The sequence below is a fragment of the Odocoileus virginianus genome, chromosome 31 (assembly GCF_023699985.2).
Source record: "Odocoileus virginianus isolate 20LAN1187 ecotype Illinois chromosome 31, Ovbor_1.2, whole genome shotgun sequence".
NCBI lineage: Eukaryota > Metazoa > Chordata > Mammalia > Artiodactyla > Cervidae > Odocoileus > Odocoileus virginianus.
The window spans coordinates 39,772,695-39,894,590 of NC_069704.1; the positions used below are offsets into that span (position 1 = coordinate 39,772,695).

The 121,896-nt window shown below is 45.9% G+C and overlaps 2 protein-coding genes across 6 annotated transcripts; one reads left to right on the top strand and one right to left on the bottom strand.

Moving 5' to 3' along the window:
• Positions 1 to 20,235: 20,235 nt before the first annotated feature.
• SLC25A37 (solute carrier family 25 member 37) lies at positions 20,236 to 65,773 on the bottom strand. 5 transcript variants are annotated; one of them, XM_020888166.2, is made up of 4 exons: positions 65,414 to 65,773; positions 27,174 to 27,402; positions 24,959 to 25,015; positions 20,236 to 23,094 (listed from the first exon to the last, which is right to left on the bottom strand). In XM_020888166.2, exons 1-4 carry the CDS (start codon positions 65,624 to 65,626, stop codon positions 22,574 to 22,576), a joined length of 1,020 nt encoding a protein of 339 aa, XP_020743825.2. In that variant the 5' UTR covers positions 65,627 to 65,773; the 3' UTR covers positions 20,236 to 22,573. The 5 variants fall into 5 exon arrangements, with proteins under 5 accessions (XP_020743825.2, XP_070315751.1, XP_020743826.1 ...); XM_070459650.1 differs by lacking the exon at positions 65,414 to 65,773 and adding an exon at positions 55,525 to 55,595; XM_020888167.2 differs by lacking the exon at positions 65,414 to 65,773 and adding an exon at positions 48,513 to 48,641.
• LOC110133925 (prolyl-tRNA synthetase associated domain-containing protein 1-like) lies at positions 64,714 to 121,381 on the top strand. Its single transcript, XM_070459651.1, has 2 exons — positions 64,714 to 64,998; positions 120,277 to 121,381. The coding sequence occupies exons 1-2, from the start codon at positions 64,996 to 64,998 to the stop codon at positions 120,766 to 120,768; spliced, it is 495 nt and encodes a 164-aa protein (XP_070315752.1). The 5' UTR covers positions 64,714 to 64,995; the 3' UTR covers positions 120,769 to 121,381.
• Positions 121,382 to 121,896: the final 515 nt, after the last annotated feature.

A 121,896-nucleotide genomic window follows, 5' to 3' on the forward strand; every position in this document is an offset into this window, starting at 1 on the left:
AAGTCACCGCATATGTCCCTGCAGGGTTCTCTCTCCCAAGAGGGCTCCATCTGACAACCATGAGCATATTTATTTAAGTTCCACTGCAGGAACTTCCCTTGTGGTCCAGTGGTTAAGACTCAAGGCTCTCAGTGCAGGAGGCCCAGGTGTGACCCCTGGTCAGGGAAGTAGATCCCACATGCCACAACTAAGACCCAGTGCAGTCAAATAAATAAATATTTTAAAAATAAATTTCATTTCAAAAGTTGCATTCTCTAGTTAGCCTTCCTACCATCGTCTCAATCTGAGTTTGTACTCTGTTTTTCAGGTTCTTGTGACATTTTATTAGCTAATAGGATGATCCTATATTCCAGTTTGCTTGAGGTGGTACTGATTTATTTATTCATGGCTGTACCCTTCAGTATGTGGGATCTTAGTTCCCCGAGCAAGGACCAAACCCAAGCCCCCTGTATTGGGAGCAGGCAGTCCTAGCCTCCTGACTGCCAGGGAAGTCCCACAGTCCCAGTTTATACCTGAAGTTCCTGCTTATATATTAATTGATCCCTCCTTTTGCTCTCAAAGATGTCCAGACTGGGACTTCCCTGGTGGTCCAGAAGTTAAGACTTAGCACTTTCCTGCAGGAGGCACAAGCTTGATCCCTGGTGGAGGAGCTAAGATCCCTATGCCCTGCGGTGCAGCCAGAAAAAAAAAAAAATATCCAGACTAGGTCACCCTGTGTATATAATTCTTATATTCTAAAACCTTGAATTCTAATTACTTATGTACTCATTTATGGCCTTCCCTCCCTGTCTCTATGTCTGAGGTCAGGGATGGCAGCTCTCGCAAAGCTACCTTTCCCCAGGGTCCAGCCAGTAATTAACACATAGCAGATGCTCGATATATTTATTTAAAGTGGGTTCTAGTTGTGGCTCAAAGGATAAGTATGATTTGAAAAGGCAGAGAGTAGAGACATTTACAAGATGATTATAGTGATGTTACAGATAATGCCAGGAGATTCCACTGCAGAAAGTATTAGTTAATTCCAAGTCCATCCCATTGTGACAGGTAGATTTCCTGAGCTACTGAACACAGAGCACATGGCTGGTTTTTCAAATGTGAACACAGGGCTGGGGCTGCAGCTGCTCCTCCAAAGCTGAGCACCCCAGGGAGGAAGCCACGTGGCTTGCACGCAATTTTCCAAGGGTGCTCCTGTAAAACTGAGTGGACTCAGGGTCAGCCTGAGGCTACTTTTGTCCGCGTGCACGCTAAGTCACTCAGTCCTGTCCAGCTCTTTGCGGCCTCGTGGACTGTAGCCAGCCAGGGTCCTCTGTCCAAGGGATTCTCCAGGCAAGAATACTGGAGTGGGTTGCCATGCCCTCCTGCAGGCCATCTTCCCCACCCAGGGGTGGAACCAGCGTCTCTTACATCTCTCGAATTGGCAAGTGTGTTCTTACCACTTGAGCCTCCTGGAAAGCCCCCAGACAGCAAGACATAGCCACGTAAATTCCTCCTAAGAAGGCAGGGCCAGATGAGCTTAGGTTTTTGAGGAGAGCAGAATTGTTGTCATTAAAGATGTTAAAGATGTTAAAAGAAGCTGAGGCACCTCTGGCATTTCTCTCCTCTGATCTCATAGGCAGCCATCAGCCTCTCCATAAATGTAAATGTTAAAGAAACATTTAAAGAACAATAGTGTAACAGGATATCAATTAACAGGCCTGCTCTGGGCAGCCCCACGTCTGGGTTCAGCCCTGAATCTAGAGATAAGCAATAAGGAGGAAAAAACAAGAAAAACATTCCAAGCATCGGTGATGGCACCCATTAACGTGTCTAAATGCTGTTAGAAGCTATTTGCATTTTCGCAAGTTCTGTAAGTGCACAACTGCTGCAGATGTGAGTGTTGTGTGTGTTATGGAGACACAGAGGGAAGGTTTTCACCGCAAATCCGGTGATGTTGAGATACCCATGGAAAGCAGGTCAATGACCCCTGAGCCTGGCTCCCAGCCCTCAGGAGCAAGATTCTTAAAGCTTCTAGAGGGATGGATAAAGAAGATGTGCTACCTATATACAATGGAATATTACTCAGCCATAAAGATAACAAAATAATGCCATTTGCAACAATATGGGTGGAGCTAGAGATTGTCATGCTGAGTGAAGTAAGTCAGAGAGAAAGACAAATATTATTCAATATTTCTTGTATGTGGAATCTTAAACAAATGAACGTATCTACAAAACAGAAATAGAGTCACAGATGTGGAAAACAAACTTGTGGTTACCGGGGGTAAGGGAGGGGAGGGATAAACTAGGAGGTTGGGGCAGACGTATGCACACTTCTATGCGTCATCACTTCTGGGTGACTAATAAGGACCTAGCGTAGAGCACAGGGGACTCTACCCAATACTCTGTAATGGCCTACGTGGAAAAGACTCTAAAAAAGAGTGGAGACATGTGTATGTATACCTGATTCACTTTGCTATACACCTGCCACTAACACAGCACTGTCAATCAACTAGCCTCCAGTAAAAATGAAAAAACAAAAAACAAAGGCTTCCCTTTGACTCACCTGGCAGGCAGATGGATAAAAATGAAAATCATCAGGGTGGGGTGTGTTGAGACGAGGACCCTAGCACTGTCTGGGAGAAATGGCTAATAATGGGGGATGGCTAGTTTTTTAATTAATTCATTCATTGACTGTGTTGGGTCTTAGTTGTGGCATGAGGCTCTTCATTGCAGTGTGTGAACTTCTCTGTAGTTGTGGCAGGTGGGCTTACTTGCCCCACAACATGTAGGATCATAGGTCCCTAACCAGGGATCGAACCCACATTCCCTGCATTGGAAGGTCAACTCCTAACCGCTGGACTACCAGGGAAGTCTTGGGGTGGGCAGTTTTAAATAGAGCAAGGTATGCATTGAAGCCTGGGGTTCCTCAGAGTCCCAGTTGTTCACACAGATCACAGAGCTTTGCGGTGCCCGCAGTTCAAGGTTGTAAAGGTAGAAGGCAGAGTCCACACTTTGCCTTCTCCTGTTGGAGCACAGAATGAAAGGGTAACAAAGTCACAGGAACCCAAAGCCACTGCTAGGTCCTTGTGATCCAGAGACCCAGCGGCACCACAGGATTCTGGGGACAGAATTCTCAGAGACAATAAAAATGAGGACAAGATGGGCAAATCCAGATAGACATTCCTGAGCCCGTATGCAACCCAGAAACTCCAAAGGAGCCAAGAAGGATATGAGAGGTTGGATTATCCAGTTTTGAGGAGAAGATTCCGTCAAAGAAATACTGCTTTGTTGCAAATATGATAACTCTACCGTACACATGCAACCTAGAAGGTGTTGTAGGTCTTCATGGTGGCTCATTGGTAAAGAATCCACCTGCCCGTGCAGGAGACGTGGGTTCAATCCCGGAGTCAGGAAAATACCCTCGAGAAGGAAATGGTAACCCACTCCAGTATTCTCGCCTGGAGAACTCCATGGACAGAGGAGACTGGAGGGCTATAGCCCTCAGGGTCGCAAAGAGTTAGACGTGACTTAGCGGCTGAACAACAACAACACACACACTCAACACCAGACAGTGTTTCTTGGGATGCACGGGTGTGTGTATGTGACTGGATACTGAGTTTACAAGGACCGCAATTCACATCTGGACCGCTGGGAACCCCACATGACTGCTCACGTCTTAAGTGGTTTCTTAGGAGAAATAGATGGCTGGCTCGTGGTGGGACTGCTCATCAGCAAGCCTTGGAGAATTCCACCACTTCTGGAGTTTCTGCTTCTGATGGCATCTGAAATAACTAGATGCAGAAGTGAAAGTAGAACCTTCAGGAAGGTGCAGCAAATGGGTGTTGATGTGATCAGAGATTCTGTGGACTAAGGGAAAGTCCCAGGACTTAAAAATAACATTTCTTCCACATGTTCCCATGCCAGAAGTTTGAGAATCTGACATTAGAGCCGTTGCTTTTTACTTCAGTTGTTTCCATAAAATGTCACCTTCCCACTCCTGTCCTTCATCGTCCAATTGATGTCAATATCCTAGTACCATCATGTTATTAGTGTTCACACTGAAAAGTTATGTCTTTAATGTCTGTACCATGTAGATGCAATATCCATTTTAACTAATTAAATTGAAATATAAGCTCCAGTGCATCTAGAAGCAGCTCTCTACCCAGAAAAATACTCCAAAACAACACCCAGCATTAAAGATAGACAGAGCATGGCTCTAATAGTAGGTTCTCCTTCTAGAGTTTCTTTTTGAACAGATAAGCAATATCAATAGATTTTCTCACCTTGTCTTCCACACCCCAAGTAACATAAAACTTTGCCTTGCTTGAGGGTTTTCCTTCACTGTTTTTTTTTTTTTATTTCTGTGTGTTTTTTAACTTAAAAATTGGTTTTATTTGACACTCTTCCATGTCAGAAGTTTTCTTATTATTTAAATAGATGGATGGCATTTCATTGCATCATTTTTAAAGTAGTTCCTTACAATTCCTTTCTTTTTGACTGTGATACATGGCATGTAGGATCTTAGTTCCCCAGCCAGGGGTCAAATCCAAGCCTATTGCATCAGAGCTCAGAGTATTAACCACTAGACACCAGGGAAATCCCATTCCTTGTAATCGCTGTGTAGGTTGTATACAATATTTTGCTATTGCAAATAACTTGACAAGAACTGAACCAGGGGTTTGTCACAATGGTTACACTGTACATGTGGAAGTATATTTGGAAAATAAATTCCCCAAAGTGGAAAAGGATATATAGATTCATAATTATGATAGATATTGTGTGTCTGAGTATGTGTATATGTGTGACATTTTTTGTGACTTATTTAGGCTTACATAAAAGTTGCAAAGGTAACAGTTCCCATTTACCCCTAACAATCTTGCATGTTTTTAATGCATATATTAAAATTTTTCATGTAGTCAACTCTATTCATCTTTTGCTTTATATTTTCAACTTTTGCAGAAAATAATCCTTGATTTTAAAGGTTATTTTTCACTTTCGTCTTTTACATTGAATTATTTAATCATTTGAATATTTTTGGCATACCTTGCAGAGTGTGAGGTAGGGATATAATTTAATTTTTTCCTTTATAAATGAAAATTTTCAAGTAGCCTGGCACTTTTAACTGACTGATTCTTCCTTTATCTCCTGGTATGTGATTTTTGCCTTTATTTTCATACTTGGGTTTATTTGTGGGCTCTCTATACCGTTACATTGATCTGGCTTTTAAGTCTTGGTGCTTTGGGGACAACTTCATATTTTAATTCATTCATTCTTTATTCTGTTGGCTTGTTAGCTGCTTTTCTTGAATTAATAGCTAAACCATTATGTTTACATGATGTTTTTTAATAGTGATAGTTTTGTCTCCTTTAGAAAGAATCTTGGGCACTTTCCCAATGGTCCAATCGCTAAGAATTCACCTGCCAGTGCAGGGGTAATGGGTTTGATCCCTAGTTGGGACAGATTCTACATGCCAAGGGAAAAGCTAAGCCCAGGCCCCACAGCCACTGAGCGCCTATGCTGTAACTACTGAAACTTGTGTGCCCAGAGCCTGCGCTCTGCAACAAGAGAAGCCATCCCAAGGAGAAGCTCATGCACTGCAACCAGAGAGAGCCCAAGCCCAGCAACAGAGACCCAGTGCATTCTAAATAAATAATTTTTAAAAAGAATATTGGGACTTCCCTGGTGATCCTGTTGTTTAAGACTTTGTCTTCTAATGCAGAGGGTGTGGGCTCAATTCCTGGTTGGGGAGCTAAAATCCCACACGCCTTGGGGCCAAAACCCAGAACTTAAGAGCAGAAGCAATATTATAACAAATTCAATAAAGACTTTAAAAATGGTCCACATCAAAAAATCTTAAAAAAACAAAAGAATAAAAAGAATAAACATTCTCCAAAGGATTTTCATAGGACTTGGATTTTCACTACATAATATTCAATGTGTTCAGGGTACAATCTAAAATTACTTAGCATGCCAGCAACCAGGAAAAGGTGGTCACTTCTCAAGAAGAGGCAATTATCAGATAACAACCCTGGCAATACCTAGATGTTGGAATGATCAGACAAAGACTCTAAGGAAGTATTATAAACACACTCCATGAGATACAGGTATATACTTTTGACAATATAAAGATAGACATTCTCATCAAAGAAAAGAAAACTTAAAAAGCAAAGCTTGAATATGTAGAACTAAAATCTATATCTGAAATAAAGAATTCAGTGCCTGAGTTCAGTAGTAGAGTGAAGATGAAAAATGAAAAAGTGAATGTGGGGGTAGATCAATAGTGGCTTTTCCAATCTGAAGAAGAGAGGAAAAACAAATTTTAAAACAAACAAATAAATTGAGCTTTAGGGGCTTGTGATATGATGCTAGATGTTTAATGTTGATGTCTTTAAGTCCCAAAATGAGAAGAGAACTATTGGTACAGAAATGATATTTGATGAAATAAGAGTAAAAACTCCAAATTTTGTGAAAGATAGATTTACATAGTCAGAAATATCAGTGAATCCCAAGCAAGACAAACTCAGTGAAAACCAAACATCATAACTAAATTGATGGAAAACATATAGGAATAAAAAAGTCTTGAACACAGTCAGACAAAAATGATACATTACGTACATGAGACATTAGTCAAATGACTGAAGATTTCTCATCAAGATCCATATAGGCTAGAAGACAAGGGAACAGCCACCTGTAACATGCTGAAAGAGTTGTCAACTCAGACTTTAAACCCACTGAATATGCTCCTCAAGGCAAAGTAGACATTTTCAGGTTAAGAAAAAGTAGGAATTCATTGCCAGCAAATCTGTTCTAAAAGAAATGCTAAAGGAAGGTCTTGAGGCTGAAAGGAAATGATACCAAAGGAAAACCTAGAACTCCAGGAATGAGGAAAGATGAAGAACAACAGAAATTCTAAAGCTTGGAATAAAAATCTATTTTTCTTGTCTTCAGTTCTTGAAAATATGTCTGATCAGTAATAACAAAAATTATTTTATATTGGTTAGTGCCACTGGAATTCTCATACATTGCTGGTAAGAATGCAAATAATATAGCCATTTTAGAAAGCTATTTGGCAGAAAGAAAGCTATTCTTCTTATAAAGATAAACATACACTTACCCATATAACTCAACAATCCCATTCCTAAATATTTACCTTAGAGAAATAAAATTTTATGTTTATACAAAAACTTGTATGCATATGTTTAGAGCAGTTTTATTCACAATCACCAAACTAGAAACAATTCAAATGTCCTTCAATTGGTGAATGGATAAACAAGTTGAGGTGCATCCATACAACAGACAACGTTCTACAGTTTATATGACCTTCTGCAGAACTCAAAAGTATAGTGGTGGAGCAGTTTGTCAAGGTTTAGGGTTGGTGGAAAAAATTGACTATGAAAGGGAAGCACAAGAAGGTTTGTGGGAATGATAGAATTACTCTGTACCTTGATCGTGATGGTGACATGACTCTATGCATTTCTCAAAACTCAAAACTGAACACCAAACAAGTTCATTATTCTCAATGTAAATTTATAAACAATTTTTAAAAATTCATCAGTCTGTTAATTTCTTCACTTTCACATATCCCTTCCGTAAGTCAACATCCATATTTCTAAAAGCTGAGTACAAATGGGACTCTTGCATATTTCAGTACACTTTACCAAAGCAGCTTGCTTTTAAAAAGAATCTTAGTGTACATCTTTTTGTGAAATAAACTTAGTGCATCTGATACTCGATGTTATCTATGTAAACCAGAGTTTTGAACTCCATCATCACCATCACTTACAAAGTGAAGTGACCCTGCAACTCTGATGATCCTCCAGGATATTCTTTTTTTCTCCTGCAGTTCTAACCAAAGGCAGGGTAGGTAAGTTATTCTCACAGCCTTTCCAATCCAACTGGAAGAAAAAGTGAGAACACTCTTAGGCAGTTCAAGTCCCTGGGACCAGCCCCTGGAGACACCCACACCCTCTGACTTAGTATGGAGGAAAGTGGGAGGCAGGGCTCAGGTGCCTGGTTGCACCAGGACTTGCCCTTCCTTAGTCTGTGCCCTTAGCTAAAGCTCACTGGGTCCTGAGGCCTGTTCAGCTGAATTATGGCCATCTGTCTCCTCTCACCCTGCCAGTCCTGATGTCAAGGGCAAACAGCAGCAACACAAGAAGGAGGAAGTTGCTTTGTATCAGCCTGGTGCTTGGTGATGTATGACAGGCATGACGCCCGTTCAACAAAGCCGGTAAGCTCCATGCACCGTATCCTGGCTGCGCCTTGTCCGAGGTTAGCTCAGGTGCCCGGCTCTTCGTTTGCACATCCTGGTCGCAGTTCCTCGGGCCTCACTTTCCTGAGCTGGCTTTCAGGTTCTGTAGTCTTTCAAAAAATCACAGATAGCTGTGCCTTAGCACCTCCTAGGATCATGTTCCTTGCTTTGCTCAATAACTTCCTGGAAAAACAATGGATACAAATCTCACTGTTATTAATCGCAGAGCATAATAGATGTCTAAGTGTATAAACATCTTCTCTCTGTAAAGCAAACCAGTGTGGCTTCTACACACTGGTCTCCTTTTGCAGAGAAGCTAATCCACCCCTCCTGCCACACACACATACACAGACACACACACACATGCCAATTTCTCTGGCAAATAAGTCCTTATTGGCATATAGTGGGATTTTTGTCTGGTGAGCAGCCTAGTAGTCACTCTCTTGGGTTCCTGAAATTGTTGTTGTTCAGTCACTAAGGTGTGTCCAACTTTGCTGTGTTCCCATGGACTGTAGCCTGCAGGCTACAGTACGGCAAGAATACTAGAGTGGGTTGCCATTTGCTTCTCCAGGGGATCTTCCTGATCCAGGGACTGAACCTGCATCACCTGCAGCTTAAATTACCGATGCTTTAATGCAGTGATTCTGGGAGGCATAAGCTTGAACTCAATTGCTGGATATTAAAGCCATTCCTGGGAGCTCCAAGCTCCTGATGAAGCATTTCCTCCTCTTCCTATGGCACACAGATGCTTCTGCTTATCTCTCAGCTCCATCCAGCACTCCTGCCTTTACAGAAGGAGAAAGCAGTGCATAACTCAACCCAAGGGGAAGATATTCCTTTTTTAAACTAATTAATCTATTTCTGGCTGTGCTGGTCTTTTCTGCTTCAAGGCTTTCCTCTGGTTGCAGCAAGCATGGGTTACTCTTCAGTTGCAGTGTGTGGGCTTCTCATTGCCGTGGCTTCTCTTGCTGTGGAGCACGGGCTCTAGAGCATGGACTCAGTAGTTGTGGCGCATGGGCTTAGCTGCCCCATGGCAGGTGGGATCCCCCTGGACCAGGGATCAAACCCATGTCTCCAGCAGGTGACTCCTTACCACTGAGCCACCAGGGAAGCCTGGATATTCTTCAATAAAACATGCATTCAGTAAATAAGAAGAAACAGACTATAGCATGAATGTCCTCTCATATTGCCAATATATACCAAGAGCTTTTATTTTTCCGGGGCTCTCACTGCAAATAGAAAGGATCGATGGATACTGCTAGGTTTTCAAAATAAAGCATAAGTCAAATCTAAATTGTTAATTGCCTTATGACTGAGAAGCCGAGAAGTATCCACTAATGAGAAAGAATCCACCGAACCCTTTTTCCAATCCATTCTTCATCCTCCATCAGGCTCACCCTATGTTATCTGATCTAGACATTGAGGGAGGGTAAGAGGAGGACTGATAAAGGCCCCCAGACCAGCCCTGCCTCGTCTGGCTTGCCAGCCTGGCTCATCCTTGAGGACTCGGTGACTGCGCCAGCCGCAGGGAGTAGAGACTGTTTAGAACTTTTTATGCCTGTGACCCTGAGTCTTCATTCCACAGCAACTCAAAAAAGTTTTAATTTACTCACATCCATGTTAAATATAATTTCTACATGGCAACATACGAGATTGGAGCATTCAAGTTGAGAGAATATTTTATAGATATTTAATTAAATGCCCATTGATGCTGATTCTTTGGTTTCATTTTCGGAAATCAATACATTTCTTTTTGTTTTCCAAACAGTCCCACTGTTCTCTGTAAAGCTGGCACTCCTAAGGTGCTGAATCTACAGTGCTTAACAGATGCAATAGCTTTGCACAAGGAAACATAGGAATGATACCTCTGAGCCAAATCCTTAGTACACACAGTTCACGACGTTTGTATGTGGTTGTATAGAGGAGAAACTCGGGGCCCTAACACCCACCAGCAGTTGGTTTCATTTATATTATTCACTCGATATTTACAACAATCTTTTTAAGCTTTTAATTATCATCCTCACCTAACATAACAGAGAGAAAACAGAGAGCACAATCATAGTGACTAGTGCAAGGGCCCACCAATAGCAAGCTGGCCTTTGAATCTAGGACTCGTGGCCCCAAGGGCTTCCCAGGCGGCGCTAGTGGTAAAGAACACATCTGCCAGTGCAGGAAACATAAGAGACGTGTTCCATCCCTGGGTTGGGAAGATCCCCCGGAGGAGGGCATGGCAACCCATTCCTGTATTCTTGCCTGGAGAATCCCCATGGACAGCGGTGCCCATGGGGTTGCAGAGAGTCAGACACGACTGAGCAACTTAGCACGCAGACACTTGTGGCCCCAGAGTTCACAGCTTTCAACTGAGTCATGACTCCTGCAGGTACTGTGAGCGGTGCAGGTAACACTATGGCAAACCTATCACACTTTATCACTTACCTCACAGATCTAGAGACCTTACTCATCATAATGGTCTTCAACTTAGACAATTTGTCTTGAGAGTTTTTCCTGCAGGGTTGTTTCATGCATGTACCTTGGATAGACCCATATTGCAAGTTACATCTCTGAGTAAAAACTTCTCTGTACTCTCTCACTCCCAAACAAAATAGCATGTGGCATATAATAAGCACGTATCAAAATAATTCATGTCTCCACCATTGGGCGTAAGGTAAAGAAACATGTTGGAAACGTTCCCAGGCTATGAAGTATCTTCAACACAGTGATCAATTTAAAAAATAAAAATTCATAAGCATGCCTTGATTCAGATCTGGCTTACAGATACAAAAGATTTAGTTCAAGACTCCTATAGAAACCCACAGGAATGCAATATCCTTTGTAAATGCTGCCATTTGAAAAAATTCTGGTACCTAGAGTCCAGAAGCTGAGACAAATGTGGCTTTCCAGTTTGAAGGGTGAGAGATGAGATGTGTCTTGTGTATTAATGAAAACCAGATGCCACCTTGTGGTCAGAAATAGAAATTCAGCAGAAAAAAAAAAAAAGATTGTTCTGATAAGGAACTATTAGTACTATAGAATTCCATCCATAAGTAACATGGTCTACCAACGTGGAGACAGTGTGTTCCCACATTAATGCTCAAACACTTTTTTGCTCTAATCTGTGACATCCTTACGTGAATCGTGAACTTCCAGATGTTCAAGCTGGATTTAGAAAAGGCAGAGGAACCAGAGATCAAATTGCCAACATATGCTGGATCATTGAAAAAACAAGAGAGTTCCAGAAAAACATCTACTTCTGCTTTATTGACTATGCCAAAGGCTTTGACTATATGGACCACAATAAACTGTGGAAAATTCTGAAAGAGATGGGAATACCAGATCATCTGACCTGCCTCTTGAGAAATCTGTATGCAGGTCAAGAAGCAACAGTTAGAACTGGACATGGAACAACAGACTGATTCCAAATAGGAAAAGGAGTACATCAAGGTTGTATATTGTCACCCTGATTATTTAATTTATATGCAGAGTACATCATGAGAAACACTGGGCTGGAGGAAACACAAGCTGGAATCAAGATTGCCGGGAGAAATATCAATAACCTCAGATATGCAGATGTCACCACCCTTATGGCAGAAAGTGAAGAAGAACTAAAAAGCCTCTTGATGAAAGTGAAAGAGGAGAGTGAAAAAGTTGGCTTAAAGCTCAATATTCAGAAAACTAAGATCATGGCATCTGGTACCATCACTTCAAGGCAAATAGATGGGGAAACAGTGGAAACAGTGGCTACTTTATTTTGGGGGGGCTCCCAAATCACTGCAGATGGTGATTGCAGCCATGAAATTAAAAGATGCTTGCTCCTTGGAAGAAAAGTTATGGGTAACCTAGATAGCATATTAAAAAGCAGAGACATTAATTTGCCAATAAATGTCCATCTAGTCAAAGCTATGGTTTTTCCAATAATCATGTATGGATGTGAGAGTTGGACTATAAAGAAAGCTGAACACAGAAGAATTGATGCTTTTGAACTGTGGTATTGGGGAAGACTCCCTTGGATTCCAAACAGATCCAACCAGTCTATCCTAAAGGAAATCAGTTCTGAATATTCATTGGAAGGATTGATGTTGAAGCTGAAACTCCACTACTCTGGCCACCTCATGCAAAGAACTGACTCATTTGAAAAGACCCTGATGCTGGGAAAGATTGAAGGTGGGAGGAGAAGGGGACGACAGAGGATAAGATGGTTGGATGGCATCACCAACTCAATGGACATGAGTTTGGGTAAACTCCAGGAGTTGGTGATGGACAGGGAGGCCTGGCATGCTGCAGTCCATGGGGTCACAAAGAGTTGGACATGACTGACAGATTGAACTGATTGATGACATCCTTACAGATATAATCCTTAACACACACATGACATCTACCAACTTCTTGAAGACCCCCTTCCTCCACTCTAACTTACAGGACTGGTTGTCATTTCACCTTGAATCCAGTGTTGGTTACCCCTAAGGCAGTGGTGCTCAACCTTTTTTCAGTTCCAAGGACCAGTTTCATAGAAGACAATTCTTCTGTAGACCGGGGTTGGGGATGGTTTTGAGATGATTCAAGTGCATTATTTTTTATGGCAGAAAGTGAAGAACTAAAGAGCCTCTCAATGAAAGTTAAAGAGGAAAGTGAAAAAGTTGGCTTAAAGCTCAACATTCAGAAAACTAAGATCATGGCATCCGGTCCCATCACTTCATGGCAAATAGATGGGGAAACAGTGGAAAAAATGGCTACTTTATTTTGGGGGGCTCCAAAATCACTGCAGATGGTGATTGCAGCCATGAAATTGAAAGATGCTTACTCCTTGGAAGGAAACTTATGACCAACCTAGAGAGCATATTAAAAAGCAGAGACATTACTTTGCCAACAAAGGTCCGTCTAGTCAAGGTTATGGTTTTTCCAGTGGTCATGTATGGATGTGAGAGTTGGACTATAAAGAAAGCTGAGTGAGGAAGAATTGATGCTTTTGAACTGTGGTGTTGGAAAAGACTCTTGAGAGCCCCTTGGACTGCAAGGAGATCCAGCCAGTCCATCCTAAAGGAAATCAGTCCTGGGTGTTCATTGGAAGGACTGATGCTGAAGCTGAAACTCCAGTACTTTGGCCACCTGATGAGAAGAGCTGACTCATTGGAAAACACCCTGATGCTGGGAAAGATTGAGGGCAGGAGGAGAAGGGGATGACAGAGGATGAGATGGTTAGATGGCATCACCAACTCAACAGACATGGGTTTGGGTGAACTCTGGGAGTTGGTGATGGACAGGGAGGCCTGGCATGCTGTGGTTCATGGGGTCACAAAGAGTCAGACACGACTGAGTGACTGAACTGAAGTGCATTACATTTCTTGTGCACTTTATTTCTATTTTTATTACATCAGTTTCATTCTCAGATCATCAGGCATTAGATTCCAGAGGTTGAGAACCCTTTGCCCTAAGGCATTCCAAACTCAATAGGGTTTTGCAAAACACAATTAATGCTGATTTTTGCATGTGATGGGAATGCAAAATGGTAGCCCCTTTGAAAGACAGCTTGGCAGTTTTTTACAAAACTAAAATAATCTTACCATATAATTTGATAATCACATTTCTTTCAACCCAAAGGAGTTGAAAACTATGTCCTCAAAAATACCAGTCCACAGATGTTTATAAGAGTTTTATTCAACTTCTTTTGTCCTTTGTTTTTTTACAACATCGTGTTGGCTTCTGCCATACAACAATGCGAATCAGCTGCAAGTACACATATATCGCCTCCCTCTTAAGCCTCCCTCCCCTCCCCCCATCCCAGCCTTTGCGGTTATCACAGAGCACCAGACTGGGCTCCCTGCGTTTAACAGCTTTGTTCATAATTGACTAAACTTGGAAGCAACCAAGTTGTCATTCAGCAGGTGAATGGATTAAAAAAAAAAAAAAACTGGAATAGACTTGTGAATACATCAGAGGGAGAAGAATGTGGGCCAAATTGGAGAGTAACACTGAAACATACATATTGCCATACATAGAATAGATAGCTAGTGGGAAGTTGATGTATAATATAGGGAGCTCAACCTGGTGAAAACCTAGAGGAGTGGGACGGGGTGGGGGGGCTTATGGCTGATACTTATGGCTGATTCACGTTGCTATGGGGCAGAAACCAACACAACATTGTAAAGCAATTATCCTCCAATTAAATTTTAAAAAGTTGGTACAATCAGACATGGAATATTATTCCATGCTAAAAATAAAGGAGCTATCAAGCCATGAAAAGACATAGAGGAAAATTAAAATACATTGAAAGAAGCCACTCTGAAAAGATGATATGCTGTATAATTCCAACTACATGGCATTCTGGAGAAGTCATTAACTATGAAGGAGCAAATTGATCAACGGTTGCAGGGGTTAGAGGGAAGCAGGGATGAACAGAAAGAACACACAGAATTTTTAGGGCAGTGAAACTTTAATGGGGGACGCACGTCATTGCACATTTGTTCAAACCCATAAAATGTACACACCACCAGGAAAGAACCCTATTTTTAGTTTTTTTAAGGAACCTCCATACTGTTCTCCATAGTGGCTGTACCGATTCATATCCCCACCAACAGCAAGAGGGCTTCTACAATGGAATATTACTCAATCATAAAAAGGAACAAAATTGGGTCATTGGTAGAGAGGTGGATGGATCTAGAGTCTGTCATACAGAGTGAAGTCAGAAAGAGAACAACAAATATCATATATTAATGCATATATGTGGAATCTAGAATAATGGCACAGGTGAATTTATCTGCAGGGCAGGAATAGAGAGCAGACAGAGAATGGACATGTGGACACAGGGGAAGAAGGGGGGTGAAACAAACTGGGAGAGTGGCATGACATATACAGCCCACCAGGAATAGAACAGACGGCTGGCGGGAGGCTGCTGCATAGCAACGGGAGCTCAGCTAGTGCTCCGAGACCCCTAGGGGGGCGGGGTGGCGGTGGGGAGGGCGGGAGGGGGGAGGGAGGTGATATATGTGTACAAATAGCTGACTCACTCCCTCGTACAGCAGAAAGTAACATAAGGTGGTAAAGCACGTATGCGCCAATAAACAGAGTGAGCCCCGAGTATCAACGTAAGTTCATCAGTTGTAACACATGTTCAACTCCGCTGGGGGTGTTGATTATGGGGGAGACTGTGCCTATGTAGAGGGTCAGAAGGTATGAGAATTCTCTGTACCTTGATTCTACTGTGAGCCAAAAAATTGTTCTAAAAATTAAAGTATGTCATTTTTGAAAGTTAAGACATAATAGACTCTACAATTAAAAAACGCCATAGGAAGACCTCACTGTCTTCTTCTTGCACTGATGTACAACGTGAAAACAAGGGTTTGCTGGTATCATATTCCTGAAGCTGTAGGCTCTCAAGGTGACCTATTTTGTTTTAGGCACCTGACCTGGAGTTCAACACAGACAACAGCCCTCACTCAGAATTTAGAATGACACTGGCAAATCATTCAATTAACCTTGCATAGAGATGCAGCCATTAAAGATACAGTAAAAACACAGGTGTGAAATACATTTATATCCATCATTTTCCTGGACTGAGTTCCCGATTCTTTATATTTAATTTGTAGAGTAGTTTAGGAAGTGAGATGTGAGTCTCAGTAAAGCAAAATAATAATGAATGATTCTTTCTGGCAGGTAGGCTAAAAGGCCTGCGAAGAGTCTCCTTGTTGAATCATATAAAAACCATGTCATCATACTTTAATTACAGACTTAGACACTGAATAGAGCCTGGATTAGAAGAACATAGGCTATCACAGCTGGAGGAATTATTACAGGTCATCTGACCCAACCCTTTCATGTTGCAGGTGAGAAAACTAGACCAGAGAGATTAAATGATTATGTCCAAGGTCACTCAAGATTGCCCAGCTAGTTTGTACCCACCAGGATGGCTCAGACAGCAAAGAAACCACCTGTGATGCAGGAGACCCAGGTTCCATTCCTGGACCGGGAAGATCCCCTGGAGGTGGAAATGGCAACCCACTCCAGTACTCTTGCCTGGAGAATCCCATGGGCAGAGGAGCCTCTTCGGCTACAGTCCATCGGGTCACCAAGAGACGGACACGACTGAGTGACTCACACACACACAGGACAGTGTCCAGGTCTTTGAACTGCACTCATCTACTAAGATTCAATGATCCAAATGAACCAGAGCAAATAAATTACCTCATTATATGAGCAATAAAAAATTATTCTTGTATTAGTATTCAGTATGAGGTAATTACATGCTTTTCAAATTTCGCTTTCAGAAACTTGCTGATCATAAAAACAAAAGAATTACAGAGATCAGGGTGGAACTACAAGATAGCATCAATAAACTAAGATTTTTGGCCTAGGTCAAATCAGCAAAAATAACCTATCCAAAATAGGAAGCTGGATCAAGCAGTGTGAGAGTAAGCATCCAAGAACTCCTGTGAATGAGTGCTTTCGGCAGCCCCCACTCACTGGAGCACCATGAGGCTTAGAATCCCGTGTTCCAAGCTGTGTGAAGGGACATTTTCTGCCACAATGAATAACAGGTTGAGTTTGGCCCGGTATTTCCATCAACAACATTCTTTGTTCCTTCCTGGCTGTTGTTCCCAGTGCGATTGTCATCTCAGGACCATTAATCATGATCCTCTTAATGTGTAATTTACTATCAAATGCTTTCGGGAAAACACGAAGTCACATAATTGGCCCTCAGCCCCTGGCCCCTGCCTAAAGACTGTGTGTGCGCTCAGGTGTGTCTGACTCTTTGTGACCCCACAGACTGTAGCCCGCCAGGCTCCTCTGTCTGAGGGATTTTCCAGGCAAGAATACTGGAGCAGGTTGCCATTTTCTTCTCCAGGGTATCTTCCTAACTCATGGATCAAACCTCCACCTCTTGCGTCTCCTGCATTGGCAGGTGGATTCTTTAGCAGCTAAGCCACCAAACTGACTATATACTTTCCTAATTTTTTGTTGTGTTCAGTCGCTCAGTTGTGTCTGACTCTTTGCAACACTATGGACTGTAGCACACCAGGCTTCCCTGTCCTTCACTATCTCGTAGAGTTTATTCAAACTCATGTCGATGAGTCGGTGGTGCCATCCAACCATCTCTGTTGTCCCCTTCTCGTCCCACCCTCAATCTTTCCCAGCATCAGGGTCTTTTCCAGTGAGTCAGCTCTTAGCATCAGATGGCCAGTTTTTTAGCTTCAGCTTCAGCATCAGTCCTTCCAATAAAGATTCAGGGTTGATTTCCTTTAGCATTGACTGGTTTGATCTCCTTGCAGTTCAAGGGACTCTCAAGAGTCTTCTCTAGCACCACAGTTTGAAAGCATCAAATTCTTCTTTGCTTAGCCTTCTTTACGGCCCATCTCTCACATCCATACATGACTACTGGAAAAACCATAGCTTTAACTAGATGGCCCTTTGACAGCAAAGTGATGTCTCTGGTTTTATTATGCTGTTTAGATTTTTCCTAGCTATCAAATTAAACCATGGATTTAGTCCTAGACCCAAGGCAGTTGAAGTCTGGACATTGCTTTGAGTTCCAGGTAACTTCAGTTGTCATGGACTCTCGTTATTAAAAGTGGTTACTATAAACCAACATCCATTAAAACTTTGTGAAGCCCAGCCCTACAGGAAAAAATGGCATATGGGTATCCATAATTACTTTTATTAAAATGTATACATTATTTTATTCCAAACTTTATACAGATTTAATCAGGCAAAGGGAGAGGATTTGTTGTCCTGTTTCACTCACCTGATTGTATCAAGTTCAAAACTTGAATGTTGAGATATACATCTGTAACCTGTCAACCCATGCCAGAAGCATCCTTCAAGAGAATATTCTCAATATTCAGCAGAAGCCAGAATCTACTTACACACAGAGAGAGACACACACACACACACAAATGACGAGAACAAAGGCTCCCAAAACCTTTTGGCTAAGATCAAGTGTAGTATGAGAGCTTTCCAGGTGACTCTGCGGTAAAGAGTCTGCCTGCAATGCAGGAGACTCAGGTTCAGTCTTTGGGTTAGGAAGACCCCCTGGAGAAGGAAATGGCAACCCACTCCAGTAGTTTTGCCTGGGGAAATCCCATGGACAGAGGAGCCTGGTGGGCTACAGTCCACGGTGTCACAAAGAGTCGGACATGATCGAGTGAGCACTCCTCTTAAAGAGAGCCACCAAGGGTCAGGGTGACAACGACAAAGAACCGAGCGTTCACAATCCATCGCCCTGAGCTTCACGGTTCTGCTTTGTCGTACGAGCTGTCAGCAGTGAGTCCTTGACAACAACAGAAATTTACAAGAACTTTAAGGCGAGGCCCAAGCTTCAACTGCCTTGGGACGGAGACCCCAAAATCTCCACTATGATCTCGAATTTATAATTTTTCTCCTCAGACAGGAGTTTCAGATGACAGCGGACATGGGCTGGACTGTCCTTCCTAAGGCAGCACTTGTGTCCTATATCCTCTAGTAGTCTCCTCGGATGGCCCACGTGCTATGGAAAGTGAAAGATCACGGCTGCCACCAGTAAACAAAACCACGAGTAAAGAGCTTCTTAAAGAAGCCATGTCAACAGATAACCATGGAATTCTAAACCGTGGATGAGTCGTCACATATCCACCCCTTCACAAAAGGGGGCTCACATGTCCCCAAAGTAATGTTATTTTAGGAGGTAAGGCTAGAAAAACAACTGGGCTTCCCTGGTGCCTCAGAGAGTAATGAATCTACCTGCAATGCAGGAGACCCGGGTTTGATCTTTGGATTGGGACGATCCTGGAGAAAGGAATGGCAACTCACTCTGGTATTCTTGCCTGGAGGATTCCATGGACAGAGCCTGGTGGGCTCTAAGATTCATGTGGTCACAAAGGCTTGGATATGACTGAGTGTCTAACACTTTCACTACAGAAATGACTAAGCTTGGAAGTATTCTCAAATTTTATTAATGTATTGGAAAGTCCAAGTTTTTAAACAATGTATCTGATCTGAGATCCCTGGCGAAACTTCCTTCCTTCCCACTAGAATAACCAGGAGCCGCTCAGGTGCTCTATAAATCATTTAACTCCCTTTTTAAAAAGTTTATTGAATTTGTTACAAGATTGCTTCTGCTTTACCTTTTGGTTTTTTGGCCATGAGACATGTGGGATCTTAGCTAACCAACCAGGAATCAAACCTGCACTCCCTACATTGGAGGGCGAAGTCTTAAGCATCAGGGAACCGTCAGGGAAGTCCCCAGTCATTTAACTTCTTGATTGATATCCAGTGTGCTTCCAGATTTGACTTTCATGAGCAAGCCTGGGATGGGCATTTTTGAGTACTTGTCCAATTACTGCCTTACTGGCTATTGGAATATTGTCAGGAACGTTAGGATGGCACTCAGAGGGAAAGCAGCTGATCCTGGTGGAGGTGGGATTTAGAAAAGGAATCAGAAGCCCCAGGGGTGGCACAGTTGGTAAAGAATCTGCCTGCAATGCAGGAGACGAAAGAGACGCAGGTTCAATTCCTGTGTTGGGAGGATCCCCTAGAGAAGGGCATGGCAATCCACTCCAGCATTATTGCCTGGAGAATCCCATGGACAGAGGCTCCTGGTGGGCTACAGTACATAGGGTCGCAAAGAGTCAGACACGACTGAAGCAACTTAGCACATGCCCAAAGGGAAGAAGGAAGAGAGAGAGCCAGAGAAGACAGGCATGAACGTACCAGCCAGGAGGGCTGGGCATCGCAGTTACCACCAGCCTCTCACCCTCATGGTCCCACAAAGAGAGATCTGCCACCCTCCCCAGCAGAGCTGAGCAAAACCCAAGGAGGCTCCCAGCCATGCCCCGGGCCTCTCACGTGACCATCCCTGGGCTGGCCAAGGCGGCCACCTGCTTCAGTTCTGATAAGTGGGCTGAAGGGTACTCTCCATCTAAGCCATAAATCCTGGTCCTTAATGCAGGAGACTGCAGGAGGCACAAGCCCCATGAGTGAGGCTCCTTTTCTCCATCCACTTCCCTCTCATGTCCACATCCCTACCACAGAACCCACGACACTTCAAAGATCAAGGCTTTATTTTCCATAGCTCCAGTGTCTCGACGGTAGCAGCACATCAGAAACATCCCCACACAGAAACACACATTTCTCCCCTTCTTCCAAGAGTTGGCGATGATTTGAGAGGCAGAAACCATGATATTTACAACGGGCAATTTAAGAAATGACACTGGCCTACCACGGTAACATACACCATGCATCTCGCAGGTTAAGCAGCAGCAGTACATTTGTATTCAACAGGCACACTCATCCTTAAGAAATAAGGAATATTCGGCAGCACGGTGGTGTATCTGAAGTGGACAAGGAGGGGAGGCTGGATAATTATTTCAGAATTCGACCTGGTCTTTCTTCCATTTGCCAAACGTTAACAATAACAGAGGGTATGTTTAGGGGTATGTTTAGAGAGACGTAAACACTTCCCCCAGAAGCTTGATCTCCATGGGCATTCTGCATTCCTGAGTGGGACGGAAGCTTGTTGCAACAGACTTCCACTGGGGAGATGGGGGTGGGGGCTACCTCTGAGAGGGGACAGGTCAGCAGCCAAACCTCCCAGCCCAGGAGAAGACCCTGTTCATCGGGCCTGTGTGGGAGCCGTCTGACGTGGGTCTCTGCTGTCCGTAACCTGCACACTATTCTGGGAGGCAGAGTGTGCAAGGTCTCAAGATGCTAATGTCCCGGGACCACCCGCGTTCTTCCTGAGAATGGCAGCACCTCGAGGAGCCCGGGTCTGAGCCCAGTGACAATGCACAATGTGGACCCTGCCTAAGGCGAAGGGCCAAGGTCAAGGTCAGGACCAGGCTGGGTCAGAATGAAAACACGGTTGCTTCCTACGCATTTTAAAAGAAAACTGTGAAGCCGCTGGGTCTCAGAGAGAGGCCTGGGAAGGCGTGGCTGAAGGAAACAGGCTTGTATTTGCTCCAGGGATAACCTGGCTCAGATGTGCCATTGCAGAAAACAAGGCGGCATGTCTCCAGGCAGCATGTAGCACACGAGGTTGAAGATGGTTCAAGAGGCATCCTGACCGTGCACAAGGGCCCAGGTCCTTTCAGCAGCTGCTAGGGGGACCTGGGCGGTGAGAGGCTCTTTAAGGGAGACATTCCTGATGGGCAGGGGAAACAGATAAATGCTGTAGATACACTGCCCGTGTTTCTTAAAATCCCTAAAACTGCACAGGGAAGCAGAGATCAGGACTGAGTCCAACATACACACAGACAAGAATGCCTGAAGTGCCTGGGTTAAAAGGTGGATAGAGAACGAAGTCCAAGGATCAAGGTAGGACTGATCCTATTTGCCTGCCCAACAAGCAGCCAAGCACTGGTATTTCAAGGGCTTCTAAGTGCTCGCCCTGAGAGGCGTACCTCCACCTCACCCACACGGGAAGGGAACGGTTTCAGGAAGACCAGCCACCCGAATTCCACCAGGGGCCACTGTGCTCCAGCCTGAGCCATGCCTGCCGCCCAGTCTGTGTGTGTGTGGCGGGGGGTGAGCTCACAGCGAGATGAAAAGCCCCAGGGTCAGATCTTTGGTCCTGGAATTTCCAGCAAAAGACAAAGGAAAAAGGCACAGGACGGTGACTGATTGAATAAGGATTAAAAAAAAGTAGCTAAAAATATTATTTTTTTTCAACGTACCTTTTTCCCCTATGAAAAGAGAAATTCAAAATATAAACCTTATACTTATTATTTTACATTCAAGTGGAACTTCCATGGGGAGCTCAACACAATTTTAGGCCACAAGGAGCAATGCACTACTTTGGTGCCCTTTGACTTAACCTAATGGAAAAATTCAGCCCTCTTAGTATTTTTTTTTTTAAACAGCTTTATATTCTCAGCTGTAACACTTGCTTGTACACACGCACAGGCACACACTCAAATTCAAAAACTTCTACATAGAAAAATAAAGGATAAACATTATCCATCTATTTTATACTGTGTACTGGAACTTTTATATACAAAACTTTTTTTCTCCTCTTTAATGTTTTCAGTCACTGCACACGTTCTTCCCTCCTGTGTGATCTATGGACGATTCTAGGGAAGGAGGTGCTACACTGCAGGAAAAGCTACATCACTCTGGGGGGAGGACGAGAAACAGTGATTTCTCGCTGCCCCGCTGGCCTTGCCCCCACCTGCTATCACCTGGTATGTCCCGGCGGATGGCCATTGGGTAAACGGCTGTCCTGTCCTCTCCTCCTTCTAAGAAGGGGTCAGGGCGCGCGGAAGGCCCCTCCTGCCAACCCTGTGCCCCCGAAATCTTGGTGTGAGGGCAGGGGAGCGGGCGCAGGCAGGGAGAAAGCCTTTGCACAATCGAAGACGCCGGCGTTGCTTCCCGCAGCCCGCTCCTTTAGTAGGGAGTTCGATTCTCCAGCTTGTGCTTGGTGAGGAAGTACTTGAAGAACTCATAGACGGACCAGGAGATGGCAGTGGACGGCATCTGGTAGATGACGCGGGCCTGCACGCCTTTGAAGTACCCGGGCAGGCCGTTGAGCTGGTACACCGTCCGGAAGGCGTTGGCCATGCCCGACAGCCGGCCGCTGATGTTGGCCAGGTTGAGGGCCATGTTCTCCTGAGTGTTGAGGAGGGTCTTACAGACGTCCAGGGGGGTGGTGGCGGCGGCGGCCAGGGCGCCGGCCAGCCCGCCTGAGATGATGTGTGACTGCGGGTTGTAGCCCCGGTAGGGGTTGATCTGCTCCTGTAGGAACTCGTAGGTGATGAAGTGGATGGACTGGAAGGGAATGTTCATGGTCAGCTGCGTGGTGTAACTCCGGTAGAAGGCCCCCAAGCCCTCCGTCCCCCACACTGTCCGGATGCAGCTGAGGGCCGACCGGTGTGGCGAGTTGTACATCTGCATGCGTTGCTTCACGACTGTGGTCGGGCCGCGGGGGGTTGGGTTTGGCCCCACCCCGGGTCGGAGTGAGATGGGAAGCCAAGCCATAAAGAGAAACAAGCAAGTTTAGACACGGGTAACAGGGCATGGACAGCTAGCACACACACCCAGCCCCAGCCCGAGAAACCGCCAGGGGGCCAGCTCCGGGCCAGCCCGGTTTCAACACATTCCTCCGGGACCCAGTGCCAGGAGCCAGAAGCTGGCTCTTTCTTGACGTTTCTCCTGCCTGACTCTTGGTTCTGGTGGCCCCCACACCAGGCAGCCACATCAGATTCCCCGAGCTGATCCCCCAGGTCCTGGCTGCCTTGGGCATCACACACGCCGGGGATCTCAATCCTGCTTCCTGGCTCCCCTGCCCTCCTCTGCCCGCTGTGTCTACTGGACACCTGGCCCGTCTTTTATCCTCAGCGGTCTCTACCCCGCTGACAGCATCTTTAGCTCCTGGGGCTCAGTGCTCTTGGAAAAGACACTCGAATGATGTCAGCCCAAGTTCGATGACAAACTCCAATGAGAACTCAGGCTTTTAATACAAAAGTAACTGGTGGTTCAAAGGACAAATACTGCGGTCCCTTAGGCTTAAAATTTTAATCGTCTCCAAGCACTGAAAGATAAACACATACAGTGTGCTTTAATTCTAAAGGAATAAAGTCCTTAAATAGATATAATGTCAAGGAGAAAAGGGGAGAGTTGAACTTCATTTTTTTTTTAAAATTTCCTGAAAAACAAAATTAAAATAAAACTCTTGCCCAGTTGGCATGGGCTAACTAACTGCTCAGTGACTCTGAATCACCTTAAACCCACAGAAGCAGCAGCCCGCCTCCCCATCTGACCCCTCACGTCCTGGAAGGTCAGAACATGTTTCCTGTCTGATTGGGCAGGGGACGCAGCTGAGAGCAGATAAACTGTAACCTTAAAAGACAAACCAAACTTATAAGACTTAAGATGTTGCACTTTTTAACCTCTGATTCTCCCTTCTGGCAAGGGACCATTTTCAGATGAGGAAGGAAGCAGGAGAGAGGCCCACATCTTACAGAGAGACTAACCCAGCTGAAACTATGCTCGGCACTAGGTACCGAAACCCCTCCCTACTCAGACCCGAGACGGCTAAGGATGTGAGGCTATAGAAAAAACCAACAGAACTCATCTACACAGCTAAGAATTGTTTTATGATGCTCCCAAAATTCAAAGGGGGGAAAAAAGGTAACATAAGAGGAGACAGCTACAATGAAGTGGCCAAATGTTACTTTATGAAGTAGAATGATGCATACATGGTTGGGGGGAGGGGTTCACCATACTCTTCTCCCTACATCTGCCTGTTGGAAGTTTTCCGTAATAATGTGAAATGTCTTAAAAAAGCAAATTGAACATAACCCCTAATGGATGACCTCTGACAAGTTTCTTCTAAATCTGTCTATGGTTGGTAACAGTGAACAAAGGCCAGCGGGGCTGTGTGTTTGTGTGTGTGTGTGAGCACACACAGGTTTCAGAGTAGTGCAACAGCATACAAAAGAACCGCCAGGAGAACTTGTTAAGCAGCTCTACTGACTTAGTAGGTCTGGAGTGGGATCTGCGAATCAGCATTTTAACACGCTCCCAGGAGGCACAGCTGCTACTGGTCCACGGATCCCACCCTGAGAAGCTCTGTTTAAGCAAACGGGAATCCCAGAGCTTAAACGCTCACCTCCCTTCTCGAGGCGTTTGAGAACATGGTCAAGAATTCTCCTGTGTATTCCGACTAGGGGCCAGGAGTCCCCATGCCCAAGTTTCTGCCCCGCCCCCCACTTCTGCTCCTGCCCTTCTGCACAGGCCCTGCTGCCTCTCCCTGGGACCATGAAACATTACCTTCTGCTGGATTCATGACTGCGTCGTGAAGCAGGGTGGCCATGCTCCCAGCTATCCCTGTAAAACAAACTCCAGAAAATTACCCTCTGGGACCGGGGCTTCTCAGGAAGTTCCTGGAACCTAAAGTCAGACAGAACCCTGGACCTGGCTTTCTAAGAAGCAAAACTCACTACCCGTCCGCCCAGGTGAGCACCGACTCCTGAAACCCTAAAGCCATCATGGAAAATCCTGGATAAACATGGGGAAGGTAACACAGACACCGTTACTCACATTTCAATTCGGCAGAAATTCATTTTCCCTAGGAAAAGGCTAGACCTGCCAACACAGGATGTTACCACACTTTGAAGGCTTTTTCCACTGCTGAAATTTTAATTCTTTCTCATCCCTGGCCTTTGTCTATAGATTAACTCGCTCTGCCCTTAAATTGGGGCAATCGAAGGCGATATCATGTATACAAGCAGAGGGGCTTCCCAGGTGGCTCAGTGGTAAAGAATCCACCTGCAATGCAGGAGATGCCAGTTCAATCCCTGGGTCGGGACTATCCCCTGTAGGAGGAAAGAGCAACCCACTCCAGTATTCTTGCCTGGAGAATCCCATGGAAAGGGGAGACTGGTGAGCTACAGTCCATGGTGTCACAGAGTGGGACATGATTTACCAATTAAACAACAACGACATACACACAGGAAGGGGAGGGGGGCGGAGAGACAGCTTGAAGAAAATTCCTTAATAAAATCCAGGCTTTTTTTTTTTAAAGCAAATGGCCAAGGGGAAAGGGCTCAGAAGACCTGCCGATGGCAGATTACCCGGGTTAGTTTGCAAAGCGATGGCATGTCTCAGGGACGGCCAAGCCCAGGTCTCCTCTGGCCTGGCTTCAAAAACCAGATTCCGGCCTGGAATTTTGCTTTTGACTCTGGGTTTCCTCTCTCTGTAGGTCACACTGCCCAAAAATCAAGACAACCGCTGGAAAGTGGGAGAAATGAAGGACACAGGCTAAAGCTTCAGAAATGCTTATGTAACCCCCTCCCTCCTCCACACACAAGTAGGATCATCTGCAGAAATATCAGGATGCAACCAGAGCACACCACAGTGAAGCGGTAACTGCACTGGGCAGACCTTGACATAAACACAAACTCGCCTCCACGGGGTCCAGTGCCAAGGAGTTAAAGAGGCAGTTTTAGCAAAAGCGAGGCCCTGAGACCATGAACTTGGAGATATCAAAACTGCAGATCTTGGTGACCATTTGGACAAATGGAAGTAGGGGACAATTTTTAAAAAGCAAAATAAATGTCTGCAAACCAGCCAGATGGAGTCATTTTCACCAAGGTTTGCTGATGGAAAGGATGCTTTGGAGAAGGTGCTAAAAAAAGATGCTCTGCCAGTTACATCTACCTCTCCATTGCTGAAAAATAAATTTGTTAAAGACTCCTGGTGCCACCAGCCAGAGTTGTGCTCCAGACCCAAACAGAAACCAACCAGAATCAAACCCACAGGAGCTGAACCCAGTAAGCCAAGCCTACGTTACAGTTGCTTGTGGCCAACTCACTCCCCCTTCCGCCCCACCGCCCGCCTGGCTCCCTCAGAACAAAAGAAAACTATTTCAGCCCTTGCTTGCAGAGAGATGCAACAAACGGAAGAGACTGGGGCGAAATTCCCAGATCCTCCGAAGTTTAGGAGGGAAAGGTCCTTTGCGCAGGAGCAAATCCTTCGTCAGCCATAAAACTTCTTGACCTTGTAAAGCTTAGTTAGATCTTGACGCTGTAGAGACCTGTTGGGTCAGTTTTTAAATAGTCTCAAAGAAGAAGCTGTCCACATAACTTTTTTTTTGGAATCCAGCATTCAAAAGTTTTGTTCCTATTCAGGGTTTTTTTTTCCCCTAGATCTGATCATTAATTGCTTTTGAATGTTAAAAAAAAAAAAAAAAGCAAAAAGGCAAAACCCACTCAACAATGAATGAAACACCTCTGTCACTGATTCTCCCCAGGCTTCAGAAAGCGAAGGAGGGGAAAGAAAAAAAAAAGCGCGCGTGCATGTGTGTGTGTCTGTGTGGGTGTGTGCGCGTGTGTCTGGGTGTGTGTGCACACACATAAGTCCTTGGTTCATAAGCAAGCGTGGCGGAGATGAGGCGTCAGGCAGCTGGGTCACAGGGAGGAGAACCCTGGGGAAGGGTCTGTTGAAGGAGAGACCTTTCTAACTCCAGACAAACGCTTGCAAATACCGTTGGCTAGGTGGCTGTTCCCCTGGTGGTGGAAAACGGCATTTAAAGTCCTTTTCATGTTTTCGTAGCAGGCAAAATACATGGCGTGGGCGGGCCCCGCGCCCATCATCATCACGTTGAGGCCTCGCAAGGGTCTCCAGAAGCCTTCAGTCCGTATGATTTTCTTGAGGGCTCCGTAGACACTTGTGTAATGGGCTTTGGGATCTGGATTCAGACTCTGCATTCGTGTCTGGGGGAGGGCGACAAAAGAAAAGAGAAGGGTTAACGAAGCTGGTCAGCAGGGAAAGGAAGATCTAGGGAGAGAGGGAGAGAAAAACAGGGTTTTTTTTTTAATAGTTTCACAGGATTTTTGAGTGAAGATAACTTTTATTCTTCTCATTCCTGGAGTAATCCTCTACCCCTACACACACATACACATGCACTCACACACACCCACATACACACACTCACATGGATTTCATTATACCCAGCAAAGCGAGTGAAAGATGAGGGGAAGGATTTGGAGTAGAAAGAGGTGCCCAGACACAGGCAAGCTGTGTGAGCGCATGCATGCCAAGTTACTTCAATTGTGTCCAACTCTTAGAGACCCCATGGACTGTAGCCCACCAGGCTCCTCTGTCCACGGGATTCTCCAGGCAAGAATACTGCAGTGGGCTGCCATGCCCTCCTGCGTGCAAGCTGTGTGACTTCTGGTGAATCCCTTAACCTCTCTGGGCCTTGGGAGCCTCAGTGAAAAAAACAAGGTTGCTGCAAGCACCAAATGAAACGATCGGTCTGAAAACTCTTAAGAAACTCAGCACTGTTAGTCGCTTGGCCATGTCCAGCTCTTTGCAACTCCATGGACTGTAGCCCACCAGGCTCCTCTCTCCATGGGATTTCCCAGAGAAGCATACTGGAGTGGGTAGCCATTTCCTTCTCCAGGGGATCTTCCTGATTCAGGGATTGAACCCTGGTCCCCTGCATTGTGGAGAGATGCTTTTCCATCTGAGCCACCAGGGAAAGTGGCAATAAACTCAGAGACCAAGTCAAATAGAAGTGTTATTACCCAAGAGTTCCCACTTGGTTCTTGAGACTCCTGTGTCCTCACTTATCTGAGTTCTCTGTGCTGTTAAAGTTTCTGTTCAGCCTCAACCATAAATCTCCTTGGAATCCTCCATCCCTCGCCCCCTCATCTCCTCTAAATACTTTTTACATTTCATCATTACAAGTTAGCACTGAAATATATGGTCATGTTCTTAACACACTGAAGACTGGAGGATTTTTGCAAAAACTCATGCCTGTGGAGTTAATACATGTTATAACATCAACTCACTCCTGAGTCCCCAGCTGGCCTGTCCCACTGATTTTGTACTTGCCAGTCTCCACAATCATGTGAACCAACTCTCTCTCACATCACACTGATCAATAATGTGTTAATTTTTTCCTAGGTATAGTCTTGCCTCCTGGAGGCTGACACCAGCCTTTCCCATCTCTGTCTTCCCCATCACACCCCCCAGGCACTTGAGTAGGAGTGATGGTTAATCTTATATGTCAACAACCTGACAAGGTCATAGTATGCAGGCTGGCTCCAACTCCAGTCAAACATGCTGCTGTGAAGCAACATTTTATAGATGAGATTAACATCACTTTATAGATGAGATTAACATTTGAAGTCAGCGTAAAGCAGATTACTGCCATCGCATGGGTGGCCCTCACTCAATCAGGTGAAGGCCTGAAGAGGATAAAAAGACCAAACCCTGATGTCCCCCAGGAAGGAAGAATTCTGGTTCTAATCTTTGGTTATAACATCAACACATCCCTGAGTCCCCAGCTGGCCTGTCCCACCGATTTTGTACTTGCCAGTCTCCACAATCATGAGAACCAACTCTCTCTCACACACACATGCACACACACACACACACATATAACCTACTGGCTCTGTTTCTCTGAAGAGCCCTGACCAGTACAACAGGTAAGAAATATTTATGAACAAAGATCACTGGCTCAGTCCTACAAAAGCAGACTTCTCTCCCCAAACACACGAACAGCCCAGACTAAAGCACCTCCAAACTTTGATAGGAATACCCTTCAGCCTCCAGACAAAAATCATACAGAAACTAATATACAAAACAGAAGAGCCTCTCTGATTGTAAATGAGACAAAATGTTCTCACTCCCCAAAGCCGAAATCCCCCCTACCAGGAACCCTGGGGCTCAGAGAAACAATGTGAAAACCAAACTGGTGGTCATTTTCAGACATAGGATTTTGCCAGCTAGTAAAACCACAAAGAAAATGGGCACACCGTAGGCAAATTTTCATTTTGCCAAGAAAGGATATAAACATAATAGCAATATAAGCAACAGGCACCACTGCCCTGCTTTATAATCATTTCCTAAAAGACAGAACTCTTTTTTTCTGGCTGTGCTGCATGGCCTGAGGGATCTTAGTTCCCCGACCAGGGATTGAACCCTTGCCCCCTCCAGTGGAAATGCAAAGTTGTAACCACTGGACTGCTAGGAAAGTCCCAAGACAATTTTAATGCTTCAAAAAAAAAAAAGTCAAGACTACTTCTGATTACCAAATTGGTCTTTAAGTTAAATTTAGCTTTAATAATACTAGTTCCCTCTCCTTTTTTTCTACCACAGACAAGTGAAAATGCCCCTGAACTAATCAGAAGAAGCCACCAGACACTTGGGCCCCACATTCCCAGGGTAAAATGGATGGGGTCAGCGTCCCTGTATCTTTTTACCTGTTTTTACTCCAACTCATTTCAAAAGGCTTCTCAGGTGTGCAGTTGGTAAAGAATCTGCCTGCCAATGCAGGAGACCCAAGTTTGATCCCTGAGTTGGAAAGATCCCCTGAAGAAGGAAATGGCAACCCACTCCAGTATTCTTGCCTGAGAAATCCCATGGACAGAGGAGCCTGATGGGCTACAGTCCACGGGGTCGCAAAGAGTCAGACACGACTGCGCTCACACACGCACATGCAATAATGGAGGAGACACTATGAACAAAGACGACAAAAGAAGAAGTGGGAGAGTGTGCCAACCAGGGCGGTAGCTGACTCAAAACCCAGGCCTTGCTCTAAAGTGCACTGCTGGTGGGAGCCAGTAATGTACACAAAATGCAAAGTGCTGTCCTTGGAGGAGGAAGAAACCGTGTTTCAGGGACAGCAGAGGTTCTCTAGCATTCAATTCTAAAGGATATTCGAAATTTCTCAAATTTTACAGCAAATGAAGCTTTGTACTTCCCATGGCCTTTTCTGATCACTGCTCTGATAAAAACCAGGAGCCTGAGGCAGGAGGTGGTACAACCAGGTGGCCCAGCAGGCAAGCTCTGCTATCAGGCAGAACTGATCTTATCACTTATGGTGTGACCCTGGACAAGACAGTTAACCTCGCTAAGCCTCAGCTTCCTCTTTCTAGAGAATAGCTGAGAAAATTAAATGCCTAATCCTACCCTTCTGGTTAATGACAATAAGGGATTCGTTCTTGTTCATTGACTTCCAGAACGTTCCATGGAGTTCCAGAAAGTTCCATGGAGGTGGGGTTGTGTCTGAGTCACAGCACTCTCTAACGACTATTATAGTGTCTAATCATTGTGTGCGTGAGTGCTAAGTCACTTGAATTTATATATATATATATATATATACATATATATATATATATATATATATGAAAATGAAGTCAGTCATGTCCGACTCTTTGTGACCCCATGAATCACAGCACACCAGGCTTCCCTGTCCATCACCAACTCCCGGAGTTTACTCAAACTCATATCCACCGAGGCGGTGATGCCATCCAGCCATCTCATCCTCTGTCGTCCCCTTCTCCACCTGCCCCCAATCCCTCCCAGCATCAGGGTATTTTCCAATGAGTCAACTCTTCACATGAGGTGGCCAAAGTATTGGAGTTTCAGCTTCAGCATCAGTCCTTCCAGTGAAGACCCAGGACTGATCTCCTTTAGGATGGACTGGTTGGATCTCCTTGCAGTCCAAAGGACTCTCAAGAGTCTTTTCCAACACCACAGTTCAAAAGCATCAATTCTTTGGCACTCAGCTTTCTTCACAGTCCAACTCTCACATCCATACATGACCACTGGAAAAACCACAGCCTTGACTAAACAGACCTTTGTTGGCAAAGTAATGTCTCTGCTTTTTAATATGCTGTCTAGATTGGTCATATCTTTCCTTCCAAGGAGTAAGCGTCTTTTAATATCATGACTGCAATCACAATCTGCAGTGATTTTGGAGCCAAAAAAAAATAAAGTCAGCAACTGTTTCCACTCTTTCCTCATTTATTTCCCATGAAGTGATGGGACCAGATGCCATGATCTTATTTTTCTGAATGTTGAGCTTTAAGCCAACTTTTTCACTCTCCTCTTTCACTTTCATCAAGAGGCTTTTCAGTTCCTCTTCACTTTCTGCCATAAGGGTGGCGTCATCTGCATATCTGAGGTTATTGATATTTCTCCCAGCAATCTTGATTCCAGCTTGTGCTTCTTCCAGCCCAACGTTTCTCATGATGTACTCTGTATATAAGTTAAATAAGCAGGGTGACAATATACAGCTTTGATGTACTCCTTTTCCTATTTGGAACCAGTCTATGTCTCTTACCGCCCCTAAATACAAGCACACTTTCCCAGAATTACCTGTCCCTCCCATGACCCTTTATAGGGTCCTGTCATTGATGAAAAGTCCTCTTTGGCTGCATTTCTCAAGCCCAAAGTGTGAGCCTCTGAAGCAGAAGGGAGCCAAAGCAGCCTGTCCCTGGGGACCCAGCTGGAACCTGTCAATAAGAAGTGGCTCCTGTCATGCCCACTGCCAGAGAAGAGACCCACCTTGGGGAAGGTGTGTAGCAGCGGCCCAAGCCTCCTCCCTCACAATGTCTAGCCTGGGTGGCAAGACCAGCCTACGGAGGATGGCCTTTCTCAGTCCCAGCAGACCCTGGTGAGCAGGGGTGTGGCCGTGTGGGAAAACACACAGCACCGCAGCGAGGAGCCAAGAGAAGGGGTCCTGGTCCTCAAGGGTTCCAACAAGGCCAGTGGCCTTGGCTGAGGCAGCTATCTCTCTGGTCCCCACAGTCTTCAACTGGGAAATGAAGGGGAGGATCAAAACAGTGTCTAATTATCAAAATCACCTGGGAAATGTCTAAAAATATCTGGGCATCATCCCAACATGAATTGATTCAAAATTGCTTTTTTTAATTGAAGTGTAGTTGATTTACAATGTGAGGTTAGTTTCAGGTGTGCACCAAGGCAACTCAGTTTCATAAATATACACACACACATGTGTGTGTGTGTTTGTGTGTCTAGTCACTTGACTAGAGTCCACCAGGCTCCTCTGTCCACGTGATTTCCCAGGCAAGAACACTGGAGTAGATTGCTATTTCCTTCTCCAGGGAATCCTTCTGACCGTAGATGGAAACAGCATCTCCTGCACTGGCAGGTGGGTTCAACCATCCTGTGAAAGGCCAGCTAGGTGTCTGCACACTCATTGGACTTCTCTGTCCTCAGGTGGTGGACTACTCAAGGAGAGGCCACATTCAATAAGCCATGCCCAGGACAGAAGCAAGCGGCCCATGAGCACTGAGGACCCAGGGAAGCCCCCTCTCAGCCCATGTCAACTCCCACTGCCAGGCTTGAGTCCAGTGCCTCCTAAGTCCTGCGGCACCTGCACTTCTCCAATCTGCCTGCAGGGGGCACCCACTCAGTGTCAGGCACCTGGAAACAGCGAGGAAATAAACGGGCAAAGTAGGAGGTAAGGGAAGAATGACAAGGATTGTCAGAAGTTCAGAGGAGAGAGCAGGAGTCACCATCTGCACCAAAGGTCAGGAAAGCCCTCTCAGAAGAGAGACTGAGGGAAGCTCAAGGTGGGCAGGGGAGAGTGAGGCGGCAGGGACTGAAGCCAGAGAGGAGATAATCAATGGAGCCCCCCCACCCTTTTTTTTTCTTTTTCTGTGACTCTGACTATAAAACGTACAAATGAGGGCACGGCATTTTCTATCTACCTGTCGGCCAGAGAAGGAGAAAAAGTTAGGGGTGAGAGGGAACCACCCAAGTGTCCATCAACGGATGGATGGATAAACAGAATGCGACCCACCCACACAGTGGAATTTTATTCACCTTAAAAAAGAAGGAAATTGTGACATGTGCTCAGTCACTCTGTCAGGTCCGACTCTCTGCAGCCCCACAGACTGTAGCCCCCCAGGCTCCTCTGTCCTTGGGATTCTCCAGGCAAGAATACTGGAGTGGGTTGCCATGCCCTCCTCCAGGGGATCTTCCCAATCCAGGGATCAAACCTACGTCTCTAGTGTCTCCTGCATTGGCAGACAGTCTTTACCACTGGCATCACCTGGAAAACCTAATATATGCTACAAAACAGTGAACTCTGAGGACATGATGCTAAGTGAAATAAGCCAGTCACAGAAAGACAAATAGTGTATGATTCCACTTACATGAGGTCCTAGACACCTCTAATTCATAGAGACAGACAGTAGAATGATGATCTGTCAGGAGCTGAGCGGGGAGCAGATGTGGGGAGTTATTGTTCAAAGGGTAGGGTTTGGGGTTTTGCAAGATGTAGAGTTCTGTGGATGAATAGTGGTGATGGGAGCATGGCAATATAAACGTACTTAATGCCACTGTACAGGACACTTACAAATGGGTAAGACGGTACAGTTGATGTTATATGTATTTTACCACAATCTTTTAAAAGATCTCCTGCAGGAGATGCAGGAGACGCAGGTTTGATCCCTGGGTTGGGAAGATCCCCTGGAGGAGGGCATGGCAATCCACTCCAGTATTCTTGCCTGGAGAATCCCAAGGACAGAGGAGCCTGGCAGGCTACAGCCCATAGAGTCCCAAATAGTTGGATGCGACTCAGCATGCACCCAAGATTAGGAGACTGGTTTTGCCACTCACTGCATCTGATCTGAGCAAGTAGCCCTCCCCACCCGGCCCCACCCACCACCCCATCCCCCACAGTCCCAAGGACTAGAACATCAATTCTACAGGAAGGCTCACATCAGCGATATAAACACTGTATTTATTGAACCGGCTCCATCACGGCCAGCAAGATTGCAATGGAGGGGACAAGCCCCTTCCTCAAATTCTCCCCCAAGAAGACAGAACAGGACAAACCCTCCTTGCAGGCCTGTTCGCTTATAGAGAGGGCAGGGAGGGAGTGGAAAATGTGTCTTCTGTCCCAGGTGAGCTCCAGGGATCATATTACATGGACTTCAAGTGCTGGGGGGAGAGCAGAGCCGGCTCAGCACCTGCCTTTCCTGCTGGGAGACTGTGGCCCAGAATGGGAGAGGGACTAGCTCACGAGTCACAGATCGGTGTCCCCCAGAAGAGAACCACATGCTGGGCCCGGGAGGGAGCCCTCGGACCTTCCAGTATATCCCACAAAGGATGGCCCAGCCTGGCCCCAGCTCCCACAGCATCTCTGGGCCACTGTCCTCCACCTGACCTGGACACAGCTGGGGATTCCCAACATTTCTTTCTGAATCCCTCAAAAATAAAAACCAAGTAATAAGAAAACCTCCCCTAACATACGGCACTTCCAGGACCAGAAAAAGATAATGGGAAATCTATCCATCCATCCGTTCAAATGCAGTTGCCATGCTCCTCCCCAGAGGCAGGCATGACAGGGAGGCAGGCAGAGAGGGGCGTGCATAGGGCTCCAAGGTCATGGTGTGAACGAACAAACGATGAGTGGGCACTGCTCCCATTAAGGAACGAGGGCTGCACTCCAGAAGGCCACTCGGGAATCTCTGCTCCAGACCCTTCCCGGAGAAAGGAGAGAAGGTTCAAGCACCCAGGAAGTGCTAGGAAAATGCCAAACAATGTTAGCATCTGTCGCCCAGTGGCTGTTTCTGCATTAGAAATCAAGTTGGTGAGTGTAATTCCCTCCCATCTGCCAAATGTTTCCAAGTAGCACTGACATCATCAACAAACCACAAAGCTGGGCTTTGAGACCCGCCCCCAGCCCTCTCCCTGTTTTCTAAGCCCTTCAGCCACCCACCCATGGGTGCAAGGCCTCCCCCTGCAGCCCATTTCTACCCATGGTCCATCCACGGCCCCGTGTGTGGGATCTATCTGCTGTGGACACCCCAGCCCCCTTGCACAGCTGCCTGGGCCAGAGACTGCAGCCAGGAGCCGGTTCCCACGCAGGCCAGGAGGGAAAGGCTTTTTTGGGGCACTTTCTAAATTTGTTTAGCTTTTGTTTTTTGTGGGGAAAGGATTGTCTTCCGGAGCAAAGCCACAGACCTCATCGAGGGCTTGGAAAGCCCTATCTCGCCTTCCAGAATCCTTAGGAGGCATGTATAGCAGATGAAGAAACCCAAACCACATCAAGGGAACCAACGCACAGTAAAATGTTCAGCACTCGAGTTCAAAACAGCGGCGTCCTGACTCGGACGGAACCTGCGGCCTCATCATATTCATTACAGGGGATGGAGTCCGGGTGGTACTTCCAACAGTCACGCCCTGGCCCTTTGAAAACATGTGTGGAAATCATAAAAACTCAGGCGTGAGGATACCACCAGCATCAATCCCCACACATGAACCAGGATCGGAGCAACACAGAAAATCCTGCAAGACCGGGGTCCCCAATGTCTAGGGCTTAAAGCCTGATGATCTGAGGTGCGTGCCTGAGTGCTAAGTCACTTCAGTCGTGTCCAACTCTTTGCGATCCTATGGACTATATAGCCTGCCAGGCTCCTCTGTCCATGGGATTCTGCAGGCAAGAACACTGGAGAGGGTTGTCATGCCCTCCTCTAGGGAAATCTTCCCAACCCAGGGATTGAACCTGGGTTATATTTCCAAGTTTCAAATTCCAAATGGTGTTTTTTTTTATGTCTCTCAAGTTGGCAAAAGTGGATACATAAGGAGAATATACTTTGTTTTGTTTTTTTTTTAATCAAAAGGATAACTTAGGAACCAGAAAGAATGACTCCTCTAAAGCAGCCCTTCCTGGCTTCCCACACCCTGCAAAGAACAGGGGGCTGCTGGGAGAATGACTGCATATCAGAGCATGTGGGGGTTGGTGTATGGGGGGGTCCAGGCATTTGCATCCTGAAAGCCTCTACTGAGAACCCTTACATGGGAGACATCATTTTGCTGACGAAAGTTCATACAGTCAAAGCTATGGATTTTCTAGTAGTCATGTTCGAATGTGAAAGTTGGACCATAACGAAATCTGAGAAAAGAAGAATTGATGCTTTGAAAATGTGGTGCTGAAGAAGACTCGTGAGAGTCCCTTGGACAGCAAGGAGATTAAACAAGTCAATCCTAAAGGAAATCAACTCTGAATATTCACTATTCAGAGAGGGACTGACACTGACGCTGAAGCTCCAATACTTTGGCCACCTGATGCAAAGAGCCTCATCAGGAAAAGTCCCTGATGCTGGGAATAAAGGAGAAAGGTGCAGCAAAGATGAGATGGTTGGATGGCATCACCGACTCAATGGACATGAGTTTGAGCAAACTCCAGGAGATAGTGAAGGACAGAGGAGCCTGGCAAGTTGCAGTCCATGGGGTCACAAAGAGTCAGACACAACTTAACAACTGAACAACAACAATATGGGAGCAGCAAAAGGGCCAGCTCACTGGGAAACTAGGTAGAAAAGGTGAACAGAAAAAGAGATGAGAGGTGGTGGGAACACATGGGCTAAACCAGGCATCACTGTCCCTGCCTCGCCTACAGGAAGCCCCAGACCTCCTGGGGTTTCAGGGGGAGGGTGGGTTCACACATAGATGAGGAAACCTTCAGCCTCAAGCTGTCTTTTCACTTATTTCCCACGGGGCCCAATGTTCACCAAAGGCACACTTGCTCTTCTCATCAGACCAACCAGCCTCATACGCTTCTGATTATCTGCTGCCTCTACAGCTCAGAGCCTGGACTGCAAAGGATCCTGGTCATCTGTCATTCATACACATTGTCAGAACACAATCCTGCAAGTTTAAGGCCCACTAGAAGTGTACTTAAGAGGTGCTGGTATTTCTAGAGACAAAAGGATTAAGCGATGATACCACTTACATGTGGAACCTAAAAAATAATACGGACGAATTGACTTACAAAATAGAAACAGACTCACAGACATAGAAAACAAACTTATGGTTCCCAAAGGGGAAAGCGGAGGAGAGGGACAAATTAGGAGTTTGGGATTAACAGATATACACTACTGTATATAAACAACAAAGACCTACTGTATAGCACAGGAAATAATATCCTGTAATAACCTATAATGGAAGGAAATCTGAAAAAAATATATATATATATATTGCTATACACCTGGAACTAACACAATATTGTAAATTACATAGTAAACTAACACAATGCTGTAAGTCAATGATACTTCAAATAAAATAAAACAAAACAGGACTAAGTAAAGAGCTTCCCTGACGTATTTGGTAGAAGTACACAAATTCCACCAAGACAACCCAAACCAAGTTCCTCCTCGGCCTCCCAGTGAAGAAGCCACAGCACCGAACACGACTTCTCTTGCTAACAGGCCACAAACCCCAGAGCGCCTTCGACCCAGAAAGGGTGGCAGAAGAAGGCTCAGTTGAGCTGCACCTGGAAAGAAGGATGGGATTCACACTGGCAAGAAATGGAGCTGTCATTGCAGTCTCGGTGCACTATTTGATTCTTTGACTTAGCCATAGGTGTCATTTTGGCTGAAAAAACAAAATGTAAACAGAACAGAGAAAGAGAATATTCTGGCTGAGGGAGCTGCCAACGGGCTAGTGGGTCTGGGAAATGGAGGCGGCCTGGCTACAGGGCATGTGTCAGGGGATGCAGCAGTAAGATGTGGATGGAGAAGGAGCCAGGAACTCAGGAGAGTGGCTGAAACCTAGATGATGGATGAATACACGTTTGCTGGGGCTTCCTTGGTGACTCAGCAGTAAAGAATCCACCTGCCAATGGCAGGAGACTCGGTTTCATCCTTGGTCCAGGAAGATCCCCTGGAGAAGGAAATGGCAACCCACTCCAGTATTCTTGCCTGGAAAGCTCCACGGACAGAGGAACCTGGCGAGCTGCAGTCCATGGGGTCAAAAAAGAGGAAGACAAGAGTTAGCAACTAAACAACAACAACACATTTGCTGGCTGGGAGAAAAGGTAGGTCAGGGTGGGACCAGGGGAGGCCCTGCCTGAAGAGCTTGCTAAGGTGTTTGGAATTTACTTTCCAGTCAAGTGTTTTCCATGGTTATGTCCCTCACTTGACACAAGAGTCGCACAGAAGGCAAGCCAGCTGGGATCTGCCACATCTGGGAGAGGGCACCGGGCAGCAGAAGCCCTCTCCACCAGGCCCCGTGTCCCGCTACAGGCTGCAAGGCCACGATAACAGCACAGCCATGGAGGTCTCCCTCCCCACCCCCAGGCAGCAGCTCACAGCACAACCCCGCCTGTGGCTCCAAGGATGCCCTTCCCACATACCTTTATCTTGGGAGCCAAACCTGCTTCTTCTCTCCTTTCTTGAGAAAATTCTATAGCAGGAGGGAGGGATGGAATAATCTGTACCTAGCTCAGATCCAGCGTACCTAGGACACGCTCGAGGCACCTAGTTGGTCGCCCGCCCAAAGGATTAAATTACCTCTGCTCTAGAGGCAGCCAAATTCCCAAGATTACAGGTAACAGGGTTGGAATTTCCTGGGTGGGATTGGAGATCTCACTGGGAAACAGAGAGGGGGTTGCAGGGAGCTCTGGGTGCAGGGAAGTCTGGACCATTGGTCATCGCGACCCGCCTCCCCTGGCTCTAGTAAGCCAAGCTAGTGCTTGGTCCCTGCGTTCAAGCCCCATATGCGGCAGGAAGGACTGTGCTGTTGCCGTTTAGCTGCTCAGTCATTCCCGACTCTCTGCGACCCCATGGACTGTAGCCCATCAGGCTCCTTTGTTTCTGGGATTTTCCAGGCAAGAATACTATAGTGGGTTGCCGTTTCCTTCTGCAGTGGATCTTCCCGACCCAGGGATCGAACTCATGTCTCCTGCATTGGCAGGTGGATTCTTTACCACTGAGCCACCAGGGAAGCCCTGAAGGGCTGTGTGGCCTTAGGCAAGCTGCCTTACTTCTCTGAGCCACAATGCCTCTACACATAGATTATTATAATAATTAAGCAGTCACATCACCAGCTAACTCTCCCCATTTTACAGACCAAGAAACTGAGGCCCAGTAGGATAAGCAACTGGCCCCAAGGTCACAGAGTACAGAAAGGACTGGAAGTCAGATGGACTGGCTCCAAACCATGCCCTTAACCACCAGGCTACATGACCCCCACTTCCTGGAAACGTGGACCGGGAAGGTCACTTATAACCTCCAGCTTCTCCCTCATTTCTGACGGGCCTGCTTCTGTGCTGTGCTGAGTTGCTCAGCAGTGTCTGACTCTTTGTGACCCCAAGGACCATAGCCCACCAGGCTCCTCTATCCATGGGATTCTCCAGACAAGAATACTGGAGTGGGTTGCTATGCCCTCCTCCAGGCAATCTTCCTAGCCCAGGGATGGAACCCAGGCCTACCACCCAGCATGCAGATTCTTTACCACCTGAGCCAGCAGGGGAGCCACCCCACTTCTACAACTGTGCTAAGTCACATGTACACCAGCTCAAGTACAACCTTGTAAAGATTGAGTAGCCTTGATGCCTCAAAGACACCTAGATCCTGGTGTCTGGATCTGGGGCGGAGGGTTGAGGGGTGGAGGTCTCCATATCCAGGTGGTACACTTACAGGCCGTCAGAACCCAGTCCCCTGGAGGTCACACAGCCTCACTGTTCTCCAACTCTGGCCATCATCAGCCTCACCACTAAGCTCACACAGAACTGGGTACTAGTAGCTAGTTCAATGTGAACGCACCTCTCTCCTGGAAAAGACCCTGAACCACCTGTCCACCCAGGCTGTGGGCTAGAAAGGCACCCTGATCAACAATGAACATCCAGCACTCGGTCAGGATTCAAAAACGCAGAGACGAAATGCTCCAGTGGCCAGGCTGCTTGCAAGGAAGAGTTTCACTCACCTGGCCTCCCAGAGGCCTCCCCGGACTCAGCGGCCTTGTCTGTGTCACTGGCTTAAAAACACCCCACCCACAAGTGAGGACAAGACATCAGAGGCAGAACTGGAAAAACACCTCCTTCTCCCAAGTGTTCTGTCTTCCTGGCATCTGGGCAAATTTGCTAAGCCACCACTGTGTACCGAAGAAGTTTAATACAAGTGTCCCCATGGAAGTGACCTGGGAGCACACGATTACGCCCCTCCCCCACACTCACAGTACCAGCACATTGACTGTGTGTGTAAAAAGCAGAGTCCAGACAGTCCCACTCCCTACTTCAGCCCCCAAAGCTCCGCCATCACCTGTTCTGCATGACAGGGGTGGGGAGGGGATTTCCTCTGGGCTTCTGTCTGATTTCAGAGTTCTCCCATTGCACCCATTCAGCTCACACAACACTGCCTGGCTGATGGGGAAAAAGTTCTGTGACTTGCCTAAGTCACCAGAAGTGGTCACCACTGCGCCAGGACGGGACAGCTCTCCAACTCCCAGATCCTGCCCACCTGACCCTCCTTCAACTGTTATTTTGCTATAAAAATCCCAATCAGGGAATCTCAAAGAAATTTCATTCGATCAGACAGTGCCCAGGGTCCGAAGTCCATCCATTCAGTCACCCATCACATGCTGAGCCCTGACAGCATGCCAGACTCCGTTCTTAGGATCTGGGGACACAGTAATGGCCCCATCCTCAACCACTGCACTATTTTTGAGCTGCACACGTTTGGCAAAGTTACTAAAATTCTTTGCCTTTCAGTGGCCTCATGGGTGAAAATCTCTACTTCATATGCTTCTGGAAATGAATAACAAACATGTGTCTCTTGTGTCTCCTGCATTGGCAGGCAAATTCTTTACCACTAGCACCACCTGGGAAGCCCAAATGAGAAAATATAATAAGAAGTACATTACTTTGTGGACATCACCTTGCTGACAAAGGTCGGTATAGTCAAAGCTATGGTTTTTCCAAGAGTCATGTATGGATATGAGAGTTGAACCATAAAGAAGGCTGAGCACCAAGGAATCGATGCTTTCGAATTGTGATGCAGGAGAAGACTCTTGAGCGTCCCTTAGACAGCAGGAAATCCACCCTGAGTATTCATTGGAAGGACTGATGCTGCAGGTCCAATACTTGGCCACCTGATGTAAAGAGCTGACTCTTTGGAAAAGACCCTGATGCTGGGAGAGATTGAGGGCAGGAGGAGAAGGAAGCGACAGAGGATGAGATGGTTGGATGGCATCATCAACTCAATGGACATAAGTTTAAGGAAACTCCTGGAGATAGTAAAGGACAGGGAAGCCTGGCATGCTGTAATCCTTGGGGTTGTAAAGAGTCGGACACGACTGAGAAACTGAACAACAAGAAAAGCACATTAACCACCGAGCACAGTAGAGGAGGTGCTTGGTAAGTGTGACCATTACTGAAAGTTTTTGTAAAAGGGCTCCAGCAAGTATGGAGTCACCTGTGTTAATACAAATGTCTTTGAAATATCATTAAGAACCACCACCCAAACTAGCTTAATCTTGCCTAGATAGGAGATGTGGGTATTTTTCCCTGCTTGCTCATAAATGGCTGTTTGGCACAAAGAATGTTCATTACAGGCTTGAACTGAATCATTAAGACTACAGAATCAGATAGGCCAGAAATTAAAGAGAGCCCAGGGTCCCAGAAGGAAGCTACCAGCCACAGGGCACCAAGGACCCCAGGCCACAGTGCCTACAACCTCACAACAGAGGGACAGGGCACTTTCCTAGAAGTCCAGTGGTTAGGACTCTGAACGTCCACTGCAGGGGGCACGGGTTTGATCCCTGGCCCATAACTAAGATCCCGCATGCCACACGGTGTGGTAAAATAAATAAAAATAAAGCGCTGGGGACTTTCCTGGTGATCCAGTGGCAAGAAATCTGCCTGCCAACGCAGGGAACACAGGTTGATCCCCCCTCTGGGAAGAATCCACATGCCACGGAATAACTAAGCCTGTGCGACACAACTCCTGAGCTCCAGAGCCCACACTCTGCAACGAGAAGCCTCGCACCCAAACTGGAAAGCAGCCCCCACTCGCTGCAACTAGAGAAAGCCTGCAAGCAGCAATGAAGACCCAGCACAGCCAAAAATAAACAAATAAATACTTTTTAAAAAGAAATAAAGCAATAGCAATGGAATCCCCACTCAAACCCCCTCCGACCAGAAAGAGGCTGGACAAAGGGGAGGTGGCCCTGTGGTTTCCAATGGAGTCAGACCCCCAAAGACCAGCGGAACAGGCTCCAGGGCCCCATGTGACCTACATCCCAGCTCAGCAGCTTCCTCCTCCCATCTTGGCACCTTTGGCAAGTTACTCAATCCCTCCCAGTCTGTTTCCTTCTCTGGAAATGACGCTCATCGCAGCAGCCACCTTCTAGTCTCTGTGAAGATTAAAAAGTACAGTGAATGAAAAGCCCTCTGCCTGGGGTCTGGCATCCAGCTGCTGGGGCTTTTATTTATGTTTTTGGTTCTTTTTGGTGAGGGTATTAGTCACTCAGTCGTGTCTGACTCTTTGTACCATAGACTGTAGCCTGCCAGGCTCCTCTGTCCATGGAATTCTCCAGGCAAGAATATTGGAGGAGGTAGCCATTCCCTTCTCCAGGGGATCTTCCCAACCAGGGACTGAACCCAGGTCTCCTGCATTGCAGGCAGATTCCCTGAGCCACCAGGGAATTCCCAATTTGGTGGGGGGTGGGGGGGAGATAAATAGCAAATTCCTAGGAAGATGTCATTTTTACTTGAATTGCTTCACAAGATGACTACCTCCTAGAGAAGGATGCCCCCAGAATCCACCCTGGTTGGAAGCAACACCCCACAAATCACTATTTGGATGAGATGACCTGAGCCATTGTTGGGAGTGACCGGCAGCCCTTTCATTCTCGCTGCCTCTCTCAACAGAGGAGAATCTGAAGCTCAGGAAAGTGAGGGGATTTGCACATAATAGCCTCTAAGGGTCTCAGTCCCTCCCACCCACTCCGTTTCCACATTTACCTTCCTTTGCTCCCCAATTCTAAATGAAAGGAACCTGCTGCTTACATTAATCCTGATTATGTAAGGAAGGAAACTTGGAGAGTCAGAGAGCAGGGAGGGAAAAGCGAGTGTCAATTTACACCAGTGCAAAGGGCCCAAGAGGAAAGAGCTGCAGAAAGTTCACCAAGAGCCCAGGACAGTTCAGACCTTTACCTGGTGCTGAAGTCCAGGGCCCCGGCCAGGGTAAGGCCCTTAAGTGCCAAGGTCCCCTGGCACTGCTGACTGGCACCCATTCCTGCACGGTCACCGCAGGGTGAAGGCCGGCCCCAGCGCTCAAGCACCCGCCACCCTCTGAACGGCAGAGAAGCAGGCAGCTGGGGCCACACTGAGCTACAAGACTGGGCCCGGGGCGCCCTGTGAGGGCTCTGCTCCCTCCCGTGCTCTGCCCGCAGCGGGGGCAGGCTCTCAGGCCCCTCAGATTCTGGGCATAAGCAAACCCACATGGTACTGCCGGGCACAGATGCTTCCAAAAATGTCTCTTTCCCAAACAAGGGCGACCCCCAAAATGTTCTCACACAGAAAGGAGAGAGTCAGAAACCTCAACTCCCATCCAGCTTTGCCCACAAGTTCCTAAGGAACTCCCAGATGGTATCCACAGGAATTCCCACCAGCAGGTAAGCCTGAGATGTGGGAGATTTCCTCTGTCTAGTCACCCACCCATTACAATTGCAAATACCTGTCCAGTGAATGGGCTTCTCCGGTGGTGCTAGTGGTAAAGAATCCACCTGTCAATGCAGGAGACAGAAGAGACATGAGTTCAATCCCTGGGTCAGCAAGATTCCCTGGAGGAGGGCATGGCAACCCCTGCCAGTATTCTTGCCTGGAAAATCCCATGGGCAGAGAAGCCTGGTGGGCTATAGTTCATAGGGTCGCACAGAGGCAGACATGACTAAAGCTGACTTAGCACGCACACACATCCGGTGAATAGAGTCAACAGATGATCTCTAAGACTAAGTCTTAGTCTCATCTTAGACGATCTCTAAGTCTTAGAGATGTTCAGTCTTACAGTCTCTAAGTCTTAGATGATCTCTAAGTCTCTTTTTGACTTCTAACATTCTAGATCTATAAAACCACTAAAGTCCTTTGGAAAACAAATGCTTGGGAGGGGCAGTGTTTAATCTGATGCGTGCCTGTGTATTCAGTTGATAAGTCATTTCCAATTCTTTGCGACCCCATGGACTGTAGCCCACCAAACTCCTCTGTCCATGGGGTTTTCCAGGCAAGAATACTGGAGTGGGTTACCATTTTCTTCTCCAGGGGATCTTTCTGACCCAGGGACTGAACCCGCATCTTTTGCGTCTCCTTCATTGGCAGGCAGATTCTTTACCACTGAGCCACCAGCAAATGTACGTTATGTTAGATACTATACATCTATACTATAGAACCACGGCTTAAAAACACTTGTATTGGACTTCCCTGGTGACACAGTGGATAAGAATCCACCTGCCAATGGAGGAGACACGGGTTCCATCCTTGGTCCGGGGAGATTCACATGCCTCGAAGCAACTAAGCGCACACACAACTACTGAGCCCAAACACCCGATACGCTGCAGCGAGAGGCCACCGTAATGCGAGGCCTGTGCCCCAAAAGAGGAGCTCCCCTCGCCACCACTAGAGAAAGCTCACACAAAGCACCAAAGACCCAGAACAGCCAAAAGTAAAAAACAGACAAATAAAAATTTAAAACACTGTATTTAAGAAAAAAAAAAAGAATTCCAGCAGAGATTAGAACCCATGTGCATTGCCAGTGGGAGTGTAAAAAAGTACAGCCCCTACGGAAAACAGTATGGAAGTTCCTTAAAGAATTAAAAATAGAACTATCACATGATCCAGCCATCCCACCTCTGGGTATAGATCCAGAAGAATTGAAAGCAGAGTCCCAAAGACATATATATATATACACCCATGTTCACAGCAGTATTCACAATAGCCAAAAAGTGGAAGCAACCCAAGTGCCCATCCATGGATGAATGAATAAACAAAAGGCGATATTATCCAGGCAATGGTATACTATTCAGCCTCAAAAAGGAAAGAACTTCTGACATGTGCTACAGCACAGATGAACCTCAAAGACATGATGCTAAGTGAAATAATCTGGTCACAAAAAGACACTGTATGGTTGCACTTAGAGGCGGTATCTGGAACAGTCAAACGCAAAGGGACAGAAAGTAGAATGGTGGCCAGGGGGCTGGGGACAATGAGGCGATGCTGTTTAATGGGGACAGTTTCAGTTTGCAGAGATGAGAAAAGTTCTGGAGGTGGATGGGGATGATGGTTGTACAATAATGTCGATATACCACAGTAGTGAAATGCACACTAAAAAAAGGCTAAGATGGCAAGTTTTATGTGTATTTTAACCACAACTTTTTAAATTAAAGACATTTTTAAATTTAAAATAATTTTTCTAAGAACCACAATTTTTAAACACTAACAATCTAATCGACAGCTCACTCCACCTGCATTTCTGAAATCAGTCTGAAGTGTGGCCACAGTCCAATAACTTCCTGAGGTTTCCTTGAACACCTGGGAGAGCAGTTTGGGGTTTGTTTATCTGTTCTATGAAGGTTGTCAGGGGTCTCGAATGCACTATGTAACCCCCACGGACACAGTAACATTCCCAGCCTTGGAAGGAAGTACCTAGAAATTCCACCCAAGATGGAACGAAGGAAGAAGCTTTGATGGAAGATAGAAAGGCTTTGGGGCTTCCCGGGTGGCACTGTGGTAAAAAATCTGCCTGCCAATGGAGGAGATGCAAGAGACGTGGGTTCCATCTCTGGGTTGGGAAGATCCCCTGGAGGAGGGCATGGCAATCCACTCTAGTATTCTTGCCTGGAGAATCCCAAGGACAGAGGAGCCTGGCGGGCTCCACTCCACGGGGTCGCAGAGATTCGGACACGACTGAGCAGCTAAACACACACCCAACAAAAAGGCTTAAGATGCAGAGCTGGGATGCTCGCCCTCTTCCCCAGGCCGACCCCCAGCCTGGCTGATGCAGTGCTTCCCTGCCCAGCACACACAGGCCTGTCCCAGCCCAAAGGCCATCATGCCAGGAAGCAGTATCCCGCCTATTCAGATGTGGCGGTAGCTGCCAAAAACTAACCACACATTTGTATCTGAGAGACTGGGTGACCACACAGGTGGTTCATGCCCTCCCTGCCTTCCGGGCCAGGGAGCAGAGGTGGCCCCCTCAGGGCTGTGGGTGACAGCTCTCCCAGATCCACCCTGGACGGACTCAGAGAGCCCGGCACCTCACAAGCCCCAGGCACGGTTCCCCAGTCCAGAGTGGTCCTGCCAGCTTCTTTAAGACCAGCTTCCACACCCTTCCACAAAGACCACAGCTTCTAAAGGAAGCCCCACGATTAGCCTACTATCCACAGGAAAAAAAAGCTTTTCAAAGCTACCCTGTCGCCAGCCTTCTCTTGCTCATTCCTCTACTACTAATTAAATTAGGTGATGCATCTGCATGCCTGCCTCCTATTAAAGTCTGAGAGAAACACGAAGGAAGAGGCAGCCTCATATGCTGTGATCTGTGCCCCAGCACTGTGCTTTAGTGCCACAGACACTCAAGAACTGAGGGGCTTCCCTGGTGGCTCAGTGGTAAAGCATCTGTCTGCCAATGCAGGAGACACGGGTTCAATCCCTGGTCCCGGAGGATCCCACACGCCGCGGAGCAACTAAGCCTGTGGGCCACTATTGAGCCTGTGCTCCGCAACAAGAGAAGCCACTGCAATAAGTGTAGCCCCCGTTCACCGCAACTAGAGAAAAGCCTACACGTCAACAAAGGCCCAGCACAGCCAGAAATAAACAAACAATAATAAAAAATAATCGGTGGAGGAGGGCTCGGAGGTACACTGTATTTCATTCACAAAGCAAGCATTTTAAGGCCCAGATGCACTCTCCTCCCCAAACGGCCATCTCCTTGCTGAGCATCTATGTCCCATGGAGTGAGACACTTCATGTTTTCTGGGGCCTAACATGCAGGATAAGAGCCCAGGATATGAGCCTCGTGAGAGCCAAGCTCCAGAGTTGAGGGGAACACCAGAGGGCGAAGGACGGGCTGCGGGGAAATTTTCCAGACATTACTGAAGCCAGATTTCCCACAAACGCTGCTGTCCAATCAGCTCCGTAAGGCTGAATGATTTACGTGCAGGCAGGGACCAGGTCACAGCTGGAGGGGATGTTCTCCTGTTTCTTCACACACCCTTCCTACCAGACAATAACCGAGAAAGAGGACAAAAGACCAGAACCACCAGGCTTGAAGTGCTAAGGGTCTCAGATAAAAGACACCAAAGGTAACATCCTGAACACTCACCTTTCAGTCTCCAAAATCCACTTGCACATACTACTTTCTGCACAGACAAATTATTTTCTAAGTTCGAGGGGAGCTATTTTTGTCTCCCTGGATGCCAAAGAGAACGGCAAGAACGTCTGATCCTGGATGAGATTTCATATCAATGAGAACCCTCATCCTGGGGACAGAGCTCAGGTGTATGATTTAAACCAAAGTTGAATGACAAGAAGGGTTTCCAGAAGGGAGCAGAGATGAATGGGCACTGGGGATGAAAGTGAGGGGCCAGACCACAGGAGTCTAGTGTTGGTAAAACAGGGTCATTAAAAAAATAATAAAAATAAAAATAAAACAGGGTCATTCTACCAACAGATTCTCCCAACAACAAAGAGTGTGCTGCTAGGGGAGCTGGGGATGCTTGGGGTAGGGAGAGTCCCTGCCTTCAAAGAGGTTACAGTCCAGAGGGGAGGGAAAGAGCACACCAAAAATCATACACATAAAACATTACAAACTAAGGGGGAGAAATGGTTGGATGACATCATCGACTCAATGGACATGAGTCTGAGCAAACTCCAGGAGATAGGGAAGGACAGACAGGGAAGCCTAGAGTGCTACAGTCCATGGGGTTGCAAAGAGTCGGACACAACTGAGCAACTGAAGAACAAACCATCCTGAAGTGAAGGGCAGGGTAAAGATGCTGGGACAAGACAGGCGGGGACCGAGTTTAGAGTCGAGGGTCCTGGAAGCGACTTCGAAGCAGTGACCGGAAGCCTGGGGGGAGCCACGCAGGAGAAGCGCAGGAGAAGAAGGGGGCCAGCTCAGGATGCAGGTAGCGGCAGGTGGGATGTGAACAGAGGCCCCGAGGAAGGCGAAGTCACTGCAGCCAGCTGGGTACCAGGAGCAGAGCGCAGCCTGCGGTGAGCCCTGAAAAGAGGATAATCAGCTGACCCTCTACGCAACGTTTCAGTCCCTTTGGTTCTGACCTGATCACAAGCCACGGGGAGTGATGGTGTTCCCGTCTCCGCAATGGGAGTGGTGCCAGCAAGCCTTCCAAGGTGAGGCGTGGCCCCTTCATCCTGTCATTCCCACCAAAGTTCCCCCAAAATGCCCCAGCTGTCTGGGCTCACCCATCCTTGCTGCTGGCAAAGCTGGATGACCGTAGCCGTGCCGGCTGACCCCTCGTGACTCAGCTTCCTGGTAGTGAGCTCATAAAATGGCCCAGGCAGGAAGGAGTCAGAGAGCTATAAACAGAGCCTTCCAGAAGCATCGGCTACATGGCTCCCCTAGATTCCAGGGTGGGACTGTGGCCATTCAACATTTCTAGAATTGTCTGAATGAATAGTTCGCAGTCTTCTAGTGTTGCAGTTAAAGGTTTCAAGAAAATTAAATAGACTACCATTTCTTGGCAGATACTCTAGGAAACAAGGTCCCCCAAAAGTATCTGGGCATCTAGTTCCTTTCCTGCTAGCTCTCTGGTAGAATTCCAGGGTGTGTGTGTCAGAGGGGGTGGGAGTCGTCTTCCTAGCTTCCTCCTTCAAGCCGAAGTGCTTGTAAGTCTATACTTTACACTCCAAATCAAAGGACAGTGCCCAAAGTTATACAGCCCATGGAAATAAAGAGTAGAACTTTTAGAACTAGAAGCCTCCTAAGAAACCATATAGTTTTAGTTCCATTTTGCCATTTTACAGATGAACAAACTGAGACACAGAAAACTGAAATGCTTTCTAAGAGTCACTCAGCTGGTGGGCTTCTGGTTATCACAAGCTAATTATAACTCACCCTAAAAGGCAAATTAAATGTTCTGTGTGTGTCTCCAGAGAAAGGATCCATTTTGCTGTGTTTTTCCTCCTTTCATTCCCTGCCCTCCATACTCAAGCTCTGGGTTGGCAAAGGTTCTTCCTGCCCCTTCAGCTCTGGCTGCTCAGCCAGGATCAGAAATCTGGTTTCAATTTAAAAGCCACTTCTAGTAAAAGCCCAGCTCTGTAGTTAACTTTCATTTTTTTAGGTTCTGAAAGGGAATTTCAGAAATTTTCTTATGATTAGATTATCAGAAAACTCAAAAGACCCTGGAAGAGACATTCAAGGGAAGGTTAAAGTGAGAATTTTTACCCCAGGTCAGGGGAAGCGTCACCAGCTGGCCCAATCACAGACGCCAGTGGAGGGCACAGACTGACTCCAAGGATAACAGAACCACCTAAAACTGTCCACATGCAGAGCCCACGGTGACAGACTGTGGCGTCCACTCCTTCTCCACCTCCTTCTGAACCTCAGAAGGCTTTCCTGGAGACAAAGAAGGAACTAGGAGTCACTCCAACTTGTCAATGTATTCCTTATTATTATTCTGTTGTTTTTACAAAGAAAAATTGCTGAAGCTGACATTCTTTCTTTTATAATCAATGTATTTTTCATCTTGCTTTAGGTACTTTTTAAAATTGAATTATAGCTGATTTACAATGCTATGTTAATTTCAGGTGTATAGCGAAGTGACTCATATATATATATATAATATTTTTTCAGATTCTTTTCCATTATAGGTTATTATAAGGTATTTGAATATAGTTTCCTGTGCAATGCAGTAGGTCCCTGTTGTTTATCTGTTTTATATATAGTAGTGTGTATCTGTTAATCCCAAACTCCTAATTTATCCCTTCCCCATCCCCTTTCCCCTTCGGTAACTGTAAATTTGCTTTCTTTGTCATTGAGTCTGTTTCTGTTTTGTAAATAAGTTCATCTGTAACATTTTTTTTAGAGTCCACAAGTGACATCATATGATATTTGTCTTGCTCTGTCTGAGTGAAGCTGATATTCTTGCTGCTCTGAGAACTAATTATAAATCTTCAGTCATTTTCAAAATAAATTTATTTAACGCTTCACACTTCCTGGCATAAATACACTCATTAATTCAGTGATTGTCTATGAAGCCAAGATTCAAGGGAAAACAGCTTTTAAATACAAGTACACTAAAAGAGAGTTCTCTAGTCTCTCTTGCTCATTTTAGGTTATTAACCCTTTCTCTGACAACCCCTATTCCAACAGGGCATCTTCTATGCCTTAATGTCCAGCAGATCCAACTTTTGCTTCTACCCCAACTGTTTCTCCTGGGGCACAGCTCGGCATTGTTAAGCGACACTGAAAAAGGACCACGCATGTCCTCCTTCAAAACATCCAGCAGGTTTAGTAAGAAAGACCTCAGATGCCAGGGAAATCCACAGACACAGGAAGAGAAGGCTGGCCGTGGGGTCGGTCAGTTCTTGCCCATGTCACAGGACTGGTCTTGTGGAGAAACAGGTCTCAGTTTTTAGAAGCTGGGAAATCCAGGAGCTTTTCTCTCTTAACCTGGACCGATACGGGCATCACAAGGAAAATCCTCAAGAGCCAGCAGCTTCCAGCCTTTATCAGAATCACTAGAGGTGGATGGACAAGCCCCAGGAACTGAACTCTCTGCATTTAGAGAAGGATTCACCAGAGACAGAAAGACTCAAAGAAAAGAGAGAGCAGGAAAAAAAAAAAAGTCCAACTATTCAGCTTCCTTTAAAAAGTGACAAGAAGGGGGCGACCCTGGTGGATCAGCAGTAGACTCCGCCTGCCAATGCAGGAGACGCAGGTTCGATCCCTGGTCTTAGAGGATTCCACATGCAGTGAAACAATTAAGCCACTGAGCTCTAACTACTGAGCCTGTGCTCTAGAGCCCAGGAGCCACAACTACTGGGGACTGTGAGTTTAAAGCCTGTGCTCCACAAGAGAAGCCCCTGCAATGAGAAGCCCAAATACTGCAATTAGAAAGCAGCCCCCACTTGCCGCGACCAGAGAAAAGCCCATGCAGCAGCGAAGACTCAACAAAGCCAAAAATAAATGAATAAAACGTTTTTAAAAGGCATTAAAAAGAAGTAACAAGGAATGAGACAGGAATCTGAGTATCCATCACAGGTCCCCATGTGCGGCTCGAGACGAACCTCTGTCATCGCCACGCTTCTCTCGTCACCCTCTAAACTGTGATCTGGGTTACTCTGGCAAACCCTAAACTTCACCAAATCATGTGACTGTATTTATTTTTTAGCTACTTGCCTGGCTGCTGCTCCAGCGGGCATTTGCCGCTCATGTCACCCACCAGTTAGGAGCCGATTATGAGCAGAAATGCCTGTGACATGACAGCTTTCCTCCCTTCCTCTGTGTTATCGACTCCTTTGGTCCTCAGCTCTGCAGGAAAAGTTCCTACCAGGGGAGGCTGGGCTTCCCTGGACCCTGCCAAGCAGTCACTTGGTGGTCGAACAGTGAATTAAAATTCAGAATGCAGGGGGAGGGAAAAAGAAGGAATTTCAGAATGGGGGGCAGGCCCTGGTGTAACCCCCACACCAAACACAAAAACTTCCTCGGCTGATTCTGTGGGCAGAAGGCTCAGGGCAGAACTCCAAAATCAGAGGGATGGGAGGGTACAGGTGTCCTGGGGATGGCCAGGCATCTCAGGGACAGGCTGTGACATTCCAGGGGACAGGGAATCATATAGTTCTGTCCTACCATCTACATCTCCTTCAGTCTAGATACAGATGTTGATATATTATTTCTTCCAGGGGCCCTTTTCCTGACCACTCTCGACAAGGTTTGGTTTCTGTGAGAAGAAACTCATCACCCCTTCCAGGGATGATTCAATGATACCCGTCCTCCTGGCAGACAGGGGACTTCTGTGGGGACGGACCTCACAGGCGAGAAGCCTCCAGGCTTCCTGAGCCTGGCACATGTGGTCACACCCACATGCTCCCACTTCTGAATTAATTTCGTCATTAAAATGAAGACTAGGGGATGATGCTGCACTTTTACACATGCCTTTTAACTCTTTCTCGGTAGAGAAATTCCATGAATCAGGCCTATGCAAGCCAACACTTAGCAAACAAGCCGTGGAAACAGTGACTAAGGGAAGAGAGGTGGTTCTACAGCCCATGACACGCCCTGGGCTCGTCCTTAGACGTTCGCACTCATGTACACACACACCAGCATCTCCTCTCCCTTAGAAATGTTTCCTCCTGCTTCTTCAGTGTGGCTTCTGAGATCTGATCATCAGGCAATCACTCACTCCTCTAACTCAGGCTGGAGACAGCCCTGGGACACCCATGGGATACAGCCTCTATTCCAGGGGAGCAGAGCTCCCCACTGCAAGTCAGAGGCAGGGCCCTGCATGTTTCCACTCCTAGCAAGCTAGCTGGCAAGCTTCCTACAGCTGCCAGCACCCACCCTCACATCCACCTTCCACACCATCTGCCAGGCCCAGGGCGAGGCAATGTGCCAGCAAAACCCCATCCCTGTGGGCAGTGTGAGGAAAGGAGGACTAGGGACCCCAGCACAAAGGCATCTGCACCCTGCCTCCTTCCCTTCTTACTTTCAACCATCAGTGGCCGTGACTAAGCACAGCACGCAGAAGGCAGGCGGGCGTCAGCAGACACAGCGTCACGCTTCAGGACGACCCGCCACCTTCTCAGTCCCTAGGCTCACCCACCTGCCACTCAAGGGGACAGACTCACCTGCAAAACGAAATGGAGCCTCTAAGGTGATAACCCCACGGAGATGAACGGGAGGGGCCCCCACTCCCTGGAGGAATCCTTAATCACTGGCCTTAATCACAGTAGTTGTATGCAGGCCTCTCATCGCTGGTCCGACATCATCAATTTTAAATGTATTTCTGAGCATGCCCCAGAGTGTAATTGGCTCTTCCTGATAACCCAGCGAAAGAGGTGGCGGCAGACGGCCACCCTGGTCTTTATTCAACAGATGGGAGACACAGCGAGTAAGGAGAGAGGCTAAGTGCCCACAGCCACGCAGCTGCAGCGAAGCTGCAGGGGCCGGAACCAGAGCCTGGACTTTCCATTCCAACCAGCTAAACATACCCCTTTAACAGGATCCCCGTTTGATAACAAATACCCCAGCCTGGCACCTGCAGAGAGCTTTATACTCTGTAAATGGTATAAAGGTCTGTTGACTGCAAAACAGGCTGTATTTTCTTCCCACACGTATTAAATAGAACTGAAAGGGAGGGGCAGTGGGCATTGTCACTCTCCCCTATGTGAGATGAGAAAACTGCAGCCCTAGCAGACCGAGGAACTATGATGTAGTACTCTTTCCATAGGTCATTTTTAGGCTGTCTTTTGGAAAGGAATCCTTAGGCTAATCCAAAATCAAGTTACTATACTGAGTCCAACTTTCACTCAGCGCTAAAATGAGAATGTGCCATAGCAGCTGCAGCTAGCTCCAGAGAAAGAAGCCAGAGAGAGCCAAAAATATCCCACGGCAATAACTATTTGTGATCATCCCCTTGCCCTACATATTGGAATAGGTGACCAAGGAACTCCTACCTATATGTCAGAGCTCCGAGTTCCATGCCCGACTATGACTTTTTGCCAGAGCTTCCTCAACTCCAGTTTCCCCCTCCCAAAAATGCAGCTGGGACCCCAAAATCTCCTCTCAGAACCCAGCTCCAGGACACTGCCATCATTAACATAAGTCTACATCTCAGCACTTCACATGCTCCCTCCTACCGATTCCTTTCCTCAGCTCGCCTCTAACACGATCCCAGTTTGGTAATAAATACCATGGCCTGGCACCTGCAGAGAGCTTTATACTTTGTCAGTGGTAAAAAGGTCTGTACCAGTACATCCAGTGCTGGTACAGCAGAAAGAGGCGCAAGTTCCAGCCATGTTATTGTTCTGAAGCTTAGTTTTCTCACCTATGAAATGAGAAACTGTGGGTGCCTTTTCCTATCTTCAAAGGGAAGCTACAAGGATCAAGTGACAGAATATAGGTTAAAACAACACGAAAATAATGCAATATACAGTTACAACAGCAATATACAAGCATACCCAAGCATTCAAGCAATAACACTTTCTGGGGTGGTCCAGTGGTTAAGAATTCACCTTGCAATGCAGGGGACGTGGGTATGATCCCTGATCAGGGAATTAGGATTCCAAGTGTGGAGCAACTAAGCCCATGTGCCGCACAACTCCTGAGCCCACCTGCGACAACTACAGAGGCCACAGCTCGGCAACGAAGATCCTGCCTGATGCAGTGGAGATCCCGCGTGCTTCAATTAAGATCCGATGCAATTGAATTAAAAAAATCAGTCTAAAAAAATAACGCTTTCAGAAATGATAACAGGAGCTAATATAAAGTGAGAGCTTACCACTTACCACTGACACTATTCTTAACATTCTAGTTGTAGCAGAATTCATTCTCATAGCAACACACTATGAGGTGTGCAGTGCTTTATTCCCATTTCACAAATGAGAAAAATGAGGCACAGGGAGGTTTCAGCAATTTGCCAGGCGCCAGCCAGGCAGTCTGGACTCAGAGCCTGCACTGTTGACCTGAAAGGCCCTCAATCACTCAGCATATCACCTCTGATATGATCTGTCATTAGTGGGGCCCATCAAGGTTTGGGCTTTCCTGGCGTCTCAGAGGATAAAGAATCTTCCTGCAATGCAGGAGACACAGGTTTGGTCCCTGGGTCAGGAAGATCCCTTAGAGAAGGAAATGGCTATTCACTCCAACATTTTTGCCGGGAGAATTCTATGGACAGAGGAGGCTAGTGGGCTAGAGTCCATGGGGTCGCAAAGAGGTGGACATGACTGAGGCAAGCCACCTGCAAACGTGAGCCCACCCGAGCTATTCAACAGCCCTGTTCAGTAAGTAAACAGATGATGTCAGTCCGGGCGACTAATAATAGTCTATGAAACAAGGAGACACCAAGCCAGAGAAATAACTCATCCAGGTTTCCAAGCTGATGAGTGGCAGGATGGGGACTTAAATTCATGGGGCCTGACCCCTCCACCCCCAGCCTAGGGCCCTTTCCAGGGGTCCCAGCACCAGCATAAGTCTGACACACACGCCCCCCTCCCCAACGCCCGCCCACAGCAGCATCTCCAGGGAACAAAGGCTGAGGCCACACTGAGAGACCCATCAGGGGCCTCTGCCACCAGACCTCAGGGGACAGTGCCTTTCTGAGTCGCTCACAGGATTTTGTGTGTGATGGATCCGGAGGCTGGGGGCCCCGGAGGACGTCCTCTCGGGGACACGAAGTGGCAGGCCCTTCACCTGACCCACGGTGGCCAGACATTTCCTAAACCTGTTATGCAACTCTTGCTTCAAGCAAGCTGCTGCTGGGATTTCGCTCTATTTCAACATGTTTTGTTTTCTCTTCAGAGAGAAAGCACGAATGTGAAACCAAAACACTTCTTAGTGACCAGACAGCGGCCCTTCCCGGCAGGCTGGGATTACTGCGCAGGGGGTGGTGGCTCTCAAAGGTACCTTCTGGGAGCCAATTCCAGCTTCCAGGATGACTAACTGCAGGGGTGAGGAAGAGGATGTGTGTGTGTGGTGGGGGGTGGGGCACAGCACAACTGAAGGCCACTGTTTCCCAGCGGGGAAGGAGCCAGCTCGAGAGTGCCCGGCCGACAGCCCCCGTGACACTGCCCGCCGGCCCCAGGATTTCAAGATGGCAGCCTCAGCCCTTCTGAGCCCACACACCCCGGCCCTGCACCCGCATGAGAGTCAGTATCAACTTGGGCATTCTTCTCCCCAAAGCGAGCCGGTCTCATCACCTAAGGGAAGGGTCTAATTACAGAGAGCAGGCTCTGGAATTAGGAGCCAGGGCTTATTTTGGTTGCCTGGGTGAGGAAGGCCCTCAGTCAGTGCGCAACAAATGAAGTGGTGGCCAGATGAATAAACAGCCTCATCGGGGGCTGTGGGTTCCACCACAAAAACGGACAAAGGGGCTGAGAGACTCTCTGTGTGGCCAAGGACAGTAGGGATCCCAAACAACGCTAAGCAAAACAAAATAAAAACTATTTTGCACTTGTTTAATAGCAGGTTTTAAAGCACTTGCCCCACCCCCACCCCACATCTCTTTAAAACAACTGTTTCATTCAACCAAGAGTCACAGAAAACCTTTACATGTCTCTGGGGCTCAGCATGCCACTCAAGGCAGCCCAGGTTCATTCTGAAGGCCCCGGGGAGGGCCGTGTGGAGTCAGGTGGAGAGACAGACGCTCCGGGAGCGTGAGACGATGGGGCTGCCGCTCGACCCCCTCAGGCCCCTCACAGGCTCCGCTGCACCAGCGAGAACAGGCTGGATTTTCAGTTCCAATCGGCTAACTTCGCCCCTGTAGCATGATCCTCATTCGATAATAAATACCACGGCCTGGTGCCTGCAGAGAGCTTTAAGCTTTATAAACTGTGACCACTGCCAACCTGCTTGCATTTTCTTCCAAGACTCGATTAAAGTAGATCTGAAAGGTAGATAGGATGAGTATTATTACTCTTCCCTTTTTAAGGAGAGAAAACTGGGGATGAGCAGGATCAGCTAAGAAGGATTTGTGGGCACTCATTCAACAAATACTTAACTGAGCACCTACTGTGTGCCCGGAACTGTTTCTGACAAAGGGAACACCCAAGAGAACAAGAGTCCAAAATTCCTGCCCTTTGGGAGCTGACATTCGAATGAGGGACAACAGACTGTGGACAATGGAGATCATATTACAAATGAAAAAAATACTAAACTATGTAATAATACACATAAGTTAATGGTATTGTGGGTTACAGGGTAACACACGCTAGAGAAAAGCAGGGCTGGGCAGTAGGGAAGTGTGAGCAAAAGGAGGGGAGAGAAAGGGCGGGTTTATTCAACTGTGACTCTGTGATCAGGGAAGCCTGCAATGTAGAGACAGCAGCAGGGTCCCCTGAACCGTGGCAGGAGTGGCAGGAGGGAGAAGAAAACAGATTTAAGGAGCATCACAGGGGCAGGAGTGAACAGGTCTTAGAAGCATATGGAGAGAGGGCAAGGAGGGCAGAGATGGGGGAAATGTTGAAGACCATCCTCAGACTTCTGAGGAAGGGGGCCCAGGCCAAAGGGCAGACCAGAGGAGAGAGCAGGATGTCCATGATGGACACTGAGGCAGCCAACTGGACATGTCTCCAAGGCAACAGGATACCCAGATACCCAGCTCCCAGACAGACCCGACCAGAGACACAGATGTGCAACCCATGAGTTATCAGCACCCAGGCAGAAACGGAGATGTGTCCCGAGAGACAAAAAGAGGGTGGAGGACAGAATTCTGAGGAAGACCAGGAGGCTGTCTGTCATCAAGAGGGACCGGGGAAAGGGCAGCTGAACTTATTAGCCAGGAAATCGCTGGCAGCCTAGTGGGGTTTCAGCAGAGCGGTGGGTGCAAAGGAAATCAACCTGAATATTCACCAGAAAGGACTGATGCTGAAGCTGAAGCTCCAATATTTTGGCCACCTTTTCCAGTGAGCCGACTCACTGGAAAAGACCCTGATGTTGAGAAAGACGAAGGCAAAAGGAGAAGGGGGCAGCAGAGGATGAGATGGTTGGAGAGCATCACCAACTCAGTAGACATGAACCTAAACAAACTGCAGGAGACAGGGACTAAACAGATGCAAAATGCCAGAGGTCTGGGGGGGTGGGGGGGAATGACAAGGGGAGGAGGTAGAGACTGAGTGTCAACCATCCTTTCCCAACATTTGTTATTTTAAGGAGAGAAAACTCTCAGGGCACAAGGGGTCAAGGTGAGCTGCCTGGGGTTTGTTTGTTATTTAAGATGAGACAAGTATGGATTCAGAAATGCTCTTAAGAAGGAACCAATGGCTGGAGGTGGGGGTGGGGTAGAGGCCAAGATACTGGAACTGGGTTACTCAAGAGACAGATGACCAAAATAACTATGACCATGACCTTTATTGAGAACTTAGGCACCAGACACTGCAGCAAAAGCTTTACATACATCATGCCCACTTGATTCTTTCAATAAAGAAGAATCTGGGTCTTGGGATTCATATTCCCAATCTGTAGACAAGGAAACTGAGCTTAGAGAGGTCAAGTAAGATGGCCCAGGTGGAGAGCCAGGATTCAAACCCAGGTGTACATCGGTGGTTGCCAAACCCACTGACTCTCCTTAGAAGAAGGAAGGACCCTCTTTACAATAGGAGAAGGGGCAGGGGGTGGCAGGCTAGTAGGAAGGACAGTTAGAGGAAGAAGAATTTGATGGAGTCCTGGTTCCTCTAGGAATAGAGAGCAAGATGCCACACTGAGGCTGAAAAAAGTAGAAGGGTGGGAGTCTGAGAAGCAAGGTGGTCTGAGGCAGCTGCTGAGCAGATGGAAGCCGACTGACCGGAGCACGGGGAAGGCCAGGCTGGGGCCCCAAACGCCTGGCACACAGGGCAGCAGTGGACGCAATGTGAGGTTTCTCCCGAAGGGCTGGGCTTCCCTGTGGGCAGTGGGTTGCTGGGGATCAGAGGTGGGCAGGCAGGCGTTGGAAGATCCAAAGGCAAAGAAACTATGGGCTGGGGAGTGGCTGCAGTGATGGGCTGTGGAGGCCAGGCTGGATGAGGAAGCCAGGGATGCGATGAGATGAGACAGAGAAGAGTGTGACCATGAGACAGCTGTGGCCAGACTCTGAGCCGTCCGAATGTACGATTTCAGGGGTAGGCAGGTTCAGGGCCAGGACAAGGCCCTTAGAAGTAACAGCATGGACCTGAGTGGCATAAAGAATAGAGGAATTTGGGACTTCCCTGGTGGTCTGTGCTTCCGATGTGGGGGGCATGGGTTTGATCCCTGGTTGGGGAAGTTCCACACTCTGTGCGGTGGGCAAAAAAAAAATAGAATGGAGGGATTTGGATGTTAGTCAGGTGGTGACCAAAACGGAACACTCTCAGGATGATAATAGAATTCAGGATGGATGAACAATCTGTGAGCCAGATGTCAACATCCAGAGGATGAGGGAAAGTGGCTGGATCACGGTGTTGTTGATGATGATGGTACTGAAGCTGAAAGGTCCCACCCAGAGGACAGTCCTACACAGGAGGCAATGATAAGCGCTGTAAGGACTTAACCCTCACAGACACCCAGGACATCAGTACCATCTTTTCCTTCTCTTATAAATGGAGAAACCAGGCAGAGAGGTGAAGACATTTGCCCCAGGTCACACCCAAGTGGGAAGCAGGACCACAGTGTGGCTCAAGAGTCACTCCCCCTGCCCACCCCGCCATCCCAGGGGAGTAGAAGGTGAGGGGTAACACAGGGAGAAGAGGGACAGACGCTGGTGGAAGTGGATGGCAGAAGCCTCAAAAGGAAAGGAGAGCTTGATAGGGTGAGCAAGCAACAGTGGGAGGGTAGCAGTCCCAAGGTTCCTGGTTTAAAGTAATGGGAATCATCTCTACCTGAGAGGCACCCGGGAGAGGCCTTAGGAGAAGAGCTGGGTTTCTATCGACTTAGGGAGGAAGGAATGTTCAGTGAAGATGTGAAGGAGTCAGTGACAAGGCACATCCACAGGGTCCAGGGGAAAAGTAAAGAAGGAAGCCAGGGAAAGCTGGTTCAGGAAAGAGAAAGCAGGAAGAAAATTAGCTTCTGCATTTCATAGATAAGGAAGCTACCAGAACTCCGAAAAGCTAAGTGCCCCACCCAACCGGTAAGTCAAAAGCCTAGGATCTGAATTGCCCCAAGCCAGTTCTCTGCCGGTGAGAATTCAGGCTCAGAAGGAGTCTGAGGGCAGGTCTGCAGTTAAAGTGATTGGAGGAAGCTTCCTATGAAAAATGGCAGCAGTGAACATTCCAAGGTGTTGGCTGGGAGAGGAGGGCAGGCTTTGGGAGAAGCAGAACTCACAAGATTTAAAAACAAAAAGAAAACTCTCTGGGCAGGAAAGCTTGGGGACTAAGGGAGATAGGAAAAAAGCCAGAAAGTTCGGGGGTTCAGGACAGACTGCCAAAGGCTTCCTGGAACAAAAGCAAGGGCATCAGGGAATGCCAGAAGAGTCCAGACCCCAGGCCTGTAAACAAAGGAAAGCAGGACTCGAGTCCGGAGACTGGTCACCACCCCAAAGATCGAGGGGACAAAGGCCCTAATCAATGAAAGGGCCACAGGTGGCTAAAACGTGTCCAGAGGCAACCAGGAAACGCACAGGATGCCCACTCCACAGAGCCACGCCCCCTGACTCAGGCGACAAGCCCCTACCTCAAGGGCACGCCCCCTACCCCTTGTGTGCCCTAAGGCGTGATTTGAACAATGTAATTGAACTCCTCCTCCAAGTTAGCCCCAGTGCCTCGCCCTACTGAAGATCTGAGGCCGCCTTGGCTGCCCGCTGTAATCTCAGGGACTCCCCTCCAAGCCCTCTGCCCTGGCCTCGCCCTCCCCCATTTCCAGACAGAGGGGGCCAGCGGCAGGCAGGAAAGTGGCCACGTAGGGGCCAAGCGCTGTCTCTGGGACCAGATCCCTGCCCCTACTCCTCCAGCAGACCCCAGCCCTGGGCACCAGCACGTGGCCTACGCGTTCATGAAACGAACAACAGTACAGAAGTTCAAGAAGAATTCCTCGCTGGAATCCACGCCACTCCCAGATCCACCTTATAGAAAAGTGCTCCTTCCCACTGAAGAAGGATGGAGAAGAAGGGAAGGGTAGGATCAGAAGGAGACTGAAAAATCACAGTACTTTTGTCGCAAGAAACGAGAGCAACTTGGGATTTCACACTCTTTCGAAGCGGAGCGGCATCTCCTGGGTTGTACGTGGTTTTGAAAGCACTGGAGTGAGTGGGAGGGACACTGGCAGCTGCCTTCTTCACCCCGTCCCGTACTGAGGACCCTAGCAGTCTGCTTGGCACTGCGGAGACCAAGATGAGCAAAGTCAGAGGTGGAGGAACGCTGAGCTGCCTGGCACCTGCCCGCCTCGCTGCTGCTGCTCCTCGGAGCTCAGCACTGCCAGCGATGGCAACCCCCGAGGCCAAGCGAGGCTTCCAACTGGCTCGGCACCCACCGGCTCCTAGAGAGAAGGCTTAGACTCAACCCGCTCGGCCGGCTGTCAGCGCCCTGCCATCCGGCTGCACCCTAGCGGGGCAGGAGGGCTTCCCCCAGCAGAGTTTAAAGGGACTGCGTTTCCCTGACAAGCAAAGCCAAGAGAAGGGTCAGCGGAAGTCCTCTCGCTTCAAATCTTTCCTGTTTCCTTCTGCCCCTGCTTTCGCCACCGCGGGACGCGCGGCATAGTCGGAGAGCGGTGTGCCTAATCTGGTTGGAATTTCCTCCTCCACCCACCTGGCATTCTCCCCACAGTCCTGAGAGCTCCAGACCAGGGGTTCTCACGTCCACCCCAAGTGCTGGTCTAGGCGACCACGCCGCTGGCCCCTCTGGAGCACCAGGGAGAGCGAGGGGTGTGGCAGAGGGGCTGCAAAACCCCAGCTGGAATGGAACACGTCGTGGCGACCTCTGGGTGACAGCCCTCCTGGGTCCCCTCGCGCCCTCCCTTGGGACCACTGCGAGGTCCTGGCAGCGGGTCCCTTTACAGATGAGTAAGCAGTCATATGCCACCACGGAGGGGCCAAGGGAAGGAGGGGAAAAGTTGCCAAAAGTCTTCTAAATCCCCACTTAAGAATCACAGGCTGTTGACTGCTGGAACTCGAGAGACGTTAGTGATGATGAGGCTCAGTGTTTTCTCAGACTTTTTGGCCTAGCCAGAGGTACACTTTGCACAGCCACTCAGGGAACACACATACACACAACCCAGACTGTCACAGAGCAACAGTATTTCTTACTGCATGCCACACATGCTTGTATTACTATTTTGTACTCTCACCAACCTGGCTTTTTAAGAATGTTGCTCCCACAAATGGTCACCACCCATTTTGAAAAATGCAAGTCATTAAGGTGACATTGGGTAGAAGGGATTTCACAGAAAAGTATATGCAGTATTACAATGTGAAGCATTAGCCAAACTGAGTTTCCACACAACAGAGCAGCTTGCTGGGCTCAGAACTGAAAGTGACCAGTCCTGAGAACCATGGTCCACGCACCACACAGGAGAGAAAAACTGAAAAACACAGGCCCATCCCACACTCTCACTGAACTTTATAAGATCAAGGTTAAAAATGTGTGCCTTATAGAATAGAACAAAACAAAACAACCTTTTTTTTTCCTTTCAAGATATACTTATTGATTGGGCTTCAAGTGTAATTAATTATTTCAAATTGCAAGTAACATAAAAAGAGGACAATGAGTGTTCTGTGTTCGTAGAAAGGGGGACAGGTGAAAAAATAGGAAATATTGAACATAGCCCCCATTTTACTAGCGACAGAACAGTGCCTAAAGAATGAAGCAAGTTAGGGGCTGGGCTTGAACCCCAACCCAGGGCTCCTGACTCAGTTACTCACAGTCTCCACCATCCCTGTTATTTACGAAGAACATAGTGAAGGGCTCCCCAAGGGGAGCGTTTCCCTGCCTGAAGCATGGATGGTCCCTGACATCTCATGCTGGACACAGACACTTGTGTTGGTCTTAGCACACCTCTATTGCAGCCCTCCTGGGGTCACGCAGCAGGGCTCATGCCACTTAACTCTCTCTGTGCCTTTTAGCTCCACTGCAAAATGAAAAGAGTAATCCAAGGAAACTGTAGCAAAAAAAAAAAAAAAAAACCCAAGAGGTGCTTTAAAGCCAAACCGGGGGGCTCAAAGCCAGAACCCCCAAGGGTCTTTATTCAGAGCCAGGATTATAATCCCAGAATCTAGAAATTGTTCCTGGTTAGCTAACCCAAACCTGTATTTTATTTATTATTTTTAAAATTTTATTATATTTTTTGGCTGCACCACACAGCACATGGGATCTTAGTTCGCCGACCAGGGATCGAACTCATGCCCCCTATGTCGGAAGCGCAGTTAACCACTGGACCACCAGAGAAGGTCCCCAGAGCCTTCATTTTACAGTCAAGTTTCACAGAATGACTTGCCCAGGACAGCTAAACCAGCTCCTTTGACCACACACGACATTAACCTGTCCACAAGTGAAAACTGCTACAGAAATCAATGCTAAGTACATAGTGACAAGTGGATCAAAACATACCAACACCTAGAGGGCAGAAGGAGGGGCAGGGAAGAAACTAAACATAGATCACACAATTCAAACACATGCAATTAACCCCTATTAAGGGGCTTCCCCAGTGGCTCAGCAGTAAAGAATCCACCTGCCATGCAGGAGATGCAAGAGACCTAGATCCCTGGGTCAGGAAGATGCCCTGGAGAAGGGAATAGAAGCCCACTCCAGTACTCTTGCCTGGAGAACCCATAGACAAAGGAGCCTGATGGGTTACAGTCCATAGGGTCGCAAAACAGTCGGACACAACTGAGCAACTTAGCACACACAGGAGAGTGTCACAGGGAGCTCAAAAGGCATAACTAATCCTAAAGACAAGCTCCAATGATGCCTTGAACCAAACTCACAGCGGAGGTCAAGAGCCTCAGAAGTGGTCTGGTTCTTTGATGGCTCTTGCCTGCTCAAATGACATCTCCTGGCTCCTAACCTTCCCACACTCTGTCCAAGGCACTTGAGATGACAACTTCAAATATGGGGACTTTTTATTACATGTGAAGGATTACTTCCTATACAAATGCCACCTGGTGTCCGTCCAGGGTCTTTCTTGGAGGAACTTTGAAAACCTAACAGGAAAGATCTCCCTGTGGCCTCCATAACCCTGGCAGGCAAGCACGGTTCCTTTAATCTCCCTCTGGCATGCCGTAGAGCAGAGGGGTGATGACTCAGACCCAGCAGCACAACATAAGACTTGGGGCTCACCTTAATGTGAATGCCCCTGGCCTTCTCTCTGGACCCGTGTCTGTCCAGCCACTGACCAACCACCAGCTCTAAGAACTGCTCTGAGCAGGGAAGACCCTCTGCATTAGACATTCTGGCCTTACCACCGCTCATGTGGGGCCAGCATCAAAAATAAAATACAGATGCTCTGTTGGGTCTGCCTTCTGAGATAACTGCCACCTCGAGAAGTCCCCAAATCTCCGAAGCGCACCGGGGCTGGAGTCGGGGATACCGGTGGTGCTTGAGCACCAGCAGGCTAATCCTGTTCACCGCTCTGTGCCTCAGTTTCTTCATGTTAATTCCCACGGCTGCTGTAGGAATAAGATGAGTTCTACACAAGTACAAAGTATCAATAATAGTATTACTTCCCCATAGCATTCTATCCCCGGGTCATTCTGTATCCTGAACAAGCTGACTTAGTGCAGCTCAGGCAAAAATCCGCCTGGTTAAAGCTACCTCCTGACAGCAATGCATTTAAAACTACCCGGGAAGCGCGGGGCAAACTGAACGGCTATTACACAACCCCTAAGAAAGACTACACAGCACGCGCTCTCCCTCACTGCCCTGCAACAAAATGAGAAGGCAAATGTCACTGTGAACCTCACTGCCTCTCAGCTGCTCGGCTGCCAAAGGGCGGGCGGCCGGGCCAGCCGGGTCGGGGCCACGTTTATCGGCGCGAGTGTGGTTAGCGCTCCCGGCGGCGAGCCCCTCGGGGACGGCGCACGTGTGTGGGAGCCCCGATCACCCGGCAGCGGCCAGCTGACGCCACTCGCCGCGGCTCGCACACCCAGCGTGCCAGTGGGAGTCGCGACGAGCCGGGACCGCAAACCCTCCGATCGCGTGGCCAGACATGGTAAGACTGCTCAAAGCCACACCGGCCGGCTCCGTCTGGAGCCCCGCCGCCACCGCCGAGGCCAGCGGTGCTCTCCCCTTCTCCTCGCCGGCGGCAGCGCCGCCAGCAGCCAGGGCCTGGAACTCGGCGGGAGCGGCGAAGCGGGGCGCCGACTGGGGCACCCTCGTGGGCGCGGAGGGGGGGTTGCCCCCGGGGGCCCAAGCGCACAGCGGAAGGAGCTGCGCGGCGTACTCCCAGGCGCCCCGGCTGCGCGCGCCAGCTCCCGGTGGGACCCAGGAGACCCGGGGGCGCCGCGGCGCTAAGGAGAGCGCGGTTGCGGAGGGCTGCTTCCAGGCTGCTTCCAGGAGGCTCCCGCGCGGGATGCATAAGCACACGCGTGCGCTCGCTCCGTCTCTAAAGTCTCCTGGCGCCTCACCTTCACTGAGTCTACCGGGTACATGACCGAGTGCTCCAGGATCCCGGCCATCGCTCCGGCTGTCATGTGGGTGGATAAGGAGGCGCTGGTCGGCAGGTTCTCATAGTCCTCCGACCCGGCGTCCTTGCAGCAGCCGCCGCCGCCATCTCGGCTGTCCCCATCCATCCTGCGCGCCCCAGCCTGGCTCCCTACGCCGCCGCGGCGTAGCTCCATTCGCCGGCTCCGCGCGGCGCGGGAGGCTGCAGGAGGCGGGCGGGGCGGGGGAGGGGGCGAAAAACTTCACTTCTTTAAAGTGGGAACCACCTCCCCGGTGCTGCGGGGCCTGACGCCATGGCGGGCTGGGGTGGAGCAGAGGGGCCCGAGACACCAATCACTGAAAAAGAAGGGACTTGCTGCGGCCGCGCCATTGGTGTGCAGGACGGTGGGGACCCGCCTCCCTGTGTGACGTCACTGTCCACTGCACATTTCCAAGCTACCGGACGGGGGCGAGAGGAGGACGTGGGGTGTCCCGGGAAGTCGTCTTACCTCCTGATGGGGTGGTGCTGCCTGGTTTGGGGCAGGCCAGGGGGGCAGCTGCCGGGAAGGGTCACCCGGATCGCAGAAGGGGAAATGCTTGAGGCTGGAGGGGGATCCGGAACAGCGGCCAGTCTACCCACAGAGCCCGGGGTTTTGTTGCGAACACAATTGCTCAGCAAGCTTTGGCATTCCTTGGGCCTGGAGCACTGCGAATGTCATTTATGGAGCAGTTATGGTGCCCGGAGGAGGAGTGGGGGCACACATGGGGGTGGATAGAGTTCCAGAATAGAGGACCCACTGCGCGATACGAGGGGTGCACCTCCTTTTCTGCAACAAAGAGCATGTACCGTGGAGGGAACAAAGTGAGATCTCGAGATCCTGCGCCAGGCTGCTTCGTTGGCGCGAACACTTAAGTTTTTCTTTCTGAAAAGAAAACACGTGATTCATAAAGTTTATTCCTCCTTATTCTCACCAAGGGGCTAAAGCCACACAGCCCTGGACTGATGAAGACGATAAGTGGTCATCAGGATTGAAGCCCTTCTGAATAGGCACTTTCAGCGCGTTTTCCTGGGGCAGGACGGGCTTTAAAAGCCTGGCCTCACAATAGAGAGGAAAGTGAGGAAGAAAGTAAAACCTTGCAGTATTGCATCTGCCTGGGCTTCCCCGGTGGTGCAGTGGTAAAGAGTCCACCTGCCAAGCAGGAGACTGGAGTTCCATCCCTGGGTCAAGAAGATCCCCTGGAGGAGGAGATGGCAATTCACTCCAGTATTCTGCCTGGTAAATCCCACAGACAGAGGAGCCTGGGGGGGCTGCAGTCCATGGGGTCACAAAGACTCAGACACAACTGAGCAACTGAGTGCGCATGTATAGTTCTTTCTAGTATTCTAGTTCATAAACTATCCCAAGCTATTAAATATCTTCTTAAATAAAGTGTAACCCAGGTTACTTTACTGTAACCTAAATAACAATGTCTTCTCCATCTGGGAGGAAGAGGGAGGAATCAAAAATTAGGGGAGTAACCTGTCTGTTTATCTAAGGCTCCCTGAAATATGCATCTAAATGTGCATGTTCTGGGCTTGAGATTTGGCTTGAGCTGATCAACTTTTACTCCACCTTATCTGGAGAAGACTTCTGGTCAGGAAAGCTGTGCCTTGAGATATGAACGGGTGGGGGAGACCCTGAAGATGCTGTATCTCCTTCTTGGCCTCAGCCTGGTCCCAAGATTCGAGTCACAGTCACCCAGACAGCTCCCCGGGATTTGAGATTCAGTGATGGGAGCAATGTCAACAGAGGCTTCAAGACCCAGGGAACCGTTTCTGAATTTTCAGTAGGTGCCAAGAGAAGTGCTAAAGATGGGATAGGTAGAAACAAGCTCTGCATTTAGTCATTCCTGGAGACAAATTTCCCTGCTTTTGCTAAAGGTGATTTTCAAAAAACATGGGTCAAAACCTGTTGATACTCATTTAAAAATGGGTACCCTTTAACCAGTACATATTAACTCATCATCTCACTTCAGTGACCAACAGTCTGAAAATACATGATGCTCTTCAAAGCATTGTTCATAGTAAAATAATTGGAAACAAGCTAAGGGTTCAACTAGAGAGGAATAGCTGAGCAATTATGATACCTGTATTAGTGAAAGATTATGGGGCCATTAAATTGTGATTATGCAACAACATGGGAAATAATTATGATGCAGTTCTAGGTAAGAAAACAAAGCAGAGTTCTATGAACACTGCATTCACCCAGATGTAAATATGCACATAAAAAGGGTAAAGCAGTTATTGTGATAGCGATGTAGGATTATAGTTATGTTTACTACATTTTTCAGACAAACAATGCTTGTATTGCTTCTGTAATTGAAAAAAATACAAAGGATGAAAGTGGATCATGCTTTGTGGGATTTAATCTCTCGATGGATGAGAAAACCCCTGAACTCTGCAGTGGTGGTATTGGTGAAAAAATCAACCCGTAGCTGCTTAAGAGGACTCTTGGCATTTGTGAACATCCTCCTAATTTCAGAAACATACAGTTTTTTAAAAAATTTCATTAAATGTTAAGCCGAAGCATTTAGAAAATCTTCAAAATATTTATCATGAATATTCAATATTTTTTCTCACCAAATGTGGTAGTTATAGTGGTTTCGCCCTCAATACCTTAAACTTCTCCTTGTACTGTAGTGGCCAGAAAATTTAAAACACATTTCTTGCAGTCGGAGTCTAAATACAACTTACATCCTGACAGCTGAACTAGAGAGTTCTGGAAGGTGGAAGGCAGGTAGAGACCACCATCCTGCTGTTTTGCTGTTGTATGCTACCTAGAGAAATCCCAGACCTTTGGGTCAGGAGCAGCTGGGGTGGGCAGTGGCTTGCCTATTACAATAGCATCGCAGTGTCTGGAGCCCAAGTTCATGGATGTTGAAAGGCAGTTGTGGCAGTGGGAGTGGCAACAGGGAAGGTGGAAGCACCATAGCTTCCATAGGTGGTCTCCGACACCTTTGAGGATTCGGTGGGGCTTCCCTTAGGAAGCCAGTTACAAGTTGTGAGTCTGAGAGTCATCTCTGGAGACCCCGCCTAGGTTTCCCATTCAGCAATATTCTGTACAGTAACAAATGGGCATCATAATGAGGGAGGTATCTCTGGATGTCAGAATACAGTGGTCAGCCCTGGTGCTCAACCTCTGCGGAAGGCCTGCTGGGAGGGGGGTGACATCCCCAGACCCCATGACCCAATGCTCTGGCCCCACTGCCAACAAGAAGGGGGCATCACAGGAATGCAGGGGCAGAGCAGTGAGCCTGCCCTGCGGAGTGAACCAGGAGACTCGGATGACTTGCTGGTTCCAGCTGAGTAAAGTTCCTGAACGTTGAAGTTCTGAAGATGTCTTTGGTTCCCAGCTGCCTTCACCCAACTGGGAGTCCACTTAGAAGCAGGAAGCCACAGAGAATGTAGGGGGAATGGCACTTGAGTTGGAATCACAGGCATGTCCAAGCTTGGGTTCCACCTCTGACCAGTTGAGTGACTTTGGCCCTTTTGGTTGGCCTGCTTCCTCACCTGCTGACGATGAACATTGCTGATTAACATGTTGTGTTGTTCAGTTGCTAAGTCATGGCTGACTCTTTGTGACCCCATGGACTGCAGCACACAGGCTTCCATGTCCTTCACTCTCCCAGAGCGCGCTCAGACTCATGTCCATTGAGTCGGTGATGCCATCCAACCATCTCATCTTCTGTCATCCCCTTCTCCTCCTGCCCCCAATCTTTCCCAGCATCAGGATCTTTTCCAATGAGTTGGCTCTTCACATCAGGTGGCCAAAGTATTGGAGCTTCAACTTCACCATCAGTCCTTCCAGTGAATAATCAAGGTTGATTTCCTTTAGAATTGACACACAGTGAACAAAATACAGAAAAAAAAGAATAAAAGCCTACAATGAATTATATATAATTTGAGGGTGTTTGAAAGAAGGAAGACAGAAAGGAGTTAAGACTACACAGAGAAGACATTCAGGCTTTCTCCAAAATCTTGCTTTTCTCACAATTACTCAAGTCCTGTCATCTGCCTACCCACTCATGCAACACACGTATATATTAACACTCTGCCCAGAATTTAGTCAACACAGTGCTTATCCCTGGAGCTCTAGAATTCCTCTGCCAGGGGCGGGTGGTGGGGGAGGGGTGCATGGAGGAACTGCATGGTGTGATGTCTCCTAGAGGATAGTATGCTGGGTACCAGGTGTGGCTGTGCATTTTGCTTTTGTTTGTTTTGCAAAGTGCACTCCTCCACATTTTCATTATTTTTAAGTCAAGGGTATATGTTGGGAAGGCCGAGGGTCCACTAGACATGCAGGACCCCTCGCTCATTTACGCATCTGGCCCTGTCATCCCAGAAGCCCTTGGTTTCCCAAGGACAGTGCTGTGTTCCCTAAAAGCTTTATCTGCAATTCATCCTTAGGGATGTGTCTCCTCTTGACACCAAAGAAGAAATGGAAACAAAAAGGTAGCCTTGTTCTAGAACCCTCCCATCCAATAAGAATGGAGTGGAGGCAAGCCTCCAGGCCACAGAAGACACTGCCTCAGTTTACTGGTCTTCCTTTTATAAAGGATGGCGACAACAAAGCGTCAGAGCTAGCGGTTTAATCGGGGAATTAAGAGTGTTGCCCAGTTCCACTGGACAGTGAAGGAGAGAGAAGCCTGGCATGCTGCAGTCCATGGGGTCGCAGGTTGGACATAAGTGACTGAACAACAATAGCAATGTCCCAGAAGCCTGCCAGTTCATCACAGACCCTGCTGCTTAAGTCCTTTGTGATAAGGCTGGAACCACTTGCTGTGATACGTAGTGGGGTCCACAGACTCCCGTCCTGCAGATGCCTGTACCATCCTCCCTAGCAGCTGCCCCCACACTTTCATGGATGAGGTCCAACGATGCCAGCTGCCCCCTCCTCACATCATGGTGTCTGCACTGTGGTCATTTCCACTCTCAAGAGCCCATCCCCTAGTAGACGTCTCAAGGCCCCAGGGTGGAAGGGGGCGCGGGGGCAGAAGAGCCCCAACGCCCCAGTGGCAACAAAGTATTGGCTCATTTTTGGTACGGTGTGCCGGAACAGTGTGTTTGCATGGTGACCTTGAGCCCTGCATGGCCACCCACCGAAAGAGGTTGCACCTGTAATCTCTCCCTCTCCTCAGCCTTTTCCCACAAATATACTGAGACCTCTGTAGCCTAATAAAATCCCTCTTTCTGGCTCCACACCTTCAACTATTGCCCTATTTTTCTCTTCTGTCCTGAAGTCCAAAAAGAATGATCGCCCCAGCTACCCCTCCTTCACTAGACTCTTGAAGACTTCCTGTGGCTTCTATCTCCTGCACCTTTCTAAAGAAGCTCTTGAAAAGGTCACCCATGACCATACTTCCAGATCAGCCAGCCTCTCCCAGCACAAACCTCTCGACCAGGCCTCCCCTGGAATTCCTCCCTCACTTCCATTCTCTTCCTGCCCTTCTAACAATGCTCTCTGCCTCCTTCTCCGCCTCTCCTTCCTCCCCATAGGATGTCCTCAGTGCCCCTTCTCTTCCCTTTGTTCCTCGCTTCAATTTCCATTTTCCTATTCCCAACCCTGGCTGGGCTTTAATTCTGACCCACGCCAGACCCATATTTTCTTGTGCCTCCCATATACCTCAGTTCAGTTGCTCAGTAGTGTCCAACTCTTTGCCACCCCATGGACTGCAGTATGCCAGGCTTCCCTGTCCATCACCAACTCCTGGAGCTTGCTCAAACTCATGTCCATTGAGGGTGATGGGTCTTTTCTAGTGAATCAGTTCTTCACATCAGGTGACCAAAGTATTGGTGCTTCAGCTTCAGCATTAGTCCTTCCAATGAATATTCAGGACTGGTTTCCTTCAGGATTGACTGGTTTGATCTCCTTGCAGTCCAAGGGACCCTCAAGAGTCTTCTCCAGCATCACAGTTCAAAAGCATCAATTCTTGAGCACTCAGCTTTCTCTGTGGTCTAACTCTCACATCTGTACATGACTACTGGGAAAACCGTAACTTTGAGTATATGGACCTTTGTTGGTAAAGTAGTGTCTCTGCTTTTTAATATGCTGTCTAGGTTAGTCATAGTCAAGGAGCAAGCGTCTTTTTATTTCAAGGCTGCAGTCACCATCTGCAGGGATTTTGGGGCCCAAGAAAATAAAGTCTGTCACTGTTTCCATTGTTTCCCCATCTATTTGCCATGAAGTGATGGAACTGGATGCCATGATCTTAGTTTTTTGAATGTTGAATTTTTAGATACCTAGCTCAGACGGTGGAACAGGGTCTTAGGGCCATCATCACAAAACACCCTAAATGGGCAACTTGAAACAACAGCATTATACTGTCTCACAGCTCCAGAGACTAGAAGTCCAAGGTCAAGGCATTGGCAGGGCCACACTCCTTCCAAAGAGTCTAAGGAAGTGTCCTTCCTGGCCTATTCCTCACTTCCTGTGGCTCCCTGGCAATCCTCGGCATCCCACGGCTTTAGATGTGTCCTTCTGGTCTCTTCCTTCATTGTCACATCCCTATTTGTCTACACACACATTTCCTTCTTCTTTTTTTCTATGTTTATTTATTTAATTCATTTATTTGGCTCCATCAGATCTTAGTTGAGGCACAGGAGATCTTTGTTGCATCAGGCAAAATGTTTCATTGCAGGACAGAGATTATCTAGTTACGGCGTGTAGGTTCAGTAGTTGTGGCACATGGGCTTAGCATGTGGGATCTTAGTTCCCCAACCAGGGATAGAGCTTGCATCCCCTGCATTGGAAGGCAGATTCTTAACTACTGGACACCAGGGAGGTCCCCATTTCCCTCTTCCTGTTAGAACACCAGCCATATTGGATTAGGGGCCCACGCTATACCAGGATGACTTCATCTTAACTTGATTGTATTTGCAGAGATATTTCTAAATAGGACCACAGGGTCTCGGCAGACATGCATGCTGGAGGGGCACCACTGAGGTCGGGATAGGGAGGCAGAGAGACTAGAGCTACAGGCCGAGGGGAGAGGCCTGGGTTCCAGTCCTGACTCTGACCCTTTGCCCCCAGTCCTTTGATCTGCGAGAGGAGGGGCTGGACCCAATGAGGTGCCGGTTACCCTCCAGCTGAATCTTTCAGATCTAAAACTGAGTTCATAATCTTTCCTCCTACTTGGCGACTCCTTCTAATGTTACTTTTCCCTGTACATTTTACTTCTGTTTTACCAGGTGACAGATCTGCAAGTTCAGTCATTCCCGACTCTTCTCCTTTCAGATCCTTTCAACCAGGGGAAGATTCAGGCGTCTGATAGAAAGTCATTTACAGCTATGGTGACTATGTAATTTATCACCCAAACTGGGATACTTTTTGAGTGACAAGGGGCATCTGTGAGAATTCCACCAGGACAGAAAAAGGTAGCTTTGGAGAAACTAGGATATGGTCACCATACTTCTAGCCAGACCTTGCTTTTCCATCCCTGATAAGTGGAAGTGTTTGTCACTCAGTCGTGTCTGACTCTTTGTGACCCATGGACTGTAGCCTGCCAGTCTCCTCTGTCCATGGAATTCTCCAGGCAGAAATACTTTAGTAAGTACCCATCCCTGAACGTCCTCCCTAAACCCATGGTCCTACACCCTCCAAAGGGGCTCTTCAGGTCTCTACCTGTCAAAGGTGCTCATTTCTCAGTTCAGATGGTTCCCCTTCCAGGAAGCCTTCTCTGACCCTCAGAAATGAGCGGAACCCCACCACTGTTTCATGCCTCCTTCATGGCTCTCCCATCCTTCCATTTATTCTTACAGTTACATGGTCTTAAGTTCCTTGAGGATGTCAATTGAGTGAACAATCAATATTCATTGCAGGAACAAGCGTTTCCTTCAAAGGAAGTCCATATTCCTATAAAATAGCAAAATTCTGCATGCTTCTGTGATCTCCAAGAAATTAAACCATGTTGTACCATAGCTCCCAAGGCTCTAAACACAGAAAGTTGGTGGAGAAGAGAGGAAAAGGGGACATTTGCTTTTCTTCCAAAGCACATGTCACAAATGCTAAAGGAAGGTGCTACACTTTTCTTGGGAGTGTGGATTTGCAAAGCTTGAGAAGTAGAAGAGACCTGGAATATGACAGAGCCTATAAGTCCATGGACAGAGGAGCCTGGCAGGCTACAGTTCATGGGGTTGCAAAAGAGTCGGACAGAACTTAGTGACTAAACAACAACATAAATCCATCTCACAAGTGAGCAAAGAAATCTAACATGTAAAATAACTTGTCCACAGACACAGGAGTGGATAGTGGCAGAATTGGGATAAAAACCCAGGTGTTCGATACTTTTTCATTCACCTGCTTTTGAAATAACCCTGGAAGCTGATAAGAGTCCTTTATTGCTGTCATTAGTCTTATCTCAGCGGCCTGTTCGGTAAAAATCAATAGTCATCAATGTTCCTCTCTAGGCATTTGACTTGACACAGCACATTAGCACATGGCCATATTTGCCAGATTCCGCAGGGAAGTTTCAAACCAAGCCCTACCATCATTAAGAATTTGCTGGGCTTCCGTGGTGGTTCAGTGGTAAAGAATCTGCATGCTAATGCAGGAAACACAGGCTCGATCCCTGGTCCAGGAAGATCTCACAGGGAGCCACGAAGCCCGTGCGACAGGACTATGCTCTAGAGCCCGGGGTCCACAGCGTCTGAGCCCGTGCCCTGCAAGTTCTGACCTGGCGCTCCAGGGCCCGTGCTCTGTAATGAGAGAAGCCACGGCGCTGAGAAGCCCGGGCACCGCAGCTAGAGAGCAGTCCCTGCTCTGTGCAACTAGAGAAAAGCCCACCCAGCAGCAGAGACCCAGCACAGCCAGAAATAAAGTAAATAATTTTTAAAAAGTTTGGGAAAGGTAAAGGATTTGTTGTTCATGATCCTCCAGGCAGCATAGCTGTCATATTTCCAGATGGCTGAGCATAGCGGAGGAGCTCTTTAGGAGGAGCTCTTTAGGAGGTGATATTCCCATGTCTGGAACCTCCAGGGCCTGTTCTTCCCATGGACAGATTCTGGTCTTTCAATTTCAACTCCAGGGTCATTTCCTCAGAAAGAACGATGTAAACCTGTCCCACAATCTCATTTTTGAAATGCTGATTCTTTTTTATTTATTTGTTTTTGTTTTGGCTGACCTGGGCCGTCTTTGCTTTTGCTCAGGTTTTCTCTGGTTCGGGAGAGTCGGGGCTACTCTTCATCGCAATGGATGGGCTCTGGAGCACAGTCTCAGCAGTTGCGGCACGTGGGCTTAGTGGTCTAGCGACATGTGGGATCTTCCCGGACCAGGGATAGAATCAGTGTTCCCTCATTGGCAGGTGGACTCTTTAACCACTGGGCCACCCAGAAGCCTCATGATCATTTTTTTATAATGTGTAGCACTGATTACTTTCTTAAATTATCTTATTTGATTATTCTGCTTCTTGCTCTCTCTCTCTCTCACGCACACACACGCGCACACACACACACTGTAAGTTTCAAGGAAAGAGACACTGGATATCACATCTTCACAGCTCTGTCCGCCGTGCCTAACACCATGCCTGGCACAAAGTAGGCTCTGACTGAATAAATGCAAATGAATTAATAAAATATCACCTCTTCCAGGAAGCCTTCCCTGACCCTGACAGCCTACACACAACTTCCTTCACTGAACTTCTCTAGGAGTGCGTGCCACCTCACCTACACGGCATTTATCACTTACTTCCTTGTGCTATAACTTGTTTCGGTACACACCTTGGTCCCCCATCTAGATCCAAGATCCTGGAAAGCAGAATCTCTGGTTTATGCTCCTTTATAGACCCAGAACCTAGCACAGATTCCCGCACATAACAGGGGAGGAGCTGGCTTGTGTTTAGTCACTCGAGGAGGAAACAGAGCATAGAAGAAAAGGTGAACATTGAACTCAGAAGCCCTGACTTAGCACTTACTACTCAGCCGTGTGTCCTTGGAGAAATTACTCAGCATCTCTGGGTCTAGAGTCTCAATTGTAAAATGGACACGTTAATTCCTATGTTCTAGGACTAAAAAAGAAATATAGATCACACTTTATATGTATATATATATGTGGGGGTGTGTCTGTGTGTATATATATATATATATATATATACGTATAAATATATTTGGGGGCTTCCTGATGGCTCAGTGGTTAAGAAACTGCCTGCAGTGCAGTAGATGAAGTTTCAGTCCCTGGGTTGGGAACATTCTCTGGAGAAGGAAATGGCTACGCACTCCAGTATTCTTGCCTGGGAAGAAAGAGTCAGACACAATTTAGAGACTAAACAACAGCAACAATATATATATATTCAGAAATGTCATTTCCCCATTTATGTTTGACAAGTGTTTGTCAGCTCTTACTGTGGCCATGGACATTTTTCATAGCATGCTAATGTTCATTAAGGATTTTCTGTCTCTTAACCAGCAGTTAATTTTGCTTTTTAAGTGTTCTTTACTTTTTTTTTCAAAAATGCAAGTCTATAACATTTTTATCAAAATGTTTTTGATACGTGCAAGTATATTTAATCAGGGCATGAATATAACTTGCTACATTTAACAGCAGTCCCCAACATTTTTGGCACCAGAGACCGGTTTCATGGAAGACAACTTTTCCATGGGTTTGGGGCAGGGTTGAGGGCAGTTTGGGGATGATTCAAGCACATTACATTTGTTGTGCACTTTATTTCTATGATTATTACATCAGCTCCACCTCAGATCATCCGAAATTGGAGTCTAGAGATTGGAGACCCCTGATTTAATAGACTTCTTTTCCATATGGTAATTGCTTGCTTGCTTGCTCAGTCGCTCAATTTGTGTCTAACTCTGCAACCCTATGGACTATAGCTCGCCAGGCTCCTCTGTCCATGAGATTCCCAGGCAAAAATACTGGAGTGGGTTGCCATTTCCTTCTTCTGGGGATTTTCCTGACCCAGGGATGGAACCCACGCCTCCTGCATCCCGTGCATTGCAGACAGATTCTTCACCACTGAGCCATCAGGGAAGCCCCCATAAGATCATAAAAAGAACCAATTCAGATTCTCACCATTTGCATCATGTTCACAAAAGTCACTTCAAGAGCTATAACTTTCTCTCAAAATGCATCAGTTTGGCGCGGGTAAAGCATGTTTCTTTTAAAAGGCTGTGCACTTACTCAGGTGTGAGTAAGTGCAATGTTTACAATGTTGCACGTTTATCCAGAGGGAAATACAGAGAGGCTGCTCTGTCCTTTAATCGGCTGGGCTGTGGCAGCAGTGTGCTCATTTAATCTCCGTGTCTCTCCATTCCCAGAAGTTTGGTGTCCAAGTCATACTAAGCAACAGCAGCTTGTTGAACTCCAGAGAGTTTTCTTTATTCCTTCCTTTCATTCTCCCTTCCTTCTTTCCCTCCATCCTTCCTTTCTCCCTCCTTCCCTCCCCTCCTTTTCTTTCTTTCCTTTTTTTTTTCTTTTTCCTGCCAATGATAGTTACCATTCATTGAATGACTTAGCAGTTGTGGAGAACTTTTATGCACTTTCTCATATCTTATCTCATTTGACCCTTAGGGCTATTATTGTAGAGTTAGATGGATAAATGCAGGCCATGTAACATTATCTTATGGTTGGATTGATTTGTAAGCTGTGCTACCGAAGGAGGTTGATAAATAGGGCTAATATAAGCAAGAAAGGAGGTGTGACATAGTACACTGTCCTTGATCAAGTGCAGTTCAACTTTTTTTTCTATCAACTACTGGAAAAAGTCATGGAATGCAAACTTATCAACCCCTTAGAAGACACAATACTAGGAGGAGTAGCTCCTTGGAAGGCTGAAAGTCAAGGTTGTGTTTTAAATCTCTAAAAACATAAAACTGTACCCTTAAATCCTGAGCCTTGTGGACATACAAGGCAGGATGGAGTCCTCCTGGACTGATAGGACTTTACATGATACTGGAGTTGCCTGTCTGCTGAGGAGAAGCTAGAGCTCCCTGGATTTTTTTCCTGCCTCTCTTCACTTGGATGGTGGCTGTTTGTCCTTCCAGTCCCCAGTTAGATGCCACTTCCTCAGGGAAGCATCCTGACCTCACAGCTTTGCTTCTAGTTCTCAAGCTGAAAGCTCTGCAGTCATCCCAAAGTCCTAATTGTCACTCATGTAAGATGTACAATTTATCAAGAATCATGCCTGCTCTGCCTCCAACAGACAGTAGAGTTGTGTTTATTATTTATTCGTGTGCAGACTAATTATTATTATTTATAGTTTGGATGTGAGAGTTGGACTTTTAAGAAAGCTGAGCGCTGAAGAATTGATGCTTTTGAACTGTGGTGTTGGAGAAGACTCTTGAGAGTCCCTTGGACTGCAAGGAGATCCAACCAGTCCATCCTAAAGGAGTTCAGTCCTGGGTGTTCATTGGAAGGACTGATGCTGAGGCTGAAACTCCAATACTTTGGCCACCTCATGCAAAGAGTTGACTCATTGGAAAAGACCCTGATGCTGGGAGGGATGGGGGCAGGAGGAGAAGGGGATGACAGAGGATGAGATGGTTTGGTGGCATCACCAACTCAATGGACATGAGTTTGAGTGAACTCTGGGAGTTGGTGATGGACAGGGAGGCCTGGTGTGCTGCGATTCATGGGGTCGCAAAGAGTCGGACACGACTGAGCGACTGAACTGAACTGAACTGAACTGAACCGATAGTTGCATTTATTATGTTGTTGTCTGTCTCCTATCAGTAGAATGTTAGCTTCCCAGGAGAGAGATTTCTGTTTTGTTCATAGATACTTGCCATAATCAGCAATCATACCGAATAATAGTAGGAACTCAATAAGTATAGTTTTTTATTTTTAAAAAATATTTACTTTATTGATATATAGTTGAATTACAATGTTGTGTTAGTTTCTGGTATACAACCAAGTGATTCAGCTGTACATATATACAATAGCTTGTGCTGCTAACTCCAAACTCCCAATCCATCCTTCCCCCACAACCTCTCCCTCTTGGTAACCACAAGTCTGCTCTCTCTGTGAGTCTGTTTTTGTTTAGTAGATAAGCTCATTGGTGTTGTATTTTAGATTACACATATAAGTGATATCCTATGGTATTTGTCTTTCTTTTTCTGACTTACTTCACTTGGTATGATTTTCTGTAGATCCATCCATGTTGCTTCAAATGGCATTACTTCATTTTCTTTTTATAGCTGACTAGTATTCCATTTTGTGTATATATATATATACATATATATATATACACAATATGTGTATATACAATATGTATCACATCTTCTTTATCCATTCATCTGTTGATGGACATTTAGGTTGCTTCCATATCCTGGCTATTGTAAATAGTACTGCAGTCAACACTGGGGTGCATATATCTTTTCAAATTATGGTTTTCTCAGAATATATGCCCAGAATATCTGAGATTGCTGAATCATATGGCAACTCTGTTTTTAGTTTTCTGAGGAATCTCCATAAGTTCTTCATAGAGGCTGCACGAATAAGAATTTATTCTTAGTGAGTGAGTGAATAAGTGGGGGTGAGTTAGGTGTCCCCCTGCTGTGCCCCCACCTCACCCTGCAATCTTTTCATAAGACTTCATACGCTGTAGTGTAGTTGGTGTTTTTCTACTTAAGAACATATCTTTAACAAACCATGAATAAATTCTGGTTGTCATGTAATGGTTAGCTTGTCTGACCATTTTGTTAGACTGGGAACCACAAAGAGTCCAGAGCTGGTCTGCCTGGCTGACTGCTTACCCCAGCACCCGGCACAGTGCCCCGTGCAGAGAAATAGCACATTTATTGAGTGCCAGGCTCTCTTCTCATGTTTGGGCACTAATTCTTGTAATCCTCACAACCACTCAGTGAGGCCGGTTTTGTTACTATTATTATTATTTTATAGATAAGGAAGCAAGGCCCTGAGAAGTTAAAGTCCAGTGACTCATCGTAAAGGATGGATCTCGGATTCTGACCTAGGAAATCTGGCCTCCGAGTTCAAGCTCTAAACTACTAACTGAATTGTCTCACCTTGACGAGCCAACCAATAAAACATGTTCAATAAATGAGTCAGTGAAATAAGGCTGCCAAGAAAAGGCAACGCATTCTTCAGCTCTGTGAGCAAGGGTCAAGGAAAGGGAAGTTAATCCTGGAGCAGAGTATAAGTCAGTTCAGTTTATGGTCATTCCTTCTGAATACGAGAAGCTTCCTACATGTATATGTTTAGGGTGATTCCTTTTGAACATGAGATCAGGAAGTTTTGTGTATGCACGGCCAGTCACTAAGTCATGTCCGGCTCTTTGTGACCCTATGGACTGCAGCGCTCTAGACTCCTCTGTCCTTGAGATTTCCCACGCAAGAACACTGGAGTGGCTTGCCATTTCCTACTCAGGAGATCTTCCTGCCCGAGGGATTGAAACCATGTCTCTTGCATTTCCTTCATTGGCAGGCAGATTCTTTACCACTGTGCCACCGGGGAAGCCCCTCTATATCAGTGTTGTTGTTCAGTAACTAAGTTTCTGTGCCCACTTGGACTGCAGCATGCCAGGATTCTCTATCCTTACCCAGAGTTTGCTCAGATTCATGTCCACCGAATCAGTGATGCCATCCAACTGTCTCATCCTCTGCTCCTCCCTTCTCCTCCTGCCCTCAATCTTTCCCAGCATCAGAGTCTTTTTCAGTAAGTCAGCTCTTCACATCAGGTGGCTAAAGTACTAAAGCTTCAACTTCAGCAACAGTCCTTCCATTGGCAGTCCTTCACAGTTGATTTCCTTTAGGACTGACTGGTTTGATCTCCTTGCAGTCCAAAGAACTTAAGTGGATCTGAAGACTTAAACCACAATGGCAAAAGGTCTGGAAATTAGGAAACACTGCTCAGTCTTTGAGGAGGCGGTGGTTCACATCCAGGGATTTTTGTGGGCAAGGGCCCAGTCTGATGCTCTCGCTCAAGCGCAGACCTGGTAGATGGGTTTAAGTCACAGGAAGGCACGACTGAGCTTACTTGGTGGCAGAACTGATAGTTAGAAACATTCAAAACCTGAGGGTCAGGACTTCCATGGCAGTCTGGTGACTAAGACTCCCCCTTCCCATGCAGGGGGTGCAGGGTTGATCCCTGGTCAGGGAGTTAAGATCCCACATGCTTCACAGCCAAAAAACCAAAACATAAAACAAAAGCAATTCTGTAACAAATTCAGTAAAGTCTTTAAAAATGATCCACATCAAAACAGTCTAAAAAAATCTTGAGTGTCCATCAACAGATGAATGGATAAACAAAATGTGGTATGCACATACCATGGAATATTATACAACTTTAAAAAGGAAAGAAACTCTGACACATGCTACAGCGTAGATGACTATTAAAGACATTACACTAAGTGAAATAAGCCAGATACAAAAGAACAGATTCTATGGGGTTCCATCTATTTGAGATACCTAAAATAGTCAAATTCATAGAGACAGAAACAACAATGGTTACCAGAGTCTGGGGGGACCAGAGAATGAGGAGCTATTGTTTAATAGGTACAGTTTCTGTTTCAGATAATGAAAAAGTTTTGGAGCTGGATGATGGGAAGTTCATATAACGAGGAAATGTACTTAATGCCACAGAACTGTACACTTAAAAATGATTACAATGGTAACGTTATGCTACTTAATCACAATAAAATAAAATTTAAAGACAAACAAACAAGGTCTGCCCTATGAGACAAAAGGATTCCCACCATTGGCAGTGAACAAAGGGAGGCCAGATATGAGTGGAAATACAGGGGCACTCGTGAGTTTGGATGGGAGTTGGACTGAGTGGCCCTTAAGATCCTTTTCAGTTTGTAAGTTTTTATTTGTTTTTAACATTTTGGAGGCATTTACTAGGCATGAATTATCTTGTTGAGTCTCTATCAGTCTGTAAGAAAGCACTGTCCTAGTCTCCATCTTATAAACAGGAAATGGAGGCATAGAGATCTCCAGTCTTGTGCCCAAGCCCTTCTGGGTTCTAAGGCTGAGGATGGGGGCTCCAGAGACAGCACTGTGATATAGGACAAAGACTGCACCGAGGATGAAACCTAGAGGCTTGGTGACTTATATGAGGCTACACTGAGCTAGCCAGGTCTTCCAGTAACTCCATGCTGCCTCCCCACTCTTTATTCCTCCTCCCTGGGGGCATCAAATGCCCCCCCCCTCCAACAGCTTCTGAGGATGTTAAGGTCAAGATGTCCTAGGAGAGGCATAAAGCCTGAACCAACACTGACTGTATCATTATTGTCTTTCAGGGTCAATTCCTCTGATTAATAAGCAGGTTACCTTGTTATTTCCATCACAGTTTCCCATGTCACCACTTCTATGTTTCTTTACTTAAAAGGTGATTGACAGTAAATAATGGCTGGAGAACACAACCACTTCCATACTCTCAATGCCTATTTTAATTTTATGAGCATTGCACTCTGTGTTTGAGATGGTCTTTAAATGCTTTGAAGCAGAGTCAGCCAGCACTGCCCAACAGAAATACAGTGCCATGAATGTAATTTTAAATTTTATGGTTGCCACATTAAAAATAGTAAAAGAAACAGAGAAATTAATGTTAATAATATATGTTATTTATTCAATATATTTATGATGAGACATTTTACATTCTTCCTTCAAGCATGCATGCTCAGTTGCTCAGTCATGTCTAATGTAGCCCACCAGGCTCCTCTGTCCATGAGATTTTCCAGGAAAAATACTGGGGTGGGTTGCCATTTCCTACTCCACGGGATCTTCCCAACCCAGCGATAGAATCCTTGTCTCCTGCATCTTCTGCGTTGGCAGGGAGATTCTTTAACACTGTGCCACAAGCTCATTTTACCCTTTTTTCATATTGTCCTTGAAATCGGTGTATAATTCACACTCACAGCACATCTCAGTTTAGACCAGGCATGTTTCAGGAAGTCTACTCAACATTCTGTAACAGCCTGCTTGGGAGAAGACTCTAAAAAAGCTGGATACATGTATATTCATAACTGATTTGCTTTGCTATACACCTGAAACTAATATAAAACTGTAAATCAACTATACTCCAATATAATTTTTTTTTAATTTTTAAAAGTTATGTTCACACTATACTGTAGTCTATTAACTATGAAGGTGATCCCTGGGTCGGGAAGATCCCCTGGACTAGGAAGTGATAACCCACTCCAGTATTCTCACCTGGAGGATTCCATGGTCAGAGGAGCCTGACAAGCTATAATCTATGGGGTCTCAAAGAGCTGGACATGATGAGCACACACACACAGCATTATGTCAAAACTGCAAACCATCATTTGACTTTGCAGGGTGGCCACAAATGTTCAATTCATTAAAAAAAAAAAAAGGTGATATCTGTGAAGCCTGATAAAGCAAAGTGCAATAAAGCAAGGTATGCCTGTATTTTGTCATTTTACTCTTTTATGATTCCTTATTTCCTTCACTCCACCCCAGCTCTCCTTAATTTTTCCGGTTGCCATCATTGTGATAACACGAGCACAGAGCTGAGACTCAGGTCCCCTACAAGCCAGTCCCAGGTGCCATTGCTATGCTATGTGACTCAGCAAATCAACATCCCCTGTGACTTCAGCTTCCTCCTCTGTGTAATGAGGTGGTTGGGTTATTCAAGTATTCATTAACTCCTTCAGACAGTCAGTCAACAAACATCAAGTGCCTGGAAGCACTGCCCACAGTCCTGGGTGCTCCCTGATCATCACTTCCTTCTGATTCTACGATTTTCTGCTCCCTGTGACTTCTGGGTGGTTGTTTCTCTGTTGCCATGTGCTGGATCTCACAGATTGGAGATTTCTGTTCCCAAAAGAAACCAGAGACTCCTCAGGCAGCTCAGACAGTCCATGCTAGTGAATGTCTCAGTCGCAGTGGCCTCCTTAGTTGACATTAGAGGTTTTGACCAATATCCATCTAAGCTCTTCATAATATACCCATGGCACTGAGAGGGTAGGGGGAGAAAAAGGTGAAACAAACAAACAAAAAAATCCCTAAATTGATCTTCTATCTAGAAATATGATTTATAACTGTTGTCAGTTAGTTCTTGAGGGCTTCCTAGCTGGCACAGTGGTAAAGAATCTGCCTGCTAATGCAAGAGACTCAGATTATCTTCCTGGGTGGGGAAGATCCCCTGGAGAAGGAAATGGCAACCCACTCCAGTATTCTTGCCTAGAAAATTCCTTGGATAGAGGAGTCTGGCAGGCGACAATTCATGGAGTTGGAAAGAGTCAGACACGCCTGAGCACGCACGCCAGTACTTGGTGGGGAGGCATGGGGTGGCTACAGAACGATACCCTTCACCACTTTGGCAAGGATAGCTTCCTTCTGAGTGTTATAAATCCAGTCTGCTCACATCAGAGGTGGGCTGTCACCTGAAAGAGGGGAGGATGCCCGGGTTCCCAAAATCTGACTGATAATGGATTGAAAGTAACAATTTTCCAATTAAAGGGGAAAAAAAAAAAAAGAATGGACCTTGAAGCGTTCTGCTAAGTAAATGCATTGCATGTGTGGGTGCTAAGTCATTCAGTCGTGTCCAACATTTTGCAAACCTGACTCTTTGTGACCCAGTGGACTATAGCCCACCAGGCTCCTCTGTCAAAGGGATTCTCCAGGAAAGAATACTGGAGTGGGTTGCCATTCCCTTCTCCGGGGGATCGAACCCGGGTCTCTTACATCTGCATAGGCAGGCAAGTTCTTTACCACTAGCACCACCTTTAAGTAAATAGACAGAAAAAGACAAATACCACATAATCTTATTTAGATGTAGACTCTAATAAAACCTAACTCAGAAAAAAGGGACAGATTTGTGTTTCCGGGGGGTAGGGGGGAGAGGGGAATTGGATGGACTCAAAAGGTACAAACTTCTAGTTACAAGATAAATAAGTCCTGGAGATTAATGTACCATGTGATGACTACAGTTAACACCACTGTATGGTATATATGAAAGTTAGTAAGAGATATAGATCCTAAATGTTCTCATCAGGAGTAAAAAATATTTTGTAATTGTATGAGGTGATGGAAGTTAACTAAACTTATTGTGGTAGCATTTTGCAACATACATACTTCAAGTCATTAAGCATACAGCTTAACACTCACACAGTACTGTGTGTCAAGTACATCTCAATAAAACTGGGGGAATAAAATAATGGGCTGTTCAGAAATGGTCTTGAAATCTGGAAGTGAAAGGAGAGTCAGAGATGGAAACCTCAGCAGCACCTGTCCGTGTAGAGAGGTCGGAAGAGGCACCCTCTGCAAAGCCTCAATGTCCACTCCTGTGACAGCCCCCCAGAAACCAGGGCACATTGGAGTCATGAGCGCTGATGGCAGCACTGTATTTTGGTGCCTATAGCTGATTGTATTGTTGTTTTTAGTTGCTAAGTCATGCCCGACTCTTTTGTGATCCCCATGGACTGTACCCTGCCAGGCTCCTCTCTCCATAGGTTTTCCCAGGCAAGAATACTGGAGTGGGTTACCATTTCCTTCTCCAGGGGATCTTCCTGATCAGGGATCTAACCCGTGTCTCCTGCATTGGCAGGTGGATGCTTTACCTCTGAGCTACCAAGGAAGCCTGCCTTTGGCTGGACAGTTGTGTAAAATCCTGTTACTTCTCTTGTTGCCCTGAGAAATCTGATTCGCTTGGTCTCCCTGGTTCTGGTTGTCTGCTCACTAGGTCACCATCTGATCATCCTTTGGTTTCTAGGAGGATTAGCTCACAGAAAGAGAACACGTGAGGCCCCAGCACATTTATTTCTCACTGTGCTTCCTGGGTAACTTGGCATTCTAGTCCCACATATCAATCTTGGGAGTCTGATAAATACAAATCAGCCCTTGATCATCAAAATACTCTCGAGGCACCAACAAAAGCAGGGCTGCTGAATCTAGAATCCTGCAGCTGGACTATGTGTTCGGTCACCGTGTGTCAATGAGTGCCATTTAGCAGGAAGTGGCCGTGCCTCCAGTGGTCACCCTCGGATTGTTGTTCAACCACTCAGCCATATCTGACTCTTTTGTGACCCCGTAGACTGTAGTCCGCCAGGCTCCTCCGTCCATGCAATTTTCCAGGCAAGAATACTGGAGTGGGTTGCCATTCGCTTCTCCAGGGGATCTTCCCCACCCAGGGATAGAACCCGTGTCTCCTGCATTGGCTGGTGGATTCTCTACCACTGAGCCACCAGGGAAGTCCCACCCCCAGATAGTGGCTTATTATCTGACACATTTTTGAGCACCGTCTTAGCTGCTAGACACTGAGCTGAGTTTTGGGAAACACCAGGCCCCTGCTTCCCTGGAGCCTCTGGTTTTGTTTTCTAGAGCAAATTTCAGAGAAATTCATATAACAGCCCTTTCTGACCTCTCCACAAACCTACAAACTACCTTTTTAAAAAAATAGGTGCAGATCATGAAAGAGACACATGCACCCCAATGTTCATCGCAGCACTGTTTATAATAGCCAGGACATGGAAGCAACCTAGATACCCATCAGCAGACGAATGGATAAGGAAGCTGTGGTACATGTACACCATGGAATATTACTCAGCCATTAAAAAGAATTCATTTGAATCAGTTCTAATGAGATGGATGAAACTGGAGCCCATTATACAGAGTGAAGTAAGCCAGAAAGATAAAGACCAATACAGTATACTAACGCATATATATGGAATTTAGAAAGATGGTAATGATAACCCTATATGCAAAACAGAAAAAGAGACACAAATGTACAGAACAGACTTTTGGACTCTGTGGGAGAAGGAGAGGGTGGGATGTTTAGAGAGAACAGCATCGAAACATGTATATTATCAAGGGTGAAACAGATCACCAGCCCAGGTTGGATGCATGAAACAAGTGCTCGGGGCTGGTGCACTGGGAAGACCCAGAGGGATGGGGTGGGGAGGGAGGCAGGAGGGGGGATCGGGATGGGGAATACATGTAAATCCATGGCTGATTCATGTCAATGTATGGCAAAAACCACTACAATATTGTAAGGTAATTAGCCTCCAACTAATAAAAATAAATGGAAAAAAAATAGGTACAGATCAAAGGAAAGCTCTGCAGTTCTCTCGTTACACCCTGGGGTTTTGCTGACATGAAGGTTGTCTTTTAATGGGTGCTTCTCTACGATGTGGCCTCTGTTAAAATCTGGCTCCATCTTTGCTGTTGCTGCCTGGGCAGAGGAGAAAGTAGTACAGGTTCTGACTCCAGCTGGGCACTCTAAAGCCCGGTAAGGACCTGCTGGCAGGCAGGAAGGGAGAAATCCAGTGCTTGAGCACCCACGAGACAGATCCTCCCTAAGCCGTGAGCCATTATGGAGTGACCAGGGATCCAGCTGGGTTCAGGTTTTCATCCCTTTCAGATTAACTCTGCTTGGACGTGCCCAGCCCAGCTGATGTCCTTGTGCAAAGAGCCCTTCGGGGGCATTACGTGGAAGCTGCTGGCAACCCCATCACTTGTTTACATACCCTATTTAACCTTTCAAGAGGCTTCTACAGGGACCATCTCAGCTTTATTTATCTCCCATGGACCTGACAAGTCACTCTGGGTTGATTAAGGGAAGGGTGGGTTCAGCCCTGTATCAGAATCTATCTACTTTCAAGCCAGAGACACATGTATGAAACCAGATGTCTCAGAGAAGTGGCGGGGACCCTAAGATAAGCTGGGAGTGACCTGCAAAGGAGAGCACACCCACCCCCAAACCCAGGCAAAGAGAGGCTCTTAAAGGGACCACATGAGCTGTGTTTGTTTCCCAAATGTGCTTTGATTGTTCAGAACATTCCAGGAGATGATGGTGCCCTACAGGAGGCTGACTGTCATACAATGTAGCTAACTGAGGACATGGCATTGTCTGGTGGCAATTAATAGCATGTGTTCTTTCCATATTCTCTAGGAGATGATTCCTTAAGGGTGGCCATTTTACATAGGCGATTTAGAAGCAACACTTCAAGGTATTGTTGAAATAAACAGAGCTGTGTAAGACTCACCTCATCCTTGACGTCCCTGGTGGTCTAGGGCTTAAGAATCCGCTTGCCAGTGCAGGGGACACGGGTTCGATCCCTGGTCCAAGAAGATCCCACATGCCATGGAGCAACGAAACCCATGCACCACAACTACTGAAGCCCATGCGCCCATAGTCCACGCTCCACAGCGAGAAGCCACCGCAAAGAGAAGCCTGCACGCTGCAGCCAGAGTAGCTTGCCACAACTAGAGAAGGCCCACGTGAAGCAATGAAGACTCAGTGCAGACAAAAAACCAAAAGAATTGTTTCATCCTAAAATACAGATTCTCAGGTACTGCTCCCAAAGCCTGTGATTCAGGTCAGGGAATGTGCATTCATATAATCAACTCTCTTCACCGGTACCTCCCTGGTGCCCCCATATACATGTCAGGTGATTCTGCCATGCAATCTCAGAGGACCGCACTTTGAGAAAGTCTGTGAAAAGGGCCCTGGGCTCAAGTGAAGCCATGTATTTGGGAATAGCCATGTGACCTCAGAGAAGTCCGTTCACCTCTCTGGGCCTTCACTTCTGTGTCTATACAATGAGGGAAGTGATCTTCAGACCCTTTCCAGGACACGTGTTCTAGGAGTTCAGGCATATTCACAATATCCCCCCAAGGCTGTGGTTGATCTGAACCTCCTAGAATGGGAACCAACCTTCAGACTGAGCTTACCCTAAAGGGGTACAGTTGATAAACCAAAGAACTTTCTCCTGTTCCCTTAGGAGGATTAGGTCTCTTAGGAGAGACAGTTGTTGTTTCATTGCTCAGTTGTGTCTGACTCTTTGCGACCCCATGGACTTTAGCCCGCCAGGCCTCTCTGTCTATGGGATTTCCCAGGCAAGAATACTGGAGTGGGTTGCCATTCCCTTCTCAGGGGATCTTCCTGAGCCAGGCAGATTCTTTACTACTGAACCACCAGGGAAGCCCATGGAGAGACAATAAGATACTTCATTCTAACACAGTCACATTTGTTTCCAAGTAACTCTAAGCACTTCCAAAGGCATCATTTATTTTTGCCTTTTCTAAGGCTGGGAAAGGATGAGCTTCCCCGTTTACTGAAAAAGGACCGAGGCAAAAGGAGATGGGAGAGACAGCCCGTCTGTCCCTAACTCCTATGCTTTCATCTCCATCCTCTTAGAATCTTCAGAGCAACAATATCAACTCACTCAGAGCCACCATCTGCTCTGCGTCTGCCAGCGATGAACATTGTATCTCTGTATGAGATACCTGAACAGGCCATCTCTCTGCTACAGTATTCTGTGAGTTTATCTCACATGAACATATGGCAGGAGCAATTTGCACAGATCCTATACTCTTTAGAGCGAGCACAATCCTTCTGAAAGAAATATGAAACTTCTGTCCATTGTGTTTTTATTAGATTCGGTCACTACCACCCCCAGCTAACTGATAACATCAAGTGAGCCCTAACTTCCTGACTCAGAGCCTTGGAATGTAGTTGTGAATCATCACTTCTCTGTGTTGCTGCCTGATAATTGCAATAGGAAAAAAAATGAAGAACAGGACACGTGCACAAGAAAAGACCTTATCTGTGATTCCTGAGTTTCGGAGCTCCATTCCATACCCTCTGCTCCCTTCCCCTTTCTGGTTTTGCAAAGAGTAGGCCTGAAATTATAGACCCACCTCTGTATGACCCTCTTGGACCCTCATCTTACTCAGATGTACAAGGGTATTCCCAAGTGGCTCAGTGAGTAAAGAATCTGCCTGCAACGCAGGAGATTCAGGAGATGCAGGTTTGATCCCTAGGTTGGGAGGAGCCCCTAAAGAAGGAAATGGCAACCCACTCCAGTATTGTTGCCTGGAAAATCCCGTGGACAGAGGAGCATGGCGATCTACAGTCCATGGGTCTCAAAGAATAGGACACAACTGAGCACAACATGTGTATGTGTGTATAAGGCTGTTACTTACAAAGGCTTCATTAGTAAGCCCCTGCTGTGTCTCGGGAAATTCTTGTATAAGATCACAAAATATAGCAGATGCTGTGCAACTGCTATAAGGTTATGGTTTTTGTCTTCATTTAGAATTATTCAAGTCCTGGGTTGGGAAGATTCCCTGGAGGAGGGCATGGCAACCCACTCCAGTATTCTTGCCTGGAGAATCCCTTGGGCAGAGAAGTCTGGTGGGCTACAGTCTATGGTCACAACGAGTCAGACACAACTGAAGCAACCTAGCACATGCGTGCATTTCATCTGTTGGTAGCTCAGTTCTGTGGCAAGAACCCTGTGCCAACAGCTAAAGCTTTGATCTTGATAGAGATCACTGTTTTACAAGAACTAATCCTGTTCTTTCTTCTCTACCTGTATCACCTTCCAGACTTGAAGCCAGCACTTTCAGAACGTCCCTGAAAACCAGAAAGAAGTGGAGGGGGGAAAGGGGGCTGTGAAAAAGCCAGAAGAGATGCCATCAAGTTTGTGTGTTCTTTTATCTGAGGCAGTCCTCTTCGTGTGAGGCCCATACACTGATTATTTTACAAACAATTCCAAGAAGTTGACTTCTAAAGCCTTAGCAGGAAAGACAGTGATGCTATAAGACAGATCCTGACAGTGTACCATATGGCAACCTTTAGAAATAGCAAAGTTGGAAAGCTGAAACTCGATACTCTTTTCTGTTGAAGAAGGCAGAGAAGTACCTAAAACATTCTAGACATTTTTCTACTCCAGATCATTACAATGTAAAAATGTAAAAGAGATGAAAATCTCTCCGCTATCTGAGAAGTTTCATCCCCAGAAAGTAGCTAAGTTTAACCATGGTTAAACATTGATTGTCAGTAAATCTTCAGTCTCTGGAGTATCCTGGTTAATCGAACATCAGTGAGTTAAAAATAAGAGCTATTTCCCCCGATCCCCCTAAACTAAGCTAAATAATTCCCAGAACCTTTTTCTATACTTCCACAGTTTGGGGAATGTACCTAATTTTGCAATAAAACATGCCAGTCTTCTCAAACACTTGCTATGTATTTAAGTTGGTGGGGGAAGAAAGGAGGGTGTATTTAAAGGTAACCTAAAGCTAACCTTTTAAGAGTTTTTGAACTTTCAACAATCCTTGACAAATAACTGGTTTCCTATTGCAAATGTGATGGGCAAATACTGTGAAAATTTTAGGAAAAAAATATATATTGTTGTTGTTTAGTCACTAGGTCCTGTCCAACTCTCTTTTAACCCCATGGACTATATATAGCCCTCCAGGCTCTTCTGTCAATGGGATCCTCCAGGCAAGAATACTGAAGTGGGCTGCCATGACCTCTTCCAGGGGATCTTCCCAACCCAGGGATCAAACCCAGGTCTCTTACGTTTCCTGCATTGGCATGCAAGTTCTTTACCACTAGCTCCACTTGGGAAGCCCTCCAGAACCTTATCATTGTATACTGATGTATTTGTGTGCTGTGTTTACATAAGAGGCATCGTACTGTAGGTGTGATTTTATAATTTAACAGTATTTTGGGAACCTAATTGTGTTGCTATATTGACCGAGTGAATTTATTTTAACTGCTGGGTGGTATTCCATTGTATTACTCTACCATATTTTATTTATTATCCTCTCTCTTTTTAGTGGATACTTGAAAGTGAAAATGTTAATCGCTCAGTTGTGTCTGATTCTTTGTGATCCCATGGACTGCAACCTGCCAGGCTCCTCTGCTGATGGAATTTTCCAGGCAATATTTCTGGAATGGGTAGCCATTCCCTTCACCAGGGGATCTTCCTGACCCCGGGATCGAATCTGGCTGTCTTGTATTGCAGGCAGATTCTTTACCATCTGAACTACCAGAAAAGCCCTAGTGGATATTTAGGATTCTTAACAATTTTTCACTACCTCCAACAACATTGCAATAAACGTCCTATGTGTCTTTTCTGTATCTCAAGACTCCAAATTCCTTCAAGAGGAAATTGTGGATCCAAGGCTATGCCCACATTGCCTCTCAAGTGGCTCCACCATCTTGAAGTATGAAAACAGAATCTAGAAGTTCCCACTTCTCAGCAGTCTCAATAAAGCTTCACCTACCAGACATTTCAAAATGCTCAGTATATTAGGTATACAATGGTATCTCTTCAATGTTTTCATTAGTAGATGCCTGATGAAAACTGTGTTTGAGCATCTTCTCACATGTTTTTCCTCTTTTATGAATTGCCTATTCATATCTTTTGCTCATTTTTCTAAAGGATGTTTGTTTGTTTTCCCACATATATCTGTTATACCCATTCTTTGTTACATAAACATAAGTTGCAAAATTTTCTCCTAGTCTTCAGCTTGCCTTTCATGTTGCTGGGATATCTGGTTTTGTTTTGTTTTTTTAATTTTTTTTGAAATATAGTTGATTTACAATGTTGTGTTAGTTTCAAATATACAGCAAAGTGGTTTGGCTATACATATATGTGTACATATACATATATTGTGTGTATATATATATATATATATATATATATATATCTGCACTTCCCTGGTGTCTCAGTGGTAAAAAACCTGTCTACTAATGCAAGAGGCATGAGTTCCACCCCTGGGTCAGGAAGACCCCCTGGATAGGAAATGACAACCCACTCCAGTATTCTTGCCTGGGAAATCCCATGGACAGAGAAGAGTGGCAAGCTATAATCCTTGGGGTCTGAAAAAGTCAGACAGGACTTAGTGACCAAACAACCACTCTATATATATATATTCTTTTTTTCTATTCCATTATAGGTTATCGCAAGATGTTGAATATAGTTCCCTCTGTTATACAGTAGGTCCTTGTTGGTTATCTATTTTATATATAATAGTGTATATATTTTAATCCCAAACTCTTAATTTATCCTTCCCCCTGAGTTTCTCCTTTAATAATCATGTTTGTTTTCTATGTTGGGGTATCTTTTATTTTTCAGATCTTTTTTTTTATACTTTAGATAACATTTATTCATTAATTTAATTTAAATTGTTAGGCCTTTTACTGTGTGAGCTTTGCTTTCTGTGACTTATTTAAGTTTCCCTCTCCCTGGGATCATAATGATATTTTGCTATACATTTTCCCCTAATATTTTATAATTTGTGTTTTTGAGGGTTGAAGTTTTTAATTCATCTAAACTGTAATTTTGTGTATCATGTAAGGTAGAGATTTCTTTTATTTATTTTATCTATATATATCCAATTCTGTCAATACCATTTATTAAATACTCCATTTTTCTGTATTGAATTGAAATACTTCTATATTGTATACTAGTTTCCTAGGACTGTTTCTGAATTCTTTCTTAAATCATGTTTTTTTGACCTAGTTCTAGTCTAGTCTTACAACAAAATGACACGGATTTACCTGCTCTGCAGTGTATTTGTGTGTTTGTTTACAACTTGCATATATATCTATATCTATATCTGTATATATACATATCCTGCTGCTTTTACTGAAAAACTGCAGCAGGAAAGAGTAGGTACAATCTGAGAGTCACACAATGGAATATAGCAATTAAAAGAAACTGAAGTTATTCATATCAACATGGATAAGCTTCCCAAATGTACCACTGAGTAAGAAAAACAAGCTGCATAAACATTTCATGGAGAATACCATTTATATAAAGCTCAACAATATGAAAAACAATATTCAACGTAGTTCAGGCAGCAGCAACAGCAGGAATACATAAGCAGTAGACACTAAAAGGAAATACATGCGAGTGATAAAAACAAAATTCAGAATTAAAGGTGGATGTACCATGAAATCACTGCCTTGTGTAACTCAATGAAGCTCTGAGCCGCGCTATGTAGGGTCACCCAAGACTGCCAGGTCATAGTGGAGAATTCTGACAAAACATGGTCCACTGGCGGAGGGAATGGCAAACCACTCTAGAAACCTTGCCGTGAGAACCCCATGAACTGCATCAAAAGGCAAAAAGATGTGACACCAAAAGATGAGCCCCCCAGGCCAGAAGGTGTCCAACATGCTCCTAGGGAAGATTGGAGGACAATTACTATTAGCCCTAGAAAGAATGAATTGGGCGGGCCGAAGCGGAAATGACACCCAGTTGTGGATATATCTGGTGACGAAAATAAAATCCGATGCTGTAAAGAGCAGTATTGCAAACTCAGGGGGATGGTGTGGGACAGGGAGGCCTGGCGTGCTGCAGTCCGTGGGGTGGCAAAGAGTTGGACACGACTTGGTGATTCAACAACAGCAACGACTATGAAGCTTAAATTCCGGCCTATCACTCACACAGAACCTTTTCAAGGTGCTGTACTTGAATCTGATTTTGTCATTTTGTACTTGTTTTTTTAGAGACTGTCCTCTCCCAAGTGTGTGAGCCTCGGGCCTGTCCCTAGAGGAGGATAAGGAAGGGGGTTGGAGGGAAGAGAGAAGAGGAGGGCGGGGAGAAGAGGAGAGGGAGGGGAGGGGAAGCGAGGGGAGGACACGTCTCTCCCCAAAGATGCTACCCCCGGGGCCTGCCCTGGTACTGCTGTCCAGCTCTTGGGCACGCGTGCCTGACGGCGTGTTTACTGTAAGCTGGACGGTGGGACAGTTCTTGGATTTAACTTGATTCACAGTCCAGGGCCTCGCACAGCTCCAGGCCTGGAGGACAGGGAGCAGAAGCCACGTGAGGGAGAAGCTCCCAGGAGGGCTGAGCTGCTGGATTTCACCCTGAGTCCGCTCTTCCAGCCCTGGGATGCCACGGACGCCAACACGGAGCACACAAAATGCAGAGCGTGGCCAGGAGCTCTTCGGCCCAGAGGCTGAGCGCTTCCAGGTTGTGTCCAGGAGAATGGCTTGGGACGCCAAGCCACTCTGGAGCCACATTTCTGGTCCAGCTCCAAATCTCCTTCTTTTACTCAAAATGTATACCGTTAAAGAAAGAACAAACTAACTAGAACAAAAGAGTTATTGTAACAACAGCAACAGAAATATACAGTTTGAACACTTTCCATGTGAAGAAATATTCTTCTATAACATTTAAAAAGAATATTGAAGTGTAGTTGACTAACAATGTTATATTCACTTCTGCTATATAGCAGAGTGACTCAGTTATGCATATACATACATTCTTTTCCATATTCTTTTCCATTATGGTTTATCACCAGATATCGAATATATTAATGGTTCCTTGTGCTATACAGTAGGTCCTTGTTGTTTATCCGCCCTACATGTAACAGTTTGCACTGCTAATCCAAAACTCATAATCCATCACTGCCACACACCCACCCTTGGCAACCACAAGCTTGGTCTCTATGTGTGTGGGTCTGTTTTTGTTTTGTAGATATGTTCGTTTGTGTTGTATTTTAGACTCCACATATAAATGATATCATATGTATTTGTCTTTCTCTTTCTGACTTACCTCACTTAGTATGATCTCTAGGTCCATCTCTGTTGCTCAGATGGCGTTATTTCATTCTTTTTAATAGCTGAATGGTATTCTACTGTACAGAGGCTTCCCTGGTGGTTCAGACAGTAGAGAACCCACCTGCAATGCAGGAGACCCAGGTTCAATCCCAGGGTTAGGACAATCCATTGTGTATATGTACCACATCTTTTTTATACATTCATCTGTCAATGGACAGCTAGGTAGTTTTGTGTCTTGGCTATTGTGTATAGTGCTGCTATGAACATAGGGGTGCATGTATCTTTTTGAATCATGGTTTTGTAAAGATATATGCCCAGGAGTGGGATTGGTGGATCATATGGCAACCCTATTTTTAGTTTTTTGAGAAACCTCTATATTGTTTCCCAAAGTAGCCATGCCAATATACATTCCCACCAACGGTGTAGGAGGGTTTCCTTTTCTCCACACCCTCTCCAGCATTTATTGTCTTCTATAACATTTTTAATGGCTACACAGGACATGTCAAAATTGATTAAATGTTTACTATTGAGTCACTATTGTTAGATATTTAGATTGGTTCTAGTCTCTGCTCAATGCAAACATTCCTGTAACTGAACCCTAGCATACAACCCTAATGAATTCTTTAGAAAAAAATTCTCGTAAGTGAACTGCCTTTGTCAGAGGTTGAATATTTTCAAGGCTTTTGAGATGTGTTGTCAAGTATACTATCAAAAATCTACATCAATTCACACACACTTCAGTTTAAGAAGCCTGTATGAAACTGAAGCCAATGCTAAATATTTACATTGAACAAAAGTATGTTGTCCATTGGATAGATTTAAAAAACATAGCACCTCATAGCTTTAATTTGCCATCAGTCCAAGATTCAACTGCCTCATGTTCATTGGACACTTGAGTTTCTTCTGAGTTGATTTACTATTCTTGTGCTGTACTCTGTCCTCCATTGAGACATTCCTCTTTTTCTTGTTGATTAGTAACAACTTTTCATATGTTATGACATTAAGTCTTTTTTGTGTATGTTGTTAATACTTTCCTTTTTGTTTTGCCATTTGCCCATGTGGTTTACCGTGGTTTTGACACCTTGTTCAGTCGCTAAGTCATATCCGTTTCCATGGTTAATTTTTGAAATTTTGGGGGACTCTCTTTTTCTCCAAAGAGTTAGTCATTTCATGAAAGTCACCTCTTTTTCTTAAGCAGTTTTTAAATGGAACTTTAATTATATACTTACTGAGTCTCTTTCTGGACTTTACTGTTTAATTGATGTGTATTCTGTTGCCAGCGTTATGTTAATTATTGTAATTACAGTGTAGGCAATTCTAGTATTATGGAAAGTTCTCGTTATTTCTTTTTTTTCTTTTTCTTTTTTTGTGTCAAGATTGGTTTGGTTGTCCTTCTGTGCATGTTCCTCCAGAATCATTCTGGCAATTCTCCTTTTTTTTTTTTTCTTTACTTGTAATATTATGAGCATTAATGATTTTTCTGAAACCCAAGCATGGCCCTGACGAAAACATGTGGTTGGAGAAGAGAGAAAAAGTATAACAGTTACCAGATTAGGTAAGATATTATAGATTTTTCTCTCTAAACGTTTCCAAGTAACCAGACCTTAAATTCCTCTAATATATTCCAAGGACCTACCACCCATGGCATAAATGAAAACCTTCTGTTTAAAAGGAGAGCTAAAGAGAATATAAGGATATATGTGTAGAAGTAAAAGAAAGAAAACAGAGTCTGAGATTAAGAAGAACACAAAGACACAGGAAATCAAAGTGCTGCAAGAAGCCTGAAAAAATGATCTGTGGTTTTCATTTTTTGATCATCATTCAGTTTTCATTTCTGTAAACAAAAACTCTCTGTTTTTAAAAAGCCACTGAAATTTTTTATCTGTCCCCTAATTTATGATGTATAGGACTGACATTTCAGAGAGTTACAGAAGAACAGAATCTTGGTGTTCATTTCCTGCCCAATCCAGGAATCCCCCTGCAGCACTTCTCCTAGGAGTGGCTGTCCAGTCTCTGCTTGGTTGCTGCCTGACCAGGCCCTGACTCATCGAGCTCATCTCATGTTTAAACAGCCTAATTATTAGAAGGTTCTTGCTGCTAGAAAGTAAAAATCTGTCTTCCAGCTTTCCTCTCCCCAGCCTTTGCCCTGATTCTGCCTTTCTGAGCCAAACTTGGCCTTCATTGCTTTGGACTCGCTCTCCTGTCCCCTCCAGTTTTATCTCCCCTGGACTTGTCATTGCTGATCAGTCCTTTTGGAACAGAGTTCTTGATCTCTCCACATTCTTGTCTCTCATCTGGAAGTATAAAATAGACAGCATTTCTTTTAAAGGTGAAACGCAGAAGTTAACAATGCTCCAGATTGCACCTGACCAGTGCAATAAGTTGGGAGAACTTCATTCCTTACTTGGCATTTTTTTCAAATGGATACACCTCAGGTTACATTCAGGTTTAAGATAACAAGACTCAAGCTTCACTTGTTCAGCCTTTCCAGGGAAAAATAAGGTCTTTCCCTGGTCCTTTTCACCTAAGCAAGAGAACAGATCTCACAAGTGAAATGAACTCTTTCCTTTAATTTTTATTGGAGTATAGCTGCTTACAATGCTGTGTTGGTTTCTGTGTCTGTACATGCTCAGTTTTGTCTGACTCTTCTATACCCCATGGATTGTAGCCCGCCAGACTCCTCTGTCCATGGGATTTCCCAGGCAAGAATACTGGAGCAGGTTGCCATTCCCTTCTCCAGGGGATCTTCCAGACCCCAGGATCGAACCCACATCTCTTTCATCCCCTGCATTGGCAGGCAGATTCTTTACCATTGCGCCATGTGGAAGCCTGTGTTAGTTTCTACTGCACAACAAAGTGAATCAGCTGTACATATACATACATCCCCTCTTTTCTGGATTTCCTTCCCATTTAGATCACCACAGAGCGCTGAGTAGAGTTCCCTGTGCTATCCAGCTTTATGCACATTAGTGTATATATGTCGATCCCAAACTCCAATTCATCTCACCACCAACCCTTCCTCATTGGTATCCCTACGTTTGTTCTCTATATCTACATCTCAAAAATGAACTCTTAACAGACTTTAGTGAAATTGAGAGATGTCTTTAAAGCCAAGAATAAGAGGGGTGGGGAATGGTCTTCCCATGTCAAAGCTGGAAGAGTCCATGTTGTGGAATTTGGGGAGCTATGAAAACTTCAGTGCCCACGGAAAGCCGGTGTCTGCCCACCAAAGAAACGCCTGGATGCCTCACCTGTGGGGGTGCCTTACTCCAGGCCCAGGTCTCTGCCCAGGCAGTCAGCTTTTGAAAACTGGGTTTTTGCCGCTTTTCAGTCTTGCCTCTCAGGACTGACTGGCAGCAAGGAGAGCTTGAATCTCTGCCTTGTCTACGCCAGTGTGTGTGCCTTTCTGAACAAAATGGAGACTACTACCGGGACCCCAATTATTCAGAGGCTGGTACCCTTGGAGTCCTGCAGAGCCTCAATCAGGCCCTCCTGGCTGCTTCTCATGAATCCACAGAGAACCTGACTCCAGAGATGCCCACCTTGGGCTCACCTTTCCATTTCTCTCCCCCATGGAGCTGTGCCATCAACACCCCAAGCCAACTGCACAGGTGTGGGCAGGCAGGAGGCTGCAGTGACCCTGCCGTTGAGCTCTGGCCCTGGGGTACACAGGCCACGGCAGTGGGGGCGGAGCAGGAAACTTGCAGCCTCACTAGCCGCCCTTGCCTGCTGCCTCCAGACCCGGAAAAATCTGGCATATTCACAAATCGGCCCTACTTGAAATCCAGGAAGAGGTGTAATTACAGTGCTCAGGATCTCAGCTGTCTGTGTTGCCCTGAATCCTAGCATACAGCGCAGTGAGTGATGTCAGAAACTAAACACTGGCTTTCCAGGCCGGGAGGAGGCCGGATGCCCGAGGGAGCAGGGGGCGGTGGAACCTCACGGAGCTTCCATTGGCGGAATATGAGCATGTGGTCCTAAGAGACCTAGACTCTTCCCTGAGCAAGAGCACACAGACGTGTATTCCACTAGTTTATTGTCTGTGTGCCGAGCCCATCCCACTTCTGGTTTCTATTAATCTAATCTCTTATAAGGTAAAATCCAGTTTGGAATATGTTACATACATGCCATATACTGCTAGTCTTCCTGGCAAGTAAAGTCACTGAAAAAACACACAGCTGCCGGGTTTATCTGAATATTTGCCACCATATAAGGATAAGGGGTGGTGTTGAATGCTTTATTTTTTTAAAATTTCATTGTAGGATAATTGACCTACAATGTTGTGTTGGTCTCTGCTGCACAACAATGTGAACTGGCTGTTAGCACACATCGATCCCCTCGCTCTTGAATCTCCCTCCCACCCCCCTAGGTTGTCACAGACTGGGGGTTGAGCTCCCTGTACTATGCAGCAAATTCCCACTGGCTATCTGTTTTACACAGGGGTATATATATATATGTTTTGTTGCTACTCTCTCACTCCATCCTACTCGCTCCATACCCCACTGTGTCCACAGGTCTATTCTCTATGACTGTGTCTCTGCTGAGCTGTGCTTTCTGGTTTTGGTCTGGCTGGCTAGAAAGTAGATCTCTCTTTGCAAAGTGTCCCATCTTGAGCCCTGTGTACAGTCCTGAGCCCCAGGACGGTCAGATGAGAAGGATGTGAGTGACGAAAAAGGGAGTCATCCTGGATCCAGGCTCCAGGCTGGGTCCTCCTTCCCTCAGGAACGCTAAGCCCTTGGTTGGGGGACACACTCATGCCCTCCTCCCTTACCGTTTAGCCTCCACTAAGGTTTGAAACAACAGTTGCTGAACAATTACCTTGGGTGCTTAACTTTTCCTTCATGTGTCTTTTCTCCCAAATGCAGCCATCTCCCTCACAGCTCATCCCTCTGCTCAAGAGGAAAATAACAGTTCTTTTTTTAAAAAAAAAAAAAAAATATATATATATATATATTAATTTATTTATTTGGCAGTGCTGGGTCTTAGCTGTGGTATGTGGGATCCAGTTCCCCAACCAGGAATCAAACCTGGGCCCCTGCAATGGGAGCGCGGAGTCTGAGCCGCTGGACCACCAGGAAAGTTCCAAAAATAAGGGTTCTTGAATTAACAAACCTCTAACACTCATTTGACAGGTTCTTAATGAGAAGCTGTGCCCTTCGAGAACGTTTCTGCAGACTGAGCAACACTGGGAAAGCTTTTTAGATCAGACTAGAAATAAATAAATAATATTATTTTCAATTAGGAAGTTAGAAACCCAACAAAGAACTGGATCTTTATATTCTACTCTGAACCTTTATACTCTGGGTTAGAATGTCCCTTCAAAGGTCGTTCTTGAGCTACCTATTAGGTCTGAGATTCATTTTTTTTTAAGAGTCTTTTGATGTGGGCCATTTTTAAAGTCTTTCTTATCGAATTTGTTAGTTGTTATTGTTCAGTCCCTAAGTCCTGTCCCATTCTTTTCCACCTGGTGGAATGCAGCACTTTGTTACAGTATTGCTATTTTTTAGTGTTTTGATTTTTTGACCATTAAGCATATAGACTATGCCAAAGCCTTTGACTGTGTGGATCACAAGAAACTATGGAAAATTCTGAAAGAGATGGGAATACCAGACCACCTGACCTGCCTCTTGAGAAATCTATATGCAGGTCAAAAAACAACAGTTAGAACTGGACGTGGAACAACAGACTGGTTCCAAATAGGAAAAGGAGTCTGTCAAGACTGTATATTGTCACCCTGCTTATTTAACTTATATGTAGAGTACATCATGAGAAACTCTGGGCTGGAAGAAGCACAAGCTGGAATCCAGATTGCCAGGAGAAATATCAATAACCTCAGATATGCAGATGACACCACGCTTATGGCAGAAAGTGAAGAGGAACTGAAAAGCCTCTTGATGAAAGAAGAGAGCGAAAAAGTTGGCTTAAAGCTCAACATTCAGAAAATTAAGATCATCACTTCATGGGAAATAGATGGGGAGACAGTGGAAACAGTGTCAGACTATTTTGGGGGGCTCAAATCACTGCAGATAGTGATTGCAGCCATGAAATTAAAAGACGCTTACTCCTTGGAAGGAAAATTATGACGAACCTAGACATCATATTAAAAAGCAGAGACATTACTTTGCCAACAAAGGTTTGTCTAGTCAAGGCTATGGTTTTTCCAGTGGTCATGTATGGATGTGAGAGTGTGGTGTTGGAGAAGACTCTTGAGAGTCCCTTGGACTCCTAGGAGATCCAACCAGTCCATCCTAAAGGAGATCAGTCCTGGGAGTTCATCGGAAGGACTGATGTTGAAGCTGAAACTCCAATACTTTGGCCACCTCATGCAAAGAGTTGATTCATTGGAACAGACCCTGATGCTGGGAGGGATTGGGGGCAGGAGGAGAAGGGGATGACAGAGGATGAGATGGCTGGATGGCATCACCGACTCAACGGAAATGAGTTTGAGTAAACTCCGGGAGTTGGTGATGGACAGGGAGGCTTGGCGTGCTGTGATTCATGGGGTTGCAAAGAGTCGGACTGAGCGACTGAACTGAAGCATACAGAATCTTAGCTCCCCAACCAGTGATTGAACCTGCACCCCCTGCATTGAAAGGCAAGAAGCCTTAAACACTGGACCACCAGGGAAGTCCCTGCTTTGAGATTTTTAAAAAATGTTTTAGCATGGCAAATTTTCAGCAAATTCAAAAGAAGAAAGAGCCCTCATAGATCTACTGCTCAGCTTCAACAAACTCAACTCGCAGCCGATTTTGTATCACTTACACCCCATGTGTCCATTGTGCAACCCCACCCTGCTCCCAACCAGGATTATCTGGAAGCAAACACATCACATCATTTTATTCCTAAATATAGAGTGTCCCTCTAAAAGGTAACGTCTCATTTTTTGTTGTTTTTATTTTTTAAATTTCTTGGTGGCATTGGGTGGCTTATGGGATATTAGTTTCACCACCAGTGATTGAACCCACAACCCCTGCATTGATAGTGGGGAGTCTTAATCACTGGACAACCAGGCAAGTCCCAGATAACATCTCGTTTTGAATAATCATTTCTGTGCAGACTCTGAAGGCTAATGAGCTCCCTCAAAATACACACCGGCCAGGTGCCCATTACCCATGACGTGGGACTCTATGAATGCACTAAAATTATGGTTCATACTTACCCTACCACTACACTCCATTTCCCAGTTGCCTGCACTCAGCTGGACTGGCTTCATAAGAGAGTTATAGGGACTTTCCTGGTGGTCCAGTGGTTAGCACTTTACCTTTCAATGCAGTGGGTGCGGGCTTGATCCCTGATTGGGGAGCTAAAATCCCACATGCCTTGCAGCCAAAAGACCACAGCCTAAAACAGAAGCAATATTGTAACAAATTCAGTAAAGATTTTAAAAATGATCCACATCAAAAAAATCTTTAAAAAAAGAGAGAGAGAGGATTGTATGCAGAGACTTGGAAACCAACTGGCATAGAATACCAGCTCCACCACTTCTTATCTCGGTGACCTTAGGCAAAGCACTTAACCTCTCTATGCCTCAACTTCCTCATCTAAAAGCCAAGCTAACTAAGCCCATGCATATGCACACTTGCTAAGTTGCTTCAGTCACGTCCAACTTTTTGCGACCCTATGGACTGTAGCCCTCCAGGCTCCTCTGTCCATGGGATTCACCAGGTCAAGAACACTGGAGTGAGTTGCCATTTCCTTCTGCAGGGGATCTTCCTGACCCAAGCATCAAACCCATATCTCCTATAGCTCCTACATTGCAGGTGGATTCTTTTACTGCTGAGCCACCAGGAAAGCCCAGTTAAGCCCAAACAACACAACAAAGAAAAAAACAACCCAATTGAAAAATGGGCAGAATATTTAAATAGACATTTCTCCAAAGAAGAACTAGAGATGGCCAACAGGCACATGAAAAGATGCTCAATATCTCTAATTATTAGAGAAATGCAAATCAAAACTACAATGAGGTGCTACCTCACACCAGTCAGCATCGTTAAAAAGTCTACAAAGAGCAAATGCTGGAGAGTGTGTGGAGAAAAGGGAACCCTCCTGCGTTGTGGGTGGGAATGTAAATTGGTATAGCCACTATGGAAAACAGTATGGAGTTTTCTCAAAATCTAAAATTGGAGTTGCCATATAATCCAATAATCTCATCCCTAGGCATGTCTGGACAAAAGCATAACTTGAAAGGATACATGCACCCCTATGTTCATAGCAGCACTATTCACAAAAGCCAAGACGTGGAAACAACTTAAATGTCCATTGACAGATGAATAGATAAAGAAGGTGTGGTGCATACATGCAATGGAATACTGCTCATGCCATCTGCAGCAACAAGGATGGACCCAGAGATGATCACACTAAGGTAGGCAGGTCAGAAAGGGAAAGACAAATACCATGTGGCACCACTTACGTGTGAAATCTGAGCTATTAACACAAATGAACTTATCTACAAAACAGAAACAGACTCACAGGCAGAGAGAACAGACTTGAGTCTGCCAAGGAGGAGGGGGTGGAGAGAGAAGAATTGTGTGTTTGCATTAGCACAGGTATGATGTGGCTAAAAAAGTTGAAAAATAAAGTTCAAAAAAAGGTTTTTTTTAAAGACCAGAAAGACAACATGAAAATGTTAATGCTTGTTATTTCGAAAAGGAGCAACAAAAAGTCATTTTTATTCTTTGTGTTTGAATTTTCTGAATGTTGTGCAATGAACATGAATGATTTGTTCATTATGGAAAGATTATTGTTTAAAAACGGGCTTTCCAGGTGGCTCAGTGGTGAAGAATCTGCCTGCTATGCAGGAACACAGGTTGGATCCCTGGATCAGGAATATCCTCCAGAGAAGGAAATGGCAACCCACTCCAGTATCCCTGCCTGGGAAATCCCATGGACAGAGGAGCCTGGAGGGCTGCAGTCCATGGGGTCACAAAGAGTCAGACACGACTGAGCGACTGAACACACACATACATTGTTTAAAAGCAGGATACATAATTGTATAGGCAGGCAGCTTCAGTTTTGCAAAATAGATGGAAACAGAAAGATATTAATGGGAGAACTGTGAGTGATTTTTTGTTTATATCTTTAGGTTTTTCCAAGTATTCTGCTCTGAGAGCGGTAAGTTGTTTGAGGTTGTAGTTGTTCAGTCGCTCAGTCATGTGACCTCATGGATTCTGTGATCCCAAGAACGGCAGCACGCCAGGCTTCCCTGCCCTTCACTGTCTCCTGGAGTTTGCTCAAACTCATGTCCACTGAGTTGGTGATGCCATCCCAGCCATCATCCTCTGTCATTTGAGGACATTGGTTCAAATGGGGAAACTGAGGCCCAGGAGACCAAGGGGAAGGCTCTTGGGCTCCGCGTGCACCTCTGCCTGCCTGGCCCAAGCTAGAGCAGTGTGCTCAGTCCTTGCCAGCGATGCCTCCTTTTGGGTTCATTCCTGACCCCTGACTTAGCGCTTGCGGCTATAAGCGACTGTCACGTGATAACAGGGTGCGCTCTCCGAGCCTTTCATTCTCAACCAAAGAGCAGCAAAAAGAAGCCTCGGGAGGAGAGAAGAAACGGTCTGCGGGGCCCCACATGCGTGGGGGTGACATGGGGGATGTTTGACACGGCCAAGGCGTCATCCTGACCATCTGCAGGGGCAGGGAGCCAGCCCTCAGCTGGACCACTGCAGATTCCAGACTGCAGGCATCTCCCCGCTGCAGCTGCCAGCTGCGAGGGAGGGGCAGGCCCTGCAGAGAGACTTGTGCACCAGAGATAGCAGCCCACGCACAGCCCAGAGGTTCTGGGCCTCCGCAGTCTACTTCCCCAACCAGTGTGCCTGGAACAAAATGAACAAGGAACAAACAAAAACAAATCGCCACAAGGACAGAAAAAAAAAAAAAAGGGAAGAATGGTAGAATAGTACTTTCTAGAAGAGAAGTTAGATCTGATGATGGCACAAGGGACAGCCATGTCTGTTGTTGTTGTTGTCTAGTCGCTCAGTCATGCCCAACCCTTTTGTGACCCCATGAACTGTAGTCTGCCAGGCTCCTCTGTCCATGAGATTTCCCAGGCAAGAATACTGGAGTGGGTTGTCACGCCCTTCTCCAGGGGATCTCCCTGACCCAGGGATCAAACCCATGCATCTTCTGCATTGGCAGGTGAATTCTTTACCCACTCAGCCACCAGAGAAGCCCCAGTGCCCATCTACAAAAGGCAAATGCACCAATACAGTATATTAACACATATATATGGAATTTAGAAAGATGGTAACGATAACCCTATATGCAAAACAGAAAAAGAGACACAAATGTACAGAACAGACTTTTGGACTCTGTGGGAGAAGGCAAGGGTGGGATGTTTTGAGAGAACAGCATCGAAACATGTATATTATCAAGGGTGAAACAGATCACCAACCCAGGTTGGATGCATGAGACAAGTGCTCGGGGCTGGTGCATTGGGAAGACCCAGAGGGATGGGGTGGGGAGGGAGGCAGGAGGGGGGATCGGGATGGGGAATACATGTAAATCCATGGCTGATTCATGTCAGTGTATGGCAAAAACCACTACAATATTGTAAAGTAATTAGCCTCCAACTAATAAAAATAAATGGGAAAAAAAAAAGAGGCAAATGCCACCAAGGGGATAAGAAGGTGTCCTTGCTACTGGAAGCGACATTAGAGCTGCACGTCTGCCCTAATACCCTCAGGAAGGGGCAGGTGGTTTAGTCTTTCCACCTGTGCCTGTTCAGACTTGAATGTCAGGGCAGCTTCTGTGGCATCACACTCGCCACGTCCAGGTCTGCAGCGGAGGAAACAGCCCCCAGCTCGGCCATCCTCACACAGGGAGGCTGCGGCTGGGTGGGCTGTCTCTGCCTTGTCCTGCACTGTGTGTGAGCACAAAGCCAGCCTGGACTGTCTTCCAGGTATTCGGATCTGAGATGTTCCATTGTCCACGTCCAGCAGCCCACATGGCCTGGAGGCCCTTCACATATCTGTCCATTGGCCTCAGAGTAAAGTCAACTTGGGTGATTTTTCCCCAGGTGGAATGGAGGCAAAAAAGTAATCAGTGGCTCATTGCCATTAAAACTTTAGATATGGTCCTGGCAGCTTTAGAGACACCCCCAGTCTGTTTGAGGGTAGTTACTTACCTATCTTTAGACAAGAAAGTGACTTCACTTTCAGTTTTCACTTTCATGCATTGGAGAAGGAAATGGCAACCCACTCCAGTGTTCTTGCCTAGAGAATCCCAGGGACAGGGGAGCCTGGTGGGCTTCCGTCTGTGGGATCGCATGAGTCGGACATGACTGAAGTGACTTAGCAGCAGCCGCAGACAAGAAATGTGTCTAGCAGTGATTTCAAGGCAAGTCTACGGAAGGAGAGCAACTCTGACAATGTGAATAGTAGGAAGACTCATTCTCCCTTACTCCCTAGCTTCTCAAGTTCATAGGTTGCTATTAAAACTGCACCAGTGGCTTCCCTGGTGGTCCAGTTGTTAAGAATCTGCCTGCCAAAGCAGAGGACATGCGTTTGATCCCTGGTCCGGGAAGATCCCACCTGCCACAGAGCAGCTAAGTCCATGCACCACAATTCTGAAGCCCAGGTGCATAGAGCCAGTACTCTGCAGCAAGAGAAGCCACTGCAATAAGAAGCCGGTGCACGGCAGCTAGAGACTAGCCCCTACTCACCACAACTAGAGAAAGCCACGGGCAGCGATGAAGACCCAATGCAGCCATAAATAAATAAAAAATCAAATCCCATGAAATCCTTCCGTTGGCATCCATTTAACTTTGTAATTTGGTTCAGGTTTAGGGTATATCCTTCTAGGCCTATCACTGGGCAAAATAGGGAGGAGGATATAACAGAAGAGTGAGATGTGGTCCTGGGCTCCCCAGTCCAGAGAGGACCCAGGCAAGGAAAAACTCACTTCATGGGCTGAAACTGACCCAGGACAGGTCAGACAAGTTCTGAACCATATTATGGGAAACAGTCTTTGAGGACACTCATCCTAAATTACCACAGACCCCAAAGAATCCCCATTTAGGACCAAATCCTAAAATGCACCCTTTGCGTGTGAGTACCAGCCTGGGTTGTAAAAGAACACTCCGTATGGGTGATCCTGTGCCTTGGAAAGAAGGAACTCCAGGATGACACTCAGAACCATGCCTGGGCAGTCTAGGTTATCAGCGCCCATCTACAAGCAACAGCAGCTGGGCCTTTAAAAATAGTATCTGGCAGTGTTTATACATATTCTACCCTGAGGATAGCACAGAGGAGATGATTCAATGGACATGAACTTGGGCAGACTCTGGGAGATACAGAAGGACAGGGAAGCCTGGTGTGCTGCAATCCATGGGGTCACAAAACAGACACGATGTAGACTCTGAATAACAACAACAACTTACTTCAGCAGCATGCAAGCTGCTTGTGGCTGCCAGATCCAACCGCAGGCCTCAGATCCACCGCACATGTCCACCTCTCACTTGTGGCATATGTTTTCTTAGGTGGCATCCTCTTTCTTGCTCTTTTTCTTAGATTAATTTCTATTGGAGTATAGCTGCTCTCCAATGTTACTTTCTGCTGTACAGCAAAGTGAATCAGCGGCACGTGTACACACATCCCCTCTTTTTGGGCTTCCTTCCCAATGAGGTCACACAGAGCACTGAGGAGAGAGCCTGTACGCCATGGTAGGTTCTCATCAGTATCTGTGTTAGACATCAGTTCAGTTCAACTGCTCAGTTGCTTCTGACTCTTTGCGACCCCATGGACTGCAGCGCGCCAGACTTCCCTACTATTTTAGACATGGTAGTGTATATATGTTCCTCTTTTCTCCTTGGAGGTCCAGTTCATGCCTTCAGTGATGTCTCTGGTTGCTCTTCCAATTCTATGTCAGTATTAGTTAATGATTTTAACTAGCTCATTAACAGGACTGGTTAATGATTTATAGTCTGTGTTTCATATTTAGGTTTGTATTGCCATTCTTCAGGGTAGAACAGATGATACTCCTTTGAGCCCCATCTTGGTACCTCCACAAAGCCGACAGTCCTGTCACCAGGAAATAATGGTAAAGACCATTCGGAGTATCTAGTGACTGTCCATGCTCTGCACTTGACTCATTATGCAGTGAGATCCAGTCAACATTTACTAGTTGCTTCTGAAAGCAAGTGGGTTAATACTTAACGACAACACTTACCCCTGAGTCCAGGCTCCAACTGCGCACCATAAGATAGGACAATAAATAAAGATGTGAGTTGTTAGGGCAAGGAATAGTGACTTTATTCAGAAAGCCAGCAGTTGGTGAAGATGGACTAGCGTCCCCAAAAACCATCTTCTCTGTTAGAATTCAGACTTCTTTTATACTCAAGGGAGAAAGTAAAGACCTTGTTCCAGCCAGACTTTGGTGGAAATGTGTTAATTTCTTCCTTCCTATAGCTATTTACAGATGGGCCTGGTCAGGATGTTTTCTGTGAGCTAAACAAAAGTATTTTAGCTTAATGCTCATTACCTGGGGGGAAGGATTCCTATGGTCTTTGTGTATGACTAGTTTATAGGCAACATTCCTTTAATGATTATCTTACAGTAGGATACAAAGTTTCTTTCCTCCTAGAGCATGACTTGCACCTTAGCCTGAGCTGGTTAGGTTTTTATATGATACTGTTCAAACCTTTGCTCATCAGCAGAATTACAGTCAGAACAGTCATTATTCCAGATAGTGATCTGTAGAGTCAGTGATAACTCCCATCAAATAATTAGTGTGATAAACATCATGTTTGTGAATAATAATGACATGAAAAGCACAAACATATACAAGACATACTGCAAAACTGAAATTCACATGCTACCTCCTTCTCAAGGAAGAATGATAACAAAACATGAGTTTTGTTTTTATTTACACATCTGGTTCCAAAGCTAATGGTTAGTGTATTTGCCTTGTTAGAAGACCTAGAATTATGAGCTGTTTATATGATGCATATGAAGTTGATAAGTTAGTGCCGCAGCAGCAGCAAAAAAGATACATATTTCTATATAGATGCCCCACCCCACCACAGAATGGAACAAATAATTCTTCACTTGGATGGAAGTAAACACAAAGGTGAGAGGAATTAACTTGCTAATTTTTTCTACTTGCCTAGTAAATACATTAGTCTTTGTGTCCTATATCCTAAAGGACACATGCGTTCTCGCTCAGTTGCTCAGTCATGTCTGATTCTTTGCAATTCCATGGACTGTTGCCCTGCAGGCTCCTCTGTCTATGGAATTTTCCAGGCAAGAATACTGGAGTGGGTTTACTAAAGTATACTTCCTTCCTAGATGCACTGAAGGAAGGGTGGTGTCAATCAGTAGATGTCTGATATAGAGATTTTAAAACTAATATTCAAATACAAAAGCAAAATTTCGTATCACCAATATAAAATTAGGCCTTACCAAGTCTGGTTCATTATAGTTTTGGCTCTCACCACTAACTTAAAATAATTTTTATTAAAAAAATATTTTTATACTTATTTGGCTACACCACACTGCATGTGGGATCTTAGCTTCCTGACTAGGATGGAACTTGCACCGTTTGCATTGGAAGCACGGAATCTTAACCACTGGACTGCCAGGCAAGTCCCTTTAAAATGAATTTTTAATCCAAATATCCAAGAACCAGTGAAGAGAAGCAATCATGTTTTCTGCTTACAATGAATTACTATAAATTATATCTAAAAAGATATATTTAAATTGTTGCTGTTTAGTGTCCAACTCTTTGCGACCCCATGGACTGTAGTCTGCCAGGCCCCTCCTGTCCAGGCAGGCAGCAGTACTGGAGTAGATAGCCATTATCTTCTCCAGGGTATTTTCCTGACCCAGGGATCGAACCCACATCCCCTGTGTTGACAGGCATCTCCTGGGGAGCCCAGTGGATCTCTTTAGGGAGCCATTATTCAGCCTACCACAATCCTGATCTAACCTTATCTACACTGTGATTTATAGGCACCTTCTTAAAGAGATGGAGGAAAAATAAACCTCTGATGGTGGAGCCGCAATTACAGTCTGAGTGTCCTGCTCTAGCACTGAAGATGGGGCTGGATCGGCAGTGAAAAGTTTGGATGATACTCCGAGCCCTGGAGTAGGATGGCCCGGAGAGCAACCACTCCAGGAGCTGCAAGTACGCCTACCCCCTACCCAGACACCCTGAGGGAAAAGCAGCCTCCAAATCGCTTCAGCTCCTCATCTCCTAACCTGGAGGTGCCTCACTCTCATCCCTCCTCCACACTCAAGCACTCTTTCTTGTTCCTAAGAGAAAGGCTTAGAAGTTTCTCATTTTGTAGCCTTTCTGCCCTCTGGGCACCCTGAGGTCCCCTGGAAATGAAAGGATTAGAAGCAACCAGCTTACTTTTCCTCGAGTGCCCAGACACTAAGGGGACATCCACACCGGGGAGACTCTCTCCGGCTTCGTCAGATCCAAAAGGATGGAGCAGTAAATGCACCCCTTCTCCCCTCGCTGGGCCCCCACTGGGTTCATTCTTGAGTGTTTGTCCTATTCTTAGCAACAGAGCCAGTTTCTCTAAGGGTCAAATCTTGGGGTTTTATTTTCTGGCTTTGCTCCACTCTTTTCTGGGACGGCCCTAGTCCCTGGGCCTCAGCATCCCCACCTTGTAATTAAATGGGTTACACTCAGGTGATCATAGATGGGGAAGATTGTGTACTGGCAGCCTTGCAGTGTCACTCCCTCATTGTGCAGATAAGGAGACTGAGGCTCAGAGAAGGGAAGTGGCTTGGCAGGGGTCACCCAGGGGTTGTGTGTTAAGTTTCTGTGTGTCTTTTATTGTTTTCTTCTTTAAAAAAAAAAAAAATTTATTTCTTGGTTGCACTGCGTCTTGGTTGTGGCGCGTGGGATCTAGTTGCCGGACCCCCTGCACTGGGAGCATGCAGTCCTAGCCCCTGGACCACAGGGAAGTCCAGTCTCTGTGTGTCTGTCCTGTCTGCTCAGTAACTCCATAGCAGGGGCTATGTTTTGCCTGCTTTCTGAGTCCCTTCAGGGACCCAGATCCAGAGTAGGGTTTGTAGACACTGGCTGATTTGGGAGGACCGATGGAGGGAACACCAGACTAGTTGGAGAAAAGTTGTCAAGAGTGAGCCAGACTGAAGCTGGCCCATGTGGGTAAGTGTGATGGGGGCTCCAGGGAGCCGCTCACCAGCTAGGTGATGGTGGACACGTTTCTTGACTTTTCTAAGCCTCCATTTTTTCAACTATGAAATGCAGATGATAGTTCTTACTCCACGTGGTTGGAAGAGGTAATAAGACTTAATAAGCCTGATATACTCAATTGCTGTTGTTCAGTCACACTCCATTGTTGTGGTTTTTTGCTAAGCCAGGGGCTTCCCAGGTGATGCTAACGGTAAAGAACCTGCCTGCCAAAGCAGGAGGTGTAGGAGATGCAGGTTTGATCCCTGGGTCAGGAAGATGCCCTGGAGAAGAAAATGGTAGCCCACTACAGTATTCTAGCCTGGAGAATCCCATGGACAGAGGAATCTGGCAGGCTACAGGGGGGTCACAAAGTGACTGAAAAGACTTAGCATGCATGCGTTGCTAAGCTATGTTGACTCTCTGTGACCCGGTGGACTATAGTCTGCCAGGCTCCTCTGTCCATGGGATTCTCCAGGCCAGAATACTGGAGTGGGTTGCCATTTCCACCTCCAGGGGATCTTCCTGACCCAAGGATCGAACCTGTGTTTCCTGCAACGGCAGGCAGATTCTTTATCGTGGAGCCACCAGGGAAGTGGAGAAATGGAATAATTCCTGCCAAATCAGTACATGAAGTATGTCACGGTCATCAGCAATTGCAGTCACCACGGATGGTGAGCTGGTGAGCCCAGAGGGAACTCAGAAAGGAAGGAATACCTGCCATCTAGCAATCATCAGACTGCAGCCACAGTGAACCCCGAGAAAACTCGGAACTCTGGCCCCAGATAACTAAGTCACATATCAAAAGAGTGATTTCAGTGAACCCAGACTCTTGCATCTTCCCATACATAGAAAAGCAATTCCTTAACTTGGGTTATCTGGTTTCCTTTAACTAGCAATAATCTTTTAATGTTCAGATTACCTGCCCTTTGTTGCAAAACTTCTATATAACTTGGCTCCCCTCTCCTTCCCCCCTCCAACTCATCTCCTTGACCAGTTTGCTCAGGGTTACTTGAGATGCTGTCTCCTGGGCTTAAGTCATAAACATTCCCACTGAATAAGCATAACCCTCAACTTTTAGGTTGTGAGTGTTTTTAAGTTTAAAGTTGTTCACTGGAGCTTTATGAACTTTCATTATGAAGCTTCAGTTGCATCATGTCAGTGCCATTGTGGGGGCTGTAATAGGAAAGAAACTATGATACACACACATACACACACACACAGGCTACAGAAATTGCTGCCTCTGATCTCAGGAAGCTGGAGGAGGAAGGATGACTGGAGACGGACATAAGAAAAGAAAGCCATCGCCAGTGAAAATAGCGGGGCAGCCTTGCAGGAGGAGGAGAGACAGTATAGCTGAGAGCACCCCTGGATATTCAGCCTGCATAGAGATGTTGGTTAAGGGCACGGACTGGGAGTAGTAATAACAACCAAGTGGATCTGCCCTTGGGAGCTGTGTGACCTTAAGGAGATGGCTTCCTCTCTCTGAACCTCCTGAGACCAGGAGTGAGGATTTGCTGTTGTTGTTTAGACACTAAGTTGTGTTCGACTCTTTGTGACCCCCACGGACTGTAGCCCTCCAGGCCCCTCTGTGCATGGGATTTCCCAGGCAAGAATGCTGGAGTGGGCTGCCATTTCCTCCTCCAGGGGCTCTTCCTGACAGAGATGGAAATAGCATCTCCTGCTTGGTAGGCAGATTCTTTACTACTGAGCCACCAGGGAAGCCCCAAATGACAGTAACTGTCCACATCTACGTGATGTGACTGTTGTGTCGAAGGGACTCGGTAAGATACACCATCCATTAGCATCAACATGGTTACGGAAAGTGCCCTAGAGGAAGGAGGAAGAGCAGGAGAGGGTGACAGTGATGGAAGGGGGATTTTCTGGTTGGAGCAGGCTGGGGAATGAGTGATAGAAGGCACCCTCCCCATCTCTGACGATTTCAGGCAGTCGCGGGAGAGACCCACATCCTGGGCTGGACCTTCATGGCCCAGGCTGTGTGTGGCTGGGAGAGAGTGTGTACCACTTGGCCATCAGAGACTGCGGCCAGGGAGCCCCCGCTCTGGGGCTGGGGCCTCGGGCTCTTGGAATAAGGACAGCACATTGTTACTTTTGTCTCCACCCAACACCTGGAGCCTCCCAGAAAGAGATATGCTCAGTTGTGTCTCCCTCCCCTAGAGCAGATACTATTCATTTAAAAATAGTTGCATTTTTTAATGTTTAAAATATCTGCACACATAATACATGCTTTTATTTGGAAAGCATATAAAAGTCAAGATAACATTCACAGTTACAGTCTCACCACCCGAAATGACCATCTCCTATATTCTAGATTTTTAGTGCCTTATTTCTTGCTTTGTAAAAAATTATCTAGTTGTAATAAGAATATAATTTTATTCTACTTTCTCACTGAATATTGCTTCATAATTTTTTGTGATGGTAGACTTTATATACACAATTTAAAAGTCTGATCTTTGACCACATGTATTTAACTTCTCCATTGAAAGTTGTTTCATTTGAGGCCATTATGAAATTAGCAGTTAGTTTGGGATTAACACACACACTACTATATATAAAATAGATAATCAACCAAGACCTACTCTATAGCAAGAGAACTATACTCAATATTTTGTAATAACCTATAAGGGAAAATAATCTGAAAAAGAATATATATATATATATCTGAATCACTTTGCTGGACATCTGAAAGTTAATACCACATTGTCAATCAACTATACTCCAATTTTTAAAAAGTGCTGTGGGAAAAAAAAAAGTCTGCCTTTGATTTCTGTTAGATGACGAGTTCTCATCTAATGTAGCTAATCATTTCTCCATTATTAGGCTGTTTCCAATTTTACACTATTATGAAAAAAGTCACATTAACATGTTTGAATACAGTATATTCTGTAATTTAAATTATTTCCTTAGACTGAATCCCCAAAATGGGATTAGTATAGTTAAAATGCATAAATGGTTATGACTTTTATACATATATTAGGCCTATCAAAATGTTTTCTGGTTTTATTCTTCCAGAATATATAATATATACACATATAAAAATGTTAAAATGTAGAGCTAAGTAAAATGAATGGGAAAAATAATAATCTTAACACCCCAAATAGCCTCTTTTGAAATTTCCATATACTTCCCTCCACATTGTTCTGGGACCATTTTGTATACATAAATCATATTTTTCATTTACTTTCACTTATTTCTTCACATCTTTAAAAATGCTTCTGAGGGACTTTCCTGGTGGTTCAGCGTTAAGGCTCCGCGCTTCCAATGCAGGGGGTGTGGGTTCAATCCCTGGTTAGGGAACTAGGATCCCACCTGCTACACAGTGCAACCAAAAGATTTAAAAATGAAAACAAATAATTCAAATAAAAAGCCTTCTAAAACCTAATTTTTAGTTACTGCAAAGTGGCCCGTTTTTCACAATGGCCCATCATGTCTGTATCATATTTTATATCTTATTGGTGGTTATTGGGATTCTGCCCCCTCCCCCAAAGCTTCACTATTATAAATGGCACTAGAGCGATGCCAAAAGGCCACACTTTCATGAGGAAGACCCCATCCCAGTGGGAGTCACAGAACTATAAACTGGACAGATCTACTGTACCTCAAGTGGTTCACGCCTCCAACACCCTGTAACTGGATCCAGAATCACTCACATCCCCATTTTACAGGTGAGATACAGTACACTCGAGAGAATCTCAGTGTCTAGTGCAAGTTCATAGACCTAGTAGGTATCAGAGATAAGAATGAAGATGTAAAAATCTAAAAGCCTTGATGCTGCTTCCACATGTGATACAACTGGATTGTTTACCTTCTGAAAACATTCTTATTTTTTGTGTTATTTAAAAACTAGGTGTGCATAAGACACATGGGCTACAGTCCATAGGGTCGCAAAGAGTCAGACATGACCAGAAATCAGCAACAACAAAGTATATACATGGCTGATTCATTTTGCTATGCAGCAGAAACAGACATGACATTGTAAAGCAACTGCTCCAATAAAAATTAATTAAAACCAAACAAGAGAAGATGATAAGGCAGACTTTATTCAAGGGAAATACTACAATGTGGCTTTATAGTAGGGGAGTGAGATTGGGCTCAACTCCAGATACAACAGGGGCCAGTGGAGATTTACAGCCAAGGAATGGGGTCGTCAGATGGAAAATGACTAAGAAGAAACTTCAGGGCAAGGGGGACTCTGCCTAAACCAACTCGACAGGATTTTTGCTAAAGGCAGGCCAGGGTTGTAAGATACTGAGTGTGGGGGGATAAGGAATTTGCTCAGAAATCAAGGAAGTGTGATTTTCACTAAACTGACACAGCAGAATTCTTGCTAAGCAGAGGTGGACACGGAAGTCCAAAAGTCAGGGCCTGGTTGAGAAGAGGGTTCACAGGAACCAGACTAGAATTAGGTCAAGGGGCAAATCTTTGCCAGGGTCCAAATGCTTGGGACTTGCCTGGTGGTCCAGTGGTTAAGACTTTGATTTTCAATGCAGGGGATGCTGGTTTGATCCCTGGTCGGGGAGCTAAGATCCTACATGTCTTGTGGCCAAAAAATCAAAGCATGAAACAGAAGCGACATTGTAATAAATTCAATAAAGACTTTAAAAATAGTCCACATTTTTTAAAAATCTTAAAAAAAAAAACAAACCAAAATAACTGTGCTCCTGTGGGCCTCCAAATTGGGCCACATTTCTAGAGGAATAGTGACCAACTTGAGGGCACAGAGAGAAAGGTGACCTGGATGATAAAAGGCCTGGGAAACATGACATGATTTCTTTCAAAAAACATTTATTTAGTTCCTACTATGTGCCAATTGAATAGTACAGACAAAAAGAATTAAATTCCTGTTCCAAAGAGCTTTATATTCTGGTGTCAATATAGAGAAAGACTGAAAATAAGATAGCATATGAAAAAAATTAGCAAGATAATTGCAGTATGACAAACACTGAAATATAGGGGGAATGTGGAGTGTTGCATATAATCTCTAGAGCAATCTATGAGGTAAAGAAAAAATCAAGAGTTTGGGGGGCCTTCCCTGGCAGTTCTTTGGTGAAGACTGTGCTCCCAATGCAGGGGGCAAATGTTTGATCCCTGATCAGGGAACTAAGGCTCCACATGCCACACAGTGTACCCCCACCCCCCAAAAAAAGAGTGTGGTGTATCACAGAAACAGAGAAACCTTAGGAAGTGAGGGAAAGACTGGTTGTGTTGAGTGAAGCTGGGAGTCACATCCCCATTTTACGGGTGAGATACAGCACACTCGAGAGAATCTCGGTGTCTAGTGCAACTTCATAGACCTAGCAGGTACCAGAGATAAGAATGAAGATGTAAAAATCGAAAGGCCTTGATGCTGCTTCCACATGTGATACAACTGGATTGTATCACCTGTAAAAAGGAAGCTGAGAGCAGGGAAGCAACTGCAGAATTCGGCACAATGGATGTCGTTTGTGACCAGAACACAAGAGCAGCTTTCACTGGCGTGCTCCAAATGGAAACCCAGCTAGGAGAAGGTTTCAGAGAGAAGGAGATGTGATAGAGCAGAAACACCTTTCTCCCAGAGTTTGGCCATGAACAGGGAACAGAGAATGGAATGATATGCATAGAGTCAAGGAAGGCTATACAGTTGACCCTTGAACAACATGGGTTTGACCTGTGTGGGTCCAATTACATGCGGTACTTTTCAATAGTAAATATTACACAATCCCCAGTTGGCTGAATCCAAGAACGTAGAAACATAGATACGAAGGAAATATGAATACCAAGCACTGATTGTGAATTATACTCAGATTTTTGAATGCAAAGATGGTCCACACCCTTAGTCCCCATGTTGTTCGAGGATCAACTATATTTTAAAAGATGGGAGGACACAACTGTATGCTGATGGGAAAGATCCAATAGAGGAAGAGGAAGCAATGATCGGGAGTGAGGGAAGGTTGATAAACTCAGGCATATGATCTGTGAGATGGTAAGTGGAGATGGGTCCAGAGCACAGGTGGAGGACTTGGCCTTTGATTTGAACAGATAGATTTAAAATACTTATAAGGACAGCATTGTAACTGGAAAAAAAACAGACAATATGAGTTTAGTTCCCAATAGGTCTGTAGATTTGGTGACAGGAAGATGTCAAATGCTTCTCTTTCCCTAGTGAAGTATGAGACTGAAGTTGAGTAGAACAGAACACAGGTTTGAGAAGAGATGAAATGATATGGAATAAATTCCTTGGAATATGAGAACATATGTTGACTGGGGAAACTTAGCAGGATTGTTGGGCAGAGTGGGGTGCCCATCTGAGGTCTGTGCAAGCCTCAAACATTGGCTGTTACTAAGTTAAGTAAAAAACCTATTGGAAGAATGAGAGGGTTCACATGTTCCTAGAAAAAGAAGGGCTAGAGCACCAGGGACTAGCTTAGTACTGGGGGATCTCACGAGCAAGAACACACGGATGGCAATTATAGAAAAGCAACCCCTGGGATAGATGAGTTCCATCCTCCCTGCATCGAAATCCCATGGAGAGAGCATCTAATTGGCCGGATGGAAGCCAAGAACAATGATTTAATTAAAGTCTCATCAAGACTGCTCAGGGAGGGACAGCTACTTTGTCCAGGAAATCTGTGATGTGATTACACAAAGAAGAGCGAGAGGATGCTGGACAGACAAAAGCCAGGTAACTACTATGTGGTCATGAATTCACGTGAAACCAGTCAGTAGGACTGTGTGTTTTCTCCAGCAATGTTCAGCATCTTTGGGGCGAGCTCAGAGAAAGTGGGTCATTGGGACTGAGCTAAGTAAACACTGTGGAATAGGAGCTATTACAGTAATTAGACCTTACACAACCGTAGGAGGAGCTGGGGAAGAAATGTCCAAATTTGGAGCTGAAGGATGAGAGGAAAGCCAGTAACCAGCTCTGGCTCTGGCGACATGTAGACATTGGCAGGCTTTCTGTAAGCCAGCCACATCCAGCAGCTGTAGTCAGATTACAAAGGGGGCTGAGAGAGACGTCCATACACAATCGTTGGTTCTCTGTGGCGACAGCTTTGGCGTTCACACCAATGTGTCCCGGGTGTCCTGGCGTCACTGTTGGCCAGCAGGGCCAGCAGTCGGGAAGAAGAGACCCAGAGCGAACCTCCCGCACTCTTGTGTCCGCCTCTAACCCGTAACTGCCTTCAGGCTGTGACAACTGCTCTTTCACTTTGCCTCCCAGTTCTTACACAGCTTTGCTTTGGGTCAGTTCTAACCCCGAACTGTTCAAAGGGATTCTGGGAAACATGGTTTCCAGCGTAAATAATGCAAAAACACATAAAATAACATGAATATTATAAAATATTATTATTAGTGAATAATATTATAATGTAATTAAATAATATATAATCAATATTATATTAATAAAAATAATTTAAACAATATAATTTTATAATAATAAAAATAATATAAAAACCCATATAAAAATACATCATGGTAAGGATAATAGAAAACAAGACAGACAAAGGTTTAGTATATTTTCAGCGGAGTTACTATCATAATGGACCATAGAATCCAGAATATGGGGACCACATGAATTGGCAGTGAGAAGCTCAAAGAATCATTGCATTAGAGGTGCTAGAGTATGCTAGCTGTAAGGATAAAAAATGATAGTGGGTTATGAATTTGAGGTCTGGGGTGTGTTCTGATTACTGATGATTGGGAGGTCTAAGGTGACTGAGGTGATGGAGACCAGAGAGTCGGAAGAATCATTCATGTGGATGTTGAGGTCGCTGAAAATGGGGGCCAGGAGGGGGCCAAAGAGAAAGTCTCTGAGCGAGCCTGGAGCTAAGTCCCTGTGAGTGCGTGGCAACCGGCAAGCTGTCAGGAACAGCAGTGGGACTGACGGAGACTGAGCTTGAAAGAACTGGAGAGCTTCTAGTAGAAACAAGGAGAAGAGGTTTTAAAACGGTGACAGAAAGCAAGGAGGGCTCCTGCTCAGTTCATGCCCTGAGGTACCTGAAGACGAGGTGGGGTGGAATGCACTGTCTTCTGAGAGCACTGTGGGGGATGGAGAGTGGGGGCCAGGGGCAGGAGGGAGAGCCACATCTCACCGAACAAAAGGAGGCGGAAGAGGCATTCAGGGAAGAGGTGAGGATATAAGGGACCGTGCCGAGCACTGAACATGTGTTCCAAGAGGGCATGATGAAATGTATCCCCAGAGGGGATGGGTGAGTCAGGGTAGTTGTAATTATATTACAGCTTTTCAGTCGCAAGTGTCAGAGATCCAACTCAAACCAGATTAATAATTTAATTAATGAATGAAGATAATTTATTTGCTCATATACAGGCAGACCTCAGAGATACTGCGGGTTCAATTTCAGACCACTGCAATAAACTGAATATTGCAATAAAGTAAGTGACATGAACTTTTTTGGTTTCCAGGTATAAAAGCTGTCTTTTTACAATACACAAGCTGTATAGTATACAGTATCTATACACTACACTGTAGTCTATTAAGTGTGCTATAACATCAGTCCAAGAAAACAGAGTGCACACTCTGAAAATATGCATGTGTGCTCCGTGGCTTCAGTCGTGTCCAATTCTGCAACCTCACGGATTGCAGAGCGCCAGGCTCCTCTGTCCATGGAGTTCTCCAGGCAACAATACTGGAGTCGGTTGCCATGCCCTTCTCAAGAGGATCTTCCAGACCCAGGGATTGAATCTGTGTCTCCTGAATCTCCTGAATTGGAGGCAGATTTTTTACCACTGGGAAACCCTAATTTAAAATACTTTATTGCTAGAAAATACTAACTGTGTTGTCATTTTGCTGGTAGAGGCCTCGTTGTTAATGGCTGTTGACGGATCAGGGTGGTGGTTTCTGGGGGAGAGAGTGGGGGGTAATTGTAACTATTTCTTTAAGAATAAGACCACAATGAAGTGTGCCACATCGACTGACTCTTCCTTTCACAAACAATTTTTCTGTAGCATGCAATGCTGTTTGATAATATTTTCCCACAATTTTTTCAAAATTGGAATCAATCCTCTCAAAGCCAGCTGCTGCTTTATCAACTAAGCTTATGTAATGTTCTCAATCCTTTGTTATCATTTCAAAAATCATGGCACCTTCCCCAGGGGTAGATTCCATCTCAAGAAACTACTTTCTTCATACATCAATAAGCAACTCATTGTCCATTAAAGTTTTATCATGAGATTGCAGCAATTTAGTCCCATCTTCAGGTTTCATTTCTCCTCCTGCTGTTTCCACCACCTTGGCAGTTACTTTGCTACTGAAGTCTTGAGCCCCTCAAAGTCATCCATGAGGTTTGGAATCAGCTTATTCCAAACCCCTGTTAATATTGATATTTTGACCTTGTCTCATGAATCACTATGTTCTTTTCTTTCTTCCTTTCTTTCTTTCTTATGTGGACCATTTTAAATGTCTTCATCATCAGGCGCTGGAGCAGCGGCTCGCCGCCCTGGCCATTTGCACAGAGGTCGTGGAGCACCCAGAGGTGTTTACAGTTGAAGAAATGATGCCTCATATCCAGCATTTGAAAGGTGCACACAGTAAGAACTTATTTCTTAAGGACAAAAAGAAAAAAGGCTATTGGCTGGTGACAGTTCTTCATGATAGACAAATTAATTTAAATGATCTCGCCAAGCAGTTAGGTGTCGGGAGTGGAAACCTGCAGTTTGCTGATGAAGCAGCCATGCTAGAAAAACTGAAAGTCGGCCAAGGTTGTGCCACACCATTGGCACTCTTCTGTGATGATGGAGATGTGAAGTTTGTTCTGGATTCTGCCTTTTTGGAAGGTGGATATGAAAAGGTGTACTTTCATCCAATGACCAATGATGCAACCATGGGATTGAGCCCTGAAGACTTTCTCACATTTGTGAAGAACACAGGACATGATCCCATAATACTAAACTTTGATAAAAACTAATTGGGCTAAAGTCCAGACTATTTATTTCTGAAAGCTGTTTTTCTTACTTGTAATTATAAAAAGCATTAAAAATGGGAAGACATATCTAGCACTCAGTTTGGTGACCTGAACTATTTGAGAAAGACTATTTCATCTTAAAGTTTTGTTTTGTTTTGTTTTTTAAGATCTATTGAGGTAGCTTTAGTCAGGTCAGAGTTTCCACCCTCCCCATCCCCATGATGATTACTTGTTACAAGAATGCCTTCATTAACATCAGGAGTTCCCTGGTTGCCTTCTGGTTAGGAATCAGGCTTTCACTGCCTGGCCCAGGTTCAGTGCCTGGTCACGGGAAGTGAGATGCCCGCACGCTGCAGGGTGGCCAAAAAAGAATTCACATCAAAACTAAGATTATTTATCTAAGATTAACTGTCTTACATCTTATTTATTATACTTGGAAAAAAAGTAAGTTGCAAAAATAGCATATGTAAAATTATACATGTGATAGTGTACATACGGGGAAAAAATAAAATAATATGGGAAGACATTAAATTGTAAATAGTGGTTATCCCGAGGGAATGAGGATTAAGGAATAAGAATTTCCAGCAGTATAATTAACCAAGGGGGCAAGGGAAAACCTTTCTGTTACTGTTTGTTTTTAAACCAATGCTTTTTTTCCCCCAGTGAAAAATAAGCTAATTTTTTAAATAAAATTCTATCTTTAGAATAAAAAATAAATAAATGTCTTCATCAAATTTGTTATAATATTGCTTTGCCTTATGTTTTGGTTTTTGGTCACCAAGCATGTGGGATCTCAGCCTCCCAACCACGGATGGGACCTACATGCCCTGCATTTTTGAAGGTGAAGTCTGAACCGCTGGACAGCAGGGGAAGCCCCGCTAATGTTCTGAATGGCATCTAGAATGGGAAATCCTCTCTAGCAGGTCTTCAGTTACCTTTGCCCAGATCCATTGGAGGAATCACTCTCTACAGCAGCGATAGCTTTTCAACATCTATTTCTTAAATAATAAGACTTGAAAGTCAAAATGAATCCCTGATTCTTGGGCTACAGAATGAATGCTGTATTAACAGGATTGAAAGCAAGACTAATCTCATTGTCCACCTCCATCACAGCTCGTGAGTGACCAAGTG

Excerpts from the sequence above, each read along its gene's own strand:
- SLC25A37 (XM_020888166.2), bottom strand. The coding sequence starts at position 65,626 with ATGGAGCTACGCCGCGGCGGCGTAGGGAGCCAGGCTGGGGCGCGCAGG. Across the intron at positions 27,403-65,413 it reads ACCCGGTAGACTCAGTGAAG|ACACGAATGCAGAGTCTGAA; the intron begins GTGAGGCGCCAG and ends GCCCTCCCCCAG. Across the intron at positions 25,016-27,173 it reads GAACAGCCACCTAGCCAACG|GGATAGCTGGGAGCATGGCC; the intron begins GTATTTGCAAGC and ends TTTGTTTTACAG.